A 144179-nucleotide genomic window follows, 5' to 3' on the forward strand; every position below is an offset into this window, starting at 1 on the left:
CCTCCTCTGACCCAGTAGTCGCCGTGATGATGGCATCAGCCTCTGGTTGCACTAGACTGGTGTAGATGTCATCCTCGACGTGGGAAGAAGTACAGCCGGAACTTCCTCACTTAATTTCTCTGTGGGAGCCTGGGCAGAAGATGCCTCATCCTCACCACTACACTGAATCCTGGCAGTCGCGTGGTCCTCTCTCTTGGGACCAGGTACATACGCTGCTGTCTTGCTGGGAGCCACCACGGCGTGGGGTTCCTCCACTGCTTAGGGTGCACTGTCACTCACAGAGACCTCATCTGGACAGGACTCCGCTTCCACTCAGCTTTGAAGGTGGGTGATTCCTCCGCAGCTTCGGTGGAGTGATGCTCCAGCCAGAGCATCACCACAGATCACTGTCTGCTGATGTAAATTTCGGTTGTTGCTTTGCCCCCAGGGGAAGAGGGACCAGACACCTCGCTCCTACAGACGCCTGCTCCTACACCACTAGTGTAAGCACGTCAAGCTCCTCCAGGGCGGTCACCTTACCCGGTAAATCGTCACTATTTGCAGGTTCAGGAACTGAGACACGCGATTCATTTGGGGCATCTGCCCCCAAGGTTGCAATCCAGGCCACACTTCTCCAAAGGAAGGCCACCTCTTCTTTCCGTTTCAATGGAGCCGGCAACGCCACCGCAGGCTTTAGGTAAGTGGCTCCACACCTCAGGAACTTGGCTGTAAAGCTGCATCTCTGCCGGGGTAGTCGCAACAGGGGCAGAGGCATTTAAAATGGCTCTCCCCATTAACTACCACCACCAGGAACCCTCCAGGAACCCTCCTGGAAGTTTGTACTGTGTACTGTGACACTTTGCATCCACTCATGGCAGGGTATAGAAAAGTTCAACAGTAATGGTGTTTAGCTCTGCTCTGCTGGCTTCACCACGAGGAACTGAGGGTATGGTCACTCATTGCAGTTTTTCTGAGGTGGGAAAGTACCCCTGGAAGGCAAACCCCCCTCCAGTACGCTGCACTCGCTGACTGTTCAGGCACAGTACACTGTGGCTCCCTGTGCCTCAAGCTGCTAGTAGCGTTGTGGTAGTTCCTCAAACAGAGGTTTTGCAACCCTGACTTTCAAGATACCCTCCCACGGACACTAACCATCAATACCTTAATGCCACCCCCTTACCATAGTCCATTTCAAGAGATTTCTGGGTCCCAGGCAACCAAAAAAAAACCTCCAGGTGTCCTACATATTAGTCTTTTGGGTAACAATGAACTAGAACAGATAGCATGTTGCTTCCGCACAGATTACTTCATTAGGGACAGCGCAGACTGCAGCTCCCTGGTAGGGAATTTGGTCCCTTTCTATGGTAAACAAGAGTTCCCTGGAGTGCACCTGGCCCGCAATCCTTCTTTGCACTTACCTTCTTTCTATTTCTTGGCTTGCTTATGCAGTAAAATCCCATCCTGTTGATAATTTCAGCAGCGCCTTCAAATGTAACAGTGTTTCTGCCACCCTCTGGGAGATCTGCCTGTTACAAGTGTGTACAATGCACTAAGTATTATACTGTATATATTAAACATACCCATTTAATAAAATATACTTGGATACTGTATCTTGCTAAAAATATCTAAGTCTTTCTTTGATGTCAGGGATAGAATAAGAATTCCTACTTGCTATTCTCAGTAACCATATCCCCACCACACTGCAAAAACCCGACTTTATATTTTTACACAAAATAAACCTTGCAGCTTTATCCTAAAGCTGGAGCACCCTCCTGAATCCCTATACCAGGTTGAGTGGGACTTGGGCATGAACTGGGCACCCCCCTTTATAATAGGGATCCGTGTACCATTCTGGGGATACCTTGATCCACTATGCCCTTTTTATCTTCCTGGGCTGTGCTGAAGCAGGGATGCCTGGCGGTGAGCGGAAAGAACATTTTGAGGGTCAGTAGGAATTTGACTGGAGCCTTGTGCTTTAATGTATCCGAGAATCTTACCTGATTCCCGGCTACATTTGTGAGGTATTCAGTAACTCTGGAACCCCGCCACATAGCCACAATCTGTATAGACTTTCTCTGCAAAACCCACCCTGAACATCATAACCTAGCAATCTCTGCTTGCTGGCACTCATGGAAAAGCAAAAACATAAACATTATTTATTGTCGCATATTTTACATACAAACGCAGCAGTACATATACAACAGTTAGGTCCTAGAGCTGACACTCTAGGACCCCAAAACATGGATCAGGGAAAACCAAGGGGTCTTGACCTTTATTAGTGAGCCTGGTTACCCCTTTACCGTCAAAGGAAGGTCCAAGGTCTGAGCACAGGATTGGGCAGAACACAGGCCTTGTCCTACCCCCATTGTCACTCAAGGGAGCTGCTCACTGCATGGGAAAACCCGGATTGGGCCTAACACTGCCTGCACTGATACCAGGACATGCTAGGCAGGGCAGATTAGTAGTCAAAACCAGACATAGCTACATTACGAATTCCAAGAGTATGGAGTATGGAGATTGTAAAGGAGAAGAGTATGGTCCACTGTATCAAATACAAAAAGAAATGTGCTTAAAAAGCGCTAATCACTGTATACACAAACTATAAAAGATATGAAATAAAATACGCAAAAGATAAATAAAAAATAAAATATTAAACGGGCAGCCAGGGATCAACTGGTAGAAACAACACCAGAGAGAGGAACAGTAAAACTAATACAAACTGGCGACCACAACAATAAAGGATAGAGTCCAATGAGTCCAATAAGATTAAAAATCAAGTCTGTCCAAATCATTGATGTTTCTCCATGGATTGGGTCCGTGACATGCGGATAGACAAAAAGAGAGAAAATCATAGTGTATACTGCATGTTGACACAAAACTACAAAAAAACAAAAAATACAAACGACATATAATATGAAACACAGAAGCTGATAATTTTAAACTAATTTAATGTAAAAACCCAAAACCCTACTTACAACAGGACCGGATATAAACAGCGTTGAACACCAAACAGTGGCAGATGACTTGAAGAGGTCGAGTACTCCGTGGGCACTTGAATAAGCAGGAAAGGACCGCAAGCTCGAAAGCGAGTCAAAGTGTTGGCGTGGGTTAGACTTGTGCTTGTTGATTAGTGAAGAAATGTAGGTATGTTTAGCTTGAGAGAGGGCAGAGTGAAACAGGACAACAGAAATTTGTAGTGAAGGAAGTGTGCGAGAGTGGGAGATTTCCTCCAGAGGCGTTCAGAACGAGTAGAGAAACGCAGCATGCGCGTGTGCAAATTTAGCTAGGTTTGGGGCTAGAAGGGCGAGGATGGCAGAGAGAAAGTAGGGCATGTAGATCAAGAGAGGAGGGTAAGGCAGAGTTGTAGTTGCAGACTAGGTTGTCAGGGTCTGGAGCAGAACTGAGAGAAGTGATAGAGGAGCATGAAATGGAATAAAAAGCTGGTAGGTTAATAGAGCGCAGGTTTCTGCAGAAACGAGGGGTAGATGGAGATGGAGAAGGGGAGAAGCGAGAGAGAGAATTGAGATGAGGTTATGGTCAGAGAACGGAAAGTGGGAAATGGAGAAATCAGAGAGAGAAAAGTTTCTGCAGTGGCTGCAATCCACTGTTGAAGGCCAAAAGAAGAGGTTAAAGAGAGCAAACAGAAAGCCCAAGGGAGAGAGGGGTCATCAATGTGGCAGTTGTAGTCTCGAAGGAGAAGAACAGGGGAGTCTGCGGAGAGAAAGCAAGAAATCCAGGATTCAAAGTGAGAAAGGCAGAAGAGGGATGAGAAGAGGTAGGTGGGTGATACATGACTGCCACATGGACAGGGAGAGGAGAAAAGATTTGGACAGTCTGAGCCTCAAAGGAGGAAAAAGCAAGAGAGGAAGGGTTTTGGTAATGGCAGAGAGAGGAGTGTGGGAGAAAGAAAGGCCAGCATAAGAGAGGGCAGCTTCCAGAGCAGTCAGACTGAGTGAGCCAGGTCTCAGTTATAGCTAATAGGAGCAGAGAATGAGAGAGAAAGAAGTAATGCAAAGAGAGGAACTTGTAAGAAAGGGAGCGAGCATTCCAAAGGGCACAGGAGAAAGGAAGAGAGGAGGGAGTGTGGCAGGATGGGTATGAGGTTGGAGGGGTTGACACCAGAAGGAGTAGAAGTTGCATTTGGCAGGCGAGGACGAGAGCATGTAGAAATAAGGCAGGGAAAAGGAATGGGAGATGTAAGAGACGTGTACAGAGGTGCATATAATGGAGACCGATTGGGTGAAATTATATCATAGCTTTATTGAGCTTTTCCTTAATGCAGGAAAAATATACAAAAACACAAAATAACAACCCCCCCCCTTTGTAAGGGCTAACTGACTTCCCCAGACCCTATCTGCAGTACTGGAGGGATATTCCCATTACCAGCCTATCAATATAGATCACAACATTTCAGAAAACAATATCAAAGTCTTACTTTCCTTTAGGAAGAGGGTGGAAGTCCATCTGCATAGCAGTTGCATAGGAGAGCTCTGTGGTATGAGGCAGCACCTGCTTGCAAGCAATGACTTCCTTATAATGCCTGCTGGTTGCCAGGTGTCTCTGCTCTTCTGATTGCCCTGCTATTTCTCCTGGTTAACCCTCTGAGTGCTGGATGAAGCACTCAGACGTATGTCTCCCAGGCATAACTATTAATAGCTGATTTCACCGTGTCACATACCTCCCCTGTGTGTGTGTGGCTAGGGCCCCACACGGCTGAAGCCCGACCCTCCACTCCGTCTCGTGACAAAAAAATTAGCATTTCCATGATCCTTCCCAGGCCTATGCTGTATATCAAAAGAGAAGGGATGGAGGGCCATATACCACTGGGTCAAGCTCGAATTTGTGTCCTTCACGGTGTTTAACCATTCAAGGGTGCGTGGTCAGTGACCAGGGTGAAGTGTACCCCCGCGACATAATGCCTCAAGGCCTCAATTGCCCATTTTACAGCGAGGCACTCCTTCTCAATGACGGAATACCTCACTTCCCTTGGGAACAGCTTCTGGCTGATGAACAATATGGGTGTTCAACACCACCAAAATTGTTGGAACAGATCTTCTCCCAGTCCAACCTCGGAGGCATCTGTCTGAATTATGAAGGGCTCAGACGTATATATGTATGTATGTATGTAACTTTATCTGCTAAAAGTATTACAGTATTTGGCTAATTAACACTATTACAGCTAGTGACATTATTTGACTAATTAAACTTTTGTAGCTATACTTTCTTGTAGTCCATTCCATAGTAATTCATCAATTTACATAAGTAGTTGAGTGATTAATTGTCACTGTTAACCAGTGTAACAATGGCAAAAGCTAATTATAATGTTCTTTGACGTTGTTGGCCGGGCTAATGGGATAAATAACCCTAAACCCTCATAGATAGTTAAATTAATCATGTAATGTCGAGTAGATTATATAGAACTTTCCTCTCTGGTTATAATTCAGTAATAGTAATGAGATAATTAGTTCTTTCTTTGCTGGTAGAGGTCATAGAAAAGTTTTACTAGTTTTATTAGGAGTGGTAGAGTAATAATTGAATAATAACAACTTGCACTGCTACCATGATAAATAGTTAGCCACAATATTAATTCCTGATAGAAGTAGCATCCATCCTTGTGATGATATTATTTGGAGTGGTTTACACCTTTTTAAAATAATCTGCTTTTTTGTTCATTATTCTTTTATACCTATGATCTTGCTGGTTTATAAATCTTTACATTATGGATGTGGTACTAGTTGATCCAAACTGCAGGTTTAATTTTTAAGAGCTCAGAAATTTTTGCCAATGCCAACACCATTGCCTTATATAACAATAATAAAAACTCTGTGGGGAGATAAATTATTTGGTATAATTTGAATATACACATTCAGATACCATTGGTAACGGGGTTATATTATTACAATATATGTAAATAAACTTGCAGTGTTGACAAATTGCTGTATCGACATTGTGCCTCTATTTACATCTTAAATGTCCTTAATAAGTTCTAAAATACAAATAATAACTACATTTGCATTTTTGCTATTAACATATATTTGTACTGTTGGTATCAATCTATTTTAATTGCTTTCATTATGCTTTCTGCCATTTCTGTAATTTTGCTGATGTTCTGCTTACCATATGTTATTGTTAGTCTTACCTTTACTGTATAATGTGTGCACAAGCTATAATGTTTATGGCAACAGTATATCCTTGGCAAGGTGAAAAACTTATAAGCACATTTATTTAATTTAGTAATGTACCATGGGGACTATTAACTTATTGGCTTTTTTAATGTTGGTGAGTACATGGCAATGCTGGCTTCTTTGTATACTGCTGCGACACACTTTATTCGAGCAAATACCCAGTATGTACCTGGCAGATACCTGGAATGCGCCGCTCCTCACCTCTGACAAGCCCCGTCGCGTTTGCCTTCCCAGCCTGGGTTCATGCCTGGCTGACGGGCGGCTGATCTGTTAAATGATAATGATTAGGATTTAATAGGCTGCAATGCTTCGCGTGTCTACCAGATGGCATACATTCATGAATTGTAATGCAGTATATATATATATACTGTGCAGTATTGCAGCCAGCGGGAATAAAATGCTTCAATCCCTGCCTGGAAAATAACGCAATGCACTCTGGCAGAAAACAGTCACAAACCTCAATACACCCGAGTATACCCAAATTCGTGGGACTAGCCGAGCTCGAATAAAGTGTGTCGCCAGTGTATACTGTTATTCACGATAGGAGTAGTAAATTAAATCTTACCTTTACTTCTTTACATTTCCGGATGAGAAACATATTGAGAGGTAAGCAATTTTCCTAAGTACAGCAGCATGTGTACAGAATCTTTGTAAATCAAACATTATGTGTATAGTATATGTACACAGGAAAAAAGAGACTCCCTTGATTTTTCATCATATTTTATATTAGTATATAGTATATTGCTTGCTCAATCCCCATGAAAATGGGTAGAACTGTAGGTATGTTATGTAGAATAACACTTTATAAGAAGCACAATGTAGACAATCCAATGATAACTAAATTAATGTCACTGTATTACGTCACATAATAAGTGACATTAATTTAGTTAGCATCAGTTCATCATATACACTGCGGTAGGTTCATGTTAATTGAACGATAAATAGGTGTTTTCCCTGCAGAGTCTGTAAATGGGTTAAACTATTGTAATCTAATTTGAAACACTAAAATTACTATAAATTTTGAGTTCAAAGTATGTCTTCAAAATGTCCTCCTAGCGACTATCCTTTATCAGGAAAAATTTATGTAAACATTTTGGACCATAATTCTTGCTTTGTCTCAAGCACTTTATAACATGCTTATCTTCTGCGTTATACTCCATTTTGTAACTATGCAGTTGATGAGGTCATCATGTCATCATCAATTCCAAAAAATATTTTAGATTATCAGATAATTCTTAAATATAAATCTACTGGAACTATAATTGCTAAAATGTTAATGAAAATTGAGTGATTTTTCTACAAAAAGAAAAACAGAGGACTGTCACAGAGACCAGTTTTATTAACACCTTTTTATTACCGGGATCATTGATTGAGCAAAACAAGATGGGAAAATAAATGGTAATTTATTTCTCGTAGAAGACAGACACACAAAGTTACACAATTCAAAGTTAACACACTTACTGGGAATAGGGCTAACGAATAAATCTGTTTTCGGAACAAAATTCCTTAAGATCAACTTTTTAGAGCACTTTCCAATGACCGGTAGTTACTCGCAAAAGTCCTGGAACTAATTTTGACATGCAATGCCAGACGTGACCGCTACGGTCTCAAAAGAGGGACTTTTCTCACTTGAAAGTCTTTGAAGCCGGCTCACGTCTATTCAGTTCTGAGCATCTTTGAATTTGCCGCTGTTGGTTTGGCACTTGGAATCTGCGCTCCTGATTGGCTGCAAGCTCTCTTAAGGCTTTCAGGCTCTCATTCACTAACCTGAACAGCCTATCAGAGCGTGGGAATTCTCCTGCCAGCCAATCACCAATTTGCCGGGTTGTAAAGCCGGGACGACACCTTTTTATAGTCTGTAAATGGGGCATGCGCCAACCTGGCACCTCTGCCTCTTTGGATACTGAGCCCAGCCGCTGTCCAGGCTCCATAGACTCGGGGGGTTTGGCAAATGGTTGCCGGATAGTCTTGTGTTAGCCCAGGATGTGGGTACTCAGGCAGAAATGCAGTACCAAAGAAGGGGGGGATCCTCCGGCACGTGGTTCCACTTGTGATTCCGGGACACATGCAAAGTAAAATAAAGAGAGGGTCCACAATCAGGGGTGGTTAAGACACAATAATAAACGTATGGAGTTCTATAGGGAACACACTTACATATGGACAACAAATCTTCAAATGGGGATGGGGAGGACATCTTGATGATACCTCAAATTAGGGAAGAGAAGGGAAACATAGTATAACACTGTTTATTTAACAAAAAAATTAAAAAGAGATTGAAAACTCACAAACGGCCAAAAAATAATGGCATAGAGAGGAGGTGTCTCCAGACTCCACAGATCGTCCTCCAGAATATTTGGCATTTTACTTTGCATGTGTCCCGGAATCACAAGTGGAACCACGCGCCGGAGGATCCCCCCCTTCTTTGTGACTGTTATATATAGAGGTTGGTGAATCACCTCTAAGAAACTCTGGCAGCAGGATTACACTCTGTGAGGGACTGACGTCTTTAATTCACTTAAACACGGTTGGCGCAATTATTTTTTTCCCCTAGAACTGCAGTACCTCTCCTTTTTTTAACACCTTGGCATCTCTGAGGCTTTCAAGTACAGACTCCGCACAGACACAGAGGCACCAAGCTTGGTCGACATCTGGGCTTGCCGGAATCCATGAGTTAGAAAATCCCTCAGTTCATTTACAGGTTACAAACACATTTGCATATTAAACTATAATCATTGAATAAAATATTTTGTGTCCTGTTTCTGTGTGCTAAAAGTTATGAGTTCCTATTCTGCTGCCAGGGATGGAGTGAGTATATATATTCCCTACAGTAACGAGCCTCATTCTTGGCACACATAAGAAGCTACTTTTAAAACTTTTAGACACTGTGTAACAGGGGAGTAATCCCTGTTCAAGTAATGTACCTTTAATCTAGCAGTGTGGTGGTTAACTGCTGGTAGTCAATTAATAAACACCACCTGCCTGATTTGATTGCTTACAAAAGCCTGTCTGTTGAGACAGGAAGTAACTCCTTAGCTCTGACTGAGAGCTGAACTTTGGAGACAGAGCAGGGTTCTTGAGTCTCCCAGGAGAGACTGACCAAGAGAACACAGATCTCTGGAGCTCACCATGTCTTGAGCTCTGCCACAAGACACAGCAGAGCTGATTTCAAGACACAGGGGAAACTACTACACCTGAAGCTGAACCAGGAACTGAGAAGATTTTCCCTCCAAGAAACAGATAAGACTTTCATTATTAAGAGACTGCTTATATCTGATTATTTCATGCTATATGTTTTGGGGCTGCGAGACATGCTTGACTTAGGGAGTTGTGAATTAATTGCATGGTATTTTCAATAGAGATACTCCCAATTGAATAGAAGCTTTGTTCCCCCCCCCCCTGTGTTTGGATGATTTCCTGATGAAAAGGAAAAGGCACAATAAAGCCTTATTATAATTTCACCTTATAAAAGTCTCCAATTGTGTACCTCTGTGAATGTCCATCTACATATGGTGTCAGGAGTGGGATGAGAGGTGTCTTTGTAGTAAAAAAGGACCGGAGATTTTTACGTGAAATTTTTTTTGTTATGCTTTTTGCCTACAAACAGTCTGAGCAACTTAGAAAAAAAAAACTCATGCAGCAGAGATCAGAGTTAAAGGGACACACCACTGAAACTTACACTGCATTGAAACTTCCAAAACCACAGATGGACTCTTTGCCCCAATCCCAAGAGGAGAGAGACTGCTAAAACAGCTAATCATTATTTGCCTATCACAAAGTGTAATATGGTCATTGAAATAGGGGTTTTGCCTTCCAGCCATAGTCAGGGTTCAAGAAGTGAGTCAGCCCTTAAAAGGGATAGGTGTTTGTTGTTTTCAAAAGTTTCGCTGAAGCAGTGAATACAGATGGTGACCCACGAGCGGTACTGATTTTGCAAATAAAGGTTGCCACACCGCATAGGGCTACCAGCTGTGAATGGAGAATATGCAGAAAAGTGTGAAAATTGATACAAGACTGTGCTGAAGCAGGGGAATTTTTAGCAAACAAATGCTGACAGTAAAATTGCCCTATAGGGGAAAATGGGATTTCTGAACTATGTAAAAAGTTTTTCAAAGCCAATTGCTGAATGTTGAGTCACCCTGCCGGGAATGAAAGAAATAGTCCACTGCAAAGAATGTTTTTTTTTCTGCAAGTAAAAAAAGTCTGCCTATATATATCTTGGAGTAAAACAGACACCCAAAGTGTGAAGTGTGAATGCCATAATACCCAAAGATGAGACTGAAAATTACTGAACTCAGGCAGAAAACCAAATTCTGTTGCTGAAGCGGGGGGATTGGACCTAGCAAGTAAATGGTGTAAAGCAAACAGAAGTTTTTTTTAGCTAGCAACCACACATTCAGCATACCTAATGAAAGATTACACCTAGCAGAGTAAATGGAGTAAAGCAAATAGACTTTTTCCCCTAGCAACTGCACATCTTGTATACCTGATAAGAGAAAATGCATGCACTGTACTGCTGATATTGAAATAAAAAATTATCTATGAAAGAAAAGTCTACAGAGATGCCTGTGAGAGCTACGACCTCTACAAGAAAAATATGCCCATCTGTAGGACTACCACAATTGGGAGTTCTAGCAAATACAGTGGCAACAGCTGCAATAGCGCCTCCTGAGGTCAGGAAGAAAATTACACCTGATAGCCTAAAAATGGAGGACAAGATGCAGCGTTCCTGTAATGAACCCTACCCCACGGAAGAGTGGCCCTTCCAGTCCAATAAAGAGGAAGACATCTCTTACGGGGAACCCGAACCGAGTCACACCCATAAAACACCCCAAGAATGGTGGGGGTGCCTGAGCTCGGCACGAACAGAAAAGACCGCTCCCTTTGATGACGAATATGATCAACAGGAGACAGAGCAGGAGCAGTGGATCACCGAATATTTCCGTCAGCTATTACAGTTGCAAGAAAAGCCGGGTGGATCCAGTGACGCTGCTAAAATTTCAAATGAAGATGGAGACCCCAATATCCCTGAAGGGACAGTGTCATCCAAATCAAAAAGGCGGAAAAAGAAAAAGAAAAGCGGATCTTCACTTACCGTGGAAGGAACAGACACGCCCGCAGATAATGTGGAGGAAAAGGGGGACCGAGTTGCCTTGCAGCCTAGAGAAAATGGAGAATTCGTCCCGCGGATAACCGAAAATTCAGAGGGCACAAGGCAGAAATCGTGTACCCCAAAGAAGTGTCTGTCCGGTGCCAACAGTGAGGAACCCTCAACCAGTCATCCCAGGGAAGTGGAGCCGGAACCAGTGAGTGACGATCCCTTGACCAACCCTGAAGATGCCCTGAAAAATTCCAGGCATGACTGTGATATGGACAAAGTTTAAGGGAGTAAACCCTTGGGATACTGTGGCTACCAAAACCGTGGTGGTATGATTATGTAAGTCTGTGGTTGCAGGAGGTAGACATCCTTCAAGTATGAAAGCAATAAGCAACAAAAGTATATCCGTATAGACTAATGCAGGGCGGGGGGCCAAAACCGGGGGAAATACCAGCGAGCACGTCCAGGGAAATGCCCAAAAGTAGACCCCTATGAACCGGTATGTATAAGCCTCACCCACGCCCTGTGTCACGGAATAAACCCAGCGGTCAGTACTCACGACTCCTTAGTGATCTGCCAATAAGCTGGTTTAGAGTTGCACAGCGGTCTGCTGTATAGTGATGTCCTTGCGTGCTCCAGCCGGAAATGAGAGAGGTGGATGAAAAAACAAGTGACGCCGCGGTCACAGCTCCTCCAAACAGCCAAAACGCATGTAGAAAAATAAAAAACTTTATTGATTAAACAAGTGAACAACAGCCATAGTCAACCTCTGACGCGTTTCGTCCGGGTTACGGACTTTTTCAAAGAGTAACTCCCTAAGCCTGAGACAATCTCTATATAGACTGAACCGCGCTCTGATTGGTCACAAATTAAGTGAAGGGTAAACCCCTCTCATATGCAGAATAATGAGTATTAACTCACGTTATACAATCCAATACAGAGACCGTCACATGCAAAACACCTAACCAAATGTGAAACTTACATACAACATACAAAAAAAATATAAGTTAAAAACAAGAGTTAAAAACAAAGACTGCTGATTAATCGCAAAAATAACTAATTAGGAAAAATATAAGGAAAGTGCTTAAGCTATACATATATAAGCTAATAATAAAAACATACAAAAGTATATATAGTCCAACTCACTACATTGCATTAAAAATAATTCATATTTGGAATACGGATGACATGTTAATCAGTAGAATATAATAACTTGATTCATATACAATAGATGGTTGTCATATATATACCATGACACAATTATGAATTACTAAAATGTACCCTGAGCCACCCATCAGGAAGACATCAGAGAGATATAAACCTTACAAAGGATTCACATAGATTGTATACAGGGATTTTTTAGCCTGTCAAAAAATGTTTTAGCTCCCACTCTTGATTGATACCTGATGGATAGAGGGTACATAAGGTGTAAATCCAAAACATTTCACGTTTATTCAATGTATTCTCTCTGTCTCCACCTCTAACGTGGCTAGGGATATGTTCTAAGGCTGCATAGGAAAAATTGTTAATTCCTCCTTTAGGGCACAAAGAAAAATGTCTTGGTACAGGATGTATTAAATCCTTCTTTTTGATTAATCTCACATGTTCCGCAATTCGTACTTTCAACGGTCTGATCGTACGCCCAATATACCGTTGGTCACATCCACAAAATAAAATATAAATAACAAAACTGGAATTGCAGTTTATAAAGCTATTGACATAAAAACTGTTTTTACCAGAATTTATCATTTTAGTTGGTTTAACATATTTGCACATAGAGCAGATACCACAGGAGAAGAAACCTTTTGGTATTCCCTGTATTCGTGGATGACTTGATTGTGAACTAAACAAGCTAGGCGACAAATGTGTCGCAATTGTTGGGGCCTTTCGAAATACAAAACGGGGTCCATCTTTGACATATTCCTTAATGTCTTTATCCAGTGACAGGGTTTTCCAATGCTTTTTGAAAATATCACATATGAGATGAGATTGGCGATTGTATGTGGAAATGAATAAAGGACTTTTGTCCCTGTCATCGGAAAAGGACTGTGAAGTGTCTCTATGTCTAGAATGTCTGTTATTCTTTATTAATGTAGATCTCTCAATGAGATTAGCTGACTCAAATGCAGATGTAATGTCACTATCCTTATAACCTCTGGCTGAAAAGCGTTCAGCCAGAATTCTAGATTGTTCCAGAAAGCTATCGTGATCTGAGCACAGTCTCCTAAGCCTAAGAAACTGTGCTTTAGGGATGCTTTTAATGAGTGAACGGGGGTGATTGCTCCGAGCAGACAACAAGGTATTCCTAGAGTTTGGCTTACGAAAAATATTCGTCTGTATACTCATGTTATGGTCGATGTACAGGAGGAGGTCTAGATAGTGGATGTGATTTATATTATGTTCATATGTAAACTTTATATTTAAATCATTATTATTTAGACTCTCAACAAATGATATGAGTGATGACTCATCACCCTCCCATATCATTAGCAGGTCGTCAATAAACCTCTTAAAAAATATTATATTTGAACGATAAGAGTTATTACAGTGATAAACGTGTTGTGCTTCCCAAAAACCCATAAATAAATTTGCGTATGAAGGTGCAAAACTCGTGCCCATTGCCGTGCCTAATTTCTGTAAATAAAATTGTGAATCAAACATAAAATAATTGTGAGTTAATAAAAAAGAAATTGCTTCCAATATAAACGTGCAATGTGAAGTTGATAATGTGGATAGACCCAAAAAGTGATCAATGGCACAAAGGCCGTGCTCGTGTTTGATAATAGAATATAATGAAACAACGTCTAGTGTGACCCACCTATAATGTGATTTCCAGACCACGTCCTGTAAACCGACCATAAGATGCATAGAATCTTTAATAAAAGATGGCAAACTTAGTACCATAGGTTGCAGAAAACTGTCCACATACCGCGATAAACCATCCCCCAAAGATCCAATGCTCGCCACAATTGGACGACCAGAAGGGTCTTGTAGCGATTTATGGATCTTTGGGAGATGGTGGAATACCGGAATCACGGGATGTGGACAGTATAGATAGTCACTTTCTCTTTTATTGAGAACACATAAGATTTTGCCAAACTCAATTAGTTCATTAAGCTGAGTGTTAAATACCAATGTTGGATCTTTTTTAAGCAGTAGATAATTATCTGTGTCTCCTAGTTGTCTAATAGCTTCACCTCTATACTGTTCTGTAGATAGAACTACAAGGGCACCTCCCTTGTCTGCTGATCTAAAGACAATATCATGTCTCTTTTTTAGAATATTTAGTTGTTGGGATTCAGTGTATGTCAGATTGTTGGAGCATATGTTTGACTGGGAAAAACCTTGGGACAGTAATTTTAAGTCCCTTTCTACAAGTTTTTCGAATGTGGTTATGAAGGGGCCCCTATTCTGATTGGGACAGAAGATTGATTTCCTCTTAAGACTTGATTCATGATTCCCAAAAAATGGTTGACTAAAGTTATTAAGGGGTTCCCCCTGTTGTTCCAACAGCACATTCATGTCTGACAAAACACATGTTTCCTGAAAATTAAAAGTCGAATTATCAACCTGAACCAGGTCTGTCAACATTGTATCAATATTCACACTCAAATCTACATCCAATGATTGAACATCTGCTTCCAAAGGAGCAAACTGACTCCTGGAAGAGAAGAACTTCTTTAAACTTAGCTTTCTGGTAAATTTTTGTAAATCTATAACCGTTTGAAACAGCTGAAAGTCATGCGATGGTGCAAATCCCAACCCTTTATTGAGCAAAGATAACTGTTTGAGCAAAGATAACAGTACTCACGACTCCTTAGTGATCTGCCAATAAGCTGGTTTAGAGTTGCACAGCGGTCTGCTGCATAGTGATGTCCTTGCGTGCTCCAGCCGGAAATGAGAGAGGTGGATGAAAAAACAAGTGACGCCGCGGTCACAGCTCCTCCAAACAGCCAAAACGCATTGTCGTGAGTCGTGAGTACTGACCGCTGGGTTTATTCCGTGACACAGGGCGTGGGTGAGGCTTATACATACCGGTTCATAGGGGTCTACTTTTGGGCATTTCCCTGGACGTGCTCGCTGGTATTTCCCCCGGTTTTGGCCCCCCGCCCTGCATTAGTCTATACGGATATACTTTTGTTGCTTATTGCTTTCATACTTGAAGGATGTCTACCTCCTGCAACCACAGACTTACATAATCATACCACCACGGTTTTGGTAGCCACAGTATCCCAAGGGTTTACTCCCTTAAACTTTGTCTATGCATATATTTACTGGGAGGCTCACCAGGGATGGTACAGGAAAATGCTTACAATTGATATATTATATCTGGAAGAAGATGGCTGTTCAAAATGACTTTATGAAGTATTGAATACGGTTATTTTTCCTGGATATGTATTGTCTTTTTTGGTAGCTTTATTTCAGCCAAACGCATTTTTTTATTGTTTTGCACTTCAAATTCAAAAAATTTTTTAGTACAAAGGAAAGTGCTGTATAAATTTTTGCATAATGGAAGAAATTGACACAGATACAGACCTCACAGATGTGGACACTTACGTTGATGCATGTGGTGACAACACAAAAAGGCTAAAGAAAGCTGCACATTTATTTGATGAAAATAAGGAAGTGATCTGTGAGGTGCCTTCTGATCTAACCCACTACTTTGTTAAACTGGAACGGTTACTGGTCCAAAACATAAGACTTTGGTGGGACATAACATCATTAGAAAACTACATTTTGAGTAATAGGATCCCACGGGGTTTACGCATTAAAAAAAAACCCACATTTGGTTTTCTAAACAAGCAGTTTGAATCGGATTGGACTAATGCCTTAAATATTTGTTCAGTTACATTAATGGAACTCATAATCCAATAAAAAACTAAGGAAAAGGAATTGCTGATGATAGAAATCAATACTCTAAGAACCAATTTGAAACCTTTTGCCAAAATGGAGCAGTTCATAAAAAATGATAAAACCCTCTTGTCCAATATAGAATCCATTGAAGACACTATCAGTGACAAGAAACAATTTAAGTTTGAAAGAGACCGCATGGACTATGCCAAATGTCAGGTTTATTGCTGGCAAAAACCCCAATATCGAGATAAAGGGGGTCCTAATACAGCTAGGGACTCCAGGTCTTCTAATAAAGGGGGTTCCAGAAAAACACCTAATAAATCAATACTTAAAAATAAACCATTAGAGGCATCAAGTGTGGACTCGGATTTCTCTGACCATGATCCCAGGTCACATTCGGTCTCATTTGAGGGGTCATCAGATCATATAAGGGACAATCACGGGAGATCCAGGAGTGATAGCAGATCCTCCATTACATCTACTAAGAGTAACTCTAAACCCCTGGATCCATCTTCCTCTTCTTTTTTAGCAATAGGATCAAGAAGCCGCAGAGAACCAGACGATCAAGGAGGAAACGGAGACACACGCGGGAGGACAAAAAGGAAGAAATATACCTAGATGTCCCAAGTAACAATAATGTTATCAACCTCTCAGGGGTGGACCTTTCATTTGAACAGTTATCTTTGCTCAATAAAGGGTTGGGATTTGCACCATCGCAGGACTTTCAGCTGTTTCAAACGGTTATAGATTTACAAAAATTTACCAGAAAGCTAAGTTTAAAGAAGTTCTTCTCTTCCAGGAGTCAGTTTGCTCCTTTGGAAGCAGATGTTCAATCATTGGATGTAGATTTGAGTGTGAATATTGATACAATGTTGACAGACCCGGTTCAGGTTGATAATTCGACTTTTAATTTTCAGGAAACATGTGTTTTGTCAGACATGAATGTGCTGTTGGAACAACAGGGGGAACCCCTTAATAACTTTAGTCAACCATTTTTTGGGAATCATGAATCAAGTCTTAAGAGGAAATCAATCTTCTGTCCCAATCAGAATAGGGGCCCCTTCATAACCACATTCGAAAAACTTGTAGAAAGGGGCTTAAAATTACTGTCCCAAGGTTTTTCCCAGTCAAACATATGCTCCAACAATCTGACATACACTGAATCCCAACAACTAAATATTCTAAAAAAGAGACATGATATTGTCTTTAGATCAGCAGACAAGGGAGGTGCCCTTGTAGTTCTATCTACAGAACAGTATAGAGGTGAAGCTATTAGACAACTAGGAGACACAGATAATTATCTACTGCTTAAAAAAGATCCAACATTGGTATTTAACACTCAGCTTAATGAACTAATTGAGTTTGGCAAAATCTTATGTGTTCTCAATAAAAGAGAAAGTGACTATCTATACTGTCCACATCCCGTGATTCCGGTATTCCACCATCTCCCAAAGATCCATAAATCGCTACAAGACCCTCCTGGTCGTCCAATTGTGGCGAGCATTGGATCTTTGGGGGATGGTTTATCGCGGTATGTGGACAGTTTTCTGCAACCTATGGTACTAAGTTTGCCATCTTTTATTAAAGATTCTATGCATCTTATGGTCGGTTTACAGGACGTGGTCTGGAAATCACATTATAGGTGGGTCACACTAGACGTTGTTTCATTATATTCTATTATCAAACACGAGCACGGCCTTTGTGCCATTGATCACTTTTTGGGTCTATCCACATTATCAACTTCACATTGCACGTTTATATTGGAAGCAATTTCTTTTTTATTAACTCACAATTACTTTATGTTTGATTCACAATTTTATTTACAGAAATTAGGCACGGCAATGGGCACGAGTTTTGCACCTTCATACGCAAATTTATTTATGGGTTTTTGGGAAGCACAACACGTTTATCACTGTAATAACTCTTATCGTTCAAATATAATATTTTTTAAGAGGTTTATTGACGACCTGCTAATGATATGGGAGGGTGATGAGTCATCACTCATATCATTTGTTGAGAGTCTAAATAATAATGATTTAAATATAAAGTTTACATATGAACATAATATAAATCACATCCACTATCTAGACCTCCTCCTGTACATCGACCATAACATGAGTATACAGACGAATATTTTTCGTAAGCCAAACTCTAGGAATACCTTGTTGTCTGCTCGGAGAAATCACCCCCGTTCACTCATTAAAAGCATCCCTAAAGCACAGTTTCTTAGGCTTAGGAGCCTGTGCTCAGATCACGATAGCTTTCTGGAACAATCTAGAATTCTGGCTGAACGCTTTTCAGCCAGAGGTTATAAGGATAGTGACATTACATCTGCATTTGAGTCAGCTAATCTCGTTGAGAGATCTACATTAATAAAGAATAACAGACATTCTAGACATAGAGACACTTCACAGTCCTTTTCCGATGACAGGGACAAAAGTCCTTTATTCATTTCCACATACAATCGCCAATCTCATCTCATATGTGATATTTTCAAAAAGCATTGGAAAACCCTGTCACTGGATAAAGACATTAAGGAATATGTCAAAGATGGACCCCGTTTTGTATTTCGAAAGGCCCCAACAATTGCGACACATTTGTCGCCTAGCTTGTTTAGTTCACAATCAAGTCATCCACGAATACAGGGAATACCAAAAGGTTTCTTCTCCTGTGGTATCTGCTCTATGTGCAAATATGTTAAACCAACTAAAATGATAAATTCTGGTAAAAACAGTTTTTATGTCAATAGCTTTATAAACTGCAATTCCAGTTTTGTTATTTATATTTTATTTTGTGGATGTGACCAACGGTATATTGGGCGTACGATCAGACCGTTGAAAGTACGAATTGCGGAACATGTGAGATTAATCAAAAAGAAGGATTTAATACATCCTGTACCAAGACATTTTTCTTTGTGCCCTAAAGGAGGAATTAACAATTTTTCCTATGCAGCCTTAGAACATATCCCTAGCCACGTTAGAGGTGGAGACAGAGAGAATACATTGAATAAACGTGAAATGTTTTGGATTTACACCTTATGTACCCTCTATCCATCAGGTATCAATCAAGAGTGGGAGCTAAAACATTTTTTGACAGGCTAAAAAATCCCTGTATACAATCTATGTGAATCCTTTGTAAGGTTTATATCTCTCTGATGTCTTCCTGATGGGTGGCTCAGGGTACATTTTAGTAATTCATAATTGTGTCATGGTATATATATGACAACCATCTATTGTATATGAATCAAGTTATTATATTCTACTGATTAACATGTCATCCGTATTCCAAATATGAATTATTTTTAATGCAATGTAGTGAGTTGGACTATATATACTTTTGTATGTTTTTATTATTAGCTTATATATGTATAGCTTAAGCACTTTCCTTATATTTTTCCTAATTAGTTATTTTTGCGATTAATCAGCAGTCTTTGTTTTTAACTCTTGTTTTTAACTTATATTTTTTTTGTATGTTGTATGTAAGTTTCACATTTGGTTAGGTGTTTTGCATGTGACGGTCTCTGTATTGGATTGTATAACGTGAGTTAATACTCATTATTCTGCATATGAGAGGGGTTTACCCTTCACTTAATTTGTGACCAATCAGAGCGCGGTTCAGTCTACATAGAGATTGTCTCAGGCTTAGGGAGTTACTCTTTGAAAAAGTCCGTAACCCGGACGAAACGCGTCAGAGGTTGACTATGGCTGTTGTTCACTTGTTTAATCAATAAAGTTTTTTATTTTTCTACATGCGTTTTGGCTGTTTGGAGGAGCTGTGACCGCGGCGTCACTTGTTTTTTCATGACTGTGATATGCTCCGTGAACAATTGAAACAAAAGGAAGATGGTTACACAGAGCTACAGAAAAAAACGTGAGGCTACCAAAAGATGTGCTCACAATTTACTCTTTAGCCAGGACAGAATTGGACGATCTCAAGACTGAGCTAGATACTGCAAAGGCTACTATTTCCGCCATGGAAGAAAAGCAGAGCCAATCTGATAAAATGGTGGCTACGCTAAAGTGGAAGTATGAGGAGGCACTGAAGCAGATGACAGTCTTCCAGCAAGAGGTTCACACTCTTCGAATTGAGCTGAATGCCTCACACCAGGAGGTCAACAGTGTCCGGATAGAGGTGGACGTATCTCAGAAAGAGGTTCAGACACTCCGCAGAGCACTGGATGCCTCACATCATGAGACCAACAGCTGCCGCACAGACCTGGAAGTTTCCAGAAAGGAACTACACAGTCTCACTGAGGAGCTGGACATTGCTAAAGAAACTATTGGTAATCTTGATACAGATCTCAAAGTCTCTCAGAAGGAGCTTCAGACCCTCAACCTAGAGAAGGAAGTCTCATGCCAGGAGATTGTATTCTCAAAGCAGATGTGCGTAAATGGAAGGAGGACTGCAAAGAGGCCCTGAAGAATACAGAGACTGAAAAAGGAGAACATTCAAGATTAAAAAGAGAAAATTTAAAACGGAAAGAAGAACATTTTCAGTTGACAGAAGAAGTCAAGGAAAAGTTTGAAGCAGAGCACCGACTGCAGAACCAACTGCAAGGTCTGCGTACACACCTCCAGTATGCTGAGGAGGAGCAGTGAACTCTGCAGGATGACAATCTGCAGACTGTTAAAGAAATTCAAGTGCTGCAGGAACGTCTGATGACCCAGTATGTCCCCGCAAAGCAGCATGAGAAACTGAAGGCTACCCTGAACATCACCAAAGCAACGCTAAAAGCCAAGCTTAGAACCCAGGTGACGCTGCACAAAAGGGAGCACAAGAAGGTCCAGAAACTGAAACAAGTAACTGTGGCCCAAGCAAAGAAGTTTATAGTGCTTCACAATGCAATAAAAATGCGGAGGCAAGCTCAGAGAAAGCAAAGCATGCAGATAAATTCCCTGAGAAGAGACTTGCAAGACGCACTCAAAAAACAGGGATCTCTCGCGGATGAGATTACAGTCCTACAAGTACAAGTATTGACCCTGACTAAGCATCAGTATCCCACAGCCTCAAAAACCCATGAAGACAAGGGTACAGTGAGAGCTGGGAATACCGCTCATCTGAAAGACAAGGTTGCAAAATTTGAACCACCTAAACAAGCACTAGCAAAACCTTCAGCCACCCAGCAGGCAACAAAAGAAGGTACACGTGCTGAATTAAAACCAGAAGAATCCTTAGCTGATGAAGCTGAAAAGATGGGACATTCTCTGGAAGTGGGTGTGGAATTGCAACTTAATCTAAAAGGGGCTGAACAAGCAACCCCATTGAGTGGGAAAAGGGAAGAGAGACAGCTTCAAGAGCGGAAAACTCAAAGGGCTGTTTTTAAACACTCTGCAACTGCTGCCATACAGTATGTCTATAATAAGACGAGCACCCGACGTGAGGGAAATCTCATGACCGCGCACGTAAAAAAAAGACTATACTTGGAGAAAGTCCTCCTCGAGCGACTGAGGGGTGCTGATCTCAAACACCTTCAGGAGGAGACATGAATAAACTGGAGAAAAGGCTCCAATCCCAACAGGACTGAGGGTTCTCTTCCTCCATCCACTCTCATTCAAGTCACTGAGATATCTAGAATGAGAGTGGAAGGATGGGCTTTGGTCGTGCCAAGCCCGAGCTTCCCACAAACAGGAGAGGTATGTAACAGGGGAGTAATCCCTGTTCAAGTAATGTGCCTTTAATCTAGCAGTGTGGTGATTAACTGCTGGTAGTCAATTAATAAACACCACCTGCCTGATTTGATTGCTTACAAAAGCCTGTCTGTTAAGATAGGAAGTGACTCCTTAGCTCTGACTGAGGGCTGAACTTTGGAGACAGAGCAGTGTTCTTGAGTCTCCCAGGAGAGACTGACCAAGAGAAGACAGATCTCTGGAGCTGACCATGTCTTGAGCTCTGCCACAAGACACAGCAGAGCTGATTTCAAGACACAGGGAAAACTACTACACATGAAGCTGAACCAGGAACTGAGAAGATTTTCCCACCAAGAAACAGATAAGACTTTCATTTGTAAGAGACTGCTTATATCTGCTTATTTCATGCTATATGTTTTGGGGCTGCGAGACATGCTTGACTTAGGGAGTTGTGAATTAATTGCATGGTATTTTTCACTAGAGATACTCCCAAGAGAATAGAAGCTTTGTTCCCCCCCCCTGTGTTTGGATGATTTCCTGATGAAAAGGAAAAGGCACAATAAAGCCTTATTATAATTTCACCTTATAAAAGTCTCCAATTGTGTACCACTGTGAACGTCCGTCTACACACTGTAAAACCTGCTCAGCTTTAAAACCTAGCTGGAGCAGCCCCTGAACCCCTACACTAGGTTCAGTGTACATGGGCATGAATCTGGGTATCTCTGCCATATTGGGGAACCCTGGCTACCCATTTACCTTGACTGGAGGATGCTGCAGCAGGGATCCTGGTGGAGAGCTGTAATAAAGCTTCCGCAGTCAGAGTTTGGCTGAGTAATGTGCTTTGCTGTATCCGAAAATGTCACTCAATCCCAGGATACAACGTTTGGGGTATCCCATAACTTGGGAACCCCGATACATAGCCACATTCTGTAAAGACTTTCTCCGACAAACCCACCTTGGATCTTAAAGCCTAGAAATCTCCTAATCCCAGCTCCCCAGGAAAGGCAAAAGGCACATAATTATTTATTGTCGCAAAATCAGCATACAGTTGCAGTAATACATTTTCAACAGCTGGGTCCGAGAGCAGTCACTCTAAGACCCTAACACACAGGTCAGGGTTAACAAAGTGGGCTTGACCTTTATTGATGAGCCTTGTTAACCCCTTCACCGTCACAAGGACATTATGTTCTTTTGATATGTACAGTAAAAGACCTACAGCAACAAATCGGTCAACTCACTGAAGTAAGTAAGAAAGTGGGCCTGCATATGAATCTCGGCAAGACAAAAGTGATGTATTTCATATACAGTTATGTGAAAAAGCAAGTACACCCTCGTTGAATTCCATGGTTAAAATTAGGTTTATGTGCACTAATATTATGCCAAAAAAGCAATGTTCAACTTTTAATACAAATGCACCCTAGTGTTAATGTATATTGTATACAGTCATGTGAAAAAGAAAGTACACCCTCTTTGAATTCTATGGTTTTACATATCAGGACATAATAACAATCGCCTGTTCCTTAGCAACTCTTAAAATTAGGTAAATACAACCTCAGATGAACAACAACACATGACAGATTACAACGTGTCATGATTTATTTAACAAAAATAAAGCCAAAATGGAGAAGCCGTGTGTGAAAAACGAAGTTCACCTTATGATTCAATAGCTTGTAGAACCACTTATAGCAACAATAACTTGAAGTGATCGTTTTCTGTATAACATTATCAGTCTCTCATATCGTTGTGGAGGAATTTTTGCCCACTCTTCTTTACAACGTTGCTTCCGTTCATTGAGGTTTGCGGGCATTTGTTCATGCACAGCTCTCTTAAGGTCCCGCTACAGCATTTCAATCGAGTTGAGGTCTGGACTTTGACTGGGCCATTGCAACACCTTGATTCCTTTCATTTTCAGCCATTCTGTTGTAGATTTGCTGGTGTACTTGGGATCATTGTCCTGTTGAATAACCCAATTTCGGCCAAGCTTTAACTGTCGAACAGATGGCCTCAGATTTGACTCTAGAATACTTTGGTATACAGAGGAGATCATGGTCGACTCAATGACTGCAAGGTTCCCAGGTCCTGTGGCTGTAAAATAAGCCCAAATCATCACCCCATCACCACTGTGCTTGACAGTTGGTATGAGGTGTTTGTGCTGATATGCTGTGTTAGGTTTTCGCCAAACGTGGTGCCTTGCATTATGGCCAAACATCTCCACTTTGGTCTCGTCTGTCCAAAGGACATTGTTCCAGAAGTCTTGTGGTTTGTTCAGATGCAACTTTGCAAACCTAAGCTGTGCTGCCATGTTCTTTTTAGAGAGAAAAGGCTTTCTCCTGGCAACCCTTCCAAACAAACCATACTTGTTCATTATTTTTATAATTGTACTGTCATGAATTTTAACATTTAACATGCTAACTGAGGCCTGTAGAGTCTGAGATGTAACCCTTGTTTTTTTTGCAATTCCTCTGAGCATTGCACGGTCTGACCTTGGGGTGAATTTGCTGGGACGTCCCCTCCTGGGAAGATTGGCAATTGTCTTGAATGTTTTCAACTTTTGAATAATCTTTCTCATTAAAGAATGATGTACTTTAAATTGTTTGGAAATGGCTTTATAACCCTTACCAGATTGATGGGCAGCAACAATTGCTTCTCTAAGATCATTGCTGATGTCTTTCCTCCTTGGCATTGCTCCAGACCAGCAAACTGCTAAAACTTCTGCTTTTATAGAGGTGGTCACACTTGCTGATGATCAATTAATCAAGGGCATTTGATTAGCAGCACCTGTCTGCTACTTAACATCTTAATTCCTATGGAAACAGTAAGGGTATACTTAGTTTTTCTAACATAGCTTCTCCATTTTGGCTTTATTTTTATTAAAAAATCATCACAGTGTAATGTGTCATGTGTTGTTGTTCATCTTAGGTTGTATTTACCTAATTTTTAGACCTGCTAAGGAACAGATGATTGTTATTATATCCTGATATGTAAAACCATGGAATTCAAAGAGGGTATACTTTCTTTTTCACATGACTGTATATAGCCCAGGTCCCTCTGGTTCCCCAGTCTGCCATTCCCCACCTTACTTCCGCGGCCGTGGGGGATGTTGCACAGAGGTGCAGGTGGTGGTGGACTCGCCGGCGGCTCCCTGTGCAGGGCAGTGCCATGTTGAACAGGTGAGCACACGCGCGGAGGTTTGCGCATGTGCAGAAGGAGTCACAGCGGTCATTACAGTTAGCGCATGCACAGTACGCTCGGCGCACGCGACGTCTGAAAATGAAGTGGCTCCGCGGGGACCACGAGCCCCATAATGCTTAGGGGCATGTAATCATATGGGCTCAACCGGCCAATAGGGCTGCCAGGATCACGGCCAGCTAGGGATTAGGATTGTGCAAATATGAGACCATGTCACTCAGAGCTGGGACACAGAGAGGTGAGGGTGTAGGTGCAGGGTGTCTGTGGCCCTGCACTAGGCCAGGGACACCCTGATAGGCCCCAGCTAGGCCCCTACTCCCCTGCAAGTTTGTGCCAGCTACAGGGACAGGCCCTTAGGTAGGGACACTGACTCATTAGCTTTTTGTCAATATGGAATAAAGCTGAAATGCTGTGCAGCCCTGACAGTTTGTAATCTGGGACCAGATCACACCCAAAGTGTATAGAGACTATCTGTATATGCGACACTCCAGCTGCATACCACCCACGCGGAGGAGGACTCATCACAAAGGCGGATACCATAGCTGGATAAGCAGATCCTGTACAGCTATCAGTCTACGCACTAGGGTGCTGGAGCACCCAGCAGGTACCTACCTCACTAAGTGCACCAACCAACTAACACACATCATAGCAGCAGCACTGACCACATATAGGGTGGGGCTATATCCTTGCGGACACCAGGGTGGTCGGTTGCCAGAGGGCACCGTCAGGTACTGTGGACATGGTGAGGGTTACACAGTGGTGGGTAACGGCCGTGTGAGGCTTGATGGGTAGCTGTAACCAGTAGAATTATTATTCTCATTACTGTTATATACACAGTCCTAAGTAAAGGTTATTGTTATTTTATACAAAATGTGTGTACTAGTATTTTTGGGTTCCTGTGAGGGCCCCCCCCCCTACTATTCTGGGATCCCTCCCAGGTGGAGGCGCTGCACCAAGATTGTTGTTGCTATATCACCCCGGGCTCCCTGTGGCAGAGGCTTGGGACCTCCATGAGCCAACAGGTAGCATTTATTGACAGGCTTCTGAGAGCTTAAAGAAGGGTACATGTGACAGAGTAGGAGGTGTAGATCAACAGCATCGTCATGACTACAACTCCCAGAAGCCCTACAGTAGGAAGAAATATCATCACATTGAATCTGTGCAAAGGATCCTCTGATCTAGGGAAATCCAGGGAAATGTAGGAAGAGAAAGGAAAGAGTACGGGAAGGAGAGAGGGAGTTCCAGAAGGAGGGAACAGGGAGGAGAGTCCCTGTCCCAAGCAGAGCAGAAACAGACCCATGAGATGTCACCTTTATCTCATATCCAGGTACAGGAAAACCCTGTGGTGGCCACTCAGGGATTGTGGCAATCTACTCTTCAAGGGAGGCCCAAAAGTCAAAACATTGGAGTGATCTGTTGCAAGTATGGTGAAGAAAGACATGTGAAACCTTTGTGTACGTGCCCTGAAAAATCAATGTGTAACCCTTATTCCCCCCCCCCCCCAGACTCATCGGTGGTTTCTAGGGTGCGTGAGGGCAGATTACATGCGTCGTGGTGGTGCATACCTGTGAGGAACAGGAGGGCCTAAGCTTCCCGCGATGGTATTGGGGAGACAGGACCAGGCTTCTGGGGTGGTAGCCTCCATGCTTTCATAGTGGTGCAGCGCCTCCATCTTCTATACTCCCAGGAATATGGGATAGGACCTGTATAGAAGAACCCCCTCAGTCCCAGGGTAATTGCTTCCAACTCACACACAGTCTTGGGTAAAAAGGATTGTCTCTTTATTGGCAGATCAGCGACTCCCAAATGTAGTGGCATCCAGCAGCCACAACAACAACAGCAAAGCCATGCTAAGTACTCCGCTCTCCTGCCTTACAGATCTTACCTCCTCTCCTTCCCTCCAAGTCTCTCCTCCGACAGGATGGTCTGGGCTGGGGCGTCAATAACCCGCAGCCCACCTCCGAGGTTATCCTTGGGGTGGGGATTGGATTCTCCCCATCACCCCAGGCAGGGGGTAAGGGGCATTGGTCCACCAGGTCTATAATGCTATCAGCTCTACTCAAAGTGGCTGAGTCTCTCCACTCTTCTCTCTGCTCCTGCACGACTGCACAGTTGAGACCGCTTGTCTCCTCCAACTCCTCGGACCGATCAGCAGGACTCACTAACTCAGACTAAAAAGGAGAATCCATCACTTACAGGAGTTGGCTTCTAAATATAGAGTCAGCCCCACCCCTCATGATGTCAGCAGAACCGACTCTCTGTCTCACGCCCGCAGCAGAGTCAGAGGCCTGCATCTAACACTCAGGACAGGGCTTGGAAGGGGGAAAACCATGATTATTACTGGTGCCTGCCCTTAACAGGACTTACCACAGTAGAAGGAAGATAGGTATAGCCTGTGCTATTTACAGGGGGCTACACTCTCCCTATGGTGGAATCCAATGGTCCCCACTTGGACCTAGTTTTAGCAGACCCATCCTGCTGCGAACCACCTGGGAAACAGCACTCATTAGACATTGTAATAATACATGGCATAATGAGGTAGTTCAGTACAAATACAACCGGGTACTCCCAACATGGAGAACCCTACAGATAATGCTTTGGATCAGGCTTTCTTACCCGCCGCCCATTATGATCCGTGACGGTCACAGCGAACGATTGGACCTGCCTATGCTCAGGCCTGTATGTAACACCGTGCAAATTTGCTCCAAGTTACGCAAATCTATTTATGGGCAGCTGGGAAAAACACCATATTTGGTCCAGCTGTCCATATGGAGCAAGTTTGGTCCTATGGCGACGCTACATAGATGATATTATTTTTATCTGGTCTGGTACTTTGTCACAATTAGAAGAATTTAAAACCTACATGAATAGTAATAATTACAATCTTGGATTCACTTTCAATTCCAGCCCTTCCTCAATAGAATATTTAGATCTGAATATTTCAATCAAAAATAATAACATAGAAACCAGCACATATTTCAAACCGGTACAAGCAAACAATTATTTACATGCACGCAGTCACCATAACCCTAGTTGGGTAAAAAATATACCCAAGGGTCAATTTATCAGACTAAAACGAAATAGCTCTAGTGTTGAAACTTTTCATATTCAAGCAGAAATTCTGAAGAAAAAATTTTTGGAAAGGGAATATCCCTCTAAAGACCTTGACAACACAATCATGGAAGTTGCAAAAATGGAGAGATCCAGCCTATTGAAATATAAAAATAAACAAAAGAACAATTCTGCTAACTTAGCCTTTGTTACAAAATACAACCAAATGGCACCAAATATTCGTAAAATCTTTAAAAAATATTGGCCCATCTTAAAAAAAGACAAGGAGCTAGAGTGCATTTTGCCTGAACAACCACAGATTATATTCACCAGAGCCCCCAACATCGGACGTAAATTAGCTCCAAGCTGTCCAACTCTACAGGCCACTCCACGTAACGAAGTCACATATAAGGGGTATTTCCCATGCAATAGGTGCACTGCGTGCAAATATAGTACTAAATCTTTCAATTTTACATCCAATAACACTTCAAAAAATTATTCCATTAAACATCACATTACTTACAAAAGTTCTTTTGTAGTTTATTTGCTTGAATGTCCGTGTGGTCTGCAATATGTGGGTATGACTACTAGATCTGTCCAAAGACGTCTGTATGAGCATATATATAACATTAAGAGAGGGCTAACCACGCACAACGTGTCACATCACTTTCTCCAGGTGCACGCACAAAATCCTATAGGTTTAAAATGCAAGGCTATCGAAACCATTACTCCAAATTGGAGAGGAGGAAACGCTGTGAGCCTATTGGGGAGGAGGGAATCCTATTGGATATATGAACTCCGTACCCTATCCCCAATGGGCCTCAACGTTGACTTCGATTTGAAACCTTTTTTGGTAACTTGATTTTCCGTGAAGTTTATCCAGGTTGTTTTTTAATTAACCTTTTTAATTTTCCATGTATGATGTTTGGGTTATAACTGATAAAATATAGAATTTACTGTATATGATATATGGGTTATAATATTTTTATTTAATATGTTTAATTATATATATATTGCCTAAATATGTTAATATCCCCTTAAGATATAGGGGACTTATTACTACACATACACACCATCACGTTAGATTTTGTATGTTATTATTATATTTCATTATTTAAAATTATATCACTAAGAATATATTATTACACAAAAAATACCACACACCTAACAAAATATAAAATATATCTATCTAGTAGTTTTTGATATTTTATAATAACTACACTATCACAGTTATATATTTAAATAAAAGCTAATTAATGTTTTATATATATATATATTTTTTATTATTAATTATTTAATTTAATATTTCCTTACACATCACAATTTTTCACTTCACATTAGTTATATATCACTTGCTTTAAGAATGTATATATATATATTCCTTATTTTATAATTATTTGTCCAGCTGAGATCTGTTTGTATACATTTGTGTATATTATGAAAAGCATTGACTTTTAATAGATAGCAGCACCCGCGCATGTGCAAGTCGAACTTGATTGACTATTTTGCAACATTAACTGCGCATGTGCGAGCGTGCTACAGGTGAAATGAGAGAAAAAAATGATTGAGACACCTATTTAAGGGACACTAACGGACACTCTTGCATAAACCCCTGAGGAAGAAAGCAGTTGCTTTCGAAACGCGTAGGGTGGCTTGCAAGGACCCCTAAAAGTGACGCCGAGACTGCCGCTGCTCCCGTGAGTTGACCTGGAGGCGAATCAGCTGAAAACTCTGACAGACGAATCTGCTGCTGAGAAATCGCCAACACGCTGCACGACATCCATCCCGCGAGCAGGCAGTGAGAGCACACACACACACGCCGGCTGGCGTGTGCAGCGCCTCCTCTGCAGATCCGTTCCGGTGCAGTAGCTGTTTGAGCAGCTGAGAGGGGATACTCTCAAAATTATCCACTGCTCGTTACCATCCTCCGTCCGGTGAGTGGGCAGTTCACCCGGTGTCGCAGTGAGGTGGTCCTCACCATTAACCATTTGGTCATTTTTATCAGTCTGTGTATTTTTATTATTTTTTATTTTTCTTATGTCCATTGTCATAGTAATTGATTATATGTTTTATTAAATGTTTTTTGATAATTTTCACCTTGATCTCAGCTGTTAGTTTTTAATATTGAGTGTTGTTTGTCCCATATACCTACAGTATCACGCTATGTTTTGTATTTTTGTCTTCTTCTTTTTTAAGCACAACTCATCTATCCTGAGCCTCACCTTGGCCCTGCATTTGGTGTGATATATCCTTTATCATATTGGCGCCTATAATACATCTGTTTCACTTTGTATTTCATTCTGACCAGGGGGTCAGTTTTAGTATGTAGGCAGCCCCTGCAAAGAGTCCAATTAACTTTGCAAGGTTTTACCTTGTATTTACATAGGGTGTTACTACCATCTAGTTAGCGCTCACCTGCTCTGTGTTTCCAATTGTTCTTTCCCCTTAAGTGAGCCGCTTTCTAGTGTAATATGTCTCTACTGTTCGCTCAGCGAGTCAGTAGAAACATTGATATTAATCGTATATTTTCTGAGGAGAATGTTCCCATTGTGGCAGACAATGCTCAAACTGATATACAAGAAATGGCAGACCAATTGGAGAAACTGCTTATCAATGAAAATAAACAGTTGTGGGATGCGATTACCATTGAAAAATATGTGGAACAAAAACGTATACCACGAGGTTTAAGGCTATTCAAAAAACCCACTACTGATTTTCAGAGTGAATCATTTATTCTTGAATGGAATCGCATCCTTGACAACTGTTCTTTTGAACTGATGCGTCTGCTAATTTCAAAACGTAAAGTTTGTCTGGAGACTTTAGACAAAGAAATAAATGACATGAAGGGTTATTTTGAGAAATATAAAGATCATAGTGATTTACCTGTATTAGAAACTCGAATTAAGAACAAAATGGATAAACTCCAAAAGGATACCATTACCTCAAAACAAATTAAGTTCCAACGCGACAAAGTTGATTACGCCACAGGCTGCTATAGAAATTGGAAAAAACCGAAACAAGATTTTGAGAGATATAAATCTACTAAGGAGAAATATCCAAAGGATTATTCTCACAAAATACCATCAAATTATAGAAAAAGTGTCTCTAGTCTCAGACAAAACTCTACTGAGCCGGTACAATTTGTGTCCCCAAAACCACAAAGAAAAATTTCTATGCAGCAAAAAACCAATGTGGCCAACCAACCTACTAAGTCTAACGTTGTAGCTCCCCCCATGCCATCATTAAATCAATTAGAGAAAGAGATGGAAAATGTCTTTGATCAATATAACCATCATAATAAATACCAACCACTTATTGATTTAGATAAAGAACGTCATACAGCCACATCTAGTCGAGAGGAAGAGAGGGCCACATTCTCTTTTTTAGATTGGAGACAATCCAGGGACCCAAAAAATGCCAAGGAAGCAATAAGGGACCTATTGGGAAAAGAGAGTTCTACAAGGGAATCACACAACAAAAAAAGAAAAAACACCTTAGAGGAACGAGAGGAGGGCGAAAGAATGGAAAAGGTAACAAAACACTAAAATCCAAAACAACATTTAATAACATCTTTAATATTAGCAATTACCCCATTTCCGATAAGGAAAGCAAAGTACTCTCTAAGGGTTTATCATTCGCACCAGTCACGGGCCCAGATAGTTTTACACTTTATATAGACGTCCAAAGGTACATACGAAAACTGTGCCTTAAAAAATATTTCCTCAGAGATGCGTTGTCCAAAGCAGACACTAATAGTAATTTGCCTATCTCAACAACTACTCCAGTTAATAAAACATTTAAAAATCCATCTACGTTTTTCCCCAAATTCGTTAGCGGGCCTTTCGTTGACACCTTTGCAAACATGGTTACGGACGACCTGGAAACGCAAAGCCGTAATTTTAAGATTAAACATGATAACCTGAGTATAGAAGATAAAAATACTTTGCGTGCACTTGGAGAAAATGATGCTATTATCATCAAACCGGCTGATAAGGGGGGGGGGTTGGTAATTATGGACAAGTCCTATTACATTAAAGAATCCTTGAGAATTTTGGGAGATTTGTCCACTTACCAACCCCTCCCCTCTGACCCCACTATACATTATCAAAAGTTACTTTACAATTTTTTATCAATAGGTTTAAATCACAATATCATTACAAAACACGAATTTGATTTTCTATATAACATACATCCCCGTATACCTTTGTTTTATATAATACCAAAAATACACAAATGTTTAAAATTTCCCCCTGGCCGTCCAATAATTTCGGGTATACAGTCCCTAACATCTCATTTATCTCAATATATAGACAATATACTACAACCATACGTTGTGCAGTTGCCCTCATATGTACGAGACACTACCCACATATTGCAGACCCTCCAAGACATTCAGTGGCTTCCACATTATTATTTTGTAACGGCCGATGTCAATTCACTATATACTGTCATCAAACATGATCAAGGGTTGGCTGCCATTTCAGAAACACTAAATAATGATCCATCCGTATCTGCAGAATTAAATTCATTTATAGTTACAGGTATAAAATTTATACTCACTCACAATTTTTTTCATTTTAATAAGGATTATTTTTTACAGATATGTGGCACCGCCATGGGTACCAAATTTGCTCCAAGTTACGCAAATCTATTTATGGGCAGCTGGGAAAAACACCATATTTGGTCCAGCTGTCCATATGGAGCAAGTTTGGTCCTATGGCGACGCTACATAGATGATATTATTTTTATCTGGTCTGGTACTTTGTCACAATTAGAAGAATTTAAAACCTACATGAATAGTAATAATTACAATCTTGGATTCACTTTCAATTCCAGCCCTTCCTCAATAGAATATTTAGATCTGAATATTTCAATCAAAAATAATAACATAGAAACCAGCACATATTTCAAACCGGTACAAGCAAACAATTATTTACATGCACGCAGTCACCATAACCCTAGTTGGGTAAAAAATATACCCAAGGGTCAATTTATCAGACTAAAACGAAATAGCTCTAGTGTTGAAACTTTTCATATTCAAGCAGAAATTCTGAAGAAAAAATTTTTGGAAAGGGAATATCCCTCTAAAGACCTTGACAACACAATCATGGAAGTTGCAAAAATGGAGAGATCCAGCCTATTGAAATATAAAAATAAACAAAAGAACAATTCTGCTAACTTAGCCTTTGTTACAAAATACAACCAAATGGCACCAAATATTCGTAAAATCTTTAAAAAATATTGGCCCATCTTAAAAAAAGACAAGGAGCTAGAGTGCATTTTGCCTGAACAACCACAGATTATATTCACCAGAGCCCCCAACATCGGACGTAAATTAGCTCCAAGCTGTCCAACTCTACAGGCCACTCCACGTAACGAAGTCACATATAAGGGGTATTTCCCATGCAATAGGTGCACTGCGTGCAAATATAGTACTAAATCTTTCAATTTTACATCCAATAACACTTCAAAAAATTATTCCATTAAACATCACATTACTTGCAAAAGTTCTTTTGTAGTTTATTTGCTTGAATGTCCGTGTGGTCTGCAATATGTGGGTATGACTACTAGATCTGTCCAAAGACGTCTGTATGAGCATATATATAACATTAAGAGAGGGCTAACCACGCACAACGTGTCACATCACTTTCTCCAGGTGCACGCACAAAATCCTATAGGTTTAAAATGCAAGGCTATCGAAACCATTACTCCAAATTGGAGAGGAGGAAACGCTGTGAGCCTATTGGGGAGGAGGGAATCCTATTGGATATATGAACTCCGTACCCTATCCCCAATGGGCCTCAACGTTGACTTCGATTTGAAACCTTTTTTGGTAACTTGATTTTCCGTGAAGTTTATCCAGGTTGTTTTTTAATTAACCTTTTTAATTTTCCATGTATGATGTTTGGGTTATAACTGATAAAATATAGAATTTACTGTATATGATATATGGGTTATAATATTTTTATTTAATATGTTTAATTATATATATATTGCCTAAATATGTTAATATCCCCTTAAGATATAGGGGACTTATTACTACACATACACACCATCACGTTAGATTTTGTATGTTATTATTATATTTCATTATTTAAAATTATATCACTAAGAATATATTATTACACAAAAAATACCACACACCTAACAAAATATAAAATATATCTATCTAGTAGTTTTTGATATTTTATAATAACTACACTATCACAGTTATATATTTAAATAAAAGCTAATTAATGTTTTATATATATATATATTTTTTATTATTAATTATTTAATTTAATATTTCCTTACACATCACAATTTTTCACTTCACATTAGTTATATATCACTTGCTTTAAGAATGTATATATATATATTCCTTATTTTATAATTATTTGTCCAGCTGAGATCTGTTTGTATACATTTGTGTATATTATGAAAAGCATTGACTTTTAATAGATAGCAGCACCCGCGCATGTGCAAGTCGAACTTGATTGACTATTTTGCAACATTAACTGCGCATGTGCGAGCGTGCTACAGGTGAAATGAGAGAAAAAAATGATTGAGACACCTATTTAAGGGACACTAACGGACACTCTTGCATAAACCCCTGAGGAAGAAAGCAGTTGCTTTCGAAACGCGTAGGGTGGCTTGCAAGGACCCCTAAAAGTGACGCCGAGACTGCCGCTGCTCCCGTGAGTTGACCTGGAGGCGAATCAGCTGAAAACTCTGACAGACGAATCTGCTGCTGAGAAATCGCCAACACGCTGCACGACATCCATCCCGCGAGCAGGCAGTGAGAGCACACACACACACGCCGGCTGGCGTGTGCAGCGCCTCCTCTGCAGATCCGTTCCGGTGCAGTAGCTGTTTGAGCAGCTGAGAGGGGATACTCTCAAAATTATCCACTGCTCGTTACCATCCTCCGTCCGGTGAGTGGGCAGTTCACCCGGTGTCGCAGTGAGGTGGTCCTCACCATTAACCATTTGGTCATTTTTATCAGTCTGTGTATTTTTATTATTTTTTATTTTTCTTATGTCCATTGTCATAGTAATTGATTATATGTTTTATTAAATGTTTTTTGATAATTTTCACCTTGATCTCAGCTGTTAGTTTTTAATATTGAGTGTTGTTTGTCCCATATACCTACAGTATCACGCTATGTTTTGTATTTTTGTCTTCTTCTTTTTTAAGCACAACTCATCTATCCTGAGCCTCACCTTGGCCCTGCATTTGGTGTGATATATCCTTTATCATATTGGCGCCTATAATACATCTGTTTCATAATGAGGTAGTTCAGTACAAATACAACCGGGTACTCCCAACATGGAGAACCCTACAGATAATGCTTTGGATCAGGCTTTCTTACCCGCCGCCCATTATGATCCGTGACGGTCACAGCGAACGATTGGACCTGCCTATGCTCAGGCCTGTATGTAACACCGTGCATGTAGATACATCTACCTATGCTCCATATGCGTACTAATTCGCTTATCTTATCCTCATTGTGATACCCTCCCTGACCGAACTTGGTCCGAAGGTATTCCTTAACGGCCTCCCTAAGCCAACTGTCTCGGTTCTCTTCAATTTCCCTCATGATGGGCTCAGGCACATAGGGATACTCATACCCGTGGGACTGCCGATATCTAGCAACTATGGCCCTGTCAGCTCGACTTAGTTTGGTGAGTTTGCGGTGCCCTGCCCTGCTCGGCAGTACCCAAAACACAGGCTCTTCTGGAGCTACTTCATCATATAAGATACTGGGGCCTCGAGGTACAACAAGTTTATGTTCTATCTCCCGGAGCCTTTGATCTAACTCATCCTCCCCCACCTGCGGAGTGAAAGAACCAGCCGCTCACCATGGTCTACTACATTATTCTTAATAAATAAGAAACGTGTACGGTCCATCCCCTCGTGGTATCCGGTGAACAAAGGCACCCACCATTTGTCACGGTGCTAGTACTCTGCGGACTGACTAGTGCGCTCTACCTCCGACTCTACCTGAGATGATACACCGGACGTACCTGCATCAGGAGAAATCTCTCCTCCCCTTTGCCTTATAATACGTTGTAGGGTTCATTTTGTGAACCACTTTGCTGGTAGGCCCAGCCTCTACTGGAGTGTGGGACCCACGGGCCCTCCCTCTAGCTGCAGGAGAAAACGGCACAGGGTTAGGCACAGGTATAACACTTGAATACGGTATCTCCCCATCCGTCCCCTCATCACTCAACTCCCAATCCCGCAAGTCCTTGGAGTATTTGGGGTATTTACATAACTTATCCCTTGTAGGTCCCGGTGGCACCACTCGTGATGGGGCAGGGGCAGTGGCCGGGGTAATGGAGCTAGGGGCTGGGGCTCGGGGAACGTCCATATCAGCATTCAGCAAGCGGGTGATACCGCGCCCAAGGGACATTTTCTTAGATGCGCTCTCCGCCAGTCTTCTGGCCTCTCGGGAGGGGCCTCGACTCTGTAGGGTAGCCAGGGCAATGGCTGAATCTATGCTTCGTGAAGAGAAAACTCCTCAAGGCTTTCTCTTTCCGGTGGAACCGGAAACTATGTCATCAGGATCGCCCGCAGAATCTCCACCCGCTTCGTGGTCACGCACCGGAAGTGCATCGAGGACCGGCATGGGCGGTGGCAGAGCATCCGGTACACGGCCGAACAAGTAGGCCTCAAGCCTCTCTTTCTCGTCCGCCGTGGTTGCGGTCTGCGCCTGGCGGGAGTAAGGGGGTGCTGGAGTCTCCTTACCGCTCCGCTGCTTTTTGATGATATCGGGCTCCTCTAGGATCGTCTCGGTCTCCGTCTCTGTCGCACTGGGAGTCACCACAGCGGAGGGACTCTTACGGGCCTCCGGCCGCACCAGCGCTCGCCGTTGGATGATCTCCGGATTCGTCTGCTCCCTCTTGATGCCTTTGGGGTGGTTTGCCGGTAGGCGCATCGCCACCGATGTCACGCCAACCTCTTCCTCCGAGGAAATCAAGATCGGTTCCTCCGCTAGGGAGTCACCAGGTTCTTCAGCGATACAACCAGTGGGTATAGGTACAAAGTAGTCTCGCTCTGGTACCTCCACTGCGATCGCGCTCTTTTCTGTCGCCAGCTCGCTAGGTTCGGTTGCGGGCTGGGCCTTAGTTCCTCCCGCTTGGGTGTAACGGGGAACCAGGGCAGTCTTGTCCTTGCCTTCCGCCACCTCCGTCAATGTTCCCGAAGAGGCACCCCGCGGGGTTCCGATCAACAGCCACGGCTCGTTCAGCCAAAGGTAAAATGTGCCACATTGAGGGCATCGGGCCTTGGTGCTGGGTACCGCTCCCGGAATCCCGCAGTGGACGCACAAACACCGGAGGTATTCGTGCTCAGCTACCTCCACTACCAGCAGGCCTCCTGGTACTTGGTAAATGGAAGTATTCATCTCGGACATGGTTCGCTCAGGGTTGGAACAGCTCAGTGTTTCAGCTCCTTGCTCCTCGAATGCCAGACAAAAGTGAAGCTCTTCACTCTGGCTTCCGGTCCCTCCCTTCGCTGGGGAAGACTCTCCTGATTGGCTCTCTTTGTGCCCCCTCCCTCTGGTGGAATCCAGAGACGGGTTCTTTTCTCCTTCGGTGTGACGTGGCCTGGCTTTCTGACCAGTCACAGCACAGGTGGGTGGGCTTTCGGCTTTCGCGCCGCTCCACTCCTCTTGCAAGGAATCTGGGTTTGGCGCCAGATTATTACACATTTCCAGCCACATTTTCCTTATAGTCTCTGTACACGATGCACGTGCTTGCTCCAGGTTTGGCGGGAACCTCCATTTTAGATCACTTCTCTTGCTCCGCGGAGCACATGTAGGGACGGACGCCATCTTGGATGAGTCCTGCAAATGTCCATGTGCCCTATTCTCAATTTCTAATGGGTATCTCGTACCTAAACACTGACTGACTTCCAAATGTGTGCTCTGCATTCTGTTTCTCACTAAATTGAGGTGGCTTTTACTCCAGGCTCAGCGGAACTCCTCTTCTCCATGCACTGTACCCGGTGTTTCGTTGCAAGTGCTCTGTGGTGCATTTGTGTGGGTGATCGCTAGGGTACCTCTTTTTCTAGGTACGGGCGTCTCCTACTTTTGGCCACTCATAGCGCGGGCCCTGGGCCATGGTCCCTGGGCCATGGTCCCTGGACTAGTTAACAGGCTGACCCCCCCAGTTGCCTCACGCTACCTGCCTCAAGGGACTAGGTCAGCAATAACTATTCACCCCTCTTATGCCACCTCCTAAGGGCGCCCAAGGCGTACTGTGCGAGAGTCTACGCTCCCCTGACTACCCTCGGCATATGCAATTGCGCCCTTCCTTCTCCTCCACTTGCACGGAGAGTGCATCTTACAATACCCGTTCCGCCTTGCTATAAGCCTGACCTGTTCTGGCATATATATCTCAGGAGCGCCTCCAAATGTAACCCTTATTTCCCCCCCCCCCAGACTCATCGGTGGTGTCTAGGGTGCGTGAGGGCAGATTACATGCGTCGTGGTGGTGCATACCTGTGAGGAACAGGAGGGCCTGGGCTTCCCGCGATGGTATTGGGGAGACAGGACCAGGCTTCTGGGGTGGTAGCCTCCATGCTTTCTTAGTGGTGCAGCGCCTCCATCTTCTATACTCCCAGGAATATGGGATAGGACCTGTATAGAAGAACCCCCTCTGTCCCAGGATAATTGCTTCCAACTCACACACAGTCTTGGGTAAAAAGGATTGTCTCTTTATTGGCAGATCAGCGACTCCCAAATGTGGTGGCGTCCAGCAGCCACAACAACAACAGCAAAGCCTTGCTAAATACTCCACTCTCCTCCCTTACAGATCTTTCCTCCTCTCCTTCCCTCCAAGTCTCTCCTCCGACAGAAGTGCAAGCAAGAGAAAGTGCGCAAATTAATATCTCTAATGAAAAATTAACCCATCCACCACCTTAGTGTAAATTGAAAAAATTACAACCTCTAAATAGAACACAGGCGTCTGCAGCTATATTGACAGGGATGTGAAACCCTAAATCAACTGAAACAAAAAGAAAACAAAAGCGCAGAGGCACATAGTGAAGTATGCAAAGTATAAAAATATATATTTTTAGGGTAAAATATCTGCGTACATCAATTCAGTGGTTTAACAGCATTTCATGTGCAATACATGAGTTTACCAGACATCGCACAGCCACCGTCAGACTTCAGGAGTTTTCCTTCACTGCCTCCAAGATGCACTGCCACGACACTTGGGAAGAGTGGACTCCAATCCCGTTACTACGTAGAAAACCTTTGCCGGTCAGGCTCGTCAGGAACTACCACCTCCTATGGCTTGCCGCCGAGAGGGACACCCCCAGAGATCCCTCAGGGATCGGATCTTGCCGGTTTGCCGCCACGTAGGTTAGTCACATGTCCCAGGTGGAAATCACGACCGGCCGCAAAGTATGGATGGCCGTAAAGAGTGATATTTACGTCACTCCAGCAATGCCGAGTGTGATTTTTAAGAATACAATCCAATGCTATTACGGCACAAAGAGTATGATGTAAGATACCATTAGAGAGCTTTAAAATATATCCAACGCGTTTCAAAGCGTTAGCTTCTTCATCAGGGATAATGATTATTGAAAATCAAACATATATATACCCATTGGCCCCAGCTGATAGGTCAAACACAAGCGCACATTAAAATCAATCATATCAGCCATAAGCAGCATTCCACACATGCGGGTTAAATGAGGTCATTAGTAACCTTCATGCTCATTATGTTTAACTCTATCATTGACGGTCAGGGCATAACTAGACAACACACTTTTATTAAACACATGGTACATTAATACAAATAACATTGCAAATATAAGTAGTTAAAAACGTAACCATTATAATACATAGAATCATATATGGCTCTGAAATAAAACAGACAATCAGTTAGTATCTTGTCAAAAAGTTTAAAACAAGTATTATAGGTAAAACAGTTGGGTATTTTGAACATGTTCCAAATGATTGCACTCTGATTATTTTACCAGACAAAACACTAGAAATTTATCCCAGTGACATTTACTTTAGTAAAGACACCATAGGTCTATATTTTCATTTAAACCATTAATTCCTAAAGTTTCAAGTTTATGTATCCAGTAAGTTTCTTGGACAGAGATATCTTTTATTCTATCACCTCCTCGTCTACTCCGAGGTATGTGTTTTAACCCTTTAAAGACTAGGGATGAGGGATCCTTATTGTGATGGGTGGAAAAATGACGGCTTACACTGTGTGTTTGAAGGGCATGTTTTATGTTTCGTACATGCTCTTGTATGTGGAGTTTGAGACTACGTTTCGTGCGACCTATATATTGCAGGCCGCACGGACATTCTAATAAATACACTACAAAACTGGTATTACAGTTTATGAAATCCGTAATGTTATACACTTTATGATTCCTATTTGACTTAAAAGTTTTTCTCTCAGTATGAAGGAATCTACAAATACAGCACCTTCCACAAGGGAAATTACCTGATACCTTATTACTCAGCCAAGATTGTCCAAAGTTTGGATCCACGGACTTCCCAATATCACTTGGGGCTAATGCATCCTTCAAGCTACGAGCCTTTCTGTATATGAATCTGGGAGAATTGTTAATGTGACCACTTAAAATGGGATCAGTTGCTATAATCCCCCAGTGCTTTCTTATAACCCCCTCTATTTGTCTATGCATTGTATTAAAGTTGGTAATAAAGGGAACCACTATTTTATCGCCATCTGTCTTGGATTTTGTCTTCTTATTTGGTATTAACATTTGACTGCGGTCCATTTTCCTGACTCTTTCCAGTTCTAACATCAGTTGTTTGTAATCGTATCCCCTTTCCATAAATTTCAGAAACAGAAATTGAGCTTGTTGCTAAAAATCGGCTTCATTACTGCAATTTCTCCTAATTCTCATAAATTGGCCTCCAGGTATGTTACTAATCCAGGATTTTTTATGATTACTGGAGGCCAATAGGAGGTTGTTCGTGTCGACCTTTTTAAAGAAAGTGGTGGTTGTAACACCATCCTCTTCAGAAGCTTTCAAATTCAGATCCAGATAGCTGACATTCTCCGTGTGTGTGACATGGGTGAAGACCAAATTATGGTTATTGTTATTTATATATTGGATAAAGAGATCCACGGACTCCTCATCCCCCTCCCACACACAGAGAATGTCATCTACATAGCGACGCCATACCACTATTTGGTGTAAGAATGGATTATTGTGCCATATATATAGTTCTTCCCAGTTCCCCATATACAGGTTTGCGAAGCTGGGAGCAAATCGCGTGCCCATTGCAGTTCCACAAACCTGCAGGAAGAACTGGGAAAGGAAAAGAAAGTAGTTGTGGGTTAACACGTATTCAATGGCTTGTAGAATAAACCATCTATTTAGATCTGTAATTTTCAGGTCTTGTCTCAGGTACTCCTCAACAGCCGCAATACCCTTTGTATGAGGGATGCTGGTGTACAAGGCTTGTACGTCACACGTTAGCCACCTGTACGATTTTTTCCACTCAAATTTTGCAAAAAGATTCAATACCGCAGTGGAGTCCTTTAGATATGAAGGTAACCCCCCTACAATATTCTGCAGAAAGAAATCTACATATTGGGATAGATTTGCGGTTAATGAGGATATACCCGAGACTATGGGTCGGCCTGGTGGATTTACCAAGGATTTATGCAGTTTCGGAAGATGGTAAAAAACCGGTATTCTTGGTGACTTGTTATACAAAAAAACAAACTCCTTTTCTGTGATTACGGTTAGGGATAATGCTTCATCTAAGAGCACTTAAGTTGTGTTAGGAACAGAGTAGTGGGGTCTGATGTCAGTTTCTTATAGAAGACAGGGTCACAAAGGAGTCGGTGTGCCTCTTGTTCATAGACAGAGCGATCTTGTAGAACAACACCTCCTCCTTTGTCAGCCTGTCTAATAATAAGTTGATGATTATCCTGCAAGAATCTTAATGCAAGGCTTTCGGCTTTAGTGAGGTTATGTCTGGTGTTAACTCCTCTCCCATTGTCATTAATACCATTAAGATCATTCTGTACCATATCAAAAAAGGTATCCACATGGTTACCCTTTGATTGGTATGGGTAAAATGTTGATTGAGCCCTAAAGGGAGTGTGGATACAATTGGATTCTTCCTGTATTTGTTCTAAACTGGGGATTACCTCTAAATTCGCATTGGATTCCTTCTCTGTTTTGAGGAAGTGCCTCTTAAGTGTAATATTTCTTATAAATTTGTGTAGGTCTTTAAACAGTTGGAATGAATTTGCTCCGCATGTCTTAGAAAAGGAAAGCCCTTTGCTCAGAACTCTTTTCTGGTCATCTGTAAGGATGACCGAAGATAGATTGAAAATACCTCTATCAATCGGGATTTCTTGACTTTTTAATATTCTTTTCTTTTGGACCTGGATCCTCCTCTTTTCCCTCTTTGGGTAACGGTCTTTTTAACTTTATCCCAGAGGTCACCTGTTTTTGGTTCTCTGTTGTTTTCAGCTCTTTCTCTGGGGAACCGTGCCTCCTCCTTATCATATCTAAAAAAAGGGATGGAGAAGAGGGCGAGGGAGAGGGGGCAGGATGACTCACCCGTGTATGGTCTGGAACCCTTGCAGGAGGCCAATAGGACTCATTATGCTGCTGGTAATTAGTTTGTCTTTTTCTATTATAATTGTAGTTTTTGTCATAATTTCTCCCTTTATAATTGGGATTTTTAGGATGTCCCTCCCTTTTAGGGTACGATCTGTCCCTCCTAGGGTAATCCCTTCTGTCCATATGATGATAGCTTCCTGGGTTCCTGTCTCTATCTTTTTGTTGTTCATTTGGTCTATAGCTATTTTGGTATTCTATATTTTCAATGTGGCGACCACTATTGTCACCCTTGGGTTCATTTGTAGTTTTAGTACCTGCTCCCTTTCCCTTTCCCTTACTGTCATCCTTCGAAACGCGTTGGATATATTTTAAAGCTCTCTAACGGTATCTTACATCATACTCATTGGGCCGTAATAGCATTGGATTGTATTCTTAAAAATCACACTCGGCATTGCTGGAGTGACGTAAATATCACTCTTTATGGCCATCCATACTTTGCGGCCGGTCGTGATTTCCACCTGGGACATGTGACTAACCTACGTGGCGGCAAACCGGCAAGATCCGATCCCTGAGGGATCTCTGGGGGTGTCCCTCTCGTCAGCAAGCCATAGGAGGTGGTAGTTCCTGACGAGCCTGACCGGCAAAGGTTTTCTACGTAGTAACGGGACTGGAGTCCACTCTTCCCAAGTGTCGTGGCAGTGCATCTTGGAGGCAGTGAAGGAAAACTCCTAAAGTCTGACGGTGGCTGTGCGACGTCTGGTAAACTCATGTATTGCACATGAAATGCTGTTAAACCACTGAATTGATGTACGCAGATATTTTACCCTAAAAATATATATTTTTATACTTTGCATACTTCACTATGTGCCTCTGCGCTTTTGTTTTCTTTTTGTTTCAGTTGATTTAGGGTTTCACATCCCTGTCAATATAGCTGCAGACGCCTGTGTTCTATTTAGAGGTTGTAATTTTTTCAATTTACACTAAGGTGGTGGATGGGTTAATCTTTCATTAGAGATATTAATTTGCGCACTTTCTCTTGCTTGCACTTCTGTTTTCTCACTTATTTAGTGCTGCACTTATTCTCATTGTATTAATATCTGTGTGATTTAATAACTAGCATCAACCATATAATATCTCAATACCAAAATGGTTTGTAGTCTAGCTGCATGTAGAGCCAAACGTGAGGAGGCCTTTGATCTCCTCTTTGCAGAGGAGCCCAAAGTGACCAATGAGCCACCCAATGATCAAGTATCCATGAAGGAACTGTTTAAAAACCTAGAAAAATTGCTAATAACAGAAAGCAAACAATGGTTTGAGAGAAGTACCATGCAAAGGTACCTAGATTGTGGAAGATTGCCAAGATGGCTTCGCAATTTAAAAAATCCTACCTTTGGAAGGGACAACGAGCACTTCATGAAAGAGTGGGTACGCATTTTAGATGAATGTTCCAATGATTTAGTACGACTGATTATTTTTGAGAGAAGTAAATCACTCAAGGAGTTGGGAGCCCAAATTGAAGAACAGATTAAAATTATGGAGCCCCTTATTATCATTACTGATTGCTCGGAGATGGAGCACGAATTATGTGCCAACTTAGAGCAACATGACGATGAGACTGTTAAGACAAAACACTTTAAATTTTTTAGAGATAAAAATGATTACGACACCAATAAACAAAGAACTTGGGCTAAGGATGACGGTAAGGGAAAATGAGCAGGTACTAAAACTACAAATGAACCCAAGGGTGACAATAGTGGTCGCCACATTGAAAATATAGAATACCAAAATAGCTATAGACCATATGAACAACAAAAAGATAGAGGCAGGAACCCAGGAAGCTATCATCATATGGACAGAAGGGATTACCCTAGGAGGGACAGATCGTACCCTAAAAGGGAGGGACATCCTAAAAATCCCAATTATAAAGGGAGAAATTATGACGAAAACTATAATTATAATAGAAAAAGACAAACTAATTACCAGCAGCAAAATGAGTCCTATTGGCCTCCTGCAAGGGTTCCAGACCATACATGGGTGAGTCATCCTGCCCCCTCTCCCTCTCCCTCATCTCCATCCCTTTTTTTAGATATGATAAGGAGGAGGCACGGTTCCCCAGAGAAAGAGCTGAAAACAACAGAGAACCAAAACCAGAGAGACCTCTGGGATAAAGTTAAAAAGACCGTTACCCGAAGAGGGAAAAGAGGAGGATCCAGGGTCCAAAAGAAAAGAATATTAAAAAGTCAAGAAATCCCGATTGATAGAAGTATTTTCACTCTATCTTCGGTCATCATTACAGATGACCAGAAAAGAGTTCTGAGCAAAGGGCTTTCCTTTTCTAAGACATGCGGAGCAAATTCATTCCAACTGTTTAAAGACCTACACAAATTTATAAGAAATATTACACTTAAGAGGCACTTCCTCAAAACAGAGAAGGAATCCAATGCGAATTTAGAGGTAATCCCCAGTTTAGAACAAATAAAGGAAGAATCCAATTGTATCCACACTCCCTTTAGGCTCAATCAACATTTTACCCATACCAATCAAAGGGTAACCATGTGGATACCTTTTTTGATATGGTACAAAATGATCTTAATGGTATTAATGACAATGGGAGAGGAGTTAACAAAAGACATAACCTCACTAAAGCCGAAAGCCTTGCATTAAGATTCTTGCAGGATAATCATCAACTTATTATTAGACAGGCTGACAAAGGAGGAGGTGTTGTTCTACAAGATCGCTCTGTCTATGAACAAGAGGCACACCGACTCCTTTGTGACCCTGTCTTCTATAAGAAACTGACATCAGACCCCACTACTCTGTTCCTAACACAACTTAAAGTGCTCTTAGATGAAGCATTATCCCTAACCGTAATCACAGAAAAGGAGTTTGGTTTTTTGTATAACAAGTCACCAAGAATACCGGATTTTTACCATCTTCCGAAACTGCATAAATCCTTGGTAAATCCACCAGGCCGACCCATAGTCTCGGGTATAACCTCATTAACCGCAAATCTATCCCAATATGTAGATTTCTTTCTGCAGAATATTGTAGGGGGATTACCTTCATATCTAAAGGACTCCTCTGCGGTATTGAATCTTTTTGCAAAATTTGAGTGGAAAAAATCATACAGGTGGCTAACGTGTGACGTACAAGCCTTGTACACCAGCATCCCTCATACAAAGGGTATTGCGGCTGTTGAGGAGTACCTGAGACAAGACCTGAAAATTACAGATCTAAATAGATGGTTTATTCTACAAGCCATTGAATACGTGTTAACCCACAACTACTTTCTTTTCCTTTCCCAGTTCTTCCTGCAGGTTTGTGGAACTGCAATGGGCACGCGATTTGCTCCCAGCTTCGCAAACCTGTATATGGGGAACTGGGAAGAACTATATATATGGCACAATAATCCATTCTTACACCAAATAGTGGTATGGCGTCGCTATATAGATGACATTCTCTGTGTGTGGGAGGGGGATGAGGAGTCTGTGGATCTCTTTATCCAATATATAAATAACAATAACCATAATTTGGTCTTCACCCATGTCACACACACGGAGAATGTCAGCTATCTGGATCTGAATTTGAAAGCTTCTGAAGAGGATGGTGTTACAACCACCACTTTCTTTAAAAAGGTCGATACGAACAACCTCCTATTGGCCTCCAGTAATCATAAAAAATCCTGGATTAGTAACATACCTGGAGGCCAATTTATGAGAATTAGGAGAAATAGCAGTAATGAAGCCGATTTTGAGCAACAAGCTCAATTTCTGTTTCTGAAATTTATGGAAAGGGGATACGATTACAAACAACTAATGTTAGAACTGGAAAGAGTCAGGAAAATGGACCGCAGTCAAATGTTAATACCAAATAAGAAGACAAAAACCAAGACAGATGGCGATAAAATAGTGGTTCCCTTTATTACCAACTTTAATACAATGCATAGACAAATAGAGGGGGTTATAAGAAAGCACTGGGGGATTATAGCAACTGATCCCATTTTAAGTGGTCACATTAACAATTCTCCCAGATTCATATACAGAAAGGCTCGTAGCTTGAAGGATGCATTAGCCCCAAGTGATATTGGGAAGTCCGTGGATCCAAACTTTGGACAATCTTGGCTGAGTAATAAGGTATCAGGTAATTTCCCTTGTGGAAGGTGCTGTATTTGTAGATTCCTTCATCCTGAGAGAAAAACTTTTAAGTCAAATAGGAATCATAAAGTGTATAACATTACGGATTTCATAAACTGTAATACCAGGTTTGTAGTGTATTTATTAGAATGTCCGTGCGGCCTGCAATATGTAGGTCGCACGAAACGTAGTCTCAAACTCCGCATACAAGAGCATGTACGAAACATAAAACATGCCCTTCAAACACACAGTGTAAGCCGTCATTTTTCCACCCATCACAATAAGGATCCCTCATCCCTAGTCTTTAAAGGGTTAAAACAAATACCTCGGAGTAGACGAGGAGGTGATAGAATAAAAGATATCTCTGTCCAAGAAACTTACTGGATACATAAACTTGAAACTTTAGGAATTAATGGTTTAAATGAAAATATAGACCAATGGTGTCTTTACTAAAGTAAATGTCTCTGTGATAAATTTCTTGTGTTTTGTCTGGTAAAATAATCAGAGTGCAATCATTTGGAACATGTTCAAAATACCCAACTGTTTTACCTATAATACTTGTTTTAAACTTTTTGACAAGATACTAACTGATTGTCTGTTTTATTTCACAGCCATATATGATTCTATATATTATAATGGTTATGTTTTTAACTACTTATATTTGCAATGTTATTTGTATTAATGTACCATGTGTTTAATAAAAATGTGTTGTCTAGTTATGCCCTGACCGTCAATGATAGAGTTAAACATAATGAGCATGAAGGTTACTAATGACCTCATTTAACCCGCATGTGTGGGATGCTGCTTATGGCTGATATGATTGGTTTTAATGTGCGCTTGTGTTTGACCTATCAGGTATATATATGTTTGATTTTCAATAATCATTATCCCTGATGAAGAAGCTAACGCTGTGAAACGCGTTGGATATATTTTAAAGCTCTCTAACGGTATCTTACATCATACTCTTTGTGCCGTAATAGCATTGGATTGTGTTCTTAAAAATCACACTCGGCATTGCTGGAGTGACGTAAATATCACTCTTTACGGCCATCCATACTTTGCGGCCGGTCGTGATTTCCACCTGGGACATGTGACTAACCTACGTGGCGGCAAACCGGCAAGATCCGATCCCTGAGGGATCTCTGGGGGTGTCCCTCTCGGCGGCAAGCCATAGGAGGTGGTAGTTCCTGACGAGCCTGACCGGCAAAGGTTTTCTACGTAGTAACGGGACTGGAGTCCACTCTTCCCAAGTGTCGTGGCAGTGCATCTTGGAGGCAGTGAAGGAAAACTCCTGAAGTCTGACGGTGGCTGTGCGACGTCTGGTAAACTCATGTATTGCACATGAAATGCTGTTAAACTACTGAATTGATGTACGCAGATATTTTACCCTAAAAATATATATTTTTAAACTTTGCATACTTCACTATGTGCCTCTGCGCTTTTGCTCTCCTCCGACAGGATGGTCTGGGCTGGGGCGTCAATACCCCGCAGCCCACCTCCGAGGTTATCCTCAGGGTGGGGATTGGATTCTCCCCATCACCCCAGGCAGGGGGTGAGGGGCATTGGTCCACCGGGTCTATAATGCTATCAGCTCTACTCAAAGTGGCTGAGTCTCTCCACTCTTCTCTCTGCTCCTGCACGACTGCACAGGTGAGACCGCTTGTCTCCTCCAACTCCTCGGACCGATCAGCAGGACTCACTAACTCAGACTAAAAAGCAGACTCCGTCACTTACAGGAGTTGGCTGCTAAATATAGAGTCAGCCCCACCCCTCATGATGTCAGCAGAACCGCCTCTCTGTCTCACGCCCGCAGCAGAGTCAGAGGCCTGCATCTACCACTCAGGACAGGGCTTGAAAGGGGGAAAACCCATGATTATTACTGGTGCCTGCCCTTAACAGGACTTACCACAGTAGAAGGAAGATAGGAATAGCCTGTGCTGTTTACAGGGGGCTACAAGTGTAACTTTCAGTAATCCAGTAGTTTAATCAGAAGATCAGGCTGAATGTGAAACAACTGTATACTTCGATGGTGTTGGCTCGGGGTCCAGTTGAAGAAGAAGTTCCAAAATTATTTGGTCCTTGGACTTAAATATCTCTAAATGTATTGTTTCCAGTTTAATTATTTCTGATGTTTCTGTTTGAACATTATTGTGTTCAATTTATAAAAAAAGTCAGTGTAAAAATCTTGTGTTTTGAGATGCATATTTAACCTATATGAAAGAAAAAAGCTTTTACTGTTCGCAGTATTTGTTGGGCTTAAAATAAAAGCATTTAACAGAAGCTACTACAAAGACCTATAACGCATTATCAAACAGAGTCAAGGATTTGACAAGTAACATTTCTAAAAAAACAAAAAGGAAACAAGTTAGCAACAATAAAAATAGTCAGTTTATTAGCAGATATAGTCAATTTTGTTGACAGGTATTAGTGTAAACAAGGCAGTCACCCATGAACGCTTACAATTTGAAAATATTCATTGTCACTTTCCTTTTTTTCTTATGAAATAACATTGTACTGCACATACATAAAATACCCAAAACATTTACTTTTGCTACTGTATCTGTTTTAGAAAGGAGAATTATTTTATGGAGAAAGCCAAATAGAGCCATTTGTGCTAGTCTACCATGTTCCTTTACTTATAGTGTAATACATGTTGTAAATGACTATTAGTTTTAGATAAATCCTATGGGGAAAGTCACAGTCACATTCTTATTTTTAACTTTAAATGGCTAGGCATTTTCACAGTTAGTTACACTTTATTTACTAGTTATGTATAAAGCTGGCAAATTGTGGACTTTCGATGCTTGCAAAAATTTGCCAAGCTGGAGCAACTGTAAATTCTTGGGAGAAAAGTGCCCTGCTGCTTAAAGCACCAGTGCACAAAGAGGGGGCGCGCCCCTCAGGGGCTGGATTTGTCTGGGGGGGAGGGGGCGGTTGCAGAGGCCCCGTGCTCTTTCCCTAGGTATTTAAATTAAATGTCGAGGGATCACGTGAGGCCCCTGACACTCTAAAACTTACTTGGACTCTGCCGGCGTAACTCATGTCCATGGCAACGCGGCGTCAAATGACACCGCGGGGTCAAGTTACATGATGTCACATGCGTCAAATGACGCGGTGGGTCACGTGACATCAGTTGACGCCACGAGGTAAGGAGGGGGGCTCAGAACGGAGAGGATTATGTAGAGGGGGGGCGGGCGCAGCAAAAAAATTTGCGCACCCCTGGCTTAAAGCAAATTGTTTGCAGGCAGCTAGTGCTTGTAATTACCAAGCTGAGCATCAACTACTCCCAGTGCGTCTATATTTCTGTTATCATATATCATCTATACCATTAAGATTAAGGGTGAGGAAGTACACTAAATGGAGCACAATGATACTGTAGCTCCCCAGTTCCCACCACAGTCAGCAATCAGCATGGGGCTGAGGATGATTGTCACAGGAGACCAGGTATTTTTAACACCATTTATATATTACCGGAATCCTATAATAGGCAAAACAAGATAGTAAAAACAAATTGCATTTATTTTGGTAAACCCACATACAACAAGAAGAATTACACAAGAAACAGTTACAAATACACTTACTGGGGCTCTGGAGGGAACATCTAGGCTTTCCTTGGTGCAGGCCGCCCGCTTGGATGAGCTTACCCAGACCGGGATATACACCCAGTTCTCCTGGTCCTTTTTTCAACTTCAGTTACCAGCTGCAACCACTACATTCAAATCTCAAATCTTGGTCCTCGTATCTGACTTAAGGGCCTATACAGTCAGCATCGATAAGCCACTTATCACCACCTCATCACCAAAAAAGCCTACTGCAAGCTCCAATAAGTCAGCGATATGAGAGCTTTGGGTCAATTTTTTTTGCTGAAGCGCGTCGATAAGCCACTTTTCGGCACTTATCGGCAGTTTTTCAAACTTGCACTATTTAAGTAGCCCTGTTCAGCTTATCGAAGCTGATCGCCGCTCTAGAATTGAGAATTCCTCTCCAAATCGCTTCGCCAGGAAAAGTTTCAAGAAGGTGGTGAGAAGCTGCCGATAAGAGGCGAGACGGCACTTAGAAAAAAAATGAATTTTCCTGCATTGCATTGATGCCTGGGGTCTTCAGAGCTGCTGATAGACATTAATACCAGCACCAGAGACCACTCAGCATGTATCAGATGCATGAAAAATGCATTTACAGGCAACTCCATTACCTTAGCGGCTTACCACTATGGCAATGAAGGGGTTAACCACAAGTGCCATGCTTATTGTGGGTAGCGGGGTTGAGTGATGGTGGTATTTGGCCCTTGGTGTGTGGGGGGGTTTCGGGTGGACTTAACCCCTTAATTACCTTAGCGGTTAATACAGCTAAGATAATGAAGGGGTTAACCCCTCCCGCTACCCAACCGGTAGGCCTAAACACCAATAACCATTACACTATGTAATAAACACCAATACACAACCCACCCACCCCTTGTGCCCCCATATAAAACCATAATTTATTTTTTTATACACATGATTAATACCAGAGGCAGGCGGGGGTCCCCATGTGTGTCTGGGGGTCCTCGGGTGGTCCCCGTCGGTACCCGCTGGCCTGCGGTACCATTTGTGTTTTAAAAAAAATAAAGATGGCCTCCATTTAAAAAAATACTCCTCTCCCAAAACACATACAGTACATTTACCCATTATTAAACAAAACATCAGGCAGCCAGCATAAATAAAGTAAATAAAACCGTTCTACTTACCCCTGACATTATGATGGGCATCCTCATTAGCATATTGTAGGGCCATGTCCTCCATTGCCAGAAAGAGTATGTAAAAAATACAATCTAATGACCCCTAACCCCTTAATCAACTTAGCGGTTAATTACGCTATTATAATTAAGGGGTTAACCCACCCTCCCCCGCTACCCACTTGGGAGTCCTAACCACTGTCCCCGGACCCACTACACCCACCCTTTACCCATTGAGTGGCATAGTAGTACATCATATCCATAAAATATGGGCATGATAAGTTACTATAGCAGTCAATGGTCACCTTAATACAAAAGCATGAATGTCCAAAATACACAATAATCAAACATATATAACAAGAACCTAAATCCCCAAAATAGAAAATTAAAAGCACTAGCCAATCAATCAATTACCTAAATAAAACCATGTTATCAATCGCGTGTTAAAATTAATAAATAATATATTTATGTAGGGACACAGGGGCTGGGTTTTGTATTGGTGCTTAATATATATTTTAATATAAATTTGAATACGTGTTAGTGAGCAGGGGGTCTCTGGAGCAGAACCGCGTTGATTTCAGGTCCGGGGACCCCCTGCTTCCCGAGATACAAGCCCCATTATGGGGTGCCGGTATCTCCTATGCATGTAAATTTCCCATGTCACGTGACTGGGACATTTTAATGCATAGGAGATGCCGGCACCACATAACGGGGCCTGTATCTCAGGAAGCAGGGGTCCCCAGACCTTAAATCAATGCGGTTCTGCTCACGTACACCAGTAATACAATTTTAATTAAAAATAATTTATTTCCGGCGAGATTTGCACAGAATGCGCCGACATTCTGCAGCTTCCCATGGTCAACCCATTGCCACTTACTGGGCAGGCCGCACTAAGTATTGCAGCCCACACGGTCCTCCCCACAGGGGTCTCTGTTCTCCTGACTCAATACTCTGCCCTGGCCACTTAGCACCCCGACACCTCTACACATAACATCTCCTCTTTGAACTACGGACTCTTTACAGACTTGCTGGCACCTTAAGCAGATGCCCTGGTGGACTGCATAGAGCCATATAATAAATGTATCAAACACATAAAACATATTTAATACCTGGGGGACCTTGGGGAGACTCATGACTGTACGTGATATAGGACTAAGATATCGGGGCTCGAACACCAGGAGTCTGGGGAACATGTGGGACATGGGGCAGCCCAATGTAATTCCATTCGCATGCTGGCAAATCATGCCTGCTCGCCGGGAAAAATTAAGGTAATACCGGTAGCTCCGGTCCCCGAACTCCTGCAAACAAAATATTTGCAATCTTACCCAAATATCCCACGAAAATCTTACACACAGCAAGTTTCATGAGTCTGGGGTAAAGGGAACATGGAAAGTGGAAAAGTAAGCGTCACTTTAATTTTGCATGTAATGATACCTGGCCCCTGGCTTATAATGCTAAGTAGCTGTCAGGGACCCAAGGGCAACCAGAGGGCTTAACCTTTTTTGTATTGCCTGGTTACACTTGCCCATCACAATGATTACTATCTGATTTTATACACTGACAGTACCATTGTCCACTGCACATTCGCACATCTCTATACCTTACATTGTGTAACCCCTCTTTTTTCTACCTCAGATTATATTGCCTATCACTGAGGTGGGAGCCTGTGTCTTATAGGTTACTGTTTAATTCTCATAGTGTGTGGTACATGTTGTGTGAGACTATTGTGACTAGACACAACACAGTGGTAATGAATTATAACAAGCTTTATATACTCATATAGCTATAATTTGTGGGGTTACATATCTCATATGAATCAATACGGAGACTCTTAATCTCAGAATCACTCCATACACATATATACTTAAACAAACTATACCAACAGTGTGAACGCTGCACAAACAAATAATAACTTTTATCTCTGTCCATCCTCCCAATCATGGGGTACTGGCCTTTAGATCCTGGTGTGCTAGGACAATCGTTGGAGCTCATAAACTGTGTGTGTGTTTGTTTGTCAAAGGAGACCAAGCGTTTACACCTTTATACCGGGATCATATCACTGAGCAAAACCAAGAAGTAAAAACAAACTGCAAGTTATTCCTTAGAAACCCAGTGTTTCCGCAACTCCGCCTGCTTGAATGTAAATGCACTTGCTCTCTTTAATTTTAGTACACCAAAAGAGGGGGACTTTCAATCTCTACTTTTTACAAAAGTCAATAACACATAAAACATAACTGCTTTACTGTTGGGACCCCAGCAGCATTCATGCAAAATTTCATATTGCTGGCACACTCCTAACCTGAGTTAGCTCTCTGCGTCTGCGCTGTGTAAAAAAAGTGACTGGCATTTTTAAAACCCTTTTTTCGCTTTGCCGTTTGGCAGTGAAACAGTGTTGCGATACTCTGAACTAATTCATAATTGCGACCGCACTTATACAATGTAGCTAAGTATAACGATGTGGTAATTGTTGTTGCAACACTAGGATCTAATCTATAACTGTGACCGCACTCATTCAATGCAGCTGAGTATAATGCGTGTAGTCCTCTTATTCCTAGCAGGACACACACAGACAATTATAATGCATTTTCAGGCTTGCAGCCAGCAGTGACTGCAGAGCTGACACTTCACATTTACAATATGACTCAGGTGCACCCAGCCAGGCATAATACCTTTATTTACTGGTCTGGGTACCCCCTCACCGTCACAATTGCATAAAGTACAATTCAATAATCCAATACTACTGGGCCCAAGAGCTATCTCTCTGGGACCCTTACACTCGGGTCAGGGGTAACCAGGTGGGCTTGAACTTTATTATATAGCCTGTTTACCCCCTCCCGTCACAGTCCCGTTGGCTTCATAAACTCAAATGTGATAGAACAGGCCCTATATAAGGCCCGTCACATCATATTTGAGTGTTAAATGGTACACCCCGATCCGATTGGCTGATGTACCATGTGACATGGTTCTTTTTTTTTCTTTAAAGGATGTAACATAATCTTAAAGGGAGGTACGTCACATCCTAAAAAAATGGCTGCCATCATATGGTACTAAAACCAATCGGATTGTGAGATATAGCATGTGAGGCATCACATTTTTAAATTATGTGACATCATCTTAGTGAAAAGTGCAAACATCTCTATTTGTAAGCACTCCAGGAGAAACAGACCTACTGTACTGCAACATTACATAGAAGCAGCACAACACCAAAAACTAGAGATACACTTGCAGGGCTAAATGGTATAGTCATGAAAAAGATGCAACAGAAAGCCATAGTTAACTGGATAACTAGTTGTGGTTTTCCCATGCTTCAATCCACACACCATAACCAACCAAACCACACAACCTGGTTTTTATTTTAGCATACGCATGAAAAAATGCTTCCACATACACAAAGAGACATTTTAAACAAATGGGCAGAGAACTGACTGCAGCTTTCCCTATGTCTGGTTCTGCCATCTCTCCTCAATTTCCCCCAATAAGATGATATGTTCGAAGAATATATAAGATATTTACAAAGAAAGTAGAATCTTAAAGCAGCATGATTTGCTGCTCAACCTTTAGTATATAAAAAGAGAACTGGGGTCAGCCTTTCCTCCGGTGGCCAAAAGTAAGTCAAAAAATCAGATTTTTTTGGCCAAAAACTGGCAAAATGACAAGTTACATTTTTACCACCATCTAGTTGTTCCCGGGGGCTTGAAGCATCATAACTGAGTCCCACGTGCACCCACCAAAGATACTGATTTCCAAAAATGAAGATCTTGTGGCAGAAGGGCAGTTCTCAGCTGCCTCTGTTTATGTGCAGCCCCTCCTCCAAAGTGAGATTCTAACATCTTAGTAAAGCATTCTTGAATAAAAAAAAGTACTGGAAATTAAAAAGTACTTTACAGAAAAGGTACAGCAGATCTGACCAACGGAAAGTAGTCTTCAAAAACATAAAAGTAGTCTGAAAAACACTCAGGATGCATTATAGGTGTAATTTAGATGCATTTTGGTAGATGCAGAGTGTGACTACAGCTGTATATTCTTACATATATTTTCCAAAAATGGAAACAAAGTAAATCTTCTGTGATTACAGTTAATAGATCTGGATTGGAATAAATGGAATTTTGAAGTTTAAGTGCTGCACTGCAACTCAGGATTCCAAAAGCAAAAGTCACATTATATTCCACATTCAAATATATCACTAAGCCATATCATAGTACAATGTTTTACTGCACACATACTGTAAATCATGCTTCGGTTAGTAAGATTAAACATTCATATTTTTCAGCGGTTACCTGACCTAAAAGGATACATTCTTCCCAATATTAAAGGCTGTGTATATAAACTTGCTCCCTTTCTGCTTTCCCTTTCTCCCCATGAATCCTTTTATAGTTATAGATTATTCTGCTAATAGCATTAGATGACATTACATCAGCTAATAAGATTTACAGGCTTACTGTAACATCTTAACAGCCTTGAAATACAAATGTGACATTCATAGTTAGGGACTTAGCAAATCATGTGAACATTTCTGAGGGCAAAGGGGGATGTTGTGGTTTTATGGAAATGCCATTAATGTAAAAATACTTGCTTTATTTCAGGATGTTGGCTTTTAAAAACAAAGTGCTGCTGGGACAGCCGCAGTAATCATTGAGCTAAAAGATATAAATTACTACCTCACTTATATTACTAAAATAATTATAAATAGCTGGTTCTAAAAATATAGTACTATTAATGTATGCTTAAATAGCAATGACCGTGCATACAGAACTTTACAATAGGAATATCCAGATGAGAGATGTGCAAAATGTTTATATACCACTGACAGCAGTAAAGCTATTCAGCTTATGATATGAATTAAATTATGTCATATCTCACAAATAGACCATATGAATGCACATTTTTTATTACTTGCAATATTTGGCATAAGTAATTCCTATTAATTAACGTTGGGGTATACGTTTGAGAACTTCTTAAATGTTTTGCAAAGATTTGTGCCAACCTTACTCAAACACATTTGCTTATCTCTGCTCCTGACATACTGTTTACTATGTAGGGGAGAGTGAAGTAACGTCCCGCTTGGGAACATTGTAACATATAACCACACAAAGTTATATAATAAAAATGCATTGCAATAGGTACAATTTAGCACGCTGTCATGACTACATCAAGTAATACATTTCTGTGACCATCACAATGGCAGATTTAATTTTGCTATGAGACCACGGCTGAGCCTCATAATGGGGTGCCCTTAATGAATCATAAGTTACCCGGTTGGGAGGGTACCTCACTCTGGCTTCTGCAAAGCTCATCCTTGCAAACTCCCTCAGAGGAGTAATAATCGTACACTTGAGGTTCAGTCTCTCTCATTGAGGGTACTATAGTCTCTTAAATATCTCTGGTACAAAGCAAGGACTCATTGGAGCCACCGAGTAGGTGTAGGTGGTCTGGGCCCATTTCCGGCGCTCCTTCAGGAGGTGCCCCTTGACTTTGGTCTGTCCTACTAGAGGGTCCTTCCATCGTATCCTCAACTGTTTCAGTTAATATTTCTGCAGTCGCTTCAGATCCTTCCTGCTTACCGGCCAATGGTGTAGCCTCTCTCTCTGGTTCGTCATCCCCTACTTGTGGGATAGGCAGGAGATGGTTGCGATGCCAGACCTTTACCCGGCCATCCTCGTCTTTTATGCGGTAGACCGGGAGGGCCGGCATCTGCCATTCGACCTCAAATACCCCGTTGCGCCAGCGGTCGGCCAGTTTGTGTTTGCCGAGGATCCCGAGGTTGCGGAGGAGAATGGCGCCTCCAGGACGAATTTCCCGATGGTGGGTGGACCTTATGTTCGTATTGCCTTTTAATACTGGCATTCAGATGGGCTGATGCTTTCTTTGATAATTTATAGGCTCATTGCAGGCTTTACGTACTTGAAGTGCTACCTGTTGGGTACCCCTTCGATAGATACCCTCAGACGTATATCTACCAGAAGCCGTGCTTCTCGCCCGAACATTAGAAAGCACGGAGAATATCCCATAGACTCATGGTGGGTGCAGTTGTAGGCTTGCATCAAGGACTCCACGTGCTTACTCCACTCATTCTTCTGCAAAACTTTTAGGGTGCCGAGCATGTCGAGCAGGGTCTGGTTGAACCTCTCCGGCAGAGCATCTCCTTCTGGATGGTAAGGGGTTGTTCGGGACTTGGTGATATTTAGCAGCTTCAGTAATTCACGGATGAGTTCACTTTCGAAGTCCCGCCCATGATCAGAGTGCAGCCGATTTGGTAGCACCTAATGGATTAAGTAGCGCTCCCATAAGATCTTGGTGTTCAAGCTGTAAAAGTGTTACAACAAAAATTTTAGTTATCAAATGAGTTTATTTCAGGTGCACACAGCGGAGACAGCTTCAAAACAAAAAGCTCTCTCCCAGATATTACGGTATCAGATAAATTTATACCCTAAAAACTAAAGCTCCACCCCTTTATGGGGGAGGCTTGGGCGTCACTAAATATGACATCATTTTGTAATACATAACAATATTAAAACTGATTTAAGTTTGTAATACATAACAAATGATGTAAGTGTGCGTCAACTAAAATGACATAATCTTGTAATACATAACAGAAAATGAAATGATACATACATTCTTTAAGGGGTTGAATGTGAGAAATGCTTTCTATCACTGAGTACACCAGACACTCGAATGCTGAGAAATCGGTTCTTATTCTGATCTCACTTCTCAAGACTTTACCTGGCACTTAAATGTGAGAACTCTTCTCTAATTCTAATCTCACTCCTCAAAGCTGTATGCCCCCTCCCTCCTTCTGCAGCTGGGCTGGCCAGAGCTGGTAAACACTGAGAGCGAAAAATCTTTTAACCCACTATAACTTTCATGCAGCTTTCATACAGACAGAAGACAAAATGGATGACACAAACACAGCACATTACAACATAAATTACAGACAAGGACTAGAACAATAACAAAATGGCTGACAAAAATAGTCAGATAAAATGGCTTCTTAGATCCTAATGCTGTTTACGTCAGACTCCCTAATGTCTCAACTTTGTCATTGGCCACCGTGATGGCCTTCGGGTCTTTTGTGGGAAAAGCTTGGGTATAACAGGTATAGTGGTCAGTGATCACAAATACATTGCCTTTGCCTCGGGCATCTGGTTTGATGCATAGAAAATCCCTGCATCCAGGGAACCTGAGCTCTAAAGGTGAACCATTGGAGTTGCTCTGGTAAGGAGTGTCTGGCGTTGGATTCACCAGGAGCAGCGGCGGCAGTGGTGTTCTACCGATTCTCTCCTGCGATGCCAGAAGAACCAGTCTCGATTAAGCCAAAGGTCTTGTCCACGCCAAGATGTGCATGTTCATCGTGTAGTGATCTGAGGACCATATGCTGCAGGTTCCTGGGTAGAACCAGTTGCTTTCTATCCAGGTGGTTATGGTATCCCACCACCCGACAGAGTATACCCATGTCCATTTCAAATTTGTCCTCTTCCCGCATTAGCATTGCGACCGTATTACTGGGAGCATGTTTCAGCAATGAAGGCTTGTTCTGCTGGGATGCCTGATGGATAGCTCCAGCCACTCGGTCCTTTATCTGATACAGTAACAGTTCTTTCCAGGGGATAGTTTTGTCTGGGATAATATTCATTCCATCTGGATGGCAATAGGCGGCAGGGATAGCCTTGGATTGACATCCCTGGGAGTCTGCAACCCTTAGTTCTGAGAAAGCCACTTTATCTTCCACGATGGCTGCGGTCAAGTACATAGCCTTCATCCCCGGTCCAGTGATATCCTCCACTAGGTCATCATCCGGTGTGGTACTCAGTCCCAGACTTCTGGATAGAGCACTGGCTCCGATGTTCAGGGGCCCTGGTTTGTACTTCAGCGCAAACTGGTAGTTCGATAGAGTCGCCAGCCATCTGTGGCCGTTGGCATCCAGTTTGGCGAATGTCAATACACTGGCGACACACTTTATTCGAGCTCGGCTAGTCCCACGAATTCGGGTATACTCGGGTGTATTGAGGTTTGTGACTGTTTTCTGCCCGAGTGCATTGCGTTATTTTCCAGGCAGGGATTGAAGCATTTTATTCCCGCTGGCTGCAATACTGCACAGTATATATATATATATATACTGCATTACAATTCATGAATTTATGCCATCTGGTAGACACGCGTAGCATTGCAGCCTATTAAATCCTAATCATTATCATTTAACAGATCAGCCGCCTGTTAGCCATGCATGAACCATGGCTGGAAAGGCAAACGCAACGGGGCTTGTCAGAGGTGAGGAGCGGCACATTCCAGGTATCTGCCAGGTACAAACTGGGTATATGCTCGAATAAAGTGTGTCGCAGCAGTATGTACGTCAACGGATTGTTGTCCGTACGAACTTTGAAGGTGACTCCATACAGGTAGTCATAGAGTTTGTCCACAATGGTCCACTTGAGGGCGAGGAATTCTAGCTTGTGGACAGGATAATTCTGTTCGCTGGGGATCAAGCTGTGGCTGACATGTGCCACTGGTTGGAGGCCAGCCGGCTACTTCTGGTCCAAGACTGCACCTAGGCCATTGAAGCTCGCATCGTAAGCGAGAACGGGTGTCTCCGTTAAGCTTTTCTTCAAGCCGATAAACACCTTTTCACAAGCAGCAATCCACTTGTCATCGAATGGCAGTCGTGTGGAGGTGGAATTCTGCCCAGTGTCCTCGGGGTATATCTTGATAAGGTTGTTGAGGACATTCGCTTTGCTTGAATACCCCTCAACGAAGTGGCGATAGTATCCGCAGAATCCTTGGAAGGAACATAGCTCCATGACATTTTCTGGTCTTGGCCAGTTCACCACGGCTTCAACTTTGGCGGTGTCAGTAGCTATTTCATCCGCAGACACTATGTGTCCCACGTAGGTCACTGATGTCTGGCAGAACGGCATTTGATCAAAGACAGCTTCAAGCCTTCCTTGCCCAGCCGATCCAGTACTTTCAGCAGCCATTTTTAAGTGTTCCTCATGAGTCTTGCCAAAGGCGATGATATCATCCAGGTAGACTAAACATTCCCATGGGTCCATGTTGCCAATGGTCTTCTCCATCAAATGCTGGAATGTGCTGGAGCTACAAATGCCTTGAGGCATGCAGGGGAATTATTGGAAGCCAAGGGGACATATAAATGCCGTCTTCTCTTGGTCTTCTCTTGGTCTTCTGGTAGTACCCAGATCTCAGATCCAGTACACTGAACCACTGGCTTCCCAACAGCACGTTGAGAATTCAGACACGGTGCGGTTGTTCAGGGTCCGATATTCGACACACAATCGGACGACCCATTCTTCTTCCGCACCACCACTATCGGTGACGTGTAGGGGCTACGGGATTCTGTTACCATGCCCGCCATCTATTTCTTGTAGGACGTCTCTCACGTCCTCATATCTCTGGGAGCGATGCGATGGGAACGCTTCCGGAAGGGTGTTGTATCACTTAGTTGGATGGTGTGCTGGGTGTTTAGGATACACCTCATGTCCATTTCGCTGGTGGAGAACACAGCACGGCGTTCTTCCAACTTTGCCATTAGCCGATCTTCCCATTCGGCAAACAGTGTTGACTCGTCGAAGTCCAGCCCGGTCGGCTGATCTTGCACTACGGTGGTGTTCACTTGGGCCAACGTTTCAACGGGGGTGTAATAGGGGACTTATCCCTATTCAGTAATGTTGCTTTAATCTAGCAGTGTGGTAGTTAATTACTAAACACCACCTGCCTGATTAGATTGTTTACAAAAACCTGTCTGTTCAGACAGGAAGTGACTCCCTAGCTCTGACTGAGAGCTGACCCTTGGAGCTGACCAGTCTTGAGCTCTGCACAGCAGAGCTGATTTCAAGACACAGGGAAAACTACTGCACCTGAAGCTGAACCAGGAAGTGAGATTTTCCCTCCAAGAAACAGATAAGACTTTTATTCTTAAGAGACTGCTTATATGTGCTTATTTCATGTTATATGTTTTGGGGCTGCGAGAACTGCTTGACTAAGGGAGATGTGAATTATTGCATAGTGTTTCACTAGAAATACTCCCAAGTGAATAGAAGCTTTGTTCCCCCCCGTGTTTGGATGAATTTCCTGATGAAAAGGAAAAGGAACAATAAAGCCTTATTATAATTTCACATTATAAACGACTCCAAGTGTGTACCTCTGTGAACGTCCGTCTACATTTGGTGTCCGAGGTGGCACAAGAGGTGTCTTTGTAGTTAAAAAGGACCAGAGTTTTTATGTGAAATTTTTTTGTTATGCTTTTTGCCTACAAACAGTCTTAACAACTTGAAAAAAAAAAAACCTCTCATGCAGCAGAGGCAGAGTTAAAGGGGTACACACCACTGAAACTTACACTGCACTGAGACTTACAAAAACCACGATGGACTCTTTTCCCCAATCCCAAGAGACTGCTGAAGCAGGTAAATCTTTAATTGCCTATCACAAAGTGTAATACGGTCATTGTAATAGGGGTTTTGCCTTCCAGCCATAGTCAGGGTTCAAGAAGTGAGTCAGCCCTTGAAAAGGGATAGGTGTTTGTTGTTTTCAAAAGTTTCGCTGAAGCAGTGAATACAGATGGTGACCCATGAGGGGGTACTGATTTTGCAAATAAAGGTTGCCACACCGCATAGGGCTACCAGCTGTGAATGGAGTATATGCAGAACAGTGTGAAAATTGATACAAGACTGTGCTGAAGCAGGGCAATTTTTAGCAAACAAATGCTGAGTGTAAAATTGCCCTATGAAGGTAAAAGGTTTTTCAAAGTCAATTGCTGAGTGTTGAGTCACCCTGCCGGGAATGAAAGAAATAGTCCACTGCAAAGAATGTTTTTTTTTCTGCAAGTAAAAAAGTATGCCTATTATCTTGGGAGCAAAACAGACACCCAAAGAGTGAAGTGTTAATGCCATAATACCCAAAGATGAGACTGAAAATTACTGAACTCAGGCAGAAAACCAAATTCTGTTGCTGAAGCGGAGGGATTGCACCCAGCAAGTAAATGGTGTATAGCAAATAGACTTTTTTTTTACCTAGCCGCTGCACAACTTGTATACCTGATAAAAGAAAATGCATGCACAGCACTGCTGATATTTAAAAAAAAAAAAATATCCAAGAAAGAAAAGTCGACAGAGATGCCTGTGAGAGCTACGACCTCTTCAAGCAAAATATGCCCATCTGTAGGACTACCACAATTGGGGGTTCTTGCAAATACAGTGGCAACAGCTGCAATAGCGCCTCCTGAGGTCAGGAAGAAAATTACACCTGATAGCCTAAAAATGGAGGACAAGATGCAGCGTTCCTGTAATGAACCCTACCCCACGGAAGAGTTGCCCTTCCAGTTCAATAAAGAGGAAGACATCTCTTACGGGGAACCCAAACCGAGTCACACCCACAAAACACCCCAAGAATGGTGGGGGTGCCTGAACTCGGCACGAACAGAAAAGACCGCTCCCTTTGATGATGAATATGATCAGCAGGAGACAGAGCGGGAGCAGTGGATCACCGAATATTTCTGTCAGCTAAAGCAGCTGCAAGAAAAGCCTGGCGTATATAATGAAGCTGCTTAAACTTCAAATGAAGATGGAGACCCCTGTATCCATGAAGGGACGGTGTCATCCAAATCAAAAAGGAAGAAAAAGAAAAGCAGTTCTTCACTTACCGTGGAAGGAACAGACACGTCCGCAGATCCTGTGGAGGAAAAGGGGGACCGAGTTGCCCTGCAGCCTAGAGAAAATGGAGAATTCGCCCACGGTTAACCGAATATCCAGAGGGCCCAAGGCAGAAGTCGTGTACCCCAAAGAAGTGTCTGTCCTTTGCCAACAGTGAGGAACCCTCAACTAGTCATCCCAGGGAAGCGGAGCCGGAACCAGTGAGTGACGGTCCCTTGACCAGCCCTGAAGACGCCTTGAAAATTGCCAGGCATGACTGTGATCTGCTCTGTTAAGAATTAGGAAGAGAGAGAAAAAATAATGCTGAGCTACAGAAGACTGTGCTCGCAATTTATTCTGCGGCCAAGACCGAATTGGAGGATCTCAAGACTGAGCTAGATACTGCAAAGGCTACTATCTCCACTATGGATGAAAAGCAGAGCCAATCTGTTAAAATGGTGGCTACGCTAAAGCGTAAGTATGAGGAGGCACTGAAGCAGATGACAGTCTTCCAGCAAGAGGTTCACACTCTTCGTGTAGAGCTTGATGCCTCACAGCATGAGACCAACAGCTGATGCACAGACCTGGAAGTTTCCAGAAAGGAACTACACAGTCTCACTGAGGAGCTGGACATTGCTAAAGAAACTATTGGTAATCTTGGTACAGTTCTCAAAGTCTCTCAGAAGGAGCTTCAGACCCTCAACCTAGAGAAGGAAGTCTCACGCCAGGAGATGGTCATTCTCAAAGCAGATGTGCGTAAATGGAAGGAGGACTGCAAAGAAGCCCTGAAGAATACAGAGACTGAAAAAGGAGAAAGTTCAAGATTAAAAAGAGAAAACTTAAAACTGAAAGAAGAAAAATTTCAGTTAACAGAAGAAGTCAAGGAAAAGTTTGACGCAGAGCACCGACTGCAGAACCAACTGCAAGGTCTGCGTACACACCTCCAGTATGCTGAGGAGAAGCAGCAAATGCTACAGGAAGTAAAACTGCAGGCTGCTAAAGAGGTACAAGCGCTGCAGGAACGTCTGAATACCCAGTACGTCCCCACAGAGCAGTATGAGGAGCTAAAGGCCACACTGCATGTCTTCAGAGCATCGTTGGAAGCGGAGCTTCGATACCAGGTGACTCTGTTTGAGAGGGAGCGTGAGAAGGCTCAGAAACTGGAGCAAGAGCTGGAGAGACAGATAGACTGTTCCATTCCCTTGAGTCAGTACACCAAGGAGAAAACAGACGCAGCGGCAACCTTGACGACAAAAATTACAGAGCTCCAGAATATGAAGGAGACTCTGATACAGATTCCTCCAATACGGAAAAAGGTATTGGCTCTGCCCAAGCACCAGTATCCCACAGTAACTAATACCCGTAAGGACAAGGGTACAGTGAGAGTTGGGGACTCCACGCAACTTCAAAACAAAATTACGAAGTTTGAGCCACCAAAGAAAGCACTAGCCAAACCTATAGCTGCCCAACAGGCAACAAACAGAGGTAGGAGTGCAGAATCAAAGCCAGAAGAATCCTTAGCTGAAGAAGCTGAACTGGCGACTCCGTGGTGTGGAGAAGCTGCAGAAAGACCACTTCAAGAGCAGAAAACTCTTAGGCCTAGTTCTAACTGCTCTACAACTGTTGCCATACACTTTGTCTACAAAAAGAGGAGTGCCCGACGAAACAGAAATCTCAAGACCGCGCACGCGATAAAAAGACTTTACGTGGAAAAAGTCCTCCTCGAGCGACTGAGGAGTGCTTATCTCAAGCATCTTCGGGATGAGACAAAAATATACTGGAGAAAGGGCTCCAATCCCAGCGGGACAGAGGGTTCTCTTCCTCCATCCACTCTCATTCAAGTCACAGAGATATCTAGAATGAGAGTGGAAGGATGGGCTTTGGCCGTGGTAAGCCCGAGCTTCCCACAAACAGGGGAGGTATGTAACAGGGGATTTATCCCTGTTCAGTAATGTTCCTTTAATCCAGCAGTGTGGTAGTTAATTACTAACCACCACCTGTCTGATTAGATTGTTTACAAAAACCTGTCTGTTCAGACAGGAAGTGACTCCCTAGCTCTGACTGAGAGCTGACCCTTGGAGCTGACCAGTCTTGAGCTCTGCACAGCAGAGCTGATTTCAAGACACAGGGAAAACTACTGCACCTGAAGCTGAACCAGGAAGTGAGATTTTCCCTCCAATAAACAGATAAGACTTTTATTCTTAAGAGACTGCTTATATCTGCTTATTTCATGTTACAGTATATGTTTTGGGGCTGCGAGAACTGCTTGACTAAGGGAGATGTGAATTATTGCATAGTGTTTCACTAGAAATACTCCCAAGTGAATAGAAACTTTGTCCCCCCCCCCCTGTGTTTGGATGAATTTCCTGATGAAAAGGAAAAGGCACAATAAAGCCTTATTATAATTTAACATTATAAACGACTCCAAGTGTGTACCTCTGTGAACGTTCGTCTACAGGGGGTGACTGGGTATATCCTACTCAACCGTTGTCTTTGATCGAGGACATGGTGTAAGGAGAGAAGTTTTGGATAAACACCTTGATCTTCCCAGGTAGTGATGACTTCCATTCTCGTATTTCGGGCTCAAGCTTGTAGCCTCAGTTGGTGTCTTCTTCTGGTGTACTCTCCAGAGAGAAGAGATGATTGGCCTCGTCTCTGCCCGGATAGCAGCACGCTGCATACATGACCTTCACTCCCACTGGTGGAATCTCGGTCAATCCCTTGGTGTGAATGAACAGGTCCCCATATCCATCTTGGGACAATATTTTGCAGCATTCTTCCTTTCGTACTGGGTGAATTTGTAGGGCAGACAGGGGTACTTCACTGGCCTCTTGCATGTATGTTCTGATCATCACCTGCACCTCTTCATGATCGGGGAGCTTGAGTGTTCCCGGGGCTCTGGGCAGGTCAGACCCTCCGCATCCATGGTGTGAGACTTGTCAGTGTTCAACTGCAGTATTTCCAGCCAAACCTTCACCATGCTATTGATGGGGTAGTCCTCATTGCTGAGTCCCCACAATTTCATTTTATTCGCCAACTGCAGGGGCAGATGTTTAAGATGTTGGTCGTAGAAAGGGCAGTACACAATAGTCACTTGGGACCCGGTGTCCAGCAAGGCCAATCATCACTCTTGCTCAACTTGGTCCTGTAGGTAGGCGATCCTCTCTTGGGAGTTCTGGGCACGGAGGCAGGTGCCTTGGGAGAAGGGTCGTCTACAGCTCTTTCGGCCTCCTTGGCCTCTCCCTTGTGGGTGTCTTCCCTTCGAGACTCCTTTGAGGGAGTCGCAATTCTCTCTCCGCTGGACGAGTCACGGGTTTGCCCAGAGGTCTGAAACTGGAGGACGACCTCCTGATCTTGGATTTGATCCATGAGGACTCGTAGCTAGGAGGATTCTCTGTTGAGATGTGGCAGCAGATGCGGGCCACTAGGGGATGGTTGATTGAGGCTCCACGCAGGAATTGTTTGGTCCTGAAGTCATTCGGATGACCTTTTAGTGGATCAGTGTCCACAGGGCTAGCTGCAATCATTGGAGGAACTTGGACAATTCCTCATTCTCCTTCTGTTTGAGGGTATGAAAATGGGAAAATAACGCAATTGGGTCATCCTTTTTGCCGTAAGTCCTGTCAAGGCTAGTATCAGATCTTGAGCCTACTAATCGGCGTGGCATTCATGATACAATTGCATGATGTTGGCGGCCGGGGACTGCAAGCACTCGACAATCCAATGCCTTTTAATCATGTCTGAGCACGTCCACCCTGGCAGTACTTGTTCCGCATGATCCCGCCATTTGTCAAATATTTCTTCACCCAGTGGAGCAGTGTGGGTCGCACCCCGGAGAAGGTTTTTAGTTGGTGGTACTGGTGATGGTGAGCGGACTGCGTTATGGCTACTACCAGTTGGGGAAGCATCACTCCCAAGTTGGAAGTTCCCAGAGACAAGTGACTGGAATAGGCTAGACTCTGACTAGGAGCTTGCACGGGGCTACTCTTGTATCTTCTAGCGGTAGGTGGCCCTGGTATAACGTTGGAGGTGAAGGTTACCCTGGGTCTGGGTATGTCGGCTCTGATGGGTGTTCATGCGTCCGGTGCTATAGTCCTCCATCCCCAACGGGTGTAGGAGGAGTTGGACGCTACAGCATGATAGGGGACCTCTGAGGAGAGTCCCAAGGTGGACGTGGCTATGGGAGATGATATTCCAGGGTATATGAGAGGGTATCCCTCGGGCAGACCTCTGATTGATTTAGGGCGTGAGGTGCATCTTCTATGCATATTTCTTGCCCGGTGGTCAGTAGTACAGCACTCCACGATAAGCAGTGTCATATTTTCTACCAGTGATCTCGGCATCGCTCAGAACAGGAGATTTTCTCACTTTATCGCAGACGGTAAACATTAACATGAGGGCGGGGACTCCTCCCACTGCGACCACATGATGCAGAGGTTCCCGGAGCTCTAAGGCCCAGTTGTGGACCTGTTGCTGAGAGGGCGTAAACATGGTGTTCTGGTTAGTTTACTAATTTAACTGCTGTTTTGGGCACCCCAGGTCTGAATCTCAGCTGCGCCTCCATATGTAGTGCAGTTTCACCCACCTTATGTGAGATGTGGTGGCTACTGAGTGTGTGGTGCTTTACCTGTGGCTCACAGGAAGCCTGATCCTCCGCTGCTTGGAGCCTGGGGTGTACCTGATCCATATGATGACAGCGCCTCCACCTATGAGGGATCCTAGCTATACTGGATAAACTTGTCACAGGACAATATACCCAGTAACACACACCAGAGTATGGTATAATGGTATTTACCAGACACAAACTTAGGAAACACATATAATATGCAACAACACCTTATAATATGTATATTGATATTCCCACATAGAATTCCCACAGTACTTGGCTCCAGTATCCCAGTGTCCAGCTCACGGTAGGCACTCCAACCCCAAGTGTGTGACTGCACTGCCCACAGTAGAATGTTGGTGCACTTGAATATAGGGTATACCTGCTGGGTGCTCCAGCACATGGTAACGCTGACTGAAAACAGAGATCCGTCCGGTCCCACACCATCGCTGTCAGCGATGGTGTCTGCCTCCACTTGGGGTGGTATCCAGCCGGAGGGTCCCACCATAATAGAAAATCTCGGTGTGGTGATCTGGTCCCAGACACCAGATGCCAGGTCGCCGCTGTATCCTGGCTGTGTCCCTCATGTTTGGTACTACAGGGCCAGTGTCCCTAGCTACTGGGCCTGTCCCTGCAACAGCCACAAGCTCAAAGGGGGAGTTGGGGACTAGCTGGGGCCTAAGTTGATCTCTGGCCTAGTGCAGGGGCCCAGACACCCTGCCCACATACCCTACCCTCATTTTTTCTCAGCTCCGACTGGTGTGGTCTTGCAGCGTGCCAAATGTATCTATTGTTTCGAGCAGGGGATCTCTGCAACCCTATTGGCTGTACTGGGTCATGTGATATAGCAGCCCCCGGGCTGCTGGGTATTGTAGTCCCAGCTGAGCCTATTGTGTAATGGCCGCCGCTCTATTCTCTTGGTCCGTGCATGTGTGAAATGTACTGCGCATGCACAAGCACATACAACATGGCGGCACCCTGCAATGGGAGTCACTGTGGACCTCTGGCAACTCGCCCGCCTCGCTAGTGCAACTGCAACCCGCCTGCAGCTACTGTACCACAGCCCTCCCCGCACTCTCACCAGCCTCTGCTGCTTGTTACAGCAGTAGCGGAAAGTGGGGGGATGAGGGGGGACTCCTGCTATACTTATAATACCACATTTTTGATGGGAATGCCGGCTTCAAAAACATTAGAAAGCAGAGCTGTTTGTGTACAGTGAGACACACAAACAGAATCTAGTAATGTGTTTGTGTTGTGAGTTTTGACCATCAGCATTACAGGAAGTGGTTTGAAATTCTTCCTGGTGGAGCTGGGTCTTCAGATCAGGCAAGGTCCTACTTATTAAACTGCAAGTTTTGCCATGCAAAACAGCCAGAAATTGCAAAGCTATTTGAAATGATTTTTTTCTCTTTTCTCATTGGAAGGTATTTGCAAAGAAATATCATCTTGACTGGGAAAGAAGAAACCTTACTGATATTTTCCTTGCAACATATAAACTTGCAGCCTATCAAATAGCATGTGAAAAGCTAATTTTGCAAGATTTCTTGACGCAAGATTTAAAAACTTGCAATCACTCACTACAAGGAGATCCCTAACTGTATGGCCGGCCATACACACTCCAATAAGATGAGGAGACTGCCTGGGACCTAGGGGTGTATGTCTCTGGTCTAGCCCGGGAGCTTGACTGGCTCCCCGAACAGTAGCTCACACCTTGCAGGCTCCGGATCAACTGACAGTCACCTTGGTCCCACGGAGGAATCCATTTTCTCAGGACCTACCCTTATGGCAGCACCAAACCCAAGATGGCTGCCGTACCACACATTGTAATAGTCTGAATGGCTCGCCAACCACAACATGACCAATGCAACTTTGCTGCTTCTCCCGAGCAACAGAACTGATCTTCCCCCCCAGGAGGTACACATTTGTATGTGTAATTGAACCCAATTTGTACAAAGGGGTCCCCAGAACCTGAGCAGCGACACTACGGGTACCCCCTGTTAACTAAGAGATGTATTTTTTTAATTCCCTTGGGGAATTCTTGTCTTGGGGAAACAATATGGCCACTGTGGTCAGTCTTACTTTAGTGGCCAATGAAATCCCATCTGTTTCCATTACACCGGCAAAAGCAAAAAGTTAAACATGTTGGCAATCAAGTGTTCTCTGTAGGATTTACTGTCACAATTCATCGGACCACCTGGTACATATAAGGTGAAAACAAATCTTGATATTGATGGGGATTGTAGCTTAAAATACTATATTATGTTTAAGCAAGACCCGAAGACCTGGAGACGGGCAACATGACTTCCTGTCAAGGGGAGAATGGGGGGTGGGGGCTTATGTGGTTGGGTAAGTATGAGGGGGAAGGGTTAAAGGAGGTAAAAAAGGCTATATTAGTGTGGGTTTAGTGTTATTCTACCTTGTCACCCAGAACAGTAAAAAGCCTTACCCAGTTTTAGTATGAGTTTGTGGGGTTTTTGTGTTGGTCTGGTGTTGTTTGCATCTGTTCATTTATGCGCACCGTAGAGGACAGCCAGTCCACAACGCAGTCAGTAGAGAGGACACCAGTGCCACAGACTCTACGATTTATAGGCTGCCTCTGAGGGGAACCCTAGGGAGGAATTCGATTGACTAAGGTCACATTTGGCATTTAAACATCAGATCCCTGACTGCCCTGTATGCGGAACCAGGAAGTGAGAACAAACAGATCCCCTTAATAGGCTGCTCTTGCAGCAGCTTTTAAGACACCATATTTCAAGTTCTTCATCATGAGTGCATTTTCATTTGTTTTTATCTTTGCTGACCGTATAAATGATTTTATGCCATGCTGCACCATTTTTTCTGTCGAGGTAACGATTGGAGAAGGATTTCTTGCAGTAATAAGACACTTTTTGGGTGTTTTTATTAAGAATGGGCTAATTGGAGGGGGAGGGGGGTAGTACAAGCCCACCTGAACTCAAACTTTTGGGTCGAATTGCAACATAGAAAAGAAGTGTCTGTGTTTTCCTGTTAGGTCTGACTCCATTCTCAGTCATTAGGTTGGTGCCTTAAGCTATCAACTCTACAGATGCAGCGGTCGTTATTGAAACACTTCACGCAGTGTATACCTCGGAATACCGATGTCATGGCGTGGAATTTCTTCCAACTATACCACCTTAAGACGCGAGTGCAGAAAATTGCATTTTAGTGTTCTGGTTTTAAACACCTGAAATTGACAAAGTAGCACAGTAGCACAGTACTGTACACATTACAATTCAATAATTTCATTGCATTTAATTGCACACAAACCATGAAATTCATACAAAGCGACCGCGATAAATACATGTGCCTGGGGCGATTGGCAGCGTTAATGCCACATGGAGTACATTGTAGAAGAGAAGGGTGCCCCACGCCCCCTAGTCGCGCTACTCGGAGGATACCGGTATTGTGTAACTGTCTTTAACCAAATTAGAAAAATCCTCGATCAATATAGCTGCCAGTTCCTGATGTCCCCCGTAGACACTTAGTCATAAAGAATCACAGTGGTCTGGCCATACCCAATAGCCTCTTGATCGAGGTAGATCTTGTATGAGTAGCCAACATAAATCCTTGAGGGAAAACTCACTGTTTGCTGCGTGGGGACATCTGGCAGCATCGGCGTGCTCCTACCGGAGCGGGAAACAGGATTCAAGAGAAGGTAAGGCGGAGCATCTGCCCAATGAGGAAGATAACAGACCGGGACCACTCAAATCACTGCAAACGCTTTAATGGCATAAAAAGCAACATAGACTCACTCTTACGCGTTTCGCACGGCTAACCGCGCTTTATCAAAGAGTACATGTAACACACAGACAGTTCAGCTTAAAATACCCAGCCTGCCCTGCGGAATAGCCAATAAGAGCTCAGTAAGCATTTCATCTCTTACACCTGGCGGAAGGTAAACTCCTCCATGTGTCATAAATTGAAAGATATAAAATATAAACATGTCCGCAAAGGTAGGGGGGAAGAGAATTACTCATTTAAATTTTTTTTTTTTTAAATGTGATGTTTCTCTTTTCCACCTCCCTTTCCTTTTTCTTTCTTTTCCCCTCCCCCTTTTTCCCATCCCTCCCCCCCTTTCCCGCCCACTTCTTGCCTCCCTTTTTTCCTTTCCTTTTCTTTTCCCTTTCCCCACCTCCCCCCCCCCCCACCTCCTCCCTATTTTTCCTCTCTCCTTGCCCCCCTCCCCCTTCCCCCCCTCACCATTTATGGAATTTGGAATATAAAAGATGTTTTATGCATTGGAAAATGTTCACAGTTCAGACTATAGTTGGTAGTTTCATAAAAAAAGGAGAAGTAATGGTATTGATCCCAATCCAGGAATACACTTTAAAATCAAATAAAATAAGTTGAAAGATATCTTTTAATGATATTTGTTAGATTAGCAATGTACTGTATAATTCCTGATAGATTTGAATACATTCTCTACAAATAATTTAATTTCGGGGAAATGTATCATAAAATGTTTGGGACCTATTAGAAAAAGTTTGTCTTAGGAATTAGACGTATGTTCTTTTATTTATTTTTATTTCAGATATCAACATCTGTTTTGCATTTGTTTGAATACATAATTGAATTACTTTTCATATTTACTTTGTTAGTAATATTATATGTTTCTTTGCTATTTTTTATTCTTTCTATTTTGATCTATTGCAGCAATGTTTTCTTTGTTTTTAATGATTTCTATTTGTGTTTATATTCTACCAATGCGGTTATTCTGTGATTATATTTGTCTAGGAAAAACATGAATCTAGACTATATCTTTCCAATTTTCTAGCTATTAGTCTAAATTACACAGTTTATCCTCTTGGTAAATGTTTTTTTTTAAATGAGTCATTCTCTTCCCCCCTGCCTCTGCGGACATGTTTATATTTTGTATCTTTCAATTTATGACACATGGAGGAGTTTACCTTCCGCCAGGTGTACTATATGAGATAAAATGCTCACTGAGCTCCTATTGGCTATTCCACAGGGCAGGCTGGGTATTTTAAACTGAACTGTCTATGTGTTACTTGTACTCTTTGATAAAGCGCGGTTAGAAGTGCGAAACGCGTAAGAGTGAGTCTATGTTGCTTTTTATGCCATTAAAGCATTTGCAGTGATTTGACTGGTCCCGGTCTGTTATCTTTCTCATCGGGCAGATGCTCCGCCTTACCTTCTCTTGTACCACATGGAGTACAGCAGTATATACATTTCGTGACATTTAGCACTTTCCCCAGGTCGGTATCTTTTGAAGCCCAAAACTTTTGCAGACACTCTGAAGTCAGCTCCACAGGGAGTCTCAGAAGAACATATTTACATTATACATGACTCATCCTGATCATAAATGACACGGTCCTGCCTGACTGAAATGTAAATGAAACGGTTCTTACTATTGTATAACTTTAAAATGCTAAACTTTGAGCTGCTTCTCATTTATGCCTTTAAATAAATGTTACAGTCTCATAACTATACGGGATTATATGTCTACTCCCTAGCACTCTGCATACCAAAAATTAGAAAGCTAGGACCTTCCTAACAAAAGTTAGTTGGTTAATTATGTGTGGGCTGTGATGTGGTTTGTGGTTAAACTTTTTCCCGGTCTGCGGTTTGGAGCCGGGATGCAATGATGCAATGTCCCGACTCAATCGATAACCGCAGACGTACTTTACCAATTGACCTTAATTGAATGATGAGACCACATTATACACTGTTGCAATCGGCATCTTTTCCTGGCCGCAGACTACTTAACCAATTTAGCTTGAGGTAAAGGCTTCCCATGCTTGTCTGCGGTTACACAGTGATACAGTGTTTTAATGCCGGGCCCGACCACATAACCAAAGGCACGCTTATCCAATTAACCCTTTAAACAGTGCTAGAGGCCCCTTATTCCTAGCGGGCGCATTTTAGACATATTATTATATATTAATAGGACTGCAGCCAGCCTTGACACTCTACAGTCACTTTATCTGACCTAGGGGAACCCAGCTGAGCAGAATGCCTTTATTTCATGGCCTGGGTACCCCGTCACCGTGACACTCCCACATAGATTGTGGCTGCGCTATGAACTTACCCTTAGATAGGGTATTGCCGCTTAGCATCTAAGTTAGGGATATAGTCAGGACGTGGCTGCGGACTAATGCTGCAGCGGTCTTGGACCAGGCCGCCATTCGGAGAGACACTATCCAAGGTGGGATACTCCTACCAGACATAACCAAATGCGGAGGAGGACTCGTCACTGACAGCTTGGGACCGAAGGCCTCTATGTACCGTCGGCTCCACCGGATGCCGGAGCACCCGGCAGGTACAAAAAGTGCACCAACTGTACACAAATTAGTGGGGCAGTGCTGTCTCACATATTTGGGCGGGAGTTGCTTCTTGTGGACACAGGGGTGGTTGGGTGCCCAAGAGCCCCTCAGGAGTGTGGAGGAAGGAGGGATGACTATATCACCTGTTTATGGACACCGGGTTGCGTGTTGTTGGAGGGCACGGTCATGCATGACCTGGTGAGTGGAACTGTGCATATATCTGTTCAGTATTCTTTTGCCTACAGTAAAATTGTTATACGTACAAGCGTAACAGGGTTACCCAACATAGTAGGATTCCGTACAGGTGGAGGCGCTACCAAGTGATTACTCAGGTACACCCCAGGCTCCCAGCAGCGGAGGCTCAAGCCTCCATGAGCCGAAGGTACAGCAGCACATACGCAGTAGCCGCCATATCTACCAAGGGGTGGGGGAACATGCGCAGCATGTACTATATATGAAAAACAGTGCAATAAAACAAAAGAAATATACAAAGAAGGGTACAAATTCTATTTACATGTACAGGTTTATAGAAAGAACTAATATTATTATTTAATAAATTAATATTTATTATACAGTACTAGCATGTATTAGTATGAAAATAGAGCTGAACCTCACCTCCCTGGAATTACTTCCTGCTGTGTATTAAATATTTTTTTCAGGTTGAAGAATAAAACCAGACCTTAATGTTACCACATTTGTGTGTCCCCAGGAGCATGCTGACTTGGCCGATCCCAGCAATTCTGGACCTATTAATGTAAAACATGACAATATGATGTGTCAATACCAATTACATACCAAGTACAATGACCGTAGCAGCATTCAATTATAAAATGTTCTCATGATTGATTTTCCTTAAATATAGTACTCTGTACGTTTGTTCAGTGCTTCAGATTGTCAAAGTGAGAGGTGTACCTATAAATATCTTGCAATCAAGATTGATATATTTAATAATGGATTTTCCTTCCATGTGGAAATGGTTGAAAACGATATTTATTTATATTCCCCAGGAACAGCATAGCTGTCGTGTACTTAAGGGTCTACTCCGGTGACAATGCAGAGCTGGTGACATTGCGGCATCTATTCTAATTAACCTAATGACAGGTTTCAGATCTGGACCTTCCTGTAATAAAACTAAAGCATTAGGGAAACGTAAAACTTACAGCAGGTTTTTTTATTGGTACATTTCATTGGATTTGTGTCCAGTTCAATCACTGTAATAATTTACATGGCCATATCAATTGTGCTTACAAGCATTTCATGCGGAAGAACATTCATATGCAGACAATGATTAAAAAACATTGATTTTGCTGACCAGAGTAGGATATTGTTATTTTTTGTGGTTATGTACGTGTGCTGGTTTTATAGCCTGAGGCTTAATATTTAGTTATATATTGTTATGGAGTCTGTTGGTGACAGACGCAGATTTTTCAAATAATGTATAGAGTAATGGATATTACGCCATGCAGAATTAAAGTAAATCCCAATTCCTAAACATTAAATTCTCTAAAAAGTGTTACAATTCATAACAAAGAACAATCAAAATGTGTAATCAATGTAAACTTTCAATCATTGTGTTAATCGTACAACATAATTGTCCATCCCATAAACTCTGCCTAAGTCAAAAAAGCCTATTGTATTCATTAAACTTCAAAAACTTCAGTGTATACACTGGGAAAGGTTCAAGCTTCTGGCATACAGTATCTGAATTATCTATAAAAAATATATATGCAAAAATATTGAGAGTTCAATTACTTGTTTATTATTTCAGTGGGAAAACAAGAAATGAAAATGTCATAACCATAACATGCAGGTAATCAATGGGTAATGTTCAGATAACCACCATGCAATCTGCCACTGTGGAGTACATTGAATTATTCAATTAGTCCCTACTAAGGCTATGGCCCCGATCATTGCGTGCACACACATGTCGGAGAGCCTGCGGCACATGCACCAGTTTCAGCCGTGATCTGTGGTCTAGGGGTCGCGATGGGACGCACGTCCAGGGAAGAGCAAAGACAAGATTGTTGGCGGGTGCGTGACCATGACGTGACGCGGCTGGTTCGCCCTCATTGGCTGAACCGCCGCCATGACATGGCCATCGATTGGCCGCAGCACCAGAAGTCAAATCTCTTGACGTCTCAAAATGCGGTCACGTATTGCGCTTTCTGCAGGTGCGCGCAATTAGAGGATCGTATATTGTTCACGCCACACACGCAGCCGCGAGCACTGGGACCGAAGCCTAAGCTACAGTGTCATGCGACACATTTATACAGTATATAGTACCAAATCCTATTAGACTTTAAGGGCACTGAAGTAGTTATAGCATATACTATAGATATTTTTGGTTATTAATTATTTTTCTGACTAACTTACATAAGGGGTGTAAATGTCATGTACAGGTGGGAGATCATAATGAGGTTAAGCCCATGATAACCAGGTCTGTCCTGTAGCTGTGTATTGATTGTGAAGTTAGAGTAAATCTTACCTCATGCCACTTGACAAATGAAAACCTCTAAAATAATCACTGCACACAAAAGTTACATAACACAGATTTCCTTATATCATAAACTTCCATTCTGATGTACAGTATTTGAGCTTAAGGGGCCTATGCTAGTAGCCTTCATAAAACGTCTCGCTGGGCCTGTTACACTGCCAGTTTAGTTTGTGTAGTTAACACAGTATTCAGAAAGACTCTGAAGACCTGCGATAGCTAAATGACAAAAACTGGTGAGGAGAAGCGATGTGATATTCGTCTCTCTCAAAAGGTCTCGGCCATGGTTCTGCAGTGATATGGGCGGGCCAGCATTGGGAGCTGCACAGAGAGAGCCCCCTACCCTGCACATATCTTGGCAGTGATTGCAGGGTTTTAATAACAATTTCAATACAATTCTCGAATTGCACGAGTTTCAAAACCTGCCTTTAAGGCTGTTATCATGGCACACTTGGCGATGTGTTTTGGGCGGCAGCAAAAAAAACGATGAATGCTTTTATCGCTTTTTTTATAGCGGCTTTCTGAAATTGCTGTAGGCATTTTTGGCCGATAACAGGTAAAAAGACTCATAAGTGGGTTATGAAGGCTAGGAAACAATGGCGGATTCGGCGCAACTGCGCATGTCTGGCTCAGAGAGGCTGCTGGGATGCTTCAAAAAAACTTTATTGGAGGACACACAAGGGCTAACACCGCATTCTCCCCCTCAACGCGTTTCACCCTTAGGAATAGGGCCCCAAAGTATTATATACAATATCCCTGTTACCTAGAAGATCTAGGTCATGCGTGTCACGGTAGACCAGGTCTTATCTACACATTAATACCGGGATTCTGGACTGAGCACACAAGATGAGTAAAATAAATTGTAATTTCTTTTCTTTTCAGACAAACACACACATCTTCACAATACACTGGATAAAACACTTACTGGGATGGGGAAACTAAATCAAATGTCCTTGGAACGAAACAAAGTCTCTGTGCACCCCTGCATGCATGCAAGTGGGTGCGCAAATTGATCTGGGTAACCGTTCCTGGCTATGGGCACAAGTTGAACCCCTATATCTCCGCCAAAAAGAGAATGTTATTTCAGTCCTTACAGGGTTCGTTTGGGAACCCTTAGCTCTAACGAATTCCAGAAGAGGGTGCAAATCTTCGCTGCGATGTAGGTTAACCCTTCACACTCTGGAACCGCTGACGCTAAACTTTGGACGTTTCTTGGTAAAATCTTTGGTGAATCTTAGATGGAACTGATAGGGACTGGCCAGCAGGCATTTTTATAGGGTTAAGGGTCCTATACCTAACATGCATAACCAATCCCACCGTGGGAACATTTCTCTCACCTATCCCCTACTTGCCAGTACTTTGCAAAATAAATGGGCAGAAGTTGCTTCCTTGTTTGCACGGAGCATGTGCTAATTTCACACCTAAGCTCCTTAGCATACTGGGTCCAACCCCTCACCTGGCGACACTAAGTCTGAGGTTTGGCCACCAAGTGTGAAGTGCCCATACCCCACACCGGTATCTGGTAATCGCAATATCCCAAAAAAAAGGTATGTTCCATGTTAGTTGCTCATTTATGTTTGTATTTCTAGAATCAGATGTTTCCGAGCACGGAGAAAGTGACTCAAGTGACCATGAAGTTGTTGACACTCCTGGATTAACACAGCATTGAAGTCCTCCTGCTCGTGACACTTTCACAGCAATTGCAGCTTCTGAAGAATTAATCTTGGGTGAAGAAAATAGTCGCCATTCAGAAATGATGGCAATCAATGAAAGGATGATGGCACTGCATGAAAGGATGCATGAAAGGATGATATCTGAAATGACACAAATTAAAAATGTCATCATACAGTACCGACACACTTTATTAGAGTGTGGCCGGTACCGCAAGCCGGGAGATTTCCCGGCTTGCTAGTGGCCGCCCCTCGGCGTGCCGCGCGTCATAGACGCGCGGTCACGCGTCTTCGGGAGCGTGCGCCCCCTGCACGCGCGTCCAGGGGCTCCCCGAGGGAGCCCTGGTGTCCCGCGATCGCGGGACAGCGGCAGGGGGTTCCGGGGGACCCGGCGGACCCGGCAGCGGTAGGGAGAGCGCCCCGATCGGAGGGCGCTCTTCCGCTGCTTCGGCGCGCGCCCGTCACTCTCGGGCGCGCGCCAGGCTACTGCTGCGGCCAAGAATGGGCAAATGCTCGAATAAACTTGGCCGCAGCAGTACAAGTGCCTAAAAAACTACAAAATCTGAACCACACGTTACAAGCACTAGTACTGAATGTAAGCCAAGCCAATCAATTTAGGAGTACAGCAAGAGAGCAGGAATTCCAGTATAACTCATCAGAGGATGGATCTTTACGTGGCGGCTTTTTTTCTCCAGACCCATCAGTACATCATTCACCACTTCAGGATGTTTCTGGTACACTTGATGTCACTTCTGTGCAGGTCCCTGTCAACAGCCAACCGTCTTCATCAGCGACAAATATTTCACCGACACCTGCAAATGAGACACGCAAAAGAAAGATTGGTCAACAATTACAAATCACCAGCTTTTGGAAGAAAACAAAAACACACACACAAGAAAGTGTTCCACCACTGTTGCAATGTATCTTAAGTGTCCCTGAACCAGTGCCAAAGCCCACCACTGCCCCTGAACCAGTGCCACACGCCACCACTGCCCCTGAACCAGTGCCACAGGCCACAACAAGTGCTACAGTGAAGGCCAGAGTACTTGGCACAGGGCGAAGAAAAACACAACAGCCAACACATAGGCCTATGACTCGCTCTCAAAAGTCAACAAAAAAATAAATAATAACCTTCACTAAACTATTTTGTTATGTTGTGGTGTTTAATGCATACTCTTTCATGCATAGTGTATGTATGATCATGTAGAGATGGTTGCAAAGATTGTAGTATTACCTTGTACAGATATGAATGTTTACAAATGCTCATTCAGTGATTAATGTGATGCATGTTTCATAACATATTTATAATCAGTTGGGTACTTATAACACACTAGGCCCAAACTTCAATTTACATGTAATATGACATTGACTAAGGTTAAGTTAAGTGTAACATTTAACTCCTTGAGTATTGTCATGTTTACTGTCATGTTATGAGAGTATGTTTTATATACAACATTATGACCTTGACCATTTCACATTAACTACTGTTTCATGTAATGTGTTATTGTGTATTGGGCATATGAAGAAATGTACTTCACATAATCTTCATTCACACTTCATCATGTTTACATGTTATCATGTATAAAATATTGTAAGAGCTATTCATATGCAAGTGTGGATCCATATAGTATTTGTCTTTGTGTGTATGTATATATATCTACACATCTCTATATGTACACACATATACTCTCTCTTTTTATATATATATAACGAAATGCTTTTATTTGTGCGAGCTTTCGAGATACACTGATCTCTTCTTCCGGCGATGAAGATGATGAAGTCCTAGTTCCAGGATGAAACGCGTAGGGAGGAGGCTCTAAGACATACTTTTAGCTCCCCTATTGAATATCTGAACATTTGCGGAATCCCTTGTTACTCCTGGACATTGTACCTGAATTTCGGCCGAAATCACGGCTGAGTGACGTCAGCGGGCAAGTCTCGCAAGATCGGAGGAACAACCAGGAAGCAGGAGAAGAGCTGCAGCCAGAGGAGAACAGGCACGGTTGATTCTGGCATTACACATGGAGGAGATATACATCACAACTCCAGGCAGCAGGACGGAGAGGTTTATAATATCCTAAATGCTTGTTTACATCTGCTACTTTGTAAGAAGCGATCTACCTTTGCGCATATATCTTAACTAAACGTACTTCACCATATTTTTTTTCTCTTTGTTTCATTTCAGAGTAACCAGCAATCACATCTATACCCCCAATCTATTTTTGCTTAATAATATATTGTATAGCTAGCAGTATTTGCGCTGTTTTTTTCCCCTCTCCCCCTATATATATGCTAGAGAGAGAGAGAGAGAGAGAGAGAGAGAGAGAGAGAGAGAGAGAGAGAGAGAGAGAGAGAGAGAGAGAGAGAGAGAGAGAGAGAGAGAGAGAGAGAGAGAGAGAGAGAGAGAGAGAGAGAGAGAGAGATAATGTGTGTATATCTAAATGTTGTTCGGTCTATGTTGAAATATGTACCTCTTATCAATGTTTATAATTTAGACCACATTGTTATTCTAATTAAATAAAGCAACTTGTTTTTTCCTTTATAATTGAATCAGCTTAAAGTCCAGTTTCGTTTCATGTGAAAACAGTGGATCTGACCAAAAATTATCTCAGCCAATTATTGCAACTATTTTGTGGTGGGAGAAGAACAAACCGTCGAAATGCTCACTTGTATTTTAACCTTGAAAATACCACAAAGAAACAATGTTTCAATTCTCACATTCATCTAATATGCTTCTGGGTTGAACGTCCACACTGTTCATTTGAAAGGAGAAGAAGTCATGGCAGTTTCAGCGACATTGCTAAGCAATTCACGGCAATCCTACAAGTTCATAATTTATGCAGCTATCGAGTCAAAACCAGATAAAAAAACTACAGTCAGTGAAATCTATGCCTTTATCAGTGAAACCTATCCTGACTTCAAAGAAGCAGCCAATCAAAAAAATTGGAAAACTTCTGTCCGTTTCACATTATCCGCAAATGAATGTTTTGAGCGTGTACTTCACAGACAAGGAGAAAGATATAGCTGCTGGCATGTTGCGCCCTCGTTTAAAATTAACACTGAACACAGAACATATCTTCTGCTAAATAGCCTTTTTTTGCCTAATAGCACTAACATTGAACGGTCACAGGCTGTGACGTCTGCTGACATACCTGCACCGTCCCTTCAATAAGACCAGATGCAAAATGGACATAACTTCGACAGTATTTTTCCTAACTTACAGCCAGAATACGAGTATGTGGATGAAAACAACGAAGCTTTGTACCTACCTCCGCCCGTCTTGTTTGAACAACCCACTGCAGATCCATATGACGTTGTCACGGAGATGTATCTTCATCAAGATACCACGATTGACTCAACCATAGCTGATGCGGCTGTGCCTTGCTGGAGCGATGTTTATGAGCAAATGGATGTCTACAATAATGGTAATAAAAATTTGTTACATGCTTTTACATTCATAATATATGTTAAAAATATGACAGCATCATCTGCATAATACACTGGCGACACACTTTATTCGAGCTTGGCTAGTCCCACGAATTCGGGTATACCCGGGTGTATTGAGGTTTGTGACTGTTTTCTGCCCGAGTGCATTGAGTTATTTTCCAAGCAGGGATTGAAGCATTTTATTCCCGCTGGCTGCAATACTGCACAGTATATATATATAAACTGCATTACAATTCATGAATTTATGCCATCTGGTAGACACGCGAAGAATTGCAGCCTATTAAATCCTAATCATTATCATTTAACAGATCAGCCGCCCATCAGCCAGGCATGAACCCAGGCTGGGAAGGCAAATGCAGCGGGGCTTGTCAGAGGTTAGGAGTGGCGCATTCCAGGTATCTGCCAGGTACATACCGGGTATTTGCTCGAATAAAGTGTGTCGGTGCAGTATACACAATGTTGTAGCCAAATTACTGCATAAAGCCTTAAAATACCTTACATGCTTACATATATACATTCTTTAAAAAAAAAAAAAAGTCGTATTACATATTACTACAGGAACAGCCATGACTACACATTGGTGCCGGAGTCATTATGAACTCATTATAAGTGTGTTAAATTCTAATGTTCGAACTGTGACAGTAACTGTAACACACACACAATTAATTGTTAAAATTCAACATATGAAAACAATGTACGTGTCGCCGACATGTGACGTAGGTACGTGATCATGTCCCAATGCGTCCTGACAACGTTTACCAATGCGCAGGGCCCCTCCCACCACCGACGTGCGCGCGTGTCACAGTATTGGCTTTCACCGTAGCTTATTCTTACGGTCAGTGCAGTATGTCATGCGCGCACGATGGTAGGGCGGTGCGTGCCGAGCGGTGTAGGCCAATGGTAATTCAGCGAGAGGTGTGTTTGCGCGACTATCATGGTGCGTGAACATGACCTCACGCGTCTTGTTTACGCTCATTGTGTGAGCGTCCTGTTTGTGCGTGGACACACGTCACTTGCCAACGTTAATATATGTACGTCTGTATAAGTGCTTTTGTTTATCTATCCTTATATGTATCTTACACGATCATATGCTTACTGCTAGCAGCAGCATCAGCATGGAGGAACATGTCTTGTACGCACAGCTTACACATCGTCTTGCGCATGCGCAAATACTTAGTCCACACATTACTGAGGTGCGTGCGCAACACGTTGTGCGCACACATTATAATGTATTCAGGACCCGGAAGTCACATATCAGTAGTACTTCGAACAACGTAATTTTTGACATTAAAATCTTCTGTCGGTTTAGATTTATCTTTGCTGTTTCAACATATATGTCACAGAATTGTTAATCTCGACAATCATAATAATATGTGTTAAGCGTTATGATGATGAAACATACATCAATGTGCAATGTTAAAAACGAATGTCTTTGCTTTATTTCACAGATGTCGTTAAGAATACATGGGACAAATGTATGATTAGAGATGGAACAAAGAACATATTACCTCAGTGTGACGCGTGTACACAATCAATGATAATAAATCTGTATCAATGCTTTAGACGAGTTTAGCGCTGATTATGAATAAAAATTTGAAGTAGCCTTGGGTGTATTTGTTAAGTCATCACTAAATGTATAATACAATTTTGATTCCCAATAAACAATATTTAATATTTCATAATATAATACGTATTGTAATGTCATGTGATATGTGAAAGCAACATAATCACTATTATAACACAATTAGTTACTATATATTTTAATCTGTTATGTTAAATGTCAAATCATATACATAAAAGTTAGAACATGTTAGACATTCTAGATTTCTAAGTACACAATAATAATAGTTATCTTCATTTGTTAAAAATGTTCCGATATTTAAATTAATTGAAATACATTGTTGTGTACAAATAACATGCATTAGGTCATTAATGTTATGTACACATGAATAACACTTTAACGTTTGAGTTTTATGTGACAAACCGTTACAATATTTGAGTGTTATTACTACACGTTAAACACATACATAGCTACATGAAGGGTACGATGTTTTAACTCAATAATGTATGCAAATATGGTTTCGTTAGAAAATACATGCATTACACCAACAATGAGAACAAAATACACAAGCACATTACAATGTGATGCCATGTGTGCATAACAACATTTGTAAGTCATTTATGTTACTACGTTTACACTTGTTATAAAGGATGAGGATCAACATTCATAAGTACAGTTTATCACATAAACATGTTGTGGATACGAAGCAATACACATTTGTTAAGAGACAATACAATTATTTGGATTGTTGCAATAATTTTAAACAAACTTGCATGTACGCCAAATCCACACACATCTTTAATTTGTACGTATACATGTGACAAGGTATTCAGGAAGATGAAGATGAAGATAGAGAAGAACTAATGACATCAATTGCAGTGGTTAGGAGGTTTAGCACGTTGTTTCTTGGATAAAAACATGCTTTGAGTGTTACCATCGCTCATGTGCATGATGTTATGTTGTAAACTCATGATCATTACACGTTCTGTAATGCAGTTAATAACATTTGAACACAGTATCCAATAACATTGAAGTAAAAACAAGCACACGGACACAATAAACGAAGAACATATTGCCAAGATCACAACATTTTCATCAACTTATGTTTACACATCCTATCACAATACCTATCGCCATGTTTGAGCCTCTTATTCCATATGTTACATCTCATTAATGCAATGACTAGTCATTGGAATAATCTGAGTGAAAAATAACATGGGGAATAAAAATATATTTTCTTTAAATCACATGTTAATTCAGCTTATTGAACAACATATGTGATACTTAACTATGTGATATAAAAAACAAGAACATATCTGAACAATGTGATCTGAAATAAACAATATGCTACACATCATTGTCACACACATGTGACACTCCAAGTGAACATTTCTATCTACAAATATAGCAGTAAGTACTGGTTAGCAACATATTGTAAAGGTTGCTCATGCTTAAACCACAAACCTTATGACAGACAATATATCTATGCGAGCCATTTTTTGGCTGAGGTAAACACACAACTGTTTAGTGGTTACAATTTGTATCCAACCTGTTTAAGAATCACATACTGGTGTCACATGTAATTGTCCACACATCCGAGAAGAGGAAGGTGCGAGTAGGAGATGCATCCGTTTCCTATGTGAATGATATTTGGAGACATGTATTTGTCAGAAACATGAATGAATACATATATGTAGTACTATGAACATATAGGTAGTTGCTTACATGTAAAATATGTGTTGATCACATTACGATGTGTCTCAACACCACAGGCAGTTTGCTCACTGTCAGCTGTTACATTGACGGGATGCTCCTCCTCCAAGTCCTGACCTATTTCGCTAGACATATTATGCCGGAGTGCCAGATTGTGCAGAATGCAGCAAGCTATAACTATATCAGACACTTTCTCAGGCTTATATTGTAGTGCCACGCCAGTTCTATCTAAGCACCTGAAGCGTGTTTTTAGGAGGCCAAAAGTCCGCTCAATGACCGATCGTGTCGCTATGTGGGCTACATTATAGCGGTCCTCGGCTTCAGATTGCGGGTTAGGCACCGGTGTCAGAAGCCAAAGCCGAATTCCGTATACTGAGTCACCTATAATCCATCGTGCAGAAACAGTACACAATGTGTAAACATTCTTTCATGCCACATTTAACAAAAACACAACTGTAGTTTGTTAACACTTAATAATATGTACTCACCCACCAGCCAACCAGCTCCAAAATAGCCTTGTTCAAAAGCATTGAAAACTGATGAGTTTCTCAGGATAGAGGAATCGTGACTGGAACCAGGGAATTTGGCTACCCCAGGCATAATCTTCATCGTGGCATCGCATACCACCTGTACATTCAGGGAATGGTAGTGCTTATGATTGTGGTAAGCATGCTCACTCTGACTAGGCGGGATCAAGGCAACATGGGTGCAATCGATTGCACCCATCACACATGGTATTCCGGCTATGGTATAAAAGGCATTCCTCACTTCCAGCCACTCTGTGTGCTCTGAAGGAAAATGAATATAATTCCTAGCGCATCTATTGAGTGCATAGAGAAACTGGGTAAAGGCCCGCAAGAATGCTGATTGCGAGACCCCGCCCACTATGCCCACAGTTGTCTGAAATGACGTGGAAGCAAGATAATGTAATGAGCACAGCATTTTAACAAGCCCAGGGACTGCACGACCTCTGGCTGTTACACTCTCTAAATCTCCGCTTATCTCTTGATAAAGAGCTAAGATTGCTGCTGAACTCAAACGATAAAGAGTGATGATCTCATCCTCAGTCATCCCATCTAAAATGGTACGCTCCCTGTACACACGTGGACGAGGCACCACTTCTCTCCTCTCTCTTCTCCTCCCGTCTCCTTTTCCTCTCCCTCTCCCTCTCCCTCTCCACTCTGCTCCCCTGTCCCTGTCCCTGTCTCTGTCCCTGTCCTTGTCCTCTCCTGGCCCTGTGACATCCTCACCCTATGCTATCCTCTCCTCCAATAGAATTCTGCGCCTTCTCATGAACAAGCGTATCATCTTCTGGTCTGTAGCTGTCAAGCCGCAGGTAATTGGCCTCGTTGAAATACCTATGTGATGATGTCACGTGACTTAATTACGTGCAAGCTGTCAAATAAACATATAGCACTTATAATAATAATACTTGTGAACTCGCAAAGTGTATACATTACAAATAATACGGATTCATTGTGTGTGTTCATCAGGCAATGTTCAAATTTGACTATGATGTGACGTTAAGCTTTATAATACTACTTTTCCCTAAGTCCTTATGTAATGTTAAATGCACATACCACTTTTTTATGCAACACTCAGTAATGTCATTTATATTATACCTTGAAATAAACGTTTACAAACAACGTTTCAACATGTTGCAGTTTGCATGCTATAGTCACATGTTCACATAAACTAATTAGAATGTGCATATGCATCATTCAAAGGCATGTGGACATTAGCAATTGATTATGTATAAATATTCGTAATATTATGTCCTATTATACATCTGTGTAGCACTTAACATGAAATGATGACACTGCAATGTGTCAAATGTAATCGCGCAATGTTATTGATTGTGCTATTGCAGACGTCATAAAAAGAGGAATGTAAAAAAGAACATGTCAACATTACGAAAAATCTGCTATATCTTAGTTGGATCATGCGTTAAACATTACAAACATTAGATAATGTTTAACAACATGAATAAACACATGATCGGTGCTATGTTTCAAATGCTTGACAACATGAATTCTAAACAATGACACTTCAGTAACATGTTTCTGATGATGTGAACTGTTCCTTTAAGAGTTTACTATAGCACTATCCTTTGACATGGCATAACACAAACAGTCATGTGAGACGCAAAACATTATAACATTGACAAGTAAGATGTTCTGCCAATAATGAACGTAAGTGGGGACACAATGAAATGAATAACATCGACACTGTAATGACAAGTACAGTTTTAATTGGAGCAATACCACGTTAAATATCCTATAAAGTTATAAGTGTCCGCTCCATTGCCTCCATAGATGTTGAGATTAGTTATTTTTTCTAAGTGCCGTCCTGCCAACCTTGCCGATCCTTCTCCCCACCAAGCCGCCAACTTTGAGTTGGCGGGACAAATTGCCGAAAAAATGTATTTTCGAGAGTGCCGAACAGCACCGATAAGCACTGAAAACATAATCGGGGCTACTAGAATACAGCCGATTTAAAAAAGTGGCGAAAGGTGCCGAAAAGTGTTTTATCGGCAGCCGCCTGCCGATAATTTTTTATCAGGAAGAAAAAATGCCGATTTGGCCAAATTATCGGCGCTTACTGAATACCAAAGGCATTTTGTGGCGAAAAAAAACTTTTCGCCGCTTTGTGCATAGAGCCCTAAATCTCATATACTGCTGCGGCACATCTGAGTCTAACACATCGCCGTTTTTTCCCTGGCTTTTTCCTGGAATGCGACGCACTTCACCTGGAGCATGCCGCATTCATTTTGCGTTCTCAGCCACGGATCATGTGCGGTTGACGCGCGGTTGATGCGTTTATTGAGAATGGTTCGGATTTAATAGGTTGCAATTCTTTGCGTGTCCACCAGATGGCAGATATTCATGAATTGTAATGCGCATGCGCTTCAGTAATGTGTCGACTTGCAGGTGTTTCGTTTAAAAAAGATACCACAGTGTGCTATTGTAACTTGGCCTTGAGACTGAAGGAAGAGGTTGCAAAAATGTATCAATTTAGGCTTTTCATATTAAAGAAAGACAAAGACCAGTTTCGGTTACAGTATTCTCCAGAGACCTGCCGCCCGCCATGAGTGTTCAAGTGCAGCCCGTTTTCCAAAAACCCGACAGAAGTTCCGCGTATTTGATATGGGCTGCAATTAATGCAACAGATGATAAGATGGCAACAGTTGTTCAAATTTATCAGTATTTTATCGAAAACTATGACTTTTACAAATTTTCGCCAGCTCCTCATACGTGGAAGCGTGCAATAAGGAAAAGGTTATGTAGCGATCCCTGTTTTTATCGTATTGAGCCACAATTTGTTGGAGGGTATTGGTGTGTATCACCGGCTTTTTCCTGTATCTATGATCATGCAAATGGCAAAAGGCGAAGGGTCGTGTTAAAATCAACAAAGAAAAGACAGTCGCTGCCAAGCAATGCACCAGCACCGGCTTCCAATAACGGTCCCACCGTCAGTGACAACCCTAAGCCTGAGCCGGATTTCGCGTGCAGTTTCGATCAAGCTTGCATGTACCTAAGCAATTTCCAGCCTCATCAGCTGACTACAGGTGGACTAGTCCCGCTGCAAACTATCGACGTGGATGATCAAGAACGCTGGACTGGCAGTTGACCGGCGCCGGCACCCGCTGAATGGGAAATTCTATGGTGAGTATTGTTGCCGTATTATTTTCTGTGTTTTTTTTATTTTTACAATACAGTATCAATATCGGTGCGATTCAAAAGTCAAGCGATTATCCTGTAAGCAATATTATTGGCTGAGCGGCTTCTACAGTACTGTACTGCAGATACTGAACAATTGGTGGAACGCTAGGCGCATGCGCATTGGAACCTTCTTGAAACGCATACAGTATGCGTGTCATTACATCGACGGTAGGTGCATGTGAACAGGAGACGCCCCCCGAGAAAATTATTGGTGGGACTGGCTGGGAACTTCTTTAGACCATTACAGTAAAACTTTTCTTTTTGTTTTTCCTCAGAAAAGAAAATGGCTAATGGAGGGATTTCGATGGATAATATCGCTTTGTGTAACAATGCCTGCACATTGCTGAATCGGATTTAAAAACCCACGTACTGGAGTCTACAGTTTAGTGGCTGATGTACACTATGCTGATGTTTTCCGGCCGTACAGTATACAATACTTTTTTATAAACAGTATAATAAACCCGAAAAAAAATAAAAACTATGCATTTATTCTACATGTATTACAGTACTGTACATACAGTATGTGTCTTCTATACAGTGCCAGTACATATAGTACAGCACTGTATGTGTCTTCTATTTTTTTTAATACTCTTGTACTGAGCATGCCTACAGTATACATTACAGTGTGCCTGGAAAGTAGTGTACATTCTAGAAACACTGTATTTTGTTACAGTAGCAAAGGAGCCAATGGAACAATGTAAAACAAATCAACATGTTCTTTTATTGGTGGACTAAGTACAAAAACATTTATTTACAAATACTGTACAATGTAGAAACATTTTAAGTGCACAGCAATTCAAAACATCAACAGGTGTATGGTTTACTGCTACAGTTGTGAAAACATTTATGTATAGAAAGTAAAAATATTTAAAGTCAGTCAGTCAGTCAGTATGGTTTACAGTCACATGTTTTAAAAACAAATTCTTTATTCATAAAATATACAAAACGCAACATCTCCTTTATTAAAGAACGGCAAGTCAAAACATATACAGTGGTATGGTTTGCAAAACAGTCTGCACCAGTACAGTCCTCAAGGGCAGCAGACAGGTCCGGTTTTCAGGACAACCTTGAAAACCGTGCCTGTTTGCGGCCATCCGGGACTGGAATTGTGCAGGTCCTGTGTGTGTGTACAGCAAGTTAAAACATTTCTGTATAAATATAAGTTAAAAAACACACAACAACATCTTCTTTATTTAAGTACAGCAGGTCAAAACATGTACAATACAGTTCAGCACAACAGTATGGTCTTACCTGTGATTAAAAAAATTCTTTATTCATAAAATACAGTATACAAAACGCAACATCTCCTTTATTAAAGAAACATACAGTATACAGTACAGTGGGATGGTGTTCAAAACAGTCAGTCAGGCCTGCACCAGTACAGTCCTTGAGGGCAGCAGACAGGCCCGGTTTTCAGGACAACCTTGAAAACCGTGCCTGTTTGCAGCCCTCAGGGACTGGAATTGTGCAGGTCCTGTGTGTGTGTACAGCAAGTTAAAACATTTCTGTATAAATATAAGTTAAAAAACACACAACAACATCTTCTTTATTTAAGTACAGCAGGTCAAAACATGTACAATACAGTTCAGCACAACAGTATGGTCTTACCTGTGATTAAAAAAATTCTTTATTCATAAAATACAGTATACAAAACGCAACATCTCCTTTATTAAAGAAACATACAGTATACAGTACAGTGGGATGGTGTTCAAAACAGTCAGTCAGGCCTGCACCAGTACAGTCCTTGAGGGCAGCAGACAGGCCCGGTTTTCAGGACAACCTTGAAAACCGTGCCTGTTTGCAGCCCTCAGGGACTGGAATTGTGCAGGTCCTGTGTGTGTGTAAGTTAAAACAAGATAATAAAAAATGCACAAATGCGCACCAGGGATTAGTGAAGGTAATTTATTAAAAATACACAAAAACTGAGGGGATCCAACCCCACCTCAGAACAGCTGTGCAGCTGGACGGCTAAGTACTACCAAGGAGAACACCTGATGGTGACTAAACCCTAAGCTGCACAGTATACAAATACAGAAAATTTATATAAAAAACATGAAAGAAAAAAACAAACATGAAAACAACCTATCAACAGATTAGTATAGAAACCGCCATAGGGTTGGACACTGGCAAGGGGAAACGGACACTCACACTGAGACAGTCAGCAGACTCGCGGTGTCTGCACAGGATCCGGATCTCGGCACCGCGGAGATGGATAAAACCGCTGCTGTCTCCTGCAGGCTCCGTCTCAGCTTACCAGCATACACGCGCAGGATGACCTGTCGTGACCTCTACGCGTTTCGTACCAAGTACTTCGTCAGGAGATCACGTACAGCGTCATCCACGCGTATATATAGGCGGCAACTGATTGAAGAAACCAGCCCCCTCAGAGAAACACCCTTACTTTGCCTAATTGCTACGCTGATTGAAACACCTTGAAATAAGGTTACTAGGCAACAGGGTTTATGGCAACTCATGTGGGGGATGTGTGCAAATATAAATTAATCATTGCACTCACCCCTATGAAAAAATACAGGAATAAGACCTCTAACAACATAAATGATATACTATGTAAACAAATCATGCTGAAACCTGTATATGAATAAAAGAAAAAAGAACAAACGATTAAATAAAAACAAATAAATATAAAAACATACATAAATGTTAATGCAAATAAATGTTAATAAATTCATTTTATTAAAAACGGAATACCTTATCTTAAAAAAGGAGTCAATTCAATTAATTCATTGAAACCATAGGGATGTCTGGTATGCATTTCATAAATCCAAAATTGCTCCCGTTTCAATAAATGATTATCTCTATTTCCCTGTCTACTACCTAGTGATACACTTTCAAGTCCCTTAAATTTAATACAACCAGGTTCACTGTTATGCACTTCTTTAAAGTGTTTCAAAAGCGAAGTTAATGGCATACCCTTTGCTATTATTTTTGGTATGTTTTTAACATTTCTCAGGTGCTCTAACATGCGCATTTTAAACGGTCTTTTTGTCTTACCAATGTACTGTAAATTACAGCTACACTGTAAGGCATAGACCACATGCGTTGTCTGACAATTAATGAAACTTGTAATATTGTAGACCTTGTTAGTAACTCCTGATGTAACTGTTTTCCCTTGACAGATATGGTTACATGCTTTACACTTTCCGCATTTGTACGTGCCTTTAACTCCTAGGCGAGTTTTAATATCTCCAGATACGATGGCCTCTCTGGAGACTTGACTTGGAGCCAGAATGTGTTTAAGGTTAGGTGCTCGTTTGAACACTATCCCTGGTTTGGACTTTAGTTGGGGACCCAAAATGGGATCAGCTTTTAATATCCCCCAATGTTTTTGCAGAATTTTTCTAACATTGTAATGGGTATCACTAAATTGAGTAATAAATGCTGGGATTTGATTTTGTCTCTTCTCACTCTTTTTATGATGATATTTCATCAAAGATTTCCTAGGAATCCTTTCTAGTTTTTTGAGCGAAGAGTTTCTAAATCGCTATCATATTCTTTGTCTAGGAATCTTTTCTTTAAAAAGAAAGATTGTTCTTCATAATCCACAGCCTTAGAATCATTTCTCTTTAACCTGAGAAATTGATTAAAGGGAATATTTTGGACCCATCTCTTATTGTGACAACTAAATGGGTCTAAATATGAATTTACATTTGTAGCCTTAAAATGCGTTTTAGTATGTACAGTTTTGGCCTCAATGTAAATCTCTAAATCGAGATAATGAATGCATACTGAGCTATTTTCACCACTAAATTTTAAATTAAAATCATTATTGTTCAGATTTGTGACAAACTCAAGATAGGAAACTTCTGTCCCCTCCCACACAATAATAATATCATCAATGTATCTCCTCCACAGCTTAAGCTGCGGAGGAGTACATCTAAAGATCACCAGAGACTCCCACTGTCCCATATACAAATTGGCGAATGACGGGGCAAATGTTGTGCCCATCGCCGTCCCCAAGATTTGCAAAAAATAGAGGGAATCAAACAAAAAATAATTGTGACTGAGGATGAACTCAATTGAGGATAAAATGAATTCAACCTGTGTAATGGGAAGTGTTTGTGGGTCAATAAAAAGTGTCTAATTGCTTCTACCCCTTTTTTGTGAGGGATACTGGTGTATAGTGATTGAACATCTAATGTGGCTAATCTATAATTATCTTCCCAAACGAAACCATCAAACAATTGTAAAACCATAGTGGTATCTTTAAGGTGAGATGGTAGTGAAGTGACCATTGGTTGTAGAAAAATCAATATAGGTGGATAAATTAGAAGTGAGGGAATTAATCCCGGAAATAATGGGACGTCCGGGTGGGGAAGTGAGAGATTTGTGTATCTTGGGGATATAATAAAATATTGGAACAGTGGGAGTCTCCGTGAACAAATATTGATACTCCAACTTAGAAATAATACCAAGTTCCAGAGCTCCATACAAATGCGTTTTAATGAGACTCAAAAATTCCTTTGTGGGGTCCCTCTTTAATGTGACATATGAGATGGGGTCCTGTAAAAGGCGATGAGCTTCCTTAAAATAGTCCTCAGTATTCAAGAGGACTATTCCGCCTCCCTTATCAGCTGACCTTAATACAATGTCAGGATTGGACTTTAGTTGTTTAATACTTTTTTGTTCATCCCAAGTTAAATTGGAATATAATCCTAGTTGTTTTTTCTTACACATATCTCTGAAATCCTCTTCAACCAGTTTTCCAAATAATTCTATATTGTTTCCTCTTGAGGCATATGGGAAAAATACAGAATTTGGTTTGAAACCAGTATGTGTGTAACTTCCAAAGTTGACAAAGTCAGGATCACTCTCTTTCAGTAGTGCTTCTAGATCTTCAATAATAGCCATCTGATCAACTGTAATATCAATTGCCTCATTGTGAGAAATTTGATCTGATGTAGCCTTATTGCTACTATAATGACGCTGTAAAGTCATTTTTCTTAAATATTTTTGAAGATCAATATAGAGATCAAATTCATTAGATTCTCTAGAAGGGGCAAACGTAAAGCCCTTCTTAAGCACCTGAAAGAGATCTTTATCTATAATCAATGAAGATAAGTTAAAGATCCCATTACTGGTTAGTGTCAATGGCTCAGGGATCCCCTCTTTGTGGGCGGGCTTTCTCCCTCCTCTCTTACCTCGTCTGAGTAACCACTTTTTCGATTCATTTTTTGCAGGGGTTTTGAGGGGGGATTGTCTAGATCCCAACTTGGTATGTTGGGCTTGTTTTTGATCGATTTCTGAAAAACCAATCATTATTATCTTCATTTATATCACTTTCATTACCGTCAGCTCTATCTTTTAATTGATGAAACTTATTTGAAACTGGTAATTCAAATGCAATACTTTTGTCCCCTCTACTGGCATATTGGTTTTTCCTTTGATGTTTATATTTATGTTTTACATCCTTGGATTTACCATTTTTGCCTACCATTGACCAGTTGTCACTTTGACTCCTCTCTCTATATTTATGTTGATTAGAGGGTCTATTATTAGAGTGATGTCTTTTGATATTTTCATTTACTGGTCTATGTAGATCTTTGTTAGATCTTTGAATATTCTCTACATAATGAGATTTCTTCAAATTTTTGGGGTTTTTAGGTATTGCACCCGCTGACATAGGCTTTTTATTATTTTTTTGGACCTCTTTTTTGGATTGTTCTAAACTTGCAGATTTCTGTGAAATCTGCTCACAGACATTTCTGTCTGTTTTGACAACTTGATCTGACTTTTTGTCTTTCCAGTCCTTTTGCCTATTTTCCAAATAGTCAACCTTATCTCTAAGGAACTTTTTATTTTTCCTTATCATTATGCCTTTCTCATGTTTTTTCAATTTTCGCACCATATCTTCAACTAATTTGGGCAACCCTTCTAGTGTTGGTAAACCGATAATGTCCAATTTGACTTTGTCAATTTTAACAGAGAGTTCCTGTAGTTCTTTTTTCCTCTCTGCCATAAGGAGTTTAATGAGGTTTATTGAACTTATCTCAAGGATCTCCTCCCAAATAGCTAGAAAGGCTGGATTGTCATTGCCATAGGTGGGTTTGAGTAGCAATCTTAGGCCTCTAGGAACCCTTTTTTGTTTCAGGCATTCCTCAAATGATACAAGCTCCCAAAAAGCTTTAGTTTCCTGCTCTAATAATTTAGTCAGAGCAAAAATCTTTGACGGTAAATCTACCGTGACATCTTCTAGATTAATATTCTCACAAAACATTTGTCCTAATAAAGCACCTCTGTTGTTTCTATTATCAAAACTGGATAAAAAATTAGTGGTGAAATCTAATAGCTCAGTCAAATTAGTAAATGTAGGGAAAAAACCCCGATTAAAATGAATAAGGATTCTACTATGGTATAACAGCCTCCTACTCCTACTCCTACTGTATTTGTATACTGTGCAGCTTAGGGTTTAGTCACCATTAGGTGTTCTCCTTGGTAGTACTTAGCCGTCCAGCTGCACAGCTGTTCTGAGGTGGGGTTGGATCCCCTCAGTTTTTGTGTATTTTTAATAAATTACCTTCCACTAATCCCTGGTGCGCATTTGTGCATTTTTTATTATCTTGTATTTCAGGGTGCCTTCCCCCCTTTCTAAGGGGGGTTCACCTAGATTTGAGAGTTTCTGGGGAGACGCTTCATGTACATGCTGTAAAGGGATCATCCACACCATCACACAGCACGAGCGCTGAATATCCTGTTTTTTCTACCAGCAAGTTAAAACAGTAAGTTAAATACAGTACAGCAGGTCAAAACATCTCCTTTATTTACAGTAAGTTCAGCAGGTCAAAACATGTACTGTACAGTACAGCACAACAGTATGGTCTTACAGTTCCCGTGATTAATCCAGAAAGTCACCACATTGTCCGTTCATGGCCGATTCCTTGCATGGCGCAAAACGCCATTAATGCAGTGTTGAACGCCTTCCATTACAGGTCTGTAATTGGAAAAAAGCGCCGCATTTCATACAGAATGTTCTTTCTGAAATTGGCAGGAAGCGCCTTTTTTACTCGATTTCTGTCGTAGTTCACTTTGATGGCCCAGTCGCAGTACAACGAGTAGGGAACATGGTGCTTAAAAAGTAACAAGGCATACTTGTGGTGTGCACCGGCACTCATCACCTTATACTTCTCCCTAAGCGCCGGTGTCAGATCGCGCAGGGTGATGTCGGGCACCGTATCGATGCGAGCGAATGTAGGTCTTCTGCGAGCGGGTGTGCTTGAGGCGACGGGCGATGGTAGGTTGTCTGAGAGGAAGCTTTCCTCCGGTCTTGGTCGCCGTGTTGTCTCCTGTTGTGGTCTTGACGGGGTTGTCATGTCCTCCTCAACGGCATACATGTACACTACATCTTCTGGTGCGCTTGGTGATGGAAGGGGGTCGATGCTCCCATTCATCATATCCATGTCACCCCCCTGCTCTGGCGTCGGGGAAACAGGGGCATTAACACCGAGCAAATGATATATACCCGCTATGTCAGCCTCTATCTTCTCCATCCGTCGATCCATCCGTTGATCCATATCTAGCATCCGTTGATCCATATGTATGATCCGTTGATCCATATGTAGCATCCGTTGCTCCACATTTAACATGGTCTCCAGAAGCAGATCTATCTTTGCTAGCACAATAGAGTTCCCGGGGAGATCCACACTTATCCCATTCAGCATCCGGTCTAACGAGCTGCTTCTTGTGCATGGCGTGTGGACATCTGGGTGGATGGGTGCAACGGAGGATGAGATGGGGGTTCCATGGAGAGAAGCGGCAGCGACATCGAAGAAGGGTGGAGGAGGTGACCTGTGGATATCCGGTAGAGGAGAAGCGGCAGCGTCATCGAAGAGGGATGGAGAAAGTGACCTTTGGATTTCCGGGCGAGAAGCAGAGTCGTCTAAGAGCAAAGGAGAAAGTGACAAGTGGATTTCAGAGGCGGCAGCGTCGTCGGATAGAACCGGAGAAGATGGCCTGTGGGTTTCCGGGAGGGCGGCGACAGCATCAAGGACGAGGGGTGGAGAAGACGGGCTCAAGATTTCCATGACAGCAGCGGCAGAGTCATCGAAGTGTATGGGAGGAAGTGGTCTGCGGGTTCGATGGGTTGGCTCCCATTCATTTTGCGTCGAGAGTACATCACCGTATATCTTCTTGACATAATAAGGCTGACGTCTATGAAAACCCTTAGCCTTTGGGGTCAGCAGAAGGTTTTCTTTATTGGCCTTAAAGAAGAGAGGTGAAGATGTGAAGCACTGCCTCGATTTCCAACTCCCAATGAGACCGGAAAGAATAACAAGGTGAACACTCGAATGAACAACAGGTCAGGTTTATTGCAGGGTGGTGCAGCAACAGGACAACGGAGCAACACGAACGCACCTACGTGTTTCGTGCACTGGGCACTTTATCAAGGTGACAAATACATGTATTACTGCATAATTTATACTCACCTGCACTGTGCCTTGCGCTACCGGGTGTGACGTCATCGTCCCGCGTCGCAACGGGTCGCTGTAACGCGGCGTACACAACCATTGGCTCGGCCAGTAAGGTGGTATGCTAATGCCAGCTGACTGTCTCTTTTTTCTCTTTTTTCTAAAACAAACTTTATTAGCAACAACATAAACACACAGTGAAATAAAAAACAAATTAAAAACACATTTAAATACTGTAATAGCAGTAAATTTGCACAGGTAATGTCAGTAAATGCTTGAAATACTAGGGGGCATAATTAGATATTTGTAGATTTTAAGTTTAGTACTATTTTAAGCTGAAATATATATTGACATGTGCCTGTGCAGGTAATACTTGGTAATTTGGAATTCGTGAAAGGAACATGATCACCAGTCAATTGTATATGGGAACACTTAAATAAATACTGATATCCTTCTGTGGATGTTAAATCCTATCTAATCAGTATAATAGATAATGCAAAAGTGTTCCTTATATAGGTGACTGTAGTGAAATGACCCTAAATCTAGTTATGAATAATATAATATCATTTATATGCATGATCATAAGTATACACCATCCAACAAATGATACAATAGCTAATAATCTACTTACATTGTGGTTAGAGAAGCATGAACAGAGATTGGGAAAGCAAATAATAATTACAACTGCTTAGGTAGATAATACTGATAATTGATAACTGATAGAACAATAAATCCATTTTTGTCTATAATAGTATGTTCATAAAGGGTAATTGTAAATATATGAGAAAAAGATAAAATAATTTGATAAACTAATCTGTACTATTTAATTTAGACAAAAAACAGAAAAATTTCTAATTATTGAATTATTTAAAAAAATGACTTATATCCCAATCAATGTTCATGCCAAAGGGTTCCCTAGTTCTCAGAGTAAAAATCCAGTAGGATTCACGTCTGTCTAACATCTTTACTCTATCTCCACCTCTGGGGGAGACAGGGATGTGTTCGATACCTTGAACCGAACATAGATTGGCATTACCATGTGGACAATTTGAGAAATGTTTTGGTACAGGATGGTTTTGATCTTTATTCCTAATCAGTCGGAGATGTTCTAGGACTCTAGTCTTCAATTTTCTAGTAGTCCTCCCAACGTATTGACGTCTACATCCACATTTGAGTAAGTATACTATATGTGTGGAGTTGCAATTATTGAAACATGGGACGTTATATGTCATCCTCGTGACTGTAGATGTAAACGTTTTGCTCTGATTCATGGAAATACATGCTTTGCATTTAGTACATGTAAACATTCCTTTTGGTAATGGAGATTTATTCTCATCTCCAGTTATAAATAAACTGGGTGATAGTGTGTTTGCTATCGTTTTTGCCCTTTTGAATATAATGTTTGGACCTAGCGACACATATGGTTTCAACACAGGATCTAGTGACAGAATATTCCAATGTTTTTTGAAAATAGCCTTAATGGATTGTGCTTGTTTGCTGAATGGTGTTATGAAAGACGGACTATAATCAGATCTAGAGCTTTTCACAGTTGTTTGTCTAAGAAGGCTGTTTCTGTCCATCTTACATACATCATTAAGCAATCTGTCTTAGTCAGTTTTTTTGTATCCTTTCTGTAGAAAACGAACATATAACTCATGTGATATCATTTTAAACTCATCGTCATTTGAACAATTGCGGCGGGTTCTGATGAATTGGCTTTTCGGTATCCCCATGAACGTGGCTTGAGGGTGACAACTACTTGGTCTTAAAAAAGTGTTCTGTGAGTTCGGCTTCCGATAAAGTGTGGTCTGAATGGAAAGTGCGGTGTCAATATATAAACATAAATCTAAGTAGCAAATGTGCTGATAGTGATAAGAAAAAGTGAAAGAGAGATTAAACTCATTATCATTAAGTGCAGAAATAAACTCATAAGTTAGATGATGTCTCCTTCCCAAATAAACAGGAGATCATCAATGTAGCGTCTATAAAATTGGCCTTAGCCTGTCGCTTTTGCCTTGGCATGGAAACAGCAACCGCCTTTTGCTTTTTCTGCATGACAGGCATGGCAGAGGCAAGTGGGTTCCTGCATCCATAGAATCGGTGTTGCTCCATGGAAGCAGGTGGCACAATGCAGTATCTGGACAAGGGCAAGTTCAGATAAAGATCATCGAGTGGTGGACTATGCAAAGTGTGTAACCTTTTAAGCATGGCGGAGAGGTACAGGTGCTGAAAGTGGGTGTACTCTAATGTGAGTCATTACCGTATAAATACACCATCCATTTTGTGGATTCACTGCACATTGAATACACATCGACTAAACATCGAATATACATTCTTGTGTTTGTATTTCTTTCTACTCGCAGCAATGGTTGTTAAAAAGATTTCCAAGGATCTCAGCATGCAAATTAAGGAGATGTACACGAGCGAACACCGAATTGCTGCTATCCAGTGCTGGTTAGCTACTTGTGGCCTCGTTGTGCCAGCAACCACCGTGAGCTATCATGCACACGGAAAAACAGAGCACGCAAAAAGGCACCAAGGGTAACTAACGTGTAAATATATTTATAAAACTTTTAAAAAAAATTAGATCCAAAAATGTACTGTACATCTTCATTACTGTATCTAATATTTTTGTTATTTCTGTAGATTTATATTACAACAGTATATATATATTGTATATTTATATTACAACAGTGTATATATTTTGTATATTTATATTTATATTACAACAGTACATATATTTTGTATATTTATATTACAACAGTATATATATTTTGTATATTTATATTTATATTACAACAGTATATATATGTTGTATATTTATATTACAACAGTATATATATTTTGTATATTTATATTTATATTTCAACAGTTTTATATTGCTGCATACTGTATTAATAGAACAATATATTGTATCCTCTTGATCTACTGTCTCTAATATTTTTACTTACCGGAATGTTTTTCTTTACATTGTAGGAAGACAACTCTTCTGGTGGACAAAATAAGTGAGGAGAATGATGAGAGGAGTTCATTAAGGGTCAAATACACTCTGCAGGAAAATCACATTCTCGCTGTATCCGAGACCAGCATAAAGAAGATGAGACGCAACATTGGATGGAAATATGGACGTGTGAGGATAGTACTGGAAGTGTTGTTTAGGAAACTGTACTGTACCGCTAAAATGATTTATTCCTTGTCATTACAGAGCGTACCCCATGATAAGGGACGCAAACAAAATCAAAAGAGTGGTCCAGGCCCAGGCATGGATCGACAGTGGGGAAACTTTCCAGGATTGCATATTCACTGACGAGTCTACTGTGTCGCTGGAGAGATTTGCAATCTTTGCAATCCACAAAAAAGGCTGCATATCTTTGAAGCCGCGGCCAAAACACCCCGTGAAGCTGCATGTGTGGGGTGCCATCTCTAGGCATGGACCAGGATGCATTGTCATCTTTGAAGGTAAAATATATCAAATATAATGTAGCCTTATGTACTGTACTTTACTAGTGTAGCCTTACTGTATGCACTGTACTGTACTATTGTGCAGTTTTTTGAGCACTTTTCTTTTCTTGCTATAGGAATCAAGAATAAAGCTTTCTTCCAAGACAACATTGTCCCTGCAATACATCACACGCGAGTTCCCGAAAGGTCACCACTTCTACCAGGACAATGATCCGAAGCACACCGCGTCAACAGCGCATATCCTTGAGCGCGGTATCAACTGGGTGAAGACGCCAGCGGAGCAAGTGCGGTAACCGTGTCTCATTTGTTTCCCACAGTTTTTACTGTGTACTGTATCTCTTAAACTAATTGTCCTTTTTTTCCAATGACAGATCGCCAGACTTCAATCCGATCGAAATGGTCTGGCATCAGGTGAAGGACCATATCCGGAAAGTGGCGAAACCCTCCAAAAAGGATGAGTTGTTGAAAGGCATAATGAGTTTTTGGAACGATGTACTCACCGTGGAATGCTGCAATAAATATATAGACCATATTGCCACTATGTTGCCCATTGTGATCGCGCGTAATGGGCAAGCATAAGGAAAGTAGTACTGTGCTGTAGAATTGTAAGTACAGTATGATACAGGTAAGTATGGCACAGATTTTTTCTTTCCCAATAGTCAAAGTATACAGTAGTTACAGTTTTTTCTTTACAAAGAGAGCAGCACCAGCCATCAGGTTACAGTAAATAGTATTTAACAGTAGTCAGAGTATACAGTAGTTCCGGTAAAGACTAGTTTGACAGTACTACAGTAGCTGCCTACTAACTGCTCAATTTTTTTCTTTCAGAGAAAGCAGCACCAGCCATCTACAGTAGTACTACACATCACACAATGCCATAATACAGTACGCACATAACTGCACTAATTTTTTGTTTTCTTGTCGTTTCATGAAAAAAGGGTGACCTGTGCAGTGTGTGCAGTGAGAGTGTGTGCAGTGAGAGTGTGTGCAGTGAGCAGTGTGTGCAGTGTGCAGTGTGTTCAGTGAGAGTGTGTGCAGTGTGCAGTGAGCAGTGTGTGCAGTGTGTGCAGTCAGCAGTGTGTGCAGTGAGCAGTGTGTGCAGTGAGAGTGTTTGCAGTGTGCAGTGAGCAGTGTGTGCAGTGTGCACTGTGCAGTGTGTGCAGTGAGAGTGTGTGCAGTGAGCAGTGTGTGCAGTGAGAGTGTGTGCAGTGTGCAGTGAGCAGTGTGCAGTGAGCAGTGTGTGCAGTGACCAGTGTGAGCAGTGTGTGCATTGAGCAGTGTGCAGTGTGCTGTGTGTGCAGTGAGCAGTGTGTGCAGTGAGCAGTGTGTGCAGTGAGAGTGTGTGCAGTGTGTGCAGTTTTTTTTAAATTTCGCGGTATAACGGGGCGCGCTATAACGGGGTTTACCTGTATATATATATATATATATATATATATATATATATATATATATATATTATATATATATATATATATATATATATATATATATATACACATATATTATACATTACAGTATATATTATTAAATAATATTCTTATAAATGTGCATTATTCATGTTTCCCCATGTTTTAGAAATGTTTTCTAAATGTTTATCCAATTTCAATCTGCCAAAAGAACTTAATAAAGACAGCATTATGTATTATTCATGATTATTTTTATATTTGTATTTTTTGGTTCCTGATAAAATAAAATAAATATTTATTCACATTCCTGCTAGTCATAATCATTTACAACAACCACAACCCCCCCCCACCCCTACAGTACACCAATGAATAAGAATGAATGACAAAACAACATGAGTCAGTTAATGGTTTTTTTAACTCTCAATTCTCACAATGCTGTGCAAATCGGATTTACATTTCAAAATCAAGAAGGGATTTTCCAAAGCGTTACCGTAAACAAAGCCTCAAAGGGTTGGGGGGGGGGGGGGTGATTACACGCAGGCTCACTGAGGCTTTGTAGCTTGGCTATGGACGGATTAAGAACACAATGACAATATTCAGAAAATGAACGACTCTGTGGAGAGAGGGGGTTGGGTGACTCATGCACAGTAAGCAGCAAGCTCCCATCTCTAAAAGGATTAGAGTACACACAGGCGCAGTGAGGCGATTGACGCTCAGCTAGGGACGGATTAAAAACATAATGACTAACTAACTTCAGAAAATGAATGACTCTGTGGAGGTGTCTGTCGATAAGTGTTTGTGTGTGCGTGGGAGGGATGAAGGATTAGTTGTGCAGCAGTTCAAAGAAATAATATACTGTACTGTACTGTAGAGTACAGTAATTTCAAAAGGCAGTTCATCATAATACTGTAATTTGACCCCTACACCCCCCAAATACAGTACATAAAAAGCACACAAATCAACCATGTGCAGGAAAACGCACAGATTTAATATCGTAATATCAAGATTGTTTTTGCAGGCTTGTGGATAAAATAACAGTTAAAAAATCATAATTAATTTGAGGCTTTGTAGGTCAGCTATGGACGGATTAAGAACACAATGGCAAGATTCAGAAAATTAACGACTCCGTGGAATTTCAAATCCTTGAGCTAGCGTTCGTGGGGGAGGGGGCTGCAGGGTACAGCTGCATGAAGTTCAAAGCTAAAGACATACTTTGATTTCAAAAGGCAGTTCATCATAATAATACACCCCCAAATACAGTACTGTACGTAAAAAGCACACAATCAACCATGTGCAGTCAAACGCACAGGGTCACAGTCAAAAGCTACAGCACAGATTGAATATCATAATACAGTAAGATGGGCTTTGCAGGCTTGTGGAGAAAAAAAAAAAAATTACAATCATTTATTTTTTTAATTTTTAATTTTTTTTTTGGTCACTCACTCAGGCAAGCAAGCAGTGGTGGGCAAAGTTACAGGCGCATGCACAGTAAATTCCTGCTGTCAAGCAGGAATGTGATTGAAACCAGACACACGTTCAAAGGAATGGTGTGGGAGAGATGTACTGCATTGCACAGAAGATAAGAAGTTGAAATACCCTGCAGTGCAGTTAATTATCCTGAGCGAGGGGAGAGCGCTGTATATGCCGAAATGTGACACTGTTACAGTATTGTACACGCCTATGCGTTTCAACAATTTTCAAATGTGACATACCGTACAGCAACATTCTGGCGACACACTTTATTCGAGCTCGGCTAGTCCCACGAATTCGGGTATACTCCGGTGTATTGAGGTTTGTAACTGTTTTCTGCCCGAGTGCATTGCGTTATTTTCCAGGCAGGGATTGAAGCATTTTATTCCCGCTGGCTGCAATACTGCACAGTATATATATATATATATACTGCATTACAATTCATGAATTTATGCCATCTGGTAGACACGCGAAGCATTGCAGCCTATTAAATCCTAATCATTATCATTTAACAGATCAGCCGCCCGTCAGCCAGGCATGAACCGTGGCTGGGAAGGCAAACGCAACGGGGCTTGTCTGAGGTGAGGAGCGGCGCATTCCAGGTATCTGCCAGGTACATACTGGGTATTTGCTCGAATAAAGTGTGTCGCAGCAGTAGCACTGCAAATGCATGTATACTTTAAATATGCAAATTTACAATTACTGCGCGCGCACACACAGACTGTGTACTGACGTAGGTTGAACCGCGAAGGTATTAGACTTCCAAGACAACAGCTCACAAACGCCCCCCTGAGTTTTTACACGGCATTGCAGTATTGCAGAGAGCGAGAATAAAATGCTAATATCACGAGGGCGAAAATAACGCAGTTCACTCCGGGCGAAAACGACAAAAAAACGCACCTAACCGGGATAATCTGAGAGCCTCGGATCTAGCCGTTTTAGACTCAGATCGGCCGCCACTGTAAGTGATTGCAAGCTCTATGCCCAGTGTCTTCGTTTTGTGTTTGTTTATGAACTGTATCCTGTGCTGGATGAACTGCTAGCCCTGTGTCCTGAGCTATTTCATCTTCCCCTTCCCAAGTAAGTGTTATATTCAAACTGTTATTTGTCCAACATTGTGTGTCCACCTGTCTTTAAAGGAATAAAATCTCTTTATTATACCCCAGTCTTATTTAATTCAACTCATATGATAATGTGTGTACTATAACCCTGACTCTACCGTTACACTACCCTCTACCCATTGAACCCGCCCTCCCTCCCTCTACACATATTGGGCAAAATTCTTATTATACAGATCTGAATAAAAGCTAATTTGCCCATTCAAAAATAAAATATTATCCAGCCAGCATCAAGTAAATTAAAATTGGACTTTAATTCCATGCCAGGATAGCAGAGACCTGAATGACACATGAACCACATAACATTATTTATATATATATTTATATATATATATATATATATATATATATATATATATATATATATGTGCAAATATAGCTGTATGCTCATCTGCATGTCTTAGGCAGGTCTGCAACCCCGCCTTTCCCCATTATCACCCAACATACAGCACTTCCACTGCAGCAAGGGATTCTGGGAAATGACATGCAAATGAGCACACAGTGTCACTTTTTGCCTCAATAACCATTTTTAACATGGTTCCCTATAGGCTTAAGCTTGCTGCATGGTCACAGCTTTGAGCACAGCCAGGGTTAAGGTGCATACCCCGAAAACCACCCACAGACAGCTGTTTCGACCTTGATGGGTCTCATCAGTGTGGGGTTGATCTTACTGGGAATGCAAGAGAGGCTATGGGATGAGACCCATCAAGGTCGAAACAGCTGTCTGTGGGTGGTTTTCTGGGTATGCACCTTAACCCTGGCTGTGCTCAAAGCTGTGACCATGCAGCAAGCTTAAGCCTATAGGGAACCATGTTAAAAATGGTTATTGAGGCAAAAAGTGACACTGTGTGCTCATTTGCATGTCATTTCCCAGAATCCCTTGCTGCAGTGGAAGTGCTGTATGCTGGGTGATAATGGGGAAAGGTGGGGTTGCAGACCTGCCTAAGACATGCAGATGAGCATACAGCTATATTTGCATATTTGCTTTCCTGTGGAGGGTTTTTGTCACTTTTTTTACTCACCATAACTTAACTCAGTATTATGGTTATATATATATATATATATATATATATATATATATATATATATATATATATATATATATATATATATATATATTCACATACATACATGTTCAAAAGTGATATTTTATAATATATATGTAAATATATATGTGTGTGTGTGTGTGTGTGTTTGTGTGTGTGTGAGTGTGAGTGTGAGTGTGAGTGTGAGTGTGAGTGTGAGTGTGTGTGTGTGTGTGTGTGTGTGTGTGTGTGTGTGTGTGTGTGTGTGTGTGTGTGTGTGTGTGTGTGTGTGTGTGTGTGTTGTGACGTCTCAGTCCCAGCGTCGGATCTCTTGTCCAGATCAAAGGCAGGAAACACTGTACTTTCTAAGCAGGGGTTGATTTACAGGGAACAAAGCAGGTACAGGGTTAACTCATAACACAAAACATAAACAAAAGACCTAACTCCTTCCAGGAGTACTGACTAATACTGCTTAGTCCCTAACTAATTGTGGGAGAACTAAACTCTTTCCCCACTTTACCCAGTGTACCGGAAGCAGGTCCCCTTTCAGTCTCTCACAGGGCTGTCTGTGTGTGCCTTCCCAGATCAGTATAGCAACAGCATCTCTCACTTCTCTGTATAACTCTCAACAGTGTGTGTCTGGCAGCATGGGGGGGAATCTCTGTATCACTTCCTGACTATACAGGCTAGGCTAATTAGCTCATTAACTCACAGCTGAACAGACCTTTCCAGAATGATTAACTCTATGAGAGCTGCAATATCCCACAACTGCCCCATTCTAGCCCTTAGAGGGCAGTGACGGCATCACAATGTATATATGTATATATATATATATATATAATATATATATATATTAAGGTTATGGTGGGTAAAAAAAGTGACAAAAACCCTCCACAGTAAAGCATATAGCAAATGGAAATATTACTGTATGTTCATTTGTATGTCTTAGGCCTCGGGCCGCGCTGAGTCGCGCTCCTGCTCTGCCTCGCCTGCTCAAGTTGGGGCTTTTTTGTGTCCTGGCAGGCGAGGCAGTGAGCGCGCTTCGGGGGCGGGCGAAGGCGGAGCGGAGGCGTGGTGGTAGGTGTGATGGAGGCGGAGTGGTGGCATGGCGGGAGGCGGGGCTAGTCCCATTGGATGGTTGCAGTCACGTGACCACTCCTCTGCTCCCCTCAGCGCCGAAATTCAAACCTGCCTGTCTCCTGAAAATTTCTGAGCCTCCGCACGCATGCGAAAGTGGCTGCTAAAGACGCGCTGATCACAGATGCAGGGGGTAAGTGCATCTGCTCAGTGCGGCTTAGCACGGCCTGCTGTACCATGTCCCAGGCCTTAGACAGGTCTGCAACCCTGTCTTTCACCATTATCACCCAGCACACAGCACTTCCACTGCAGGAAGGGATTCTGGGAAATGACATGCAAATGAGCACACAGTGCCACCTTTTGTCTCAAGCTCATATTACACGAGCAACCCTTAAGCCAATGCATGCTGCTTTAAACACAGCTTTTAAGCATAGGCTGGGGTGAGATGCAAAGCCAGTAAACCCACTCACAGACATGTTTCAACCTTGATGGGTATCATCAGTGTGAGGTTGGTTGTGCTGGCTATGCTGGTTTGAGACTAAGAGTAGGTATAAACTTAATAAGTGTGGGGACAAAGGACCACGTGTGATTGCAACCGGCCGGTTATAGCAAAAAAATGGAGAAAATCAATGAACCCAAACTATAAAGCTGCACACCTATGGCTCATAATAGATCCATAACAAATAAATGATGAGGGAACACCCCAAAGGACATCCACAAACATACATCCATACGAGCAGTGATATAACTCAAAAACATCCAGAAATACACATATATTGGGTGTAAACCCTGCCTGAATGTGTGGAGGCTGCAAACATTGCCTGAAAGGGAAAGGAGAATACACTCCAGTAGAACCCAGATCAAAATGTACAAAGCAAAACACAGGTATTGAAAGATAATGCAATGAATGCAGCTATGCACTAAGAGCCAGCAGTGAATGGATATACTCAGCTCAGACAGGTAAATGGCAGTAGATGGCTGAAATATCCTGCTAAGGGTCACCAACAACGAAGTGCAGCTAATGGAGAAAATCCAACAGCAAAGTCCTGATAATATCTGAAGTCCAAAAGAGACCAGTAATATGGGCGTCAGATTTAAACCACTGATGCGTTTCGGCCCGACAGCCTTCTTTCCTGAGTGGTAAAAGTGCTAATGAACAGTCCTGTCTTTAAAAAGGCTCCTTCCCATGACGCCAGCTTCGCGTCAACTTCGTGCCAAAAAGTCCTCCAATCATCAAATAAAGCACGTAGTCACGCATGCTCACAGAGGGGAGCGCATCACTCGGCATCTCCGCTGCACAGCTGAAAGCCTGCGGTAAATACCGCTTGTTGTAGATGCGCATTATTCCTTTGTCTCCGTGACATGCGCAGTCCTGTGCAACAATAACATTTGCAAATTGCAATCATGAGAGTAGTAAACCCACGTGATACTTCAGGAGGCAACTGTGTATCAGAGGCAACTATTCACACACATATATAAACACACACTCATGATTAATGTTTTTGGTTCTGAGCTGTCTGCAGAGCAGTTGAGAACATCAATATCTGTGTGTGTGTGTGTGTGTGTGTGTGTGTGTGTGTGTGTGTGTGTGTGTGTGTGTGTGTGTGTGTGTGTGTGTGTGTGTGTGTGTGTGTGTGTGTGTGTGTGTGTGTGTGTGTGTGTGTGTGTGTGTGTGTGTGTGTGTGTGTGTGTGTGTGTGTGTGATATTGTTGTCCTCAACTGCTCAGCTGACAGCTCAATACCAGACTGAGTTTGAAGCAGGGGAGTCTGGTTCAATTCCCGGTGTCGGCTCCTTGTGACCTTTGGCAAGTCACTTTATCTCCCTGTGGCACCAAAAACATAGATTGTAAGCTCCAGGGGGCAGGGACATGTGAACAAATGTGAATAATTAAGTGCGCAACAACAAACAATAAATACGTGAAATAGTGTAAGTGATGTGATTGGGGTAAATATTGTGACCTTGTAAACTCGGATGGAGCGTCTGCAAAATGTCTCTGTAAAGCGCTACGTAAAACAAGCAGCTCTTTAGAAGAACATGCTATTATTTTTATTATTATTAAATACATTAACATACAATAATTGACTGCCAACTCCTGTGAATGTAGGATATACAGTGGAGATTAGGAACCAGAGCAGTTGAAGATGTCACTGAAACTGAACTGTGACACTACACAAGAAGGCAGGGGCTGTTTTGTTGCTCACACCCATGAGGAGGGAGAAAGAGCCAGACCTGTTTCATACCGTGACTGGAATAGAAAGCATGCAGCTGTGTTTTCCCCTGATATATCAACATGTGCAGATCTTGAGGGTGGCTGCAGTGGAGCGCTGGATTTAGGACAAGGCTGTGTTGGAGAATCAGAGCAAGCGGGCTATCATGTTGTGAGTAGCAAATATTAGGTATCTAGAATACCATTTCCTCAACTCAATTACTACTTCCACACATACTGTAGGACTGTGAAAAAAGATTCATCCTGCATCAACCGCACTTCACTATGATTGCTTAAATAGTTGACTAGCTACCGTAATTTATCAGTTCTGCAACAGTAAATGGATTATTTTCGCACATGTGCTCCAACATGGGCAAAACAGGCAAGTGAGGACATGCTCCAGAAAAACCCTGACCGGAGCAGAAAACCAGGCATGGATCCTACGTAATCTTCACAATATATAGTCTGGAGGTTGAGAGTTGGGGATTAATGGGACACTGATGGTGCTGGCGCAAACCTCCTATTTAATGCTGCACTTCCTTCAGGTTCCTGTTTCTATTGCAGTCCTACAGTAGTTGTTTCACTCCGTATCTGCCCTCTTGCCTGTTGATTCCCTGTTTCTAATCTCTGCCTGTGACCCTGACTCTGCACCTTGTGGCCTGCCTAGACCTCTGCCTGTGACCCTGACTCTGCACCTCTGTCATCTGCCTTGATCCCCTGTCTGCAACCATGTTTACTTTAACAGGTCTCTGTCCCTTGGCTCTGTTGGTGATTATATACCCCAAACCTAACCCTGTGGGTCCACCTCCTAACCAGAGATTAGCACCATTATAATATTATAGACACTCTAGGACTGGTACAGTATGTTATACTACTGCAATAGTTTTATTGCTGTATTGTTTAATCTTTATGTACAGTAACAGGTATCTGCATGTGTGCTGTACTGACATACGACTATACACAAAGAGTTATTAGAGAAAACAGAAATCCCTGGTGCATTCTGCACTCTAAGCACAGGTTACTGGCCCAATATCTGATTATTTTTTAGGGGAATCCTATCTGGGGGAAAAATTGTACATGTTAAATCCCCATCTCTTCAGATCATAACACATCTCTTCCATGGTGGAATCATTACAGTATGTTGCCTACATCATGGTGTTATCAATATGTGCTGCTCCTTCTCTCCATCCCAGTCTATCTCAGCTAACACTGCTGGATATGTATCCAGACAATATTGCTTGAATCCGCTGTTACTATATATTTCTATTCCAAATTAGGTCCTGCAGTTTCAAACTGATGTCATATGAACTGCCTACATCTCCATACATAGAATACTAGAATATTCTCAGATCTCCTTATTAATCCAAAATAACTGTCATACAGTAGCCTCTTCGGTTGCATCAGCTAAAGCCTGCTGTACAGTTGTCAATAATCGTTCAGTCAACCTAAACAGGGATTCTCCATAGAGACATTTTAGAGACAGCTGTACCCTTAATATAACAATCCAAAGTACGGTAACTGACTATATCCCAATATATACCAATTAAAAATATAAAACATATGTAATATAGAAATAACATCAGAATTATACTGCATAATCTGACACTATGTATTGATAACAGATTCCCACATTACAATACAATTATCGTTGAATTGGATTTCTTACAGTACACATATCATCACACAGACAGGGAAGTGGACTGAGGCTCCCCTCACCTTACTTCTTACTCGTGCCCACGACGAGAGAGGTTGCCCTTTACCCATTTCATTTGACAATATGATAAATAGCTATTTTATGAGTATGCATGCTAAATATCTTCTAAAAAGAGATAACCCTTGTGACGGAGCGGCCTCGTAGGTACTGTAGTGTAAGAAAGGAGCTCACACACCACTTTCCTGTAATGAAAGTCCTTAACTTATTTATAAGGAAAACAGGTTACAGTACATTCTCAAAGGAATAGAACAAACAGTTCAAAGTAAATAGCATAAGTCTGCAAAACAACATGAAAGTCCTTGAAAAAAAAGGGGAAGGGGGTTCCCAGCACTCACCGATCATTCAAAAATATCAAAAAGCTGGAACTATGCCGAAATAGAAATATTTAATCATGAAAGCACAAGAACATAATGCTGGAACCATGTAATACACGTGAGCAGCAAACTGACAATCAAAGTGATCAATACTCTAATTGTGCAATGGAAAAACACAGGGGGAGGGAAAGACAAGGAAACACAACACGGGGGAGAGGGAAGGGAATATAGGGGGAAACGTTTCGGAGTAATGACTCCTTCCTCAGGTCCATTCCGCAAGGTCCAGAGTACCAAAGGTACTTCCCCATACCCTGTGCCCCAAATACACTGATAGGCTGCCTGCCTATTAGACCTCACCTTTCCAATCAGCATGCAATCCTACAAGCTAACCCATGTATTTTAGAACTGTATAATGTATCTGCAACTCTTGATTCAGTGTATTGCTGTGTGTGTAACTGTACTTGTATATTTGTAATTTGTTCCCGTGGTGTGCTAGGTTGGGGGGAGGTGAAAAGCAAGAGCGAATGTTGGTGTGAGGAGGAGTGTGCACTCAGGCATGGGGAACTGGAACGCTGAGGGCTGGGCCATTGTTCTTCCCAGACTCTGGGTCATCAACCTCTACAGGAGGTCTCTAGTTGAAACTGGAACTTGAGGTCTGGCTCTAAACTCATACTGACTCAGGTCCCAGTGGTCAGTTTTAATTTTCCACTTTCCTTAAGTCCACTTACTGTATGTGGGCTGTTTTTAAGCACCTTCCCCATCACACTACCCTAATTGGCCCATCACAGGCAAATCCTCACTCTGTGATTGGCCATCGTAGATCACTCTGTGATTGGCCCAGGTAGCATCCATGCTCTGATTGGCTAGCATATACAGTAGCATCCATCCTCTGATTGGTTGGCAGCCCTTCTCCATCGTTTTAGATGTAGGCCAAGGTCTATGCAAAGAGCTGCCGATCTCACTTACAGTGTTCATTCTGATCATGTCATCTAGGTGAACTAAACGGTGTACTCCGAGACTGTGCCGGAGACACCTGAAAAAAAGGCGATAACGATTCTAGCAAGAGATTTGAGAGGGGTTCTGCTGTGGAACTCTGATTTGCTGAAGAAGCAGAGAGCAAGGCTTTTGTGCGTGGAATTTGAAAGTGCTCAATTGCAAATTGCATCAGAGAAGTCCGGACAATCCTTACCCCACATCAGTGGAAGTTGCGCACGGTAAGCCACTTCGGTGGTGCCAGGAACCTAGGACCACTATGATTCCCCCTGCATCTCCTATTTTGAATGAGTATAGCTATGTTAAGTAATATTGTGCTGGGTCTGCTTGCTCTGACCAGAATACATACCTTTTATTGGATCTCTGTGTCCTGCCTGGTGTTTGATCCCGTGAATCATTCTGGTCTCCCGTGACAATCCCTACAAGGTAATATCCATATATTTTGTAGAAGCACAGCATGTTGAAAGCTACGTACTGTAGCTGTTGAGTTTGGCAGATTTTGAAAAATAGCTCCTTCATTTAAAATGTAACTTATCAGTATAGCTAGAGATGTTTAAGTACAGATTTTTTTTCAATCAAACTCATTATTAACACAAACCAAAAGAAAGAAGAAAACAAACTAACACATAAACTCTAAAAAAAACCTTTATAACAACAACATTCTCCTCATAAACATATTTTTGCCCCAAAACACAAACATTGAATACCGTATCTTACATATATTTAGCGAATAAAGTTGTAGAACCTTGGGGAATACAAGAAAACATTGGCGCAGATTGGATGGATTTAGTGAATGTTCACATACTATAAATGACTCGAGCAGTATACATTTTCTGTCACTGAATAAACACATATCCTTCTTTTAAACATTTCATCAAATGCCCTTAAATTGAGAGGACATTTGGGACAGCGTCACACATCTCTATTTACTGGCTTTAGGTCCTCGTCAGCAATATTAATCACCTGGTGCGGTCACGAAAAATAAATGGTAATAATACGGGTACGGTAGGCAGCAAATTACAGAACGTTCAAGTCTCTACTTATTTTTGTTTGTTTCCATTTGTCCCCAATTCCTGACAAGTTATTATATTCCTGGGATTCACTAATGTGCAATATAGGTTATTACACGCTGATCCTGCTTTTATTGCCATTGACTTGATTTGCAGATAATGTGGGATCACAATGTAATAACCCATATCATAGGTGAGTGAATCCTACTGTATGGTTCTATGCCTTGATCCCCTAAGAATAGATTTGAGGGCTTCTGGGCACTGGTTAGAAATAAAGCATGTAAAATTATAATATTAGAATGATACATAATTAAAAAAAATCATATTATGAGTCTCTCTGTCTCTAACTCGCAGGCTAAAAATGTAATGCCAGTAACATTTTAACATAGTCTATTACCACGGCATGCTAACCAGTATTTTACATGCATGCAACATATTTTATGCTGATAGTTTTGTCTAATGTTTATATGAATATTTCCTTATTTGATTGTCAATGTTGGAATGAAAATGCATGAATATGTTGATATTGAAGCTTCAGGGTGCAATATACAAAAGCAGCAACACCGCTTTCAGAACGTAAAACAGCTATATTGCAAATAGGAAAATCTTTGTATATCATTTGAAACTGTAAATCAGACTATGAATGGTAAATCAAGCATAGCAGGAGAATATTCTCCTTCTCATGCAGAAATTACAGCACTGCTGTTAGAAAGCCATTCTGGCAGTGAGGCTCTCCAAGGTATTTCTCAAAGGCAAAGATGACAACTTTTTTTTCTCTCAACATCACTTGTGTTTTATCAAAGAAGAAAACAAACAAACAAAAAATAAATAAAGGACAAGAAGATATGGAATGCAGAGAGATATGAGGTTGTCTGCTCTTCAGATTGCAAGACATTTACTATGGATATACTGTAGGTGAGGAGATGTAGGTTTTTCACTTTATTTGACATTTTATATATTAAAGAATCAGTTCTCTAAATGGATTCAATATACAATGGAAATTTCTCATCCAAGAAACATTTTTTAACATATGAATCATAATGTAAGATGTATTTAATTGGTTTTCAAATGGATGATCTAACCTAAAAGGTACCTTGGCAACTAACTAGGAGTCTGGGGATATGCAATTATGCCTCTGCTTTATCCAGCAGTATCAGTGTAACTCAAGAAAGAAAGTTGCAGTCATTTTATCACATGAACAAAGGGATGAAGTTATAAAGCCGTCATGATGTCACCCTTGAAGAGTCCCTCAAATGTTCAAGACCAATAGCATATCAGTTTTCCCCAGAACAAATGATAAAGGTACATGACAATTGCACAATGAACAATGCAATCTGTGTGAAAAGGGAATAGTACTTTATCTTCAGAATTCTTTCTCCAGATATGAACCCCCGAACTACAGTAGCTCATGACAGACTTCTGCTTATTCCTATTTTAGAAGCTTATGGGAGCTTTTGAAACTGTGAGACAAAATAATAAACAGTGTGTTACGTAGATGAGAGGGGAGGATTTTAATACTTGATTCCCCCAGTTCAGGAGTGAAAAAATTGGGAGGAGCGCACAAACCAAATGGAGCAGGAAGGACCCTGAGTCAAAAATAAATAAAAGGGTACTTTAATATGTCATGAGACCCATCCAACGCGTTTCGAACGTCACAGCATTCTTTATCAAGGATAAATATACAATTTAACCCAGCCATTATATACCCTCTTACCTGCAAGCAATTCATGCCAAAACGGCAGCGCAATGACGTCATGACGCAATGCGCGACATTGCGCATGCGCAGAGTGACACCGCACCGTCTAAGGGCGGAAGTGTCAGTGCAAGCAAGAAGAGGAGCCAAAACAAGTGAGGGCAAATACATATAATGGCTGCAATAGGACAAAAAGAATACTGAAACCACAATAAATGAAAATAATAACTAAAGATCCTCTGTATCCCATAAAGATAATGAAGGAAAAAAGAAAAAAGGAAAACAACATTATAAAACATATATAAGCCCAGAATGTTTGAAATAACAATTATAATCACATTATCTTTACATTGAGAAAGTTAGCCGTGACTGACGAAACGCGTCAGGGAGCGTCGTGACGTCAGACGCAGAGACATTGGAGTCCACACCAAGCGCTGGAGCGTATTGATCCAGGCACGAGTGCTAGAGGCAGCATTACACGGGACCTCTTTCTTGGACATTTTCATAGCTTACCTGCTTTGTGAATCTGCTGGGACGGTGCTCCATTACCAACTGAGCCTGGGACGGCCCCTGAAGCCTGCAGTTTGACCGGATGGTGCTACCAGCCCTGGAACCTGCAGTGACGTTGCCCCTTACCAACGGAGCTTAGGAGTGCCCCAAGAGTCTCAGCTAACCGGATGGTGGTGATTATGTATATCACATATGCTTGAATTTAATGCATTTTTTGTAAGTGCGTTTTTTACCCCCCTCTCTCCCCCTCCCCCCTTCATTAAAACTTTTATACGCTATGGGCGTGCGCTCTCTCCTCTTTTTTTCTTTCTAGATACCTTGTGGACATGGTTGGTCCATACTGAGAGCTGCCGGAGACCCTGCATACCAGCACCTATACTTTTCATTGGACTATTCGAGGACTGGTTTATCCTTTTTTGCTTTTTATATTATAATATTTTATTGTTCATGTTTTTGTGGGCCTGATATCATTATAGGTCCACATCATTATTATATGTGTATATATGTACTGCTTATGTAATTAAGACATTTACATCATATCGTTATAGCACATATATTTTATCGTATATGTTCCTTAGAGGCGCAGCTTATCTCCCTGTTGTTTGTTATATATATATATATATATATATATATATATATATATATATATATATATATATATATATAAATAAAAATATATACATACATTATATATAATTGTTTCCATTCCATTTTATATACTATTAAATGATATTCCTAAATAGTTATTCTGTTGTTGATTTAATATTACCATAGTGTTGCATTGGTTTTTTAATTATCAGCTATCTATGCTTCTTTTGTTTTTAAATTGTATTATTTTTAAATATTATTATTTCAAACATTTTTGGGCTTATATAAGTTTTATAATGTTGTTTAACCTTTTTTCCTTCATTATCTTTATGGGATATAGAGGATCTTTAGTTATTATTTTCATTTATTGTGGTTTCAGTATTCTTTTTGTCCTATTGCAGCCATTGTATGTATTTGCCCTCACTTGTTTTGGCTCCTCTTCTTGCTTGCACTGACACTTCCGCCCTTAGATGGCGCGGTGTCGCTCTGCGCATGCACAATGTCGCGCATTGCATCATGACGTCATCGCGCTGCCCTTTTGGCGCAAATTGCTTGCAGGTAAGAGGGTATTTAATGGTTGGTGTTACATTGTATATTTATCCTTGATAAAGAACGCTGTGAAGTTCGAAACGCGTTGGATGGGTCTCATGACACATTAAAGTACCCTTTTATTTATTTTTGACTCTGGGTCTTTCCTGCTCCATTTGGTTTGTGCGCTCCTCCCAATTTTTTCACTTCTGCAATCATCATTGGAAGCTGCACAGCCTGTCAGCAACACCAAGGATATGTGAGTACTTGCATCAACTTAGGGGAAACTGCCAATGATACTGATAGTGGATGGGCTTGTCCTACCCACCACCTGTCTTCAGGAGGATAGTACCCATTATTTGTTGTTATACCATCACTATTTATATTTGTGATTACGGATTCCTTTGGATGGTGGTTCTGGCATCATATTATTATTATCGCCCTGGCATTGGAGCGCTTCTGGCAATTTTCTATCTTGCTACTATTACTTAGGTAGGAGCTGCACATGCCATAAGGTTTTTTCTGGAGCTTATTAATACATTTACTAAGGAAAGGACCCATATATATATATTTTTTTTTTCTATTTTTATTTTTCTTTATTCTTTTTGTGACATTGAACCTTTTTTACACTGTTACTGCATCCATTATGGAGGACTTAGGGAATATCATTGGTGACATAGGAGAAACTTCATCAGCATATACCTTTAATTGTTGTGATGATACACAGAGGAAAAAACAAGCATTACATGTATTTGATAATATTGTGAATTTGAATACTACTGCCATTTCTGATCTCAAAATACATTTCCAAAAGTTGGAAAGATTATTAATTCATAAAAGTTGTTTATGGTGGGACATTATATGTCTGGAGAATTATGCGAAATGCAAAAGAATACCCAGAGGACGCCGTGTCAATAAAAGCTCCAACTTTTGGTTTCCAGGACTTGGACTTTGAGAATAAATGGGTAGCAGTCTTAAATGATTGCTCCTTGGATCTAATAGTTGCACAGAAAATTAAGGAAAATGATCAGTTAGATATTCAAATAATAGATCTACAAAAGAATTTATATAGTTTTAAAGATTTAAATTGCTTCAAGGAATTTGATTTTATACTCTCTAAAACAGTTAAAAATATTGAATGTGGCACCACCCACATTTGAAGCCCACCCACTATACGATCATTCACCCAGTAGCCCAAGCACGCTGCCTAGGGGTTCACACTTGACTCCTCTCTCACATTCGCCCCTCACAGTCAAAACATTTCTAAAACCTGTCGCTTTTTCCTCCGCAATATAACAAAGATACGCCCTTTCCTCTGTTGCTCGACTGCTAAAACTCTGACTCAGGCCCTCATTCTCTCCCGTCTTGATTACTGTAACCTCCTGCTGTCCGGCCTTCCTGCCTCTCACCTGTCTCCCCTACAATCTATCCTAAACGCTGCTGCCAGAGTCACGCTACTCTTTCCTAGATCTGTCTCAGCATCTCCCCTCATGAAATCCCTCTCTTGGCTTCCGATCAAATCCCGCATCTCACACTCCATTCTTCTCCTCACTTTTAAAGCTTTACACTCTTCTGCCCCTCCTTACATCTCAGCCCTAATTTCTCGTTATGCATCATCCAGACTCTTGCGTTCTTCTCGAAGGATGTCTTCAACCCCCATTGTATCTAAAGCCCTCTCCTGCCTTAAACCTTTTTCACTGACTGCCCCACACCTCTCGAATGCCCTTCCCTTCAATACCCGACTAGCACCCTCTCTATCCACCTTTAAGACCCAACTTAAGACACATTTGCTTAAAGTAGCATACTGTATGAATCGCACTGTGGATATTCTGAACACATGATACATAAAGCTTGGCCCCATGCAGATGCACTTACCAGAACTCCCTCCTACTGTCTCTGTACGTTCTCCCTACCTACCAATTAGACTGCAAGCTCCTCGGGGCAGGGACTCTTCTTCCTTAATGTTACTTTTATGTCTAAAGCACTTATTCCCATGATCTGTTATTTATATTATCTATTATTTATTTGATTACCATTTGTATTACTATGTGAAGCGCTATGTACATTAATGGCGCTATATAAATAGAGACATACAATACAATACAATTATGTCTAAGAAACAAAATAAATACGACAGACAGATATGATTATGAAAAAAATCAAATCTACCACTGGCAGAGAGTAACTCCTATTCAAGATAGATCATTCAAGAAGGATAATTCTAATACTCAGCTTAGATCTACTCCTAATAAATCTATCTTAAAGACCAAGAATATAGAGTATCCAAGTGGCAAATCTGACATCTCAGATGCAGAAACGGCCTCTACCTCTCATTCTGTATCTTTTGTTAATACATTTGACCATGATGGTCATCGTGGACGTGGTGCCCCCTCTAGGGGAAGAGGTAGAGGAAGTCGTACCTTTTGGGGTCAACAGTCTAAATCTGGAGTGGCCCCTGAATCCACCCACGATGCACATTCTTATCATCAACAGGATAATCAACAAAGACAACAAGAAAAGTCTTTCTCTTTATTTCAAAAGGACACAAAAGAATCAGAAGAGGGAGGAGGGCGAGGAGGTTACAGGTCTGCTGCTAAACGGAAGAAATTTTGAGTGACTTTCCAAATATTATTAATATATCAGGAACTACTCTCTCTCCTATTGAAATGTCTCTTTTGGATAAGGGCCTTAAGTTCTCACCTGCTATGAATTTTGATTTATTCGGCACTACTATTGATGTGTATAAATTTGTTCGCAAATTATCTTTGAAAAAATTCTTTGATGGATTTAGTGATAATGTTGATGTTTTGACCGGGGTGGGTGACTTGGATGGGGGGACATCACCCGCTATCGAGGGTGATGTCCCTTCATCTGACTCTATTCCTCCGGTATCTACTGCTTTGCATACATTTAATGATTTTTGCACTTTACAGGACATGAATGACCTCCTATCGGAGCAGATTTCTGATGAAATTAATGTACCTACTTTTTCCGAATTGAATTCTGGCCTAAAAAAGAGCTCTATCTTCTACCCCACTCATATTAAAGGTCAATTTTTAACTATGTTTGAAAACCTGGTTATCAGGGACCTTCGTCTTCTAGCCCAGGGGTTTTCCTTTTCACGAATTGATCATGATAATTTGAGTCAAGGCGAACGCTTGGCTTTGAAAGCTCTTCAAACCAATTCCTCACTGGTTATAAAGAGTGCGGATAAGGGAGGTGCCGTGGTGGTACAGAGTAGAGACAGTTATGTCAGGGGGGCATTAAGCCAACTTGACGATGGCTTGTCCTACTCTGTGCTATCCGCCGATCCCACACCGCGCTTTTTGGAAGCCCTTGTCGAACTGGTAGATTCAGGTGTCATTATGGAAGTTCTTTCCAGTGATGAGGTTCAGTACTGTATATTATTCCATCACACCCTATTGTTACTACCTTCCACCATCTCCCAAAGATGCATAAGACATTGGTCGACCCTCCTGGTCAACCAATTGTCTCTAGTATTGGATCTTTGGGAGATAGTCTGTCTAGATATGTTAACAATTTTCTTCAACCTTTCGTAAAAAAATTACCATCATTTATACTGGACTCTGGTGATCTTCTTAGTCAAATTAAACATGTCACTTGGGATAATCATTATATGTGGGTAACACTTGATGTTATATCTCTTATTTAATTATACAACATGACCATGGGATGGCAGCTGTCCGCCAATTTATTGAGATACCAGAAATTTCAATCTTTCAATCTGCATTTATTTTAGACGCTATTTTTTTTCTTCTCACGCACAATTTTTTCACTTTTAATCACAAATTTTATTTACAGTTAATTGGTACTGCTATGGGCACGAGCTTTGCTCCTTCGTATGCAAATCTTTTTATGGGGTTCTGGGAAGCACTGTTTATTTTTTCATGCACAAACACTTTTCGTAACAATATCATTTTTTATAAAAGATTTGTAGACGATTTAATTATTATTTGGAAAGGGGATGTCACTACACTGCACTCTTTTGTTAATTATCTTAATAACAATGATTATAATCTTAAATTCACTCTTAATTTTCACTCACATCATATTGAGTTTCTGGATCTGCAATTATTTGTGGACATTGATAAAATAATTCAAACGGATGTTTATAGGAAATTAAATTCAAGAAATAGTTGCCATCCACTTCATGTTATTAGAGCTATTCCTAAAGGACAGTTCCTTAGACTGAGAAGGAACTGCTCTGCACCTGGCGGTTTCCTTTCTCAGGCTAGGGATCTTAGTCAACGATTTTTGGACAGAGGTTATTTTGAGACTAGCATTAATGATGCATTTGGTACTTCCTTCAATACAGAGAGAACATATTTGTTGCCCATTCGGGATACTAGACACTCTCCCCTTGATACACATGTACAAACTTATAAGAATAAATACAAGAACCAAGGATATAACAAATCTGATTATAAATGTCCACTGTTTATTTCACAGTTTAATAAACAAAGTGGTAAGATTAAATCTATTATATCCAAGCATTGGAATGTTTTATCTATGGACCCAGTATTGAATAAGTACATTGGTTCAGGTCCCAAATTTGTGTATCGTAGGGCGAGAACAGTTGGTTCATATATCTCCCCAAGTGACACAACTGTTCCCAGAATTAGCAATTCTTCTTTTTTCACCAGGGGTTCTGTCAAATGCGGTTCTTGTAGAGTTTGTAAACATATGAAACCTTAAAAAAAAAATTCAGGATAGTTTGCCGCATCCACATGATAACAGTATGGGTATTCACAACAAAACCTTCGTTGATGTCAGATGGATATTGAGTATGTAACATATATATCCATCTGGCTTCACACTGCAAAAGTTTTTTGTCCCAGTTACCCTTGCGGATACTGGGGGGCACGTGGTCTATGCCCTGGAATGTGAGTGTATTCACATTCCCTGCATGTTTTTCTCGAACATGTCGGGAGACAGGAGTGTCTATGGAATTTCTAATTGATCCTAGATGTTCCAAGACTCGTCTTCTGAGTACTCTCTTGGTTTTGCCGACATATTTTAGTCCGCAGGAGCATGTAATTAAATATATAATTCCTGTGCTTTTGCAATTTATGAAATTTTTGATTGTGAAGGTTTTTGTATCTCCTGTGTTTGTAAATGTTTTGCTTTCTTTCATGAATTCACATGCTTTGCAGCTATGACATTTATAGAAGCCTTTAATACTTAACCATGTGCTGCTTTTTTTATTTTTGTTTCTAAAGAAATGGCTGTGTATTAGTTGGTCTCTGATATTCTCGGAGCGTCTCCATACCATAGATGGTCTATCCTTGAGGACCAGTCTCAAGTCATCATCATTCGTCAGGATGTGCCAGTGTTTGGTGAGTATATAATTAATATCTTTCCACTGGTTATGGTATGTACTGATACATCTTATTTCTTTTTTGCTGTCTTCTTTGGATTTATTTTTGAGGAGATCCTCACGTGGTGTATGTATGGCACGATGATAGGCTGTTTTACGTTGTCTTTTAGAGTAGCCACGGCTAAGAAAATTCTCCCTCATTTTCTTTGACTCAGTTTTAAAGGTTTGTGTATCAGAACAGTTTCGCCTTATACGGAGATACTATCCTTTTGGTATACCCCTGATGAGTGGTTTGGGGTGAAAGCTATCCGCTCTCAGGTAGCTGTTGGTTGCTGTTTTTTTCTTGTAATTACAAGTGGAGAGATACCCTTCTTTGTTTTTGGTAATTCTGAGATCGAGGAAGGTGATGCTGATAGCGCTTATCTCTGACGTCAGTCTGAGATTATGTTCATTTGAATTGAGAAGGTTGAAAAAAATTTCCAATTCTTTTCTACTGCCGTTCCACAGTAGCATGATGTCATCAATATACCTGATCCACATGTCTATGTGGTCAGTGTATTGAGACATGCCCTCAGAGAATACGCAAACCTCTTCCCACCATCCTAGGTAGAGGTTAGCGTATGTGGGGGCGCATGTAGTCCCCATTGCAGTTCCTTGTTTTTGTAAGTAATATTTGGAGTCAAAGAGAAAGTAATGGTGTTGGAGCACAAACTCAAGGAGTTCTAGAACAAAGGTGTTATGTTCAGAGTAAAGGCAACTTCTTGTGGACAGAAAATGTCTGACCGCCAGAAGACCTACTTCGTGCTGGATGCTTGTATAAAGGGACTCTACGTCGAAACTGACTAGTAGGGTCTCTTTTTGGGTCTGTATCCCCTCGATTCTATAAAGGACATCTTTTGTGTCCTGGACATATGACGGTAGTGCGGTGACGAATTTTCTAAGCACTTGGTCAATATAGACACTTGGATTTTCCATTAGTGAGCCTATCCCTGATACTATTGGTCTGCCTGGTGGTTTCTGTTTGTTCTTATGTACTTTAGGGATGCTGTAGAAAGTCGCTGTGACCGGATGTTTATTGGTCATAAATTCTCGTTCTTTATTTGTTATGACTTTATTTGTTAATGCTCTTTCTAAGATTTTTTCCAGTGCTTTCTGAAATATTTCTGTCGGGTCTTTGTCCAGAACTCTGTAGCATTTTTTGTCCTTAAGTAGTTTCAGGTTTTCTGCAACGTAGTCTTCTGTTCTTAAAATCACTAAGTTGCCGCCTTTGTCTGCTGGCTTGATTGTGATTTCATCCATACTCTTGATTTCTTTTAATGCACTTTGTTCTGATAAGTTTAGGTTGTTTTTGCCCTTTTTAACCTTAAGTGCCTCCAAATCTTTAGTTACCAGGTTTAGGAAGGTGGAGATATTAGGACATGTGTCTTGATGTGGTGTAAACCTACTCTGGGGTTTTAAGGTAGTATGGGGACAGTCCCCCGGGTTTTTTTCCCCATCTTCGAGGAGGTCCACCAGGTTCATAAGATATTCCTAATCCTGTGTATCCAGGAGTTCATCAAAGTCATTAGGTGGTATATTTCTTTCTCTCCGTTTGAAGTATTTATGCAGTAGCATTTTTCTAGCGAAGAGATTTACGTCTTTTACTGCTTCAAACAGGTCAAATCTTCTTATTGGGACATAAGAGAGACCTTTTTCTAGTAATGTCAATTGTGCCTCTGTAAAAGTGACATTTGAGAGATTCATGACTTTGCCCCTATCATCTGAGGTGTTTGTCCTTGTTAACGTCTCCTCCTCCTCTGCCTCCTGTAGTTGGACCATCTTCCTCTTCCTCTCCAGTACCCCTCCTCTTCTGGTTTTCCAGGTCCGTAATCTGTTCCTTCCTGTACTGAGTCTAAAAAATGGGGTTCGGATTGAGTTGTGGTCTTGTCTTTGTTCTTTTTTGACCTTGTTGTTATTTTCTCTCGGTAACTACTGTTCTCTTCGTTTTCAGACATATCCCAATCAGTTGACGACTCACTATTTTCTTGCACCTTGGGTTTATCCAGTAGAAAGTGGTGTTTGTAAATTATGCCCTTTGCAAAGTCTCCACTGTCTCTAAGATATTTATTATGCTTCCTCTCTTTAATACCTTTCACATATTGAACGGTTGTCTTTTGTAGTATGTTTTCAAATTTTTCAAAATTTGGAGAGTCTCTCCATTTTGGTGCCTCTAATTTGTTTTTTTCCACTTCAATGTTGACTTTTTTGAGTTCTATCAATTCATTGTCTATCAGTAGGTTCATAAGGTCTTGCAAACATTTACTTATTATCTCATCCCATTTTTTTATGAATGCGTCTTCTTGGTTGTGGTATGAGGGTGAGAGATTTACTCTTAGGCCTCTCGGTATCATTTTGTTTTTTTTCATATTTTTGTAGGCTGCATACCTCCCACCAAAGGCGGGATTGTTTTTTATATAATCTTTCCATGTTTTGAAAGTAAAGCTTGATGTTAGTGACATTTGGTTCTTCTTGGATAGCCTGTGTTACAGAGAAAATGTTCTCTGAGTCCGTTTCCCAATCATTGAAGTGCATTGTTCTGGACAGGAAACCCGTCATTTTTATTTTATTTTTTGGTGTTTCTCACCCAAATGGGTGTAAGGGGTGAGCAAAGGTGGAAATCAGGTTAGAAGTACCTGCAGATAGGGACTAGTACTGTATAGAGAACCTTGCTCCAAACCCCTGATGGTGTATGCGTGCTGCCCAGGAGGGTGATGAATGAAAAGTGGAGAGATATACCCACAGACGGATATAGAAGATCCCTGATTATGGCGCACTGCAGACCTTAATATTATTTTATAATGCGGTCAGAGGTAATGAAACAGATAACATAAATAAAATCAATTTTATTAACATAATAAGTGTAATTTAAAAATAGACATATAGCCAAATGAGGGTATACGTCTATACATATAAATGTGAAGTTTATCTGTTATTCGCACCCCATTGTAATGGATATGTTGGTTAGGGAAATGCAAGTGGACAGCTGGAGTGTTGGTCCTGGGAGTATGCTCGCTCTCTCTAGTTTGATGTGGTTGGTAAATAATATGATTCTGGGGAGGAGATATACACGGATTGATGGAAATATTGGTCCTGACTATGAAGTAGCTCAGCCAAAGTTCTTTAATACCAGGAGAGTATATAGTGGACTATGCTATTGTCCCTAATGCATGTACCCTTTCACTGGTTTAACTGTGCATATTCCATTTTGGTGCCTATCAGCATATCAGGACAAACACCTCATACCAACTGGCAAGCACGGTGGTGGAGGGGGGATGATTTGGGCTTGTTTTGCAGCCACAGGACCTGGGAACTTTGAAGTAATTGAGTCGATCATGAACTCCTCTGTATACCAAAGTATTCTAGAGTCAAATGTGAGGTCATCTGTCCAACAGTTAAAGCTTGGCCAAAAATTGGGTCATGCAACAGGACAATGATCCCAAGCACACCAGCAAATTTACAACATAATGGCTGAAAAAGAAAAGAATCAAGGTGTTGCAGTGGCCCAGTCAATGTCAAGACCTCAACCCGATTGAAATGCTGTGGCTGGACCTTAAGAGAGCTGTGCATACAGTAAACAAATGAACACAAATCTCAATGATCTGAAGCAACGTTGTAAAGAAGAGTGGGCCACAATTCCTCCACAACGATGTGAGAGACTGATAAAGTCATACAGAAAACGATTACTTCAAGTTATTGCTGCTAGAGGTGATTCTACAAGCTATTGAATCATAAGGTATACAGTACTTAGTTTTTTCACACATGGCTTCTTCATTTTTGATTTATTTTTGTTAAGTAAATCATGATACGGTATAATATGTCATGTGTTGTTGTTCATCTGTGGTTGTATTTACCTAATTTTAAGACCTGCTAAGGAACAGATGATTGTTATTATGTCCTGCTATGTAAAACCATAGAATTCAAAGAGGGTGTACTTTCTTTTTCACATGACTGTATACAATATATATTAACACTAGGGTGCATTTGTATTAAAAGTTGAACATTGCTTTTTTGGCATAATATTAGTGCACATAAACCTAATTTTAAATTGCTGCTTGTGTGCGACTACCATTGAACTGTACTAACCTAACATTTCTCAATTTGCAACAGAAGTGTTAATTTTTTTTTTGGCACGCAGAAATGGACTCTGCTAGGTGTACAGATGTTAATGGTACGTACTAGAAAAACAACAACATTTCTGTGCACAAAAAAGAGAAAGTCAGTCAACATCAAACCCTAAAAAGACTGTTAATAATGTTAGTGCAGAATGAAGTTGCTACAGTATGTATCAACTCAAAAAAGGATTTGACATTAAGACAATTATTTGAAACAATAAATGATGAGGCATATGTGTATGAACTCTTTAAGCATGCAACACATTTTATTGAGGCTTATATTACAGTACTTTTAAGCACTGACATTTTAATATATATACAGTATATATATATATAATACAGAGCTATAAGACAGAGAGAGGAGCAACAAGAAGACAGACAGACAGAGGAACCCAGAGCCAACAGAAGGCAGCAGCACACCCAGTGGATAAAGAAGCTATGGCTAGGCAGGAGGTCTAGGCGAACCTGACAAGCCCTCTCCCGCCTTAAACCTTTTTCATTGACTGCCCCTCACCTCTGGAATGCCCTTCCCCTCAGTACCCGACTAGCACCCTCTCTATCCACCTTTAAGACCCACCTTAAGACACACTTGCTTAAAGAAGCATATGAATAGCACTGTGGCTATTCTGAACACATGGCACATAAAGCTTGGCCCCCTGCAGATGCACTTACCAGAACTCCCTCCTACTGTCTCTGTACGTTCTCCCTACCTACCAATTAGACTGCAAGCTCCTCGGGGCAGGGACTCTTCTTCCTTAATGTTACTTTTATGTCTAAAGCACTTATTCCCATGATCTGTTATTTATATTATCTATCATTTATTTGATTACCATTTGTATTACTATGTGAAGCGCTATGTACATTAATGGCGCTATATAAATAAAGACATACAATACTATATATATATATATATATATATATATATATATATATATTGTATTGTATTGTATGTCTTTATTTATATAGCGCCATTAGTGTACATAGCGCTTCACAGTAGTAATACATGTGGTAATCATATATATATATATATATATTCTTAGCACATACAGTATGAATATGGAGAATGAGGTTGGTGTTCTTGTTTTATATTTTTTCCTCTTTGGTTGTGTCTGAAGTTATTTGTAAATTTATAGATTATAAAAGGGTGTGAATCTTATCACAAAAAAAAACTAAAATGCAAACAGGGCTATTATTATTTCTACAGTATGTTGGGATTTATGAGATTTAAATCTAGCCAACAAAACTAAACACTGATGGGCGTAACTAAACTCTCTTACCCCTGGGTAAGACTGGATATGCACAGTAGTCGAGATTAAACGACCACTTATTATAAATCTGAAGAGGTTAACACTGTATGATGGCATCATTTTTTTACCATTATTTAAATATCTCAATAGACTAAAAATACCCTACTGCTTTTCCCTGGGTACACACACTGGAAAAGATACTGTAACAATAATATCTGTTTCCCTTTTGTAAATATCACGAAAAATAATAATAACCGACTGGGATTGATTAGATACACATTGTTAAAGGTGAGATGGCAGATTTCTATACTGTATGCCCTTTAGAAAACTGATATTTTATTAGATAATGTTATACTATACACACATTAATAACCTAATAGTAACTCCACATTCCACAGAGCATATCTTTTATTTTATATTTTTACAGCTGAAAGTGAAGGGTTTATATCTGGTTATTTATCCAGACTAGCGGAATAGCAAGTATAACATTTATTTATACAATTACAATGTAACATTTATTTTGTAAAGTTGCATGTTACATACCCATCAGTGTGTTTGTATGTTTAGAGGTGCCTAAACTTTCATCACTGAATCCCATCGTTACATACATAGTTGATAAGCTGCAGACAATGATTCTGAGCAGTGTTCAAATGAGCAATCAGTGGGAGTGTCCCTTTTAGCTTCCTATCTTCTTTGGGCTCTATGGGACCTATTCTCGTAGCTCCTAAGTTGCAATGTCCACACCAGGCAGTTTAACATGTTCAGAAGTCGTGGGAGGAAATGTGTAAAAAAAAAATGTCTATTGCAAATTGCATCATTTAAATCGCAAATACAGTATGTAACCCACTTGCAAGAGATGCAGATATGTATTCATACTGCCCCATTGATGTCTCCTCTCTGCGGTGTGCTACTGATTGACTCAATGATAGACATACCTTCAGGTCAATTACAGTGACTCTGGAAGAGGAGGGACTAACGGGAGAGTGTTTTAAGAATCCCTGGCAGACCATGAGAAAGCAAAGCTGCTTCGACCAGGAAGCATGTGTAGAGCACTTTCCCCCACCCCCTGGGAGATAAGGTGTCTACGGTGTATGTGGGGCTTTACCTGTGGCTCACAGGAGGCCTGAACCTCCGCTGCTGGGAGCCTGGGGTGTACCTGATCCGATAGTTGACAGAGCCTCCACCTGTATGGGATCATAACTAAGTGGGATAACCCCGTTCCGGAACAAATAATGGTAACAAACAGATTATAACAATAACCTTTACTGCGACACATAGATAACTTATCAGTTCTATAATGACTAAGAGGTACAACTACCCACAAGCCACGCATGGCTTTAACCCACTACCGTGTAACCCACACCATGTCCCAAGAGTCCCACACCCAACCCCAATGTGTGAGACCGCGCGGCCCACTTGATGAAGTGTAGCAATGGTTGGTGCACTTGGTGTATAGGTACCTGCCGGGTGCTCCATCACCCGGGCTCGCCGACTGGAACAATGCAAGGATCCGCCAATCCGACGATGGCCTCCGCGATGAGTCCTGTAAATAGATCACACCTACTGAAATACTGGTGTCAGAATCAACAGGATCGGACCTCTGCTATTAAGGACAACAGCTCTAGCATTGAACTAAACCAGATGCTGGGCAACTCCACTGTCACATATCTCTCAGACGTCTCAGTTGTACTCCTTTTTGTGCACAGGAAACATTGAACTGGCAACCATGGAAGGGGAAATGGTGTTCTTTTAAAGTAAGCAAGGGGGAGGAGGGGCTAAACGTGTGAGTAATAGAGCTCAAAAGTATGCTTTGACAATAGAATTTCCCACCAACTGGTTTTGTTCAATGCTAGAGCTGATCCTGTTGGGTCTGACTCCAGTACCCCCTTGTCAGTATTGGTTTTATGAATATATTTTAGGAGGTGTGACTAATTTAAATATGCTTTTATAGCCATAAGCATATCTCTCATGGTACCTTGTGTGTTCTTTTCAGCACTTTTCCCCTTCCTAATTTATTTTGAGGTAGGTTTGATGGGACATATATACAACTAAATTAGAACACCTCCTCCACCCCCCCCTCCACCCCCCATCCAGAGCTATGAGAATTAAATAGCTTGGTAATTTTGCATGGATTTGCAGGGCCAAAACTAAGCTGTTTCTAAAATGTCTTTTCCACATGGTTTGTATATGTGAAAAGGGCTTACAGAATAGCAAAGCATGCCAATCCACTTCTCCAAGGCACTATAGAAGCAGATTGTCCCACTTTGGAGCTATAGGCCCCCTATGTATCCAATAGCGCATGCTGGTGCAAAGTCCTTATTTTGTCGCAATCAGTGCTATAACATACTTCTGTTTATGTATTAATCTTGCTTATGCCATTTTTGGTGACATCTGCATCTATCTGCGATGACATGAGCGATTGATGGGGAAAGTGGGAGGGGTTAGGGTAGGGTTAGCGGTGCATGTTTATGGATTACGTAATGAGCCACTTGCACACCTTTTCTTGATGATTTTCTGCATGGGTTTGCCCTGTCACATTAAAGGTGGCATAAGTTCTTATTTTTAATGCAGAATACTAGCGCAATATGCACCAAATTCTAAAACAGTAGAAATACATTTCATAGATATGTTGTGTTTCACACAGAAAAGAATTACAATTTGTTTTTTTACACTACTGTGTCAGTACACACTCTTGATACACAGAGCCCTTTATCTTTTGACTGCTGCATCTTTGAGTTTATACTGTACTGTACTTCCTCAGTTCATGTGTTTTAGTTCTACACATCTCTAATAAACCCTACATTTAACAACTCATTATTAATATTGCAACAAGAGTTCAGCATGTCTCAGACAGGTTAAGCCATTTGGAAAGATATCTGTCTAATGCTATAAATGATGCCAACTGCTGTCCTTAGAGTACCTTACCTTCTGACTGCTAGTTAGTGTCCAGCATTATTCTGGGTCTTTGATCATACAATTAACTGAAATGATTGGAAAGACAAAGGGAACAAATGCAAAGGGTTTGGGGCAAGTGGGCTTATAATAATTACTTAACAGCATTTAAAAATTGCAATAATGTATTTAATATAGAGTGATTGTACAGTACAGTATGTACAAATGTAGCCAGCAGGAGTAATAACTTTGACTACATCTGTATGCATTTGTGCATGGTGATACTGCTGCGGCCGAGTTTATTCGAGCATTTGCCCGTTCTCGGCCGCAGCAGTAAACTGGCGCGCGCCGGAGGGTGCCAGGCGCGCGCCGAAGCAGCGGAAGAGCGCCCTCCGATCGGGGCGCTCTCCCTCCCGCTGCCGGGTCCGCCGGGTCCCCCGGAACCCCCTGCCGCCGTCCCCCACATCGCGGGACACCAGGGCTCCCTCGGGGACGCGCGTGCAGGGGGCGCAGGCTCCCGATGACGCGTGACCGCGCGTCGGTGACGCGCGGCACGCCGAGGGGCGGCCACTAGCAAGCCGGGAAATCTCCCGGCTTGCGGAACCGGCCACACTTTAATAAAGTGTGTCGGTAGTGTAGAGGAGGGATTTTCATCATTTGCTTGGCCAACATATGCTAAGAGCAGTTACCAGTGAATGTGGTCATCATTAGAGATGGGTGAATCCGCCCCAAATCCGTTTCCACGGATTTTCTTGTATTTTCCCCCCAAAATCTGTTTTGCAGTGTAAAATTCGCAAACTGATTTGGTTGGTTTTTAATCCGCCTGGTTTCATCAAAAACCACAATTTGATCAAATACATTGACGGATTTGTAGGATCCAATCTGTGGATTCATCAACTCATTGGCGGATTCTTAAAAATTCGTCAGTGGATTGCTGAATACGCGGATTGGATTCTACAAATCCGTCAACTGGTTGCGGAAATCCACAGAATGTAGAGACAAAAATAATTTTAAAAAATCAGCAAAATGGGAATTTCCCTTTTTGAGATTGATCCGGCCCAAAAATTTGCCTATCTCTAGTCATCATTATGAACCTTCTTCACTCAGTAAAAAAACAGGCTAGTAATAATATTTGTAGTAATTACTACTACTAAAACAAACAAAAAGATACCCCAATGACTGCACTCGTATTGCCAATGTTGAAAGGATGATTCAATTAAAATAATTTTTATAAAAAAAAAAAAAACATAATAAAATAGTTTTGTACTGTATAGAGGGATATGGTAATTATATCCACGACCATTCCCTAATGACATGTACCGATTCCTGTTCAAAAGTCAGTTTTGAAAAGTTATGGTTGAGGCACATACTGTGTAACCATAACTTTTCAAAACTGACTTTTGAACAGGAATCGGTACATGTCATTTGGGAATGGTCGTGGATATAATTACCCTATCCCTCTATAAAGTATAACACTATTTTATTATGTTTTTTTCTTAATAAAAATTATTTAAATTGAATCATCATTTCAACATTGGCAATACGAGTGCAGTCATGGGGTATCTTTTTGTTTGTTTTAGTATTGCTACCCTTATCCACATTTTCACCTTTTTGCCACTCCACACTACCCTATACACTATTATATATTTATGCAAGCTGATGCGGGAGTCTTTCCCATCTTTTCCCTTTTCCCTTGATCTAGTGATTACTACTACTTAGCTCTAGTAATAATATCTTCCTCTCATAACAGACAATGTATGAAGCACTGTACATATAATTATTTGGGCACAATGAATCCATGCCTCACATCATTTTGATTCCTGAGGCACAGGGGAATACAGTGTCGTGCCGATGGTCACAAGTTGAGCTGATACTTAAAATTAAACTGGGTTTACCTGTTTGAAAGGTGTGACATTACGATTAAACTATTCCTTAAGCCCTTCAACCTTTCTTTAAAGTAGCAAGCCAATATAAATCACATTAGAATCAGCATTCTGTCATGAAAATAATCCTTTCTATGTCTATTACAGTGCTACTGATAAGGGTATTAGAGAGAATGGGAGATTGCGCATGTCCCCAAGGTATTCCATTGATCATCCTCTATTCCTTTAATTTAAATCCTGTATACTGCTACTATTCGATGCCTCACACTCACCTTTACATTTATTTAAGACCAAAATATTTTCAAATGAAGAAAATACCATAGCAAGCAACATTATTACATTGTAAGTTTTATGTAATACAGCATTTTTTTTTAATTTTATTTAAGTACAATACATTTGGGCTTTTAATGGACATTTGACAAAGTATTAAACTTAAAGAAAGAAAACAAAGCCTCAGTGCTACATCCAATTGGCAAATTATATAGTTACACACAGCCCCTGTAAGCTCAGAACCGAAACACACCCCACCATATACAGTACAGTATATCTGTGTCAAAAAGAAGTGCTACTCAGACTGTGACCTCATGTATTAAAACAAAAGACAAAAAGTCTCAGTGCTACAATCAATATGACAAATTATATAGTTAAATACAATACAGGCATACCCCGGTTTAAGGACACTCACTTTAAGTACACTCGCGAGTAAGGACATATCACCCAATAGGCAAACGGCAGCTCGCGCATGCGCCTGTCAGCACGTCCTGAACAGCAATACCGGCTCCCTACCTGTACCGAAACTGTGCGCAAGCGGGGAGACTATAGAGACTGTTACACATGCGTTATTTACATCAGTTATGCACGTATATGAGGATTGCAGTACAGTACATGCATCGATAAGTGGGGAAAGGGAGTGCTTCACTTTAAGTACATTTTCGCTTTACATACATGCTCCGGTCCCATTGTGTACGTGAATGCGGGGTATGCCTGTACTTATCTGTTTTTCCTTTCATAAGTGAGGGTCATTTAGTTTAATTCTTTTGCCAAGGCATTTTAAGCTTGCAAACCATGCCAAAGTATCCCCTTCTTTGCTGATCCTAGCACTACTGCACCCGCAAAAAAAACCTCTCCTAACCTCTGTAATTGAGTGAGAACTGCCTTAATAGACATTCACAGGTGCAATACAGATGTATTACTTACTGACCGCGAAGGTTTGCAAGGACAAGAACGCAGTCGGGCCGAGGCTTGATCGCAACAAAGAAAGCAGTACACAGCATGGGAGGATTAACGCATCAGGGTTTCTGTGCTTCTGTATGGGACCACCACAGCCTTTATCTTATCGAGCCAGACATGAGACTGTAAGTGCTGCGCAGAAGATTCCTGGAGAGAAGCAATCCCTATGTGTGTCTCCTTAAGCAGCTGTTACTGAGCCCTGCCTGTCCTTTTGTGATGGGAGGGGGCAACCAGGCTATATTATAAAGGTCAAGCCCGTCTGGTGACCCCTGTTCCGTGTATAAGGGTCCAAGAGATTTAGCTCTTGGACTCAGTAACATTGTATCATCACCTTGTATTGTATGTAATAAAACAATTGTTGGTGTTTTTCCCTTTCCGAGCATGCAATCAAGCGGGGATTGCTAGTGTATGAGTTTCAAGCAGAGTTTTGCAAAGGAACCATTGTTAGAATGTGCCTAGCGGGTCGGCATCCAAAGTTACCAGTTCCCTGACAAATATACCCGGGAATCATGCCTGATTCTCGGATACATGTAGGCCCATTGTCTCGACAATACCTCCCCTTGAAAACGTAACCGCGACTCACCATTAGGCTGCCCTGCTTCAGCATAACTCGGAAAGGATAATGAGGCAAAGGCATCACTATGCATCCCTTTAGCTCAGGGAATACCTGGGTAAAGGAGGGTACCCCAGTTAGTGCCAAGGTGACACACAAACAGTATATGGTTTGTGGGTGCCCAACCATACATAAGGTTGGGGGGACTATGAGAGTCCAAACTGAGTCTAAGTGTGTGGGGAAATCATGTAGACAGAAATAAAAAAAGTATTTTAATATGTTTTAACATTCGGAACCCATGTCCAAACAGGCAGCCCGTACAAACCCATAGTGCAGGTTGTCTGCTGTACATCGGAGTTTAAAACAGCCAGAGGATGCCCAGATGTGTGAACAGCGTTTGGTTAGCGGGGAAAGGCAGAGTACTAGGTCCAGAGATCAATGGCAGTCCTCCGGGGTGCCACTTATTCTGGCTGAGCTAGGGGCGCCTGCCCAGTGGGTGGACTTGGGATAGCTGGGGGGAGATGTGGCAGGCTTGTGTATGTTCCTTGGCTATTTCCAATTTCCCGCTAACCCGTGTTTTCTACCCGGCTTGGCTCTGCATGGCTGTTTCAGAAAGTTGCTTTCGTTGTATTCCAGGGGGAGCATGGAGGGAAATAGAACAAAAAAGACAAAAACAATCTAAGTGTAGACAGTTATTTCAAAGGTGCAAAATTAGATATCTTGTCTTGGCTCGTATGTTGTGCCTACTTACAAGATGTAAGTTGTATACAAGCGATTTAGACACACAATGGTCTCTGCTAGGGATGTTGTTCTCCACTCTATGAAGCAGTCTCCAGTAATCAGCTCAGCAACCAAGTGTATGTGAAGAAAAATGATACCATAGTGCAGACCAATATAATGTTAAAACTAAACTTTATGATTTTTAAAATTGAACACTTACAATAAAATTGAATATAATAAGCATTGTTCACAATATTAGTGAGGAGAGAAGAGTGTGTTAGCTTCCGGCTCACCCGCCTCTTCTGATGGAACTTGATGTAATCAGCCTCTCTCTGTGACTTGATGTCTCTGGCGGTGGACTGTGTACCCAGGCTGTGTCCTCCCGTGGGTTGTTAGACTCCCCTTCTGCTGTTGCAGGTTGGAGCTGCCTCTCGGGTGGGCGATCCCGCCTCTCTCACTGCCGATACGTCACGAGAGAGGCTGATTACATCAAGTTCCATCAGAAGAGGCGGGTGAGCCGGAAGCTAACACACTCTTCTCTCCTCACTAATATTGTGAACAATGCTTATTATATTCAATTTTATTGTAAGTGTTCAATTTTAAAAATCATAAAGTTTAGTTTTAACATTATATTGGTCTGCACTATGGTATCATTTTTCTTCACATACACTTGGTTGCTGAGCTGATTACTGGAGACTGCTTCATAGAGTGGAGAACAACATCCCTAGCAGAGACCATTGTGTGTCTAAATCGCTTGTATACAACTTACATCTTGTAAGTAGGCACAACATACGAGCAAAGACAAGATATCTAATTTTGCACCTTTGAAATAACTGTCTACACTTAGATTGTTTTTGTCTTTTTTGTTCTATTTCCCTCCATGCTCCCCCTGGAATACAACGAAAGTGATGATTTGCGGGACTACCGAAACCAGTCCCTACCAGCTGGGTTTGAGCAGGGGGTTTTGAACATTTTAAATATTTACACCTGCACGTTATTTTGAGCACGTCTTTATTGTTATACAAATAATTGATTTTGTTTAAAATATTCACTATATAGTTTGTAGTGAAACACTTATAGAGCTAGCGCCGTTTTTTCACCTTCACTCAACATGTTTCAGAAAGTTCCCACGCTCTGATTGGCTTTCCAGTCTGCTTCAATTTTATGAATGAAGCACGGAATACTATAAGAAGCTATGAGCTGATCAGATTGTGGGTTCCCCTTGAGTCAGAGTCGAAAGAGCGCAGGCTGGCTTTTCAAAGTTGCTTTGTGTGAAACAGCAAGCGGCTTTGATTTCAAGCCTGAAAAGCCTGCTCGATAGAGACTCAGGGGTCGATTCACTAAGCAGTGAGCTTTTGTGTCCGATTGGGAAATATTTAATCCCACGACAAAAAATGGAGTCAAACGTGGGATGCACTAAGAAGTGAAGCGCATTTGGTTAGGTGCGGGCAATAACATGCCCGATCGCGCAAGCTGTATTTTTCCCCCTGCTATCGTGCTTAAAATTCTAAAGCACAATTGCTGATTGAAAAAAAGCAGCATGTAAGAGTTGCATTGGGACACTGCATCTCCATGCACGGCTCTTACAGGCGATCATACAGCATAAATATACATTTTAACACTAGTGAACATGAGCAGGGGGTCTCCTGAGCTGAACCGCATTGATTTCAGCTTAGGGGACCCCATACATCAGGAGATCCAGGCCCCGTTATGGGGTGCCGGTATCCCCTGTGCTTTTAAATGTCCCGCGTCACGTGACCAGGGGATTTAAATCATGCAAGGGGATACCGGCACCCCATAACGGGGCCTGTATCTCATGAAGTAGGCGGTCACCGAGGCTGAAACCAATGTGGTTCAGATCAGTAGACCCCCTGCTCATGTACACTATTATCAAACTCACAATAACAATTATTTATGAACTGTAGCGGATATCCGCTACGGTAATTAATCACCTTTAATTTTAATGTTTCGAATAGTGTGTGGGAGCACGGGGTAAACTGAGGTGAACAACATTTATTTCAGCCTTGAGGCCCCTCTGCTTCAGGAAATACTGTACATGCCCTGTTATGGAGTGCCGCTATCCCACTGCAGAATTAGAATACCCCGGTCACGTGACACTGACGTTTTTACATCACAGGGAATACGGCACCTCATAACAGAGCCTGTATCACGGGAAGTAGGGGGTCACAGAGGCTGAAAGTAATGTGGCTTACTAGGCTGCCTATATAAAGGCTACAAGATACACTTACCTTCGAGGGTGAAATGGATGTCATTGAGAATTGTGGTTTGATGGAGTACTTTGTGAGGAGGAGGAGGAGGGAGATTCTATTACAATTAAGGATGAGGAGAGAGAGGAGAGAGAAGAGAGAGAAGAGAGAGAAGAGAGAGAGAGAGAGAGAGAGAGAGAGAGAGAGAGAGAGAGAGAGAGAGAGAGAGAGAGAGAGAGAGAGAGAGAGAAAGAGAGAGAGAGAGAGAGAGAGAGAGAGAGAGAGAGAGCGAGAGAGAGAGAGAGAGAGAGAGAGAGAGAGAGAGAGAGAGAGAGAGAGAGAGAGAGAGAGAGAGAGAGGGTGAGAGACAGAGAGGGTGAGAGCCAGGGAGGGTGAGAGACAGTGAGAGACAGGGAGGGTGAGAGACAGGGAGGGTGAGAAACAGAGATGGTGAGAGACAGAGAGGTGAGAGACAGAGAGGGTGAGAGACAGAGTGGGAGAGTGACAGAGTGGGAGAGTGACAGAGTGGGAGAGTGACAGAGCGGGAGAGTGACAGAGTGGGAGAGTGACAGAGTGGGAGAGTGACAGAGGAGAGGAGAGCGAGGGAGTTACAATTCCCTGCAAGGCGTGAATTGGAGCCCTGACATTTCTGATCAAGATGCTCCCTACAGGGAGTTAAGTGAGGCCGACATCATCAGGTTTTATCGATTGAGCTCAGTGCTATCTTTGAACTCTACAAGGAGTTAAGAGAAGATTTAAAGCAATGAACAGACAGGAGTCATGCAGTGCTTGTCCTTGTTAAATTGCTGAGCTCATTACATTTTCTTGCTTCTGCGTCTTTTCAGACAACTGTGGGCATAGCAGGTGGGGTCTCGCAGCCAACATTCTCGCGGGTCCATAGCCAGTTTCTATATGCACTGACTAGACATGCTAGAAATTATATACATTTTCTAGTGAGCAGACAGAGTGGCAGGCACTGAAGACTGTATTTTAAAATGTAGCAAGGCTACCCAATGTGATGGGTGCTATAAATTGAACACATGTTGCGTTGACTTCGCTACGTGTAGGTGAGAGGTGTTTCCGTATTAGGAAACATTACCACTCGCTTAATGTGTAGGTCGTATGTGACGCGCACATGAAAAATCTGAGTGTGGTAGCCCTATTTAAATACATAAAATGACACCTCTGATCGCTATAGTATTAATCCTGCAATGTGGAAGCAATGACTGTGTGTATTGGCCACTAATTCAGAGACACCCTGCCATTGGATGCAATGTCGGTGACGGGCGCTATCACAGCAGACGCTCTGTGGTGGAACGCAGCACTCGCCACGTAGGACGAATGATGTCACGCGTTGGTGACACACAAGCCCTCAGCATTGGAATGCAGCGCTCCATGTGCTGAACCAATGACGTAACTAAAGAAACAAAAAAGGTGCAAATTCAGGTGTTTTTAAGGGAGAGGACAGCAGGGACATGATCAAAATGCCCCATGAAGAAGTCACGTCTGACGAAACGCATTGGGCCACACTGCAGAGACTGAACATTGCTTATTGAACCAGAGGAAGTGTGAAGGATCACCCAGGACATTTGTACCCTTACACAAAGTGACTTTACAGATGCAGCGGACGTTATTCGAGCACATCATTGAGCCATTTTCGTGTGCTATATTCCACACGGCATTAACGTGGCCAATCACCACCCCAGGCACACGTTTGTGTCGCGGTTGCATTGCTTAAATTTCATGGATTCTGTTTCGTATCCGTTTCAGAAATTAATGAATTGTAATGTGTACAGTACTGTATAAAACAAAATAAACCTGGCGCCAGATAATGTCCAAAAAGATAAGTCCTGTGATCCTCTAGAATCCGCACTGTTTCTTCCAGGTCATGTAAAAAGAGAAAAGACAAACAAAAACAGATCATACCATACAACTGCTGGGTGATGACAGCCTATGCTAGAGACACTACATACAAACTAAAAAGTAACAGACTAAAATAATTTATTAAAACATAATGAACTATGTCATTAAAAAAGGACCATGGAACAGTGAGAGATAACTGGGGATCCGGAGGTGGTTAAATCAAAACCCTACTTACAAGAAGCAGGGTGATAATAGGCAGGAACAAGCTGAGGTAAATGTCCAAAGATATACCTGTGCTGGTCCCGCAGAGCTCCCACTCTGTAACGCTGAAGCTGTCACCAAAGTCTCCCTGTAGTCTACGACTCGATTGTTCCAGATCACGTAAAACCATCTCTACATCTTTTTTTGAGAAAAAGTCTTGGGAAAGGGTCTTACATTTGCGCCTCTATGTGGGCCTAACAGTTTCAATCTGTTCATTGATGTGCACAAATTCGCCAGAAAACTGGCTTTAAAAAAGTATTTTGCAAAAGATGCCATCAGTAGCCAGATTGATCCTGGGAGAAGAAGTGTTACATCTAGTATAACTCCTTTTAAAAAACAATCTACATTCAATCCCAAACATGTTCAGGACCATTTCGTGAATACTTTTGTAGAGATGGTTTCACGTGATCTGGAACAATCGAGTAGTACCTTTAAAATCAAACAGGATAATTTAAATTTGGAAGACAAATTAGCTTCACAAATTTTAGCAGATAACAAATCGATTGTTATAAAACCAGCTGACAAGGGGGAGGGGAGTGGTAGTGATGGACAAGACATATTATGTCCAGGAAGCATCGAGACTTCTCGGTGACAGTGCCACCTACCTTCCCCTTGCCAAGGACCCGACTGACACATACCACACCGAATTGGTGACATTGTTGGATAAAGGGCTTGCGAATCAGGCAATCACGCAGGACGAACATGACTTTATTAATATATCACATTCACGTTTACCATTATTTTATTTTATTCCTAAAATACACAAGTGTCTTCACGAACCACCGGGTCATCCTATTATTTCAGGTGTTCAATCACTCACATCTAATTTATCCCAATTAATTGATTATTATTTACAGCAACTAGTTGGGAAACTTAAATCACACTTACGGGATACGACACATATTGCAAGTCCTGCGTGATGTCGAGTTGAAGTCCAGCTATGTGTGGGTGACGGGGGGCGTTACATCCCTTTATACAATTATAAATCACCAATTGGGATGTCAGGTTATTAAAGAGGCCTTTGAGGAGGATTGTACTATGTCACCTGCCCTTAAAGAATTTCTGCTGGAAGGGATTGGATATATACTTACACATAATTATTTTTGTTTTAATTTGCAATTTTATTTACAGGTATGTGGCACCGCCATGGGCACGAAATTTGCACCGAGTTATGCTAATATGTTTATGTTGGAGAAGGAGGTTATTTGGAACAACTGCCCACTCTGCGTAAATCTCGTGCTCTGGCAGCGCTACATTGATGATATTATGTTTGTGTGGAATGGGAGTTTAGAGTTACTTGATACATTTATTTTATATCATAATAGTAATAATAAAAATTTGAGATTTACATGTCATTATGATGTTAAAGAAATTAACTTTTTGGATCTGAATATAAGTGCAGTCAACAACCAGATCCAGACAAACATTTTTTAAGCCCGTATAGGCTAATAATTATTTATTGGCGGATAGTCATCATGATCCATAATGGATCCTTAATATTCCAAAAGGACAGTTCGTCTGTTTGAGGCGGAATTGCTCTAATTTGGAGACTTATTCCAAACAGGCGGACGATCTTAAAAATAAATTTATTGAATGGAAATATCCGATAGATGAGCTTGAAGAAACACTATCTATGGTTCATGATATGGATAGAAATAAACTCCTGGAATATAAGGAGAGAGAAGGAGATCAAGGAGCCCGGAGTAAAGTCTCCTTTGTGACACAGTATAATGCAATGGCTCCTAAAATTCGGAATATTTTTTCCAAGCATTGGCCAATACTATTATAGGACACAACATAATCACATATCCTGACCCCACGACCATCTTTAATGGGCTAATAATTTGAAAAATAGACTGGCCCCCAGTTGCCCTCTTGAAATGAGGACAGAAAGAAAATGGATATTCAGGTTAAAAATGGTTTTAGACCTTGTGCTAAATATATAGCATGTAAATATAGTGTATGTAGTGCAGAGTTCAAATCCAATGTGACAACAAAGGTGTACAAAATTAATTCTGCTATTACATGCAATAACAAGAGAGAGCTAGAAACCCAATTTGGCACTCTATTCCCAAAGACTGAATGTGTAGTGAAATGAATTAAAATTATTTTTATTTGTTCATCAAATTAAAAGAATGGGGGTTAAAATGCGCTAAGAGACACACACATAACAATCCTATGTCGAGTATGGGATATACTCTGGATTGATAAATGAACGAAACAATTGAGTGGGATTAAATCAAGGTTTCGAATTTAGGTACTGGTATACAGTTGACCTAAGAATAAAGGTGTAGCTTATACAGTAAGGGATATACAAACACTGAGTTTAAATGTAACAGCCCACATGCAATAGTAAAACCACTAGGGTAAATAAACCCTATCACACAGTAACATAAATGCAAATGGTAGCTAACTAAAGATACTAATTAACATAGTGTGTATAATTGTGTGTGAGTACAGGCATATATATATATATATATATATATATATATATATATATATATATATATATATATATATATATATATATATATATATACAAGCCAGTGGTATATGCAAGGTGTATGGGACTGCCTGTAAATGATATATAACTCAAAGAGCACTGGTTGCAAGACCTCTAGAGATTCGGTTTGGCTTGTGAATGCCTAGACCCATATTAATGAATGGGTTAACCGCTAGAGTTCTGCGATCCAATGTTACCAGAAGGTGTATCCCCTGATAGAGTTCTAATGGCTCAAGGAGCTAATAAGCCCTCTGAAGTAAACGGCATAAATATGAGTATGACTGCGTCAATATGGGTAAATAAACAAAGCCGCATAATAAACAGGGATACAGTTAAACTCAGTGATGTGTCCACTTACTGCAAAGATGATTGTACACCTGGTTCTCCTACTTGAGTGAGTGTTTGCACGCTTTCTCAAGGCAGTGGTGAGAGGGGGGAAGTCCCATAGATCAGTGAATAATTTATGCGGTGTAGAATGTTGCTATTGGTTAGTAGACTCACTGGGGCTAAACAGGATTGTAAACTGATTGGATCGCATGAAGAATATCCATTAAACTAATTAGCTTGCTCAGCCAGAGACAGTATACATTTCTGTACATTACGTTAGCTCCCACAATATCATTTCTGTACATTACGTTAGCTCCCACAATATCATTTCTGTACATTACATTATCTCCCACAATATCATTTCTGTACATTACATTAGCTCCCACAATATCATTTCTGTACATTACATTAGCTCCCACAATATCATTTCTGTACATTACGTTAGCTCCCACAATATAATTTCTGTACATTACATTAGCTCCTACAATATCATTTCTGTACATTGCATTGCTTCCACAATATCATTTCTGTACATTACATTAGCTCCCACAATATCATTTCTGTATATTACATTGCTAGCTCCCACAATATCATTTCTGTACATTACATTGCTAGCTCCCACAATATCATTTCTGTACATTACATTGCTGCAGCGGGGCACCTTGCTTATATATGCTATTACATGCAAGTCAGAATTCATTATCTATCTACTTCAGTGCCCGTGCGGCCTACATTATGTGGGACGCACGGGCCGAACCTTTCAAACACGGATTTACGAACATGTTTATAACATTAAGAAAGGTTTAACCACACACAGTGTATCACACCACTTTTTGATCCACCATGATAAGAACCCCAAGGGTTTGATTTGTCAGCCCATTGAATTATGTACACCCAGTTGGAGAGGGGGTGACAGATTCAAACATGTTAATAGACGGGAAGCCTTTTGGATATACGAGTTGAAGACCCTCTCTCCAAATGGGTTGAATATTGATTTTTAACTTGGGGCGTTTCTGGTTAACTAAGGCATCACCAGTTATTGGAATTTTGTTACAAACTTTATTGCCATTTTCAGTATCTAGTCAAGATATTGAAGTGTGGACCAAATGAATGGGTTTATTTTTAAGTTTATAGGTCTATGTATATGACTAAGTCCTTTAAGATGAAAGGGAAATTATTAATGTATGACATGTGTCCTTCGAGTGCTTAGATATCTTTATGCCACTCATTTCTATTTGTATTATTTGTAGTGTAGTATTGTTGGATCATGTATTGTATGTTCTATGCAGTTTGTTTTATTGTTTTAGTGACAGGCTGATATGCAAGCTCTTATGTTATGTATGTACCACTTTAAATATCAATTGACTGTTGATTGATAGGTGTATATAGGAGCAGTCTTGTATATCCTGTTTATAGCCCCTGAGGAAGTAGATTAGATCTACGAAACACGTAGGGCGGGTGCAAGTTGTTACCCTTTGGACTCATTCAGTGAGGAACTGTGAGCTGTGAGATCAGTATTACAAGCGGAGAGGTCTGTGTGCCTATAACCCCGCGGGTATACGTGCGCGGGCGCGCGTTGGATGCCGGGTAGAAGAGAAGGAGCAGCATGAGAAGGGGAGTAGCCACACGTGTTGTCGGCGTGAGCGCCCCAGCGTGTCTGTTTCCCACAGCCCGGTGTTCCCCGTGACTGCAGGGAGACTTTTGGTGACGGCTTCAGCGTTACAGAGTGGGAGATCTGCGGGACCAGCACAGGGATATCTTTGGACATTTACCTCAGCTTGTTACTGCCTATTATCACCCTGCTTCTTGTAAGTAGGGTTTTGATTTTACCACCTCCGGATCACCAGTTACCTCTCACTGTTCATGGTCCTTTTTAATGACATAGTTCATTATGTTTTAATAAATTATTTTAGTCTGTTACTTTTTAGTTTGTATGTAGTGTCTCTAGCATAGGCTGTCATCACCCAGCAGTTGTATGGTATGATCTGTTTTTGTTTGTCTTTTCTCTTTTTACATGACCTGGAAGAAACAGTGCGGATTCTAGAGGATCACAGGACTTATCTTTTTGGACATTATCTGGCACCAGGTTTATTTTGTTTTATGTGTTATTCTGTCTGTACTGGACAGTAGTTATCAGGCAGCCTATCTTTATTTAAAGAGTGTATTATTGATTTTACTACGTCCAGCCTTGACAAAGCCAGTAGCGAAATGTACATCGGCAAATTTTGATGCTCTGACGTCATCGGGGATTGGCCAGAGAGAATGCCTGTCCTCCACCCGTAGCATAGCTGCAACTTTGTATCACTTTAGCTCTACATTTGAGAATAGACGGTCTATGAAGTACTACTACGTCTATTTTTTTAAAGTTTAAACGGGGTATACATTTGAAACTGGGTTATACAAGTTGGTATACTGATTTGTTGATCTACCACAGTATTCACTGTGACATTGGAGACACCGCGCCAGACATCACTAGTCTGTCACTCTGTCCAGTCACTTATTTCATTGTAAACTATTTGTGCAGCAATACAGAACTTATACTCGATCTATCAGCTATATGGGGTAACTAAGATACACTCTGATATAAATACCAAGTCTGGTATGGTTTAACTGCATGTTATCTTTGGCGTAAGACGTTGTCAGCAGTGACATTCTGCCATACAACAACTGTATGACAATTTGTCCAGACTCGCAGCCTAACTGTCACACTTACCACTACTTCACGCGGAGGCCGATCCGGAGACGCACCACGGGGCAGAGCCATGCGGCCACGCACTGCCAGGGCAGTGAAGGCACGGCAGCGTGATGTCGGCGCCCCGCGACACGCATCGCGCACGCGCACGGGTTGCTCGGCAACCGGGCGGCAGGAAGGCTTGAAGGAGCTGCTGGCGCCTCCCACAGGCGGAGACTTGGATACTAGGCCGCGTGACGT

Source organism: Ascaphus truei, chromosome 1, assembly GCF_040206685.1.
Source record: "Ascaphus truei isolate aAscTru1 chromosome 1, aAscTru1.hap1, whole genome shotgun sequence".
Lineage (NCBI taxonomy): Eukaryota > Metazoa > Chordata > Amphibia > Anura > Ascaphidae > Ascaphus > Ascaphus truei.